At 33.1% G+C, this 144,179-nt stretch overlaps 5 protein-coding genes, 3 long non-coding RNA genes and 2 other non-coding genes across 25 annotated transcripts in view; 5 read left to right on the top strand and 5 right to left on the bottom strand.

Moving 5' to 3' along the window:
- Positions 1-33,368: 33,368 nt before the first annotated feature.
- LOC131660485 (uncharacterized) lies at positions 33,369-37,075 on the bottom strand. Of its 5 annotated transcripts, XR_009300919.1 has the most exons (10): positions 36,704-37,075; positions 36,349-36,575; positions 36,190-36,247; positions 35,565-35,631; positions 35,394-35,460; positions 35,158-35,300; positions 34,565-35,066; positions 34,110-34,173; positions 33,758-34,034; positions 33,371-33,670 (listed from the first exon to the last, which is right to left on the bottom strand). It is a non-coding gene; the product is annotated as an uncharacterized LOC131660485 (long non-coding RNA). The 5 variants fall into 5 exon arrangements; XR_009300917.1 differs by having other exon boundaries at positions 33,369-33,670; positions 34,110-35,066; positions 35,151-35,300; XR_009300915.1 differs by having other exon boundaries at positions 33,370-33,670; positions 34,110-35,066.
- Positions 37,076-57,125: 20,050 nt separating this feature from the next.
- Positions 57,126-71,811, bottom strand: LOC131660484 (uncharacterized). 10 transcript variants are annotated; one of them, XR_009300911.1, is made up of 11 exons: positions 71,379-71,811; positions 71,186-71,249; positions 60,463-62,051; positions 60,108-60,334; positions 59,949-60,006; positions 59,324-59,390; positions 59,153-59,219; positions 58,917-59,059; positions 57,869-58,825; positions 57,517-57,793; positions 57,126-57,429 (listed from the first exon to the last, which is right to left on the bottom strand). It is a non-coding gene; the product is annotated as an uncharacterized LOC131660484 (long non-coding RNA). The 10 variants fall into 10 exon arrangements; XR_009300914.1 differs by lacking the exons at positions 71,186-71,249; positions 71,379-71,811 and adding an exon at positions 62,288-63,018 and having other exon boundaries at positions 57,127-57,429; positions 57,869-57,932; positions 58,280-58,825; XR_009300909.1 differs by lacking the exons at positions 71,186-71,249; positions 71,379-71,811 and adding an exon at positions 62,288-63,017 and having other exon boundaries at positions 57,128-57,429; positions 57,869-57,932; positions 58,324-58,825.
- A 1,179-nt stretch (positions 71,812-72,990) lies between these two features.
- On the top strand, positions 72,991-76,418 carry LOC131657652 (synaptotagmin-2-like). Its single transcript, XM_058927023.1, has 12 exons — positions 72,991-73,101; positions 73,202-73,300; positions 73,519-73,569; positions 73,668-73,791; positions 73,869-73,987; positions 74,139-74,240; positions 74,582-74,656; positions 74,782-74,858; positions 74,957-75,203; positions 75,355-75,705; positions 75,803-75,931; positions 76,281-76,418. Exons 1-12 carry the CDS (start codon positions 72,991-72,993, stop codon positions 76,416-76,418), a joined length of 1,623 nt encoding a protein of 540 aa, XP_058783006.1.
- A 12,134-nt stretch (positions 76,419-88,552) lies between these two features.
- Positions 88,553-90,486, top strand: LOC131660483 (uncharacterized). The gene is made up of 3 exons (XR_009300904.1): positions 88,553-89,445; positions 89,537-89,753; positions 89,834-90,486. It is a non-coding gene; the product is annotated as an uncharacterized LOC131660483 (long non-coding RNA).
- A 3,197-nt stretch (positions 90,487-93,683) lies between these two features.
- On the top strand, positions 93,684-96,418 carry LOC131655033 (endo-1,4-beta-xylanase 5-like). The gene is made up of 6 exons (XM_058924944.1): positions 93,684-93,819; positions 93,906-93,940; positions 94,027-94,165; positions 94,352-94,524; positions 94,623-94,724; positions 95,300-96,418. The coding sequence occupies exons 1-6, from the start codon at positions 93,759-93,761 to the stop codon at positions 96,416-96,418; spliced, it is 1,629 nt and encodes a 542-aa protein (XP_058780927.1). The 5' UTR covers positions 93,684-93,758.
- A 2,212-nt stretch (positions 96,419-98,630) lies between these two features.
- Positions 98,631-101,187, top strand: LOC131655032 (endo-1,4-beta-xylanase 5-like). The gene is made up of 6 exons (XM_058924943.1): positions 98,631-98,785; positions 98,876-98,910; positions 98,998-99,133; positions 99,358-99,530; positions 99,623-99,724; positions 99,978-101,187. Exons 1-6 carry the CDS (start codon positions 98,725-98,727, stop codon positions 101,097-101,099), a joined length of 1,629 nt encoding a protein of 542 aa, XP_058780926.1. The 5' UTR covers positions 98,631-98,724; the 3' UTR covers positions 101,100-101,187.
- Positions 99,218-99,290, bottom strand: TRNAE-CUC (transfer RNA glutamic acid (anticodon CUC)). The gene has a single exon. It is a non-coding gene; the product is annotated as a tRNA-Glu (tRNA).
- An 825-nt stretch (positions 101,188-102,012) lies between the features above and the next one.
- TRNAE-CUC (transfer RNA glutamic acid (anticodon CUC)) lies at positions 102,013-102,085 on the bottom strand. The gene has a single exon. It is a non-coding gene; the product is annotated as a tRNA-Glu (tRNA).
- Positions 102,086-109,362: 7,277 nt separating this feature from the next.
- Positions 109,363-110,665, bottom strand: LOC131660482 (uncharacterized). Its single transcript, XM_058929726.1, has one exon. It carries the CDS (start codon positions 110,528-110,530, stop codon positions 109,577-109,579), a length of 954 nt encoding a protein of 317 aa, XP_058785709.1. The 5' UTR covers positions 110,531-110,665; the 3' UTR covers positions 109,363-109,576.
- A 30,594-nt stretch (positions 110,666-141,259) lies between these two features.
- The window catches only part of LOC131660480 (translocase of chloroplast 120, chloroplastic-like), a 7,552-nt gene continuing 4,632 nt past the window's right edge, over positions 141,260-144,179 (top strand). For all 3 annotated transcript variants that reach the window (XR_009300903.1, XR_009300902.1, XM_058929725.1), the window contains exons 1-2: positions 141,260-141,480; positions 141,646-144,179. The exon at positions 141,646-144,179 is cut by the window's right edge and continues 1,085 nt beyond it. Coding sequence is in view for 1 of the 3 variants with exons in the window: in XM_058929725.1 (XP_058785708.1) it covers positions 141,674-144,179 (2,506 nt within the window). In the remaining 2 variants the exon portion in view is untranslated. The remainder of the gene's footprint in view (positions 141,481-141,645) is intronic.

The following is a 144,179-nucleotide window of genomic DNA, read 5'->3' as shown; positions in this document are numbered from 1 at the left end:
ATAAGGGAAAGGAATATCAGAAAACCTAACAAAGGAAGGAACAGGGTCTTGCGACCAGAGAATCAAGGTACGGGAGTCGGTTACGCAAGGGGAAGGTGCTAGCACCCCTCACGCCCATCGTACTCGATGGTATCCACCTATGTTTGTTTCTATCTAAAGGGTGTATACTATGTCTATGTCTAAATGCGAAATGAATGCAAAATGTAGGGAAAATAAAGAATTGTACTCGCACGGGCCCTACCCCGCTGCCTACGTATCCTTTTCAGGAATCAGAGTTACCGTAGCTCGGCTCACGATTTTCTGTTTGTTTTTGTGTTTTTTAATTGGGCGGCGTTAACGCTCACGCTCTTGCATAAGGGGACAGCCTAGGATGCAATGGAGCGGAGATAACAATGCCCTTAGAAAGGAGAAAAAGAGATTGGTTTGTATCTTTTAAGGGTAATTCCATGATGACGAGAACCCACTACAAGGTCTCGCATCACTTCCTCACTTTTGTTTTAAGTCTGAACATTTATTAGGTTTTTTGAAGTGTTTTTGGTTGGTGTTTTTTATGGGGAATTTATTTGTGATTTAGATCATACCAAAAGAGTCTTTTGTTTGTTTTTGAATATTTAGAGAACGCACATCGAGGCCTACGCCACAATCGTTTCTCTAAATAACGGTTAAGAAATACCTCGAGGCTTCACACCTCAATCATTTCTTCTCCGCTAAATAGGAAATACAAAAAGGAGTTCTTTTGTGAATATTTAGAGAATGCACATCGAGGCCTACACCACGATCGTTTCTCTAAATAACGGTTAAGAAATACATCGAGGCTTCACACCTCAATCATTTCTTCTCCGCTAAGTAGGAAAGAACATACACCGAGGCCTACGCCTCAATCATTTCTTTCCTACCATGAACTAAAGCAACGGTATGATCTTCATCGATTTTTATTAAGTATTTTAAAGGTTGAAAAGGAAAAGAATGCAAAAAGGGGAACTAGTCCTATTTCTCTACATCTATGTTATCATGGTTTCTACCTAAGGTTAGGAATGAAAGACACATGAAAAATAAAGCAAAGAGTAGAATATATGAAAATAGCATAAGAGCATGAAAAGGAACAAGTAGAAATATAGCACAAAAGTGAATTAAAAGTACTATTATTTTTATGGGTTTTTGAGTGTCAACAATTACCTAAAAATCTAACAAATTTTAATGGTGACTATTTATTCTTTTATCAAAAACTAACGAAGAGAATTGATTTTTATATGTCATTTTTACTCCCTAAAATCTAACAAAAGTAAGTGATTTTTATCATGTTTTTATTATCTAAAGAATAGAACAAAACTATGTCAAAAATACTAAATTCTAAGAAGAAAAATATATGATCAGGGGGGGGTGAGAATGGAATATTGTGGCGCGGTTAACAATTGGGGCGCAGGGCCCAGGTGAACAGGCCCAAAGGGAATTTTTGTTGCTTACAGCATCATGGGCCAATAGGGGGTGTGAATAGCAACTTCGTGGAAGAGGCCCAAGAAGCTTGTGATCCATGGGTTCAGAATTGGGATCAGAACTCAATTAATCATAGTTTAAGCCCTATGTTAATATCCATTTACACTAATTAACTCAAATTAATTTGATTAACTACATTATTACATTCCTAATTAACTAAATTGAATCAAATAACGTAAAAGGGGTTAGGGTTAGTACTTGTGGCCTTTGGACTTTTTTCGTGAAGCTTCTTCTTCCCCTTCTTGCGAGCAGCGGCGGCAACCGGAAGTGGCTTCTTCTCCGTTCAGAAATTCATCGCGCCGCCATAGTGTCACTCTCACTACTTCGTCCCGCTCTAATTCTCTCTCTGATGCCACCGCGACTCCTACCAACCTCTCGTTCAATCTCTCTCGCGACCACACATCTTTCTCGATCTCATCGTCGCGTTTCAGCCGGAGAAACGCACAACGCTCTTCGGATCGAGACTCAGGTATGTATACGATTCACTTTTCTTCTCTTGCTTCTGTTTGCTGGGAATTTCTTCTCTTTTCCTTCGAATCTGATTACGTTTCATGTATGGCGATGAGACTGTGAGGCGGTTATTATCCGTGATTGATGAGTATCACCGTGTTATTGATTCCACAGGTATACCTTGAAGATGATGAAGATTGATTGAAGGGAGAGATTGCAGCGGTGATGACGATGTTGAATTCGGAAGATTGGAGAGTCGAAGGTGATGGAGGAGACGAATGGAGGAGAAGGTTGTAGAGATGGTGAGTGAGAGAGAGTGAGAAGAAGATGAAGATGGTCTTATATAGAGGTGATGGAGATCGATTTTGTTCAGGTTCAGGTTCTCAGGTGAGTTTCTCTTTGATTTCCCTCTGAATTTCTCTTAGCAATAATTCTGTTATGAGGTGGTTATCAGTTAGTTTTCTGTTGGTGAGTTGGGTGTGAAAAAAAAAATTAGTTTGGTTGTTGGAATTTGTTATGAAAGTTAGTTATGTTAGTTGGAGATTATACTAGGTTGTTAGAGGTTAGAAGTTCTGTTACAAAGTTGGTTAGAGGGTGGTTATGACAGTTAGCTGATTGGTAAATGCTGTTAGGAATCGGTTGTAGAGTGAAATGAAGAATGTGAATTTGGTTTATGTGACTGGTTTTTATTCTGATGTTTGAATGGACTGTGCTTTTGAACTCTTGTATGTTTGCAGGTTGTGATTTTGGTTTTCTTTTAGGAATTGCTGCTGACTGTGTGCATTTGGGAGCTGCTGTTTGCTGTTAGGTTAGAGTTGAATGGTGGTAGATTTTTGTTTATATGCAGGGTTGGAATTATGGTGCAGCAAGGTCCTTTATAGTTTATTGAAACTGGTTTACGTGGATGTGTTTAGGACTGGTTCAAAAACGGTGTGTTTGTTCAAGTGGCTTTTCATGGTTGAATCAACTTGGTTTTGAGGCTTGCTTATTTATCCTGTTTTTTTGTTTTGAACAGGTGTAGGGGTCAAGGGTGGACTTTTGTGTATGATGTTGGTTATCACGACTTGCCGTAAGCGAAGTTTTGAAGAGACAATGGAGCATTTGAAGAAGACTTGAAACATTTTCTTTTTTTGTAGCTCTTTTCGTAACAGTCTGATATATTCGCATCTTGTTGTAATAAAGCAGTATAGGATCTTGTAACTTTGTAATAAGCCGAATTTCTTTTGTACCCTTTGACTCATTGTAATGGATTGTGACTTTGGCTCGAAATGTAATGGATTTGAGTTGGAATTCTTTTACTTATACTTGAACTTTGAATGAAGCTTCACCTTTTGCTGTAATCTCTTGTAATATGCGGATCAAACGAAATTTGAAGCTTGGTATTGACTTGTAATTATGATACCAACTAACAAACATTTCCCTCCATTTTAAATTTGAATTTTTGAATTTTGTATTTTTGAGACTGGATGAATTGAATGCTTTGAATTTGGAAGCCTTGCGTTCATGTCTTATAATTTTGAATCATGATAAACTTTTGTCTCCTCTTTTAACCCGAGTTCCAAGAAATTATCATCTTAATCCAATCAGACTTGTACATTAAGAACTCGATGAATATTTCACAGTAGTGAATCCAATTTCAATTCGATTTTCAATTTTCACTTGTGTCAAAAACAACAATCAAACACCTCAATAACAATGAACCCACAACTCCATACTTTTGCACCATGACAACGTCTTTCCTCAGTTGATGTCCTTCATATAACCATAATGCCTTAGGATCCCTTTTTTATGAAGACAAGGATTGGAGCACAGGAGGACACCTTGACATAAGATCCAATTACCCTTTGCTGGTGAACCTTGTAATTTGATAAATAAAAACTCCATGAATCGAACCCTAATTCCATGATCCAAGCTCAAAGAACAACCAGGTGAATAACGTTTATCTCAAGCAGGAGCCTTAACCAATAGAACCCTAATCCACTAGGAGACCTCTGATCCATTGTCTCAAATTATTGGTTAGTTATGCATGAAGTGTTAGATGGCCTAATGGAGGTATGTACATGAGATTATGAAATGCATAAGCCTAAGCCAGATAAAAGTTAAAGGGGTAGGACAAATTTGGGGTATGACAGCTGCCCCTATTTAATCGTCTTAAACCTGAAGGTGAGATTGGCGTTAGCCTTTCGAACATTCGAGGTAGAAGAAGATTAAATATCAAGACCTGAAATTTGTCCTGAAAAGATGGTGTAAGTGTTATCCTTATTTTTCCTTTTGTTTTGATATCTGCTGGGGAAAGAGCATTTTGTTTTTGTTTTTTCTGGTGGAAATATTTACAGTGAACAATGGATTTGGATGGAGATAGCTTATAACGTGGTAGCGGTGCCGACACGGGGTTTTCAAAGAGAATGGTTGTATGAAACAATGACCGACAGGAAAAAGATCTCGTACGATCTATGACTCAACATCGACTCGACATCAGGAGAGGACCTAAGCACGATCTTCAGGACTGAAAGAATAAGATCTTTTACGATCTATGACTCAACATCGACTCGACATCGGGAGAAGACCTAAGCATGATCTTCAGGACTGAAAGAATAAGATCTTTTACGATTTATGACTCAACATCGACTCGACATCAGGAAAGGATCTCGTACAATCTTCAAGACTGAAAGAATAAGATCTTTTACGATCTATGACTCAACATCGACTCAACATCGGGAGAAGACCTAAGCATGATCTTCAGGACTGAAAGAATAAGATCTCTTACGATTTATGACTCAACATCGACTCAACATCAGGAGAAGACCTAAGCATGATCTTCAGGACTGAAAGAATAAGATCTCTTACGATCTATGACTCAACATCGACTCGACACCAGGAGAAGACCTAAGCATGATCTTCAGGACTGAAAGAATAAGATCTCTTACGATCTATGACTCAACATCGACTCAACATCGGGAGAAAAGAAAGACATTGTGTCAGACACTCATCAGAGATTGAAGATACCTCGCCTCGGCACCGTGGTTGGAAGAGATTTGAAATGTAGTAGCAGATATCAATCAGAATTTGTAAGGACAACTTTTCATGTGGGGGATGTATCATCGTCTTGATTGAGGGACGATTTGTATTATCTGGCTTATGCTTTGTATGCATGTTTGAATTTTTATGGCGTAATGATCCACTGTAATGGATATGCTACGCTTTCGAGAATGCAATGTTATATGCAGTGAATGCTATATGCAAAGTGCCAAATAAAGGCATTAATGAGGTAAACACCAGGGAGAATCCCCTTAGTGTTAAGGACCATGTGGAGGTGCCAATAGATATGGGACTTTGATTTGTAAGATGCACCTTCTTTGGCTTGAAGAATAATTTCTGACTTCTCACCATGAGCCACTGCTTGGAGTATTTTCAGCCTGAGGAGATTCCCTCGATTCACCATGTTGGGAATGAGAAATCCAGATAAGGAGCCTTGATTAGGGAAGTAGGACAACTCCTAGGAGAAATAAACTCCTATGCTTGAGGAATGGAACAAACTCTCGGGAGAAATAAACTCCATGCTTGGGGGGAGACCAAGATTCTAGGAGAAATAAACTCCTATGGTCATGGAGCGACAAAAACTCAGAATTGTGCCCCAAGCTTCGTGACTTATGGAGGAATTCGCCCCAAGGATCCTTGGAGAGATTTGTCGAATCTCGACGTAACTACCCCAGATTGGTTGAATTTGAGAGAGATTCCTCGACTTGATTGCCCCAGATTGATCAAAGCTTGAAGAGATTTATCGACATGATTGCCCCAGATATACTAAATTTGAGAGGTCCAATCTCGACTCAATTGCCCCTGATTAGGTACATCTTGTTAGAGTCCTCAAGCTTTCTTTGTTTTGAAGTCAAACAAACGTGGAAACAACTTTACCACGCTCAACGGAGTCTTCAAACTCTTCCCCTCAGAGTAATCAAAGAACACATCAACTGTTCATGCCCAACGAAGTTCTTTGGATAACTTGCCCCTTGATGGTCAATCATTTGAAAAGATTGGATTTTACTCCTCGGAGTTCTCAAGTCTCTTGTACCTTGACATGATCAAGTTACTCACTGATTCTCATCCTTGAAATTTCTTTGATGTTTAAGCAGATGTTTGTATGCAAAAGAATGTTAATTCTAGGAATGATGATTCTAATGCAAAGCCTATGTTAGTCTTGAAGTTGTAAAAGAAACTTTTTATTGAAATGAGGTAGCGACCTCTCGTGAATGGATCACTAGTTGACACAACCTCGATTTTTGCACGTGGAAGATAAAGCAAACATACGATACCAACATGGATATGAGTCTCGCTTCATTGGGAGTCAGTTAAACGCTATCTCATTGGAGTGCATCTTCAAAATAAACCCTACTTCAATTAGGACTTTTAAGGGTTGTAATTTGGCCGGGTTCACGGTTTTTAGAAAACAAAGGATTTTTAGGCTCAAAATTATTTGTACCCACCCCCTTCGTGATGTTCTCCATTCCTATGTTCAGTTAACTCAACACGAGTGTTCATCCCTCACAAGGAGTTTGAAATGGTTGAGGAATCAATGAGGTTCTTTGGACATGGCAGTCTCTCACCTTTTATTCTTTTGATTCATTGTCACACGACTTTGTTCTTGCTTGGCAATTTCATCATCTTTTTTTTTCTTGCTTCTTTTGTCATTTTTCTTTTCATCCTTTTCCCTTTTTTTTGCCATTTCTTTTTTTGCTATATATTTTTAACAAGTCGTGTGACCTCGCATTATCTTTGATTCGTTGGAGGTGATTGCGACCGCCTCACTCCTTTGATTTGATGAAGGATTACCACTGTAGTATCGTCATCTCTTGATCTCTTGATGAAACAAGGATAATCATTGCTGTTTTGACATTCCTCAACCTTTGGAAGGATAACCATTGTTGTATCCTTAGATGCACACCCTTTTGGTGAGTTTTGAACACTCAATCAAGTTAAATGAACATTACCTTGCCCCAAGGTTAAAATAAGGGTTTTTTATGATTAGAAAAGAAACTCCTTCTTCAAGGCTCAAAGGGGTTAACGAGGGTCTATCTCCCTTATATCTCCGGTGTTTGGGGATTTGAAATAATGCCTGTACATCCTCAGTAGGGTTTTTATTCAAAAACACATGATTAGAGATTTTGCATTTTTATTTTTCATCACTCTCCCTCAGCTTTTTGCATAAGCAAGCAATTAGTAAGGTTGGTATCGTAGTGCCAAAACATTTTATGAGTGATAACGAATGGATTACTTCAAGACAAACATAGACAATGTATTATGATTTTCATTCAGAAATTAACAAGTTTTTACCTGCTATTGATGCTTAAACACACAAATGAAAAATTACAATGAGAATGCAGTAAGAAACTAAATGGGTGTCGTTGTTGAGGAGACTTGACTCCGTCTGGACTTGTTGAGCTTGAATACTTTCTGCAGTTCCTTCCAAATACTTCAGATTACTTCAAAAGAGAACTCCAACGAAGTAAACTTCTGCCTTGCTTTAGGGATTCGAGCAATGCGAGTGATGCAATGCTCAAGATAAGAGTACGTCTTGCTTATCCCTCGTGCGGGAGCCCCAAGCATAGTTGCTAGAGTAGTAATCTCCATCATAAACAGGAAGAATCTTGTATGATCATCAACTCAAGGGAGCTACTTGTGGTGAAGAAGACCCAATACTAGAATCTTAACCAATTGTGATTCCAAGGAAACGAATGAGCACAAGGCAATAGAATCACATCAATTTGTTTCTCATGTTCTTCTTGTCTCTGTTAACTAGCAAGGCCACTGAGAAGGAGATCCTGAGAAAAGGCAACTGATATCTGAAGTAGAACCTTGAGAATGAGGATCATTGTGAAGAACAGTCTTGATTATCACACAGAAGAAGATTCTGACGGATTCACATGGGAATTTGTAATGCTTTTAGGGATTCGAGCAATGCAAATGGCGCAATGCTCAAGATAAGAGTACGTCTTGCTTATCCCTCGTGCGGGAGCCCCAAGCATATTCATTGAAGAAGTATTTGCCATCAACATGGAGGAACCTTGTGTGGTCACCAATCTTAGAGAAGCTACTTGTCGCAAGGAGAGCTCAAACACCAACTGAAGAACCAACCTCCATGGATACAACTGAGCACAAGAACCTTGAAAATGAGAGATGCTTCTAGAGAACATTCTTGATTTCTTTTTTTGGAAAAGATTATGACGAAGTTGCTCGAGAATTTGTGGTGCTTTTATTATTATCATACCAACCAACTCTGACAAGGAAGTAGTCTTCAACAAAAATAGGGAATATTGAAGTGAGAATACGGAAATGAAATGATGATTGCCAATGTTGAGGAGCCTTGACTCCATTTGGGCTTATTATTCTCTTTTTTTTTTTTGTGATACTTTCTGGAATACGGGAGTTCACTTATGCATGAACTCTTCGTTTTATGCACAGGCCATTTGGAGTGAATGATATTACTTCGGAGTCAATGAGATCTTGGACTTTGTGTTTCAAAATATTACAATCCTCAGTTGAATGTCCAGATGTCCCAGAATGGTACTCACACCTTACATTTAAGTCATATCCTTGAGGAATTGGTATTGGAGGGGGCTTAAACTCCCTTAGTTGGACCAAAGAATCCTTGAGAAAATGAGAAAGCAGCTGACTATAGGTCATAGGAATTGGGTCAATCCTTCTTAGTGGTCTCCTTGGCATTTGTGGACCCTGCTGATGGCAATGATTCCAGTACCCATTCTGTTCAGGTGTCTTCCTCTTTTGATCTGGCTGTGAAACAAATGGAGACTGATGAGGTGGGAAACCTGGAACCCAAGATGGTGCATTATGCTTCTGATTTGAAGTAGATCTGACATAGAAGTATGAGTCAACCTTTTCTTCTACCGCAGTTGGAACCCCATTTCCTTGGACAAACATACCCTCGGGGGTGAACAAAATCACTTTTGAATCAATGAGATCTTGAATTTGCTGCTTCAGCGCCCTACAATTCTCAATATCATGACCAGGTGCCCCAGAATGGAACTCACATCGAGCATTGGCATCAAAGGTGGGGGGAAGCTTTTCAGGCGTAGCCAATTCTCGTAGCTCAATCAACTGAAGTTCTAGCAGGCGAGGAAGTAACTGAGCATAAGGCATCGGGACCGGATTGATAAGCCTCTGAGGTATCTTGGGCTTTTTCCCACACATTTGGTCTCCTTGATTCATTCTAGGGGCATGAACATTTTGACGTGAAGGCAATGGCACTTGAAATTGAGGGAGAGCTCCCTGAGGCATCCCATGAGTGAAAAGAGATCCTATTGGGGAGAAGGAATCAACAACTTCTGTTGCAGCAACAGGAACAACATCACCTTCCTTCCTTAATACCGTCTTCAGAACTTCCATGACCAAGCTCAATTGAGTCTTCAACTGGCTATTTTCCTCCTTTAGTGCATCCTGATTATGGGCCAAGTCTTGCATCTCCAACATAAGATGACCCATTTGTTCCCTCATCTCATCCATTTCCTCAAGGAGTTGTTCCATAGTTGATCTTGGAGTTGTGGCGGTGAGAAGTCAAATATGTTGTTGATCTTGGAATCTGAATAGAAATGGTCCCATAAGTCTTTGAAAGAACCATGAAATGCATGATAGTATGAATGCATGTTTCATTTATGAGAGATCCTAAAGTCTTTTCCCACACTTTCATCTTTCTTTTTTGGAATCAAAGCTTCTCTTTTGTATAGAATATCTTTTCTTTTCTTTTTGCTTTTCTATTTCCTTTTCTTTTACATATCTTTTCTTTTCTTTTCTTTTCTCTTTTTTTTTGGAAATAGATTTTAGGATCTTTCATAAATGGAGTGGACAAAGCAATGATGTTATGTAATGCAAAAGCATGGGATCAACGGTCCATATAATCTTAGTAACCACTGTACAATCCTCTGAATAACTGATACAGGTCAAATGTCACAGGATCAAAGGTCCGACACCTTTTTGAATACCAGGAAGACCAATAGTCACCAACAGTACCTGTCATGTATATCCCTCCCCACTCACAGGTGAATCTAGGTCAGGGTAGGTCAAAAAAAGCCAACAGAGGATTGAAAGTAGGCGTAATCATACGATATTGCCTCTTTCAACCAAGCTCTGTCCGTGGATACATGATCGGATCAATCAGACATACGTCTTCTGTCCGTCATGGCCACTCTATTCCTAGTTCCTAAGGTATCACTCATGGCCTGGGTATTGGGCCTTTTACCTCATAGAACATCCCACCCAACCTGCAAAACAGAACAGAAGACCCCAAGGAACACAGAATATAATCCATATGCATGATGTGCAAACAGAAATAAACATGATATGCAGGCAGGAAAGTAAACATGCAAACATATATACAAGGTATAGACATAAAAACAAATAAACACCCAGTAAATAAACAAACAAACGCAGGCTAGGATCGACTCGCTATGGATGGACCAGCAACAGGTCTAGCAACATCCCCAGCAGAGTCGCCAGCTGTCGCACGCTCGCGAAAAATGAACAGAGTCGCCACCAATATATTTATCCCATAAGGGAAAGGAATATCAGAAAACCTAACAAAGGAAGGAACAGGGTCTTGCGACCAGAGAATCAAGGTACGGGAGTCGGTTACGCAAGGGGAAGGTGCTAGCACCCCTCACGCCCATCGTACTCGATGGTATCCACCTATGTTTGTTTCTATCTAAAGGGTGTATACTATGTCTATGTCTAAATGCGAAATGAATGCAAAATGTAGGGAAAATAAAGAATTGTACTCGCACGGGCCCTACCCCGCTGCCTACGTATCCTTTTCAGGAATCAGAGTTACCGTAGCTCGGCTCACGATTTTCTGTTTGTTTTTGTGTTTTTTAATTGGGCGGCGTTAACGCTCACGCTCTTGCATAAGGGGACAGCCTAGGATGCAATGGAGCGGAGATAACAATGCCCTTAGAAAGGAGAAAAAGAGATTGGTTTGTATCTTTTAAGGGTAATTCCATGATGACGAGAACCCACTACAAGGTCTCGCATCACTTCCTCACTTTTGTTTTAAGTCTGAACATTTATTAGGTTTTTTGAAGTGTTTTTGGTTGGTGTTTTTTATGGGGAATTTATTTGTGATTTAGATCATACCAAAAGAGTCTTTTGTTTGTTTTTGAATATTTAGAGAACGCACATCGAGGCCTACGCCACAATCGTTTCTCTAAATAACGGTTAAGAAATACCTCGAGGCTTCACACCTCAATCATTTCTTCTCCGCTAAATAGGAAATACAAAAAGGAGTTCTTTTGTGAATATTTAGAGAATGCACATCGAGGCCTACACCACGATCGTTTCTCTAAATAACGGTTAAGAAATACATCGAGGCTTCACACCTCAATCATTTCTTCTCCGCTAAGTAGGAAAGAACATACACCGAGGCCTACGCCTCAATCATTTCTTTCCTACCATGAACTAAAGCAACGGTATGATCTTCATCGATTTTTATTAAGTATTTTAAAGGTTGAAAAGGAAAAGAATGCAAAAAGGGGAACTAGTCCTATTTCTCTACATCTATGTTATCATGGTTTCTACCTAAGGTTAGGAATGAAAGACACATGAAAAATAAAGCAAAGAGTAGAATATATGAAAATAGCATAAGAGCATGAAAAGGAACAAGTAGAAATATAGCACAAAAGTGAATTAAAAGTACTATTATTTTTATGGGTTTTTGAGTGTCAACAATTACCTAAAAATCTAACAAATTTTAATGGTGACTATTTATTCTTTTATCAAAAACTAACGAAGAGAATTGATTTTTATATGTCATTTTTACTCCCTAAAATCTAACAAAAGTAAGTGATTTTTATCATGTTTTTATTATCTAAAGAATAGAACAAAACTATGTCAAAAATACTAAATTCTAAGAAGAAAAATATATGATCAGGGGGGGGTGAGAATGGAATATTGTGGCGCGGTTAACAATTGGGGCGCAGGGCCCAGGTGAACAGGCCCAAAGGGAATTTTTGTTGCTTACAGCATCATGGGCCAATAGGGGGTGTGAATAGCAACTTCGTGGAAGAGGCCCAAGAAGCTTGTGATCCATGGGTTCAGAATTGGGATCAGAACTCAATTAATCATAGTTTAAGCCCTATGTTAATATCCATTTACACTAATTAACTCAAATTAATTTGATTAACTACATTATTACATTCCTAATTAACTAAATTGAATCAAATAACGTAAAAGGGGTTAGGGTTAGTACTTGTGGCCTTTGGACTTTTTTCGTGAAGCTTCTTCTTCCCCTTCTTGCGAGCAGCGGCGGCAACCGGAAGTGGCTTCTTCTCCGTTCAGAAATTCATCGCGCCGCCATAGTGTCACTCTCACTACTTCGTCCCGCTCTAATTCTCTCTCTGATGCCACCGCGACTCCTACCAACCTCTCGTTCAATCTCTCTCGCGACCACACATCTTTCTCGATCTCATCGTCGCGTTTCAGCCGGAGAAACGCACAACGCTCTTCGGATCGAGACTCAGGTATGTATACGATTCACTTTTCTTCTCTTGCTTCTGTTTGCTGGGAATTTCTTCTCTTTTCCTTCGAATCTGATTACGTTTCATGTATGGCGATGAGACTGTGAGGCGGTTATTATCCGTGATTGATGAGTATCACCGTGTTATTGATTCCACAGGTATACCTTGAAGATGATGAAGATTGATTGAAGGGAGAGATTGCAGCGGTGATGACGATGTTGAATTCGGAAGATTGGAGAGTCGAAGGTGATGGAGGAGACGAATGGAGGAGAAGGTTGTAGAGATGGTGAGTGAGAGAGAGTGAGAAGAAGATGAAGATGGTCTTATATAGAGGTGATGGAGATCGATTTTGTTCAGGTTCAGGTTCTCAGGTGAGTTTCTCTTTGATTTCCCTCTGAATTTCTCTTAGCAATAATTCTGTTATGAGGTGGTTATCAGTTAGTTTTCTGTTGGTGAGTTGGGTGTGAAAAAAAAAATTAGTTTGGTTGTTGGAATTTGTTATGAAAGTTAGTTATGTTAGTTGGAGATTATACTAGGTTGTTAGAGGTTAGAAGTTCTGTTACAAAGTTGGTTAGAGGGTGGTTATGACAGTTAGCTGATTGGTAAATGCTGTTAGGAATCGGTTGTAGAGTGAAATGAAGAATGTGAATTTGGTTTATGTGACTGGTTTTTATTCTGATGTTTGAATGGACTGTGCTTTTGAACTCTTGTATGTTTGCAGGTTGTGATTTTGGTTTTCTTTTAGGAATTGCTGCTGACTGTGTGCATTTGGGAGCTGCTGTTTGCTGTTAGGTTAGAGTTGAATGGTGGTAGATTTTTGTTTATATGCAGGGTTGGAATTATGGTTCAGCAAGGTCCTTTATAGTTTATTGAAACTGGTTTACGTGGATGTGTTTAGGACTGGTTCAAAAACGGTGTGTTTGTTCAAGTGGCTTTTCATGGTTGAATCAACTTGGTTTTGAGGCTTGCTTATTTATCCTGTTTTTTTGTTTTGAACAGGTGTAGGGGTCAAGGGTGGACTTTTGTGTATGATGTTGGTTATCACGACTTGCCGTAAGCGAAGTTTTGAAGAGACAATGGAGCATTTGAAGAAGACTTGAAACATTTTCTTTTTTTGTAGCTCTTTTCGTAACAGTCTGATATATTCGCATCTTGTTGTAATAAAGCAGTATAGGATCTTGTAACTTTGTAATAAGCCGAATTTCTTTTGTACCCTTTGACTCATTGTAATGGATTGTGACTTTGGCTCGAAATGTAATGGATTTGAGTTGGAATTCTTTTACTTATACTTGAACTTTGAATGAAGCTTCACCTTTTGCTGTAATCTCTTGTAATATGCGGATCAAACGAAATTTGAAGCTTGGTATTGACTTGTAATTATGATACCAACTAACAAACATTTCCCTCCATTTTAAATTTGAATTTTTGAATTTTGTATTTTTGAGACTGGATGAATTGAATGCTTTGAATTTGGAAGCCTTGCGTTCATGTCTTATAATTTTGAATCATGATAAACTTTTGTCTCCTCTTTTAACCCGAGTTCCAAGAAATTATCATCTTAATCCAATCAGACTTGTACATTAAGAACTCGATGAATATTTCACAGTAGTGAATCCAATTTCAATTCGATTTTCAATTTTCACTTGTGTCAAAAACAACAATCAAACACCTCAATAACAATGAACCCACAACTCCATACTTTTGCACCATGACAACGTCTTTCCTCAGTTGATGTCCTTCATATAACCATAATGCCTTAGGATCCCTTTTTTATGAAGACAAGGATTGGAGCACAGGAGGACACCTTGACATAAGATCCAATTACCCTTTGCTGGTGAACCTTGTAATTTGATAAATAAAAACTCCATGAATCGAACCCTAATTCCATGATCCAAGCTCAAAGAACAACCAGGTGAATAACGTTTATCTCAAGCAGGAGCCTTAACCAATAGAACCCTAATCCACTAGGAGACCTCTGATCCATTGTCTCAAATTATTGGTTAGTTATGCATGAAGTGTTAGATGGCCTAATGGAGGTATGTACATGAGATTATGAAATGCATAAGCCTAAGCCAGATAAAAGTTAAAGGGGTAGGACAAATTTGGGGTATGACAGTGTGTGTGCTAAAAAGGGTTTGTTTTATTTTTGAAATAAGCTCGGCAAAGCGTTAAGCTTCGGGCCTACATACCTCCTCGGTGCAATGGAGAAGTCAGAGCTAATGTAGTTCCGCTTTTGGGAAAAACGTTTTTTAAAACGGATAAACACTTTGTTGTCGTTAGAGAGAAATAGTCAGCCATTGATCTTGAGCATGAGAACAAACAAGTTCTTTGCATCGCAAATGAAAGAAGGGCGCCAACTCGGATAAAATCAACGAGTATGCCACTAGCTCTCTCACGCGGAGAAGATCTCGTTATTATCAATCAATTTCAAAATCGTGGGGTATAACCACTCGTTTCGACAATTAACGGTGTCTAAACTTTTGAAGAAAAGCCACTAAGGGCGAAAGATATTTTTAAAAAAAAGTTTTCAAAAGATTTGCAAACATAAGAATATTTTGGAAAAAAAGGGAGAAGATTTTGAAAATTTAAGAATGGGAGGAGATGAAGAGGCTAACCTAATGCATAAAATAAAAGCTAAGGAAAGAAACGGTCTAACCGAATAAGAAGCCAACACTCGACATTAAGAGCCAAGGTAGTTTTCCATCCTTTGGATTTATCAATACCAACACATTAACACTTGGGGATCCAGATGAACTTATTGTCTTAGCACCATTTTTCATTAAGCACATTAAGATTCTGACGAAAATTGGGCAGAGTAACGGCTGTTTTCGGGTAAAATCCTTATATCAATGCCTTGGAATTAACCATCAAGGGCTTTCAAGGAAATACCTGCACACATAAACATACAACAGAACAATGCCAGACAGACAGAACAATCACAGGATAGCAATAGAATGAGTCCAGAGGTACTAGGTCCATAAGTCCGAATCTCCAAAGCGCTAGGGATAGTAACCGATAGTCCAAAGAGAGCCTTATGTATTTTTTAGATTTTGGTTATTTATTAGTGTTTTAGCGAAAAAATAAAGTATGGTCCAAGTGGACAAAAGAAAAATAACAGAAGCATAAACATATGTCCAAGTGGACAAAGAGAAAATGACGGAAAGTAAATATGATGAAATGATAAAGTAAAGCGATAAAGCGAGAAATATAAAGAGCGGTAATATAAAGAGCGGTATAGTAAAGGTGCGGAAATTAAAGTTAGTTGTTAAGTGTTAAAGATAACCATCTTGAAACTTGTCAAGTATGTTATCAAAGTTAGTAGGAAGATCTATGGTGAGTGAATGATGTACTCGGATTTAAATTCAATGGGGTTTATCAAAAGCTTGATAAAATCATAGCGACTACACGATAAAAACCTCCACAAGTCTTAAATCAACCGCATACAATTCTCTTCCATATTTGATCTTTTTTATTCGGGACACGAAATATTGCGCTATGTTAAGCAGATCGCCAAGTGATTTATGTAGAAATCACCCTACAACGAGGCCGGTCAAAACTTTATGTGCTAATGCATGCGAGAAGAACGATATGTAGATCGCCTTCCGAAAGCAATACCGCACGAAAAGAAAATAGGTGACGATCTAGTCTTTACTAAGAATCCATAAGAATTCTCAAAGTATTAAGACTTTCATCGATCAAAAGAAAAAAAGGAGAAGGAGAAGATAAAATGCATAAAGATAATCAACTCACACTATCATTAATATCATTCATCTAATATTATGGATTTGGTTCTTTCAAACCTATCAACATCCTAGATCCAATGATATTAATGAAATGGAGGAAGAAGAATAAAATTCACAAAAGATAATCAACTCACACTATCATTAATATCATTCATCTAATATTATGGATTAGGTAATTTTAAACCTATCAACATCCTAGATCCAATGATATTAATGAAGTGGAGGAAGTAAGAAACCAAAACAAGCATAAAAAAGGCAAAAAACCACATTCTGCCAGCAGGAAATCGATTTCATGCAGAGGGAAATCGATTTCCATAAGGCAGTTTTCAAAAAAAAAACAAGTTACGTACAGCATGAAATCGATTTGAGCCTTAAGGAAATCGATTTGACCAGTGCAAATTTCAGCAAAAACAACATTTAAAGGCATAAAACTTGACTTAAGCAAACATACAAACACCTTATGATCACATATCAATTGGAGCACGAATTTTCCATCAAATCACCATCAAATAGCACCAATATAGCATCAAAGATGCATCACACACAAGCAACAAAGATCTACATCATGATATACAAAAAGGATGAAGAAAATTTACCAAATCTTGAACAAAACTTGGATCTACTTCAAGAATCACCAACACAAATCTTGATCTCTCAACAATTGAAGAAAAAAAAATGAAATGGATGGTGGTTTAGCTCAAAGTTTGTGAGGTTCAAGATGTAACTCACAAACTTTATGAAAGAATGAAGAGCTTTGGTGAATTTGGTAGGAATGAGGAGAGAAATTGCAAGAGGTTTTTTGGCTCTCAAAAGCTTGAGAAATGAGAGAGTAGAGGGCTCTATTTATAGAATTGGAGGAAGAGTAGTGGCAATTTGGTCTTTTTGCATTTGGTAATTAGCTTGTGTTTAATTGGTGATTAAAGTGGCAATTAAATGGTAAAAATGGTAAAATGAGGTTAAAGTGGGTTTAATGAATGAGTTAATTTTGATGAGGTGGAAAATTGGTAAAATGATCAAAGAAAAAGGTGCCAAAATGATGTCAAGCTTCCCTCCTTATATTTTTTGAATTTTGCCTTAAGGAAATCGATTTCCCCAGGAGTGAAATCGATTTCACTCTGTTCCAGAAGAGAATTTGGCGCAAAATACACTAGGGAAATCGATTTACCCAGGAGGGAAATCGATTTCATGCTGTCCAGAATGTGATTTTGGTGAAGATTGCTGCAGGGAAATCGATTTACCCAGTAGGGAAATCGATTTCATCAGTCAGAAAAGTGAAAAATGCCTTGTTTATTGCATGTCTTGGCTTGATACCTACAAAACAAAAGCCTACAAAGAAACAAAGCAATATTTTTGGTTTTTTGATTAGTATAAAACAAATTAAAGAAAATTAGGTGCTTGATAGTTCCCCTCAAAGACGAAGCGAACATAACACCGAAAAATGAAATCTCAAGATTGTGATCTTGATTAATGATTGAGATGCAAATGATGTATGATCTTAGGGTCAAAAATTGGGGTATGACAGCTTATATCTATGCCATTACACGAAATAAATCTTTTCAATGCATTCTTCGATCATTTTTTTTTGTAGTGGGGATTTAAAGAACATGCATGCTTCATGAGACATCATTACATGATCATCATGCTTATTTTTATTTTTAATTAATAAAACATTTATGATTGGTTGTTTGTAAGACCATGTGTTTTGTTTGTGTCTCCGAAAGTATTTTCCCTTGTGAGTTATGTTTACATCTTTGAAACGATTATGTGATTATACTTTTGAATGAATTTAATTTAAAAATATTTGAAGTGTGATTTAAAGTTTTAGCTATCTATTTGTGAGTTATGCTTACAAATTTAAATTTACGTAAAAATTTGAAGTGATTATTTTTTTTAATAAGCAAGATGTATAAATAAGATCAAAATAATCGAATCCGAATTATAGAGACAAAGCTAAAACCAAACTAAAAAAGAAAATTACACGCCAAATATAACCTAACTCAATGGCTTCCGACACTCTCATTGCTCTAGCCGTAGATCTTCCATTCAATTGTATGTTTGATATTTTTCTCTTGAAAAATATATTAATAGCAAACTTAAGGCCTAACAACCTTTAGTTTTGAGGGGAGTGTAAGAAGATATGTCTTAGACTCTCTCGTATAAGTAGTTTTCTACATTAGAGTTCCTTCACATATTAGTTTTATATATTCTAAAGTTTTTTGGTCTAACAAAAACCTCACAAAGCCTGCATAACATGTAAGGTGACGATTGAGTGAATAAGAAGGGGACTAAGGTTTTCCAATACATAGATCTTTTCATGCCTAAGGCTATTAGTTTGGTGCATTAATAATATGGGTAGCACACTAATAAACCTAGGATAGGCTCCATCAGATTTAACCTGACAAAAGAAATAGACGAGTCAGAAAAGTATAGATGATGTTAAAATAAATCTAATATAACAAAAACATTGACAGTAGGCTAAGATGTTAGCTGATGAAGAAGAAACTTACATCTTCATGGTCATCGATTCCTCCTCATCATCTCAAATATCATCAACAGTAGATATATCCAATCCTTCATCCAAAAGCATCAGTTTAATACATGCATGTAAAAAAGTTATATCAACAATTAAACGCATCAACTAAACTTGACCACAAATTTTTCAACATAAACTGAATTAAGTAAATTATCAAAATGCAATACCGAAATTCCTAAGAAGCCCCTGAAGAGCGCTACTAGCAGAGTTAAAGTTCTCATGCATGATTCCATCCTCACCATCACCGACATCTTCTTTTCGGTAGCCCGTTTTATAAGAACTCCACAGTTCCCATTTTATAAGAACTCCATAGTTAAGCGTGCTTGACTTGGAACAATATAGGGATGGGTGACCTTCTGGGAAGTTTCCTGGAAAGCGTGTGAGTGAGGTCAAAACATGCTGAAAAGACTCGTGTTAGTTTATGGGGTTAGTCGATCATCCTGAAAGCAATCTGGGGCGCGACAAATGGTATCAAAGCCATACCACTCATAGTACGATGTGGTTCCATATCTGCACGGCCTTAGGACCCTCTCATTCTGATGTGGCGACCACTCCTCGCCATATTCGGCCTCGAGTGTTACATGTGGTGTAACCACCCCTCGCCTTCTTCAGCCTCGGGTGTTACAGCTACACTATAATCAATTGAGAGTAAAAGAGAGTCTTAAAGTGATTCACAAACAAGTGCTAACAACCGCAAAGAGAAATGTTAAAAACACTCTCTTTTTAACACTCTCTCAAACACTCACTCTCTTATTGTTTGAAACATGTGTGGGTCCTACCACTTTATGTGAGACTTATTTTCAAAGTGAGGGAACCACACATGTTTCAACCAATAAAAAAGTGGGTGTTTGAGAGAGTGTTACTAGCACTCCTCCAACCGCAAATCACAAAGCACAATTAACTTACAAATAAGAATAAAAAAGCTGAAAAATAACCCAAATCTGCAGCTCTAATTCGATGCCCATATCTCTCAGCTCAGACCCTGTTTTCAAATTATGAACGGTCAAAAGTTAGATATATGAGTTGCAAACATGTCCATAAATTTTCAGCTAGATCCAACGGTTAACGAATCAAGGATCGTCGATTTAGTGAGACTAGTGCAGAAAAAACTAGAATGTGTTTCTCTCATCTTTTCTCTCTTTTGAATCCTTATTTTTTCTCAATCTCTCTTAACCCTAAATTAACACTCTCCACTTAAATAAGTGAGATAAATGGGCTATTAATATTTGGACTTTTCTCCATATAGAAAGGAAACCCAAACCTAAAATATCTACATAGCAGCATAGCAGTTAAGAAAAAGAAAAGAATCTTTGTAAAATTAAATATTCATATTCAATTCTTGAAATTAACAATAAACTGACTCATGATAGATTCATAGCTATGGCTAAAGGTTAATTTTCTTTATAATATCATAAATTTAATCCATAGACAATCATATTTTTTGACAAATGTACAAACTCTTTATTCTTCAAACTTTATCATTCAAGCGTGAGTTTAGATTTCAACAGTGACACTGACAATGAAGTCCATTTCAGCGGCAACAGTGAAGTCCGATCTCAACACATAAGGTGAAGGTGAAGCCCAATTGTACTTATAACCAATCTTTTGATGAGAAGTTCTAAGACTCATCTTTGAGGTTGGAATGTAAGTTGTCTAATCTCTTTCTAATGTCCTTTTTCTGAATGCACTAAATGCCCCAATATTTGACTACATTAAACCCAAATATATGTAGGTAGTATGATGTTTTGACTTGACGCGCTTCCCATCCCTTTTGGAAGTCTGTGTTGTGTAAATTTCTGCACATTCCTTGACACTGATTGTTACTTTGAATATGTCCATTAGTATGTGTTTGCTTGGTTTATTAAATGAGTGTTTATCGTATAACTGCTTATCTTAAAAATGTTTTACAGAGAAAGAATGAAGGGATACTTCACATATGCTTTGTATAAACTGTTTCATTTTGAAGTGCGCATGAAAATAAACTGAGAGCTGCTTGAGAATTTATCTTAATCTAGTTTCACGAGCCCAAATAAACTCATTAAAAACCTCTTAAGTGTTATTTTTTGTGCTTAGGTCAGTTAGGTGTAGCGTGTTTTGCACATATAATACTAAGGAGGCTTATGAATTTAATATCTTTGTTCTTTCTATAAAAAAAGTGTTTCTTATTTTTTTTTTCTTTTAATGATGAGTGTTTGCAGGCTCATCCTTGTCAAATTGATTCAAACTCACATGTTGATGTTGTTGAAGAAAGATGATGAATGAGACTTTATACCTATAATGATAAATATTATTTGTCCAATTCCATGCATTTCATAGAGTATCTACTGTGTTTTGTGAGTTGCATTCCACAATGTAGTTTATGCTCAATACGACTAAGATTTTGTGGTATGTGTTGGCTATTCTGAAAGTGATTGTTGTGTATTGTTTCGATAGTGGTTGTTCTCCCTCTCATTGCTTGATATGTTTTACTTGGAATAACCATTATGTTGCATAAGTGGTGTAAGATTTGCTCCTTAAAATTGTGAGAAACATGACCTAGAATTTGCTTCTTAAAACGGAGAGAAACCATGTGTAAATTATGTTTCTTTAACAAGTGACTATTGTGCTCCTTAGAATCAATTTAGTTATGAATTGAATGCTGCTCCTTAGGATTCCATAATATTTATTGTAACTACTCCTTTGAATTGTTGAGGTTGTTGGTTAGATCCTTAGATACTTGTAGTATGTTGTTGGATTTGCTTCGTAAAGCTGACGTGTGGAGGAGGCTTATTGCCTGTAGAAAAATGTGTACGGAAAAAAATCCATCTTGTTAGGTCAGTTAAATATATTTGATATATGAAATAAACTTCTTGAGTCGGGTACAAATGGGAGAAATGCTTACTGAAAGCCTAGACTTATTAAGTCGGTTGCTATTTAACAGACCTAATAACATTTTCTTAAGTTAGGTCCAAAACCGACTTAAGAAAACTTCTTATGTCGGCAACTCTTAAGTTAGGCTCGGAACCGTATCTCTGTTCGATTAAACAACCGTAATGGCAATGACCTAGTGCCGCATACCACAAATATTGGCCTTAAACAACTTCTGATGCCATTTTTGCTGGTTCATTCATAAGCAAACAACTCAATATCTTTGCCAACATCTACAATGGAACGCCCTTGCAAAAGGTTAAATGATTTTATCTTGTTTTTACTTTGTGATTTTATCATGTACAAAATTAACAAAACTCTAGTATGAAACAAACATTACTTTAAAATTTTCATTTTTAGTTGGCTTAATCATATATTTGATTTTGAGTTTCTGGAAGGAGTAGAGTCACTAACAACGTAGTCAGAGCTTTATGAAAAGCACATAAAAAAACTTTTGGTTAAATTCCTTGTAAAAAAACAGTGTTTTAATTTTCCCATTTAATCACTCACAAAAACTTTTGGATATATAAATCAGATTCCACAAAAATATAATTTTAGTGTTGTGGCTATATTTTAGAACCAAATTATAAGTTTAAATCTAAAGTCCATGGATCCTAGTGTTGATGAGCTTAAATTTGCACTTCTAATTATAATCATGTTTAACCAAAACTTAATTATAAAACAAAAACTTAACTTGAATTTAAAATATATACCAAGCATATTATTAATCAAGTCCAACGAGTAATTTTTAAACTTTCGACAATCACCATTTCTATTGTAAGTTTCATAATCTAAATAGGTAAACAAGATATTCTCTAACTTATACTCTCTAATATAGCAACTAACCTAATTGTGATAAATCAGTTGTGACGAAAGTAACTAAAGTATTCGACGACATAAATGGTTCAAGACAAATGAAAAACATATTTTCAATGGTTCATGTTCGAGGCGTGGTATGTTTCTTAATTCTTAGTGTACACATGTATAAGCTTTTTGAATCTAAATTGAGAGTATTTTACATCTAATATGGCGTTTTTTTTCATAGCAAACTCCATTATAATGTTTTAGCAATCGTAAACACAAAAATAAAAAAGCCATTATTATGTTTCTACACTGCTCCTGGGATTTTCAATTTTTTAAAAACTATTTCCAAAACATCCTTTACTAAATGTAATTTCAAAATTCAGTACATTTTTTAGAATCATTATTATTGTTTAAATAATAACATTTTCATGAATATCCAATCGATCATAGTGGTTCACTAGCTTCCATGTATATTCAATGCCCATAATTAAATAAATTTTTTTTGTTCAAAGACTAAAACACCCCTTTTAACATTATACTACAAATTCCAATATATTTTTTAGAGGAATAAAATTAAGCATGTCAACTTGCATTCAATCAATGTCGTTCAACTAAATTATAATTTATCCAACGATTACTATTTATTCTTATTCATTTTGAACAATATGATAATTGAAATATTCCAAATGTGAGAATATGCTAGTGGGGCTCGAACCCGAGACCCTTATCTTAAGATCCAAGACTTGTCTTTTTATCAAGAGAGTGAGAACTACTTATGCTTCAGAAGGGCGTCCTTGGAGAATCTAACAAAATTCATTATATGTTACCTACTTCATATCTTTCTATAAGCATCTTACTCTTTGATTACATGGTTTCAATGTAGTGAAACAAACATTAGAATACTACCATCATGTGACTTTAATTTAATGACACTTAATGCATATTAGGATTTGTGGAATAAATAAATCAAACTACATAATAAAAAATAATGTGATTATGAAATTTTCAAATCAACCAAACTACATAATACGAAACATGACGAATTCACTCATAATCTCAAACTCATCTCCTAACAAGATAATGAGCAACTTTTATTCTATTTCGAGCAACTTATCTCCATTAAGACATTTCGAGTTGTTATTATATGCTTCTCCTTCATGTCTCTCCAAACAGCTTGTATTATATTTGCAGCGACTGGTCTCCAATAAGGTGATTTAAGCTTAAGATAACATCACCATCAAATATTATTTGAGCGACATGATTTTTATAATAGAAATTATTTTGTGTCTGCATATGAAGGCCATCCTTTTTAGTTTTTTCCACCACTTTTCGACAAGAAAATTATGGCTTGGGATCCTAGGTGTCGTAACTGACGTGTCTTAATATTCTGTTGATTCTAACAAATCTCGAACTATTTATATCATATAATGTAAGCAATTGATCATGCTTATGAATTATTTTATTTTAAAATGAGGCATGAAGTCATACACATAATGAAACAACATTCTCCAAGATTCATGAAAGATCATAAAAGGGTGAAGATATGGTGAAGTAGAATTTTTGTAAATATTAAACAATAAATGGTACTTTGTAATATATCATTAAACAAAGTCTATTATGTTTATTTTTCTTTCTACGCAATTAAAATTATTTTCAACATTTTAATTATGATTTTCAATATATTAAATAACTAATTATCAACAGAAATAAAATGGAATGAATGAAAAAATGAATGAAAGTTATAAAATTGAATTAATGAATAAATAAACGACCTTATGGTTCCTTAAAAATGTGGGATCCCCAATAATTCTATGAAAAGAGTTGCGACTTCTTCAATGTCTTTAACATCAAGTGTAAATGCTTCTACCTAAGCTAAGCATTATACTATTCTTGTACTGATCAATGTGTGACATTGAAACCTTATTTGTTCACCTTATATAATAGAAACTATAGTGTAATAATTTTCATTTTATCGTTGATTTATCAATGTGAATTTAAGGATATTTTTTTCTCTCTATAGCAGACATATGTATTTACTTTTGAGATGCATCTTCATCTCTTTTATCTTGCGATTTTTACATAGTTTCTATTACATAAGGTGAACAAGTATGGTTTCAAGGACATACATTGATTAGTACAAGAATAGTATAATGCTTAACTCAAGTTGTTAAAGACATTAAAGAAGTCACCACTCTTTTTGCAAAATTATTGGGGACCCCACATTTTCAAGGAACCACAAGGGTAATCATTTATTCATTAATTCAATTTCATTATTTTCATTCATTTCCTTTCATTTATGCCGGTATTTAGTTATTTGATATATTAAAAATCGCAAATATAATGTTGAAAATAATTTGGTAGAAATAATTAGGTAGAAATAAAAAAATAAACCTAATAGATTTTTTTTTAATGAGATATAAAGTACCATTTATTGTTTAATATTTACGAAAATTTTGCTACATGGTATCTTCACCCTTTTATGATCTTTTATGAATCACTAAGAATGTTGTTTCATTATGTCTATGACTCCATTCCTCATTTTCAAATAAAACCATTCATAAGCATAATCAAGTACTTTAAACAATATTCAATTAGTTTTAACAAAACTCAAATTATCTTTAATATAATATAACACCTATGATCCAAAGCCATAATTTTCTTACCAAAAAGTGGTAGAAAAAAATTAAAAGGGATGACCTTCACATGCGGACACACATACTTACATTACATATATTACAAAATGTGATTTTTATACATAATAATATCCATTATAAAAATCATACCGCTCAAATGATGATTTAATGGTGATGTTATCTTAGGCTTAAATCATTTTATTGGAGACCCGTTGCTGCAAATATAATACAGGCTTCTTGAAGAGACATGAAGAAGAAGTGTATAATAGCAATTCGAAATGCCTTTAATGGAGATCAATTGCTAGACATAGAATAGAGGTTGCTGATTATCTTGTTGGGAGATGTGTTTGAGATTAGGAGTGGATTCATCATGTTTTGTATTATGTAATTTGGTTGATTTGAAAATTTCAGAATCACATTATTTTTTATTATTTAGTTTGATTTATTTATCCATAAATCCCAATATGCATTTAGTGTCCTTGAAGTAAATTCAAGGACTTGTAGTATTCTAATGTTTGTTATTGTATACTTCTACAACGATGCGTATTCTATAGAAAATTTTCTAATAAATTTTCTGTAATAACCCGTTGTTTAAAATTCTTAACCTCAATCTACTACTTTTTGAAAATTTCAGGACAAGCCAATACCAACCTTTACACTCAATGGATTCCGGCGCCCTCATTGCTTTAGCCGTAGATCTTTCCGGTCCTGCCATTCAATTGTATGTTTGATATTTTTCTCTTGAAAAATATATTTATAGCAAACTTAAGGCCTAGTAACCTTAATTTTTGAGGAGAGTGTAAGAAGATATGTTAGTATCTTAGAATGTCTTAGATTTTCTCATATAAGTAGTTTTCTACGTTAGAGTTCCTTCAAATATTAGTTTTACATATTCTAAAGTTTTTGGATCCATCAAATATTAGAAAAGTCGGAAAAGCATAGATGATGTTAACATAAATATGTAATATAACAAAAACATTGACAGTAGGCTAATTAAGATCTTAGCAGATAAAGAAGAAGAAACTTACATCATGTTCTTTCTCTTTATATCTTTGTCAGAACTATCACTGTATCTATTGGAATTATTCCTACTGCGGCGATCACGGCGAATCGGAGGAGGAATCGTTAACAAGATGAGGTTCCATGGAAGAATCAGAAATATTGATGGATGAAGGAGAACGAGTGTTAACGGCAACAGAAGTGACGGCGTTAGAGATCAAAGAGACAAAAGTGCGTGCAGAGACCGTTGAGGATAGGTTAAGAGTCACGTGTGTTTGAACAAGTCTTTTTAATTGATAACAAAGTTAGGAGTAGAAGTTTGTTTAGTTTGAATTAGTCTTCTCTTGTAATTCAGTATTTCCTAATTATATGACTAAGTTAGCTTTTCTTTTGTATTTTCTGTTATTAAAAATAGAATAAAAATAATATATCACGCATGTTTGACTTTAAGCAAATGATATAGATTTAATACTGATAATAAAAGTTTGATGAAATTAAAACAATTGTAATAGTTCAGCCCTTATTTTAAAATTTGAAAAACTTCTCTGTAAACAATTTCAGGACAAGCCAATTCCTTAGTACCTGAAAAAATAAAACTTCTCTGTAAACTTCTCTGTAAAATTTGAAAAAATAAAACAGATTATAGATTTTAGATTGTGTAAGATAAAAAAACTCCAACATATTTCAAAGTTTGTCCTTGACTTTTACTAATACTCATTGTAAATAAAATGACCAAAATATTTTTTTTTTGGATAAAAAAGTATCAATGGCAACCTAAGTATATACTACACCTTATTAGCACTATTTATATATTAAAATATTAAATATATTATTAATTCTATAAATAAATACATATAAATGTTTTAAAGTCTTTTGTGAAAACATTATGTCAAAATTAATTCACCTTAAGTGCCGGTGAATCATTTTTATTAATTAACTAGACGTTTGTCTATGCGATGCACGAAATAGAGAATTGTGTATCCTTTGACGAGAATTATAATTAATGTTATAATTTGAATAAATAAATTAAAAGATATTATAGTAAATTCAATTTTATAATATCTGACAATTTCATCTTATAATAAAAATTAGACTTAAATTCAGATTTAATCCCTTAAATTTCTCAAATGTTTGATTTTGGTCCCTCATATTTCAATTGTTTGGTTTTGGTCTCTCAAATTTTCTAATTGCTTGATTTTGGCCCCTCAAATTTATCTTTTTTGCATTTGATAGTCCCCATAATGACATGTATCGACTAAATTTCCTTTTTTTTTTTGCTTTTTCTCTTTTCATTTTTTTTTAATTTTAATTTTTTTCTTAACAATTCTATTTTTCTTCTCTTTTTAATAGTTCAGGTTTGAATTTAATATTTTAAAAATCTTAATATCACCTCTAGAAAACAACAAAAGTCAACTGCAAAAATGAGGCTTGTGATCTTTATCTTTTCACACTTAGTGTGGTAATTAAAGTCATGTATTCCATCCAGCTGCAACAACATTCTAGTGAGGTACTTCATCATAAGCATTATTTAAACAACTTTTATATATAAAATAAGATTAATAAATATATTAAAAAATTATGTTATTTAATTAATTAATTAATTAATAGAAAGTGGGGTGAGTTATTTTGTTTAATTTAACAAATAAGAGAAAAGTATAAATAAACGACTATAAAATATAATAAAATTAAAAAAGGGATAAAACTTAGGTATAATTCTTTAGGTGTGGTTCTTACTATTTTCTAATGAAAATTTGACAAGTGTATAATTTTCTATTACACATATGCAAATTTTTCTTATTTTCACTCACAAAATGATATTTAAGTATATTTGTCATATTTTCATTGAAAAATAGTAAGAACTACATCTAAAGAATTGTACCTAAATTTTGTCCTTAAAAAATTGGTTTCAACAAATATTTAAAACGTAGAGAAAGCATTATTTAAACATGGAGTGATATTTAAGAGACGTGTATTTAAATTAATTAACTAATTGAAAAAAATGATTTTTTTTAAAGCTTAGTGGTTATTACAATTTAATTAATTAATTAAATAATAAATTAAGAGAAAATGATAGTATAAATTATATTTACACCGTTAAACAATAACGGGCTTCCAGTACACCCATCAAAAATAAATTTATAAAATAATTTTTGTTAATTTTTGAGGAAAAAGATTGAGCTAAAATATGATTGTATTAGTGTTTCAGGTGAAAAAGAAAAGTTAAAAATAATGAATATATATTTTTAAAATGTTGTGATTACATAAATTGTTGTTAGATGAAGAACAAGTTTGATAAATATAATATTCAATTCCTTTCTACTTTTACGTAGATATCTTCATGATATTAATATATATGAATGTTAATTTGATGAATATTTTAAATATCATTTAACTAAATTTATATTTACTTTCTACTTATGTAGTTCATATCCATTACGTTCTTTTTAAAAATTTAAAATTATAATATTGAAATAAGGATGTGACTGACCCATCAGACCAAACGACCTATTAGAAATTGAGTCGGACTCATTTTTGATAGTTGATTGATCCACTTTAATCCATTTATATGTTTTGGCTCTTCAGACCGAAATAGACTGGATCGGATCGGTCTATTTGACATTATAGTACCTTCTAAATATTTAATACAATAACTGAAACAAAATAAATTTGTACACTCTAATTCAATCCCCTGCCTTTTTGGAGAATTTATTTTGTGACTCCCATTTTATACATGCCACCCCTTAAGTAGGACATTTTTACCAAATTATCTCTATAAAATACCAGATTTTTTGAAATTTTCGGTACTGCACCGGAAATTTTATATAAATACAAGAATTTTTGTTGGATTTACCAATTTAACGTGTTTGATGCTACATACAGGAAATTTAAAATTTTTGGTACCGAATATTTCAAAATTTTCGATATGTAGCAGTTAAAATTAAGGGTTAAGTATGATTTTGGTCCCTATAAATATCTCAAATTTCATTTTTAATCCCTATAAAAATGAGATATTTTAGTCCATATAAAATTTTTATTCATGCACTTTTAGTCCCAGCTATTTTTTTAAATTTTAAAAACTGTTTAATTATCTTTAAAATTTAAATTTTTAAATAATATTTTTTATACGTGTTTAAAATATTATAATTTTTTTTACTAAATTATATAATTTTTTAAATTGAGAAGAATTAAATATGAATTTTTAATTTTAAAAATAATGATAAAAGTAATGCAAATCTCGACTTAGAAATCAAACTTTGAGTTCATTTATTTCTATAAACTTGTTATAACGTTCTAAACATATATGTAAAATAATCTTTTTAAAATACACATCGGTTTAACAGTAGGAATTAAAACTACGCGCGTAATAATTTTGTGGGCATAAAAATATGTCATTTTTTTTAATACGGACTAAAAATGAAATTTAAGATATTTATAGGACCAAAAACATACTTAACCCTAAAATTAATACCGGAACTTTGAAATATCCGGTATATGAAAAATACTAGATATTTCAAATTTCCGGTGTGACTTCAATTCATAAAATTACCGGAAATTTAAAATTTTAACTTCATCTGTCATAACGGAAATTTCAGGTTTTAAAGAAATTTCCGGTACATACTCGAAATTTGGAATTTTCGATAATGGTTTTCTACCGGAAGTTCGTGAAATTTTTAGGACGGGGTAATGAATTTTGTAAAATTACCGGAAATTTTAAAATCTCCGATAAATCGCACCAGAAATTTTGAAATTTCAAGTAAATGAATACCAGAATTTTGTAAAAAACAGATTATTTGATATCGGCCAGAAATATATACCGGAAATTTACTCTGCAATACAAAAAAATTATTTTATAATTTTATCAACAGTAATTTTTTTTAGAAAAGATAAAATTTTGAGTAAATAATATCAAAAGCATTTTGAGAATAATCTAAAATGGAGAGTGACAGGTATATCTTAGGGCAAGATAAATTCTCGTCTTTTTTGTCATTTCAATTAGCTACAGTACACTGTTTACAACTACTATCCAGCCGATATGGTACTGTCTCAACAACCTTATGCAGAAAAGGACTAAACTAAAAGATAAGTGTGGGTTAAAATAGTTCAAAATAGTTCTGACAAATTAGTTTGCTTTTTGACCATTTTTATTTCTACTATTTATTTATTTATTTTCTTTGTTGGAGGAAAGGGTACAAAAAATGTGAAATATAACCAATTCAACATTCCTAACATTTTCTATTCATTCTCCATTAAAAAAACTAAACTTCAATTTCAACTACACCTTATTACCATTTTAGAAATGTCATATTTATGCCTCCTTCTACCTCTCTGCCGTCTTCTGAGCTCTTATTACAATCTTCATCTGAATAATCTTCTATGCCATATTCTAACTTTGCTGGATATCTGTCGCTGCCGAAACTCTTTCTATGCCATATTCTACATTTTGTCGATCACTACAGTTTTCTGCAATGAGTTCTTTTGTGTTGATAAACAACTATGATTTCATTGATTAATTAGGTAATAATTTTCTATCTTAAACTTTCATGGTTTGATTTTATGTTAAATAATAATTTAAGTATTTGTTGATGAACATTTATCGCATCATGCTAATTTTTTTTATAAGAAAGCTTTATTAATTTATAATGAATTGTTAAGTTTTTACAAATTATTTATTTATTTTACTTAAAATTCAATGTGTATTTTTTATGGAATGAAGTCTGTGAAAATTAGTATAGATTTAAATAATTCTTAGTAAATTTTCCCTAACAAAATCATTTTCATTAGTCTATATATGTCAGAAATTTAAGAGGAGTTCTCTTTTTTCGAAAACCTCCTTATATTAATATATATTCACACATACTTTTAAGGTAAACTACCTATTTAGTATTATTTCAAAAAGAAACACCATCTCTAAAGTAGTTGTCTATTTATATTAATAACCATTTAATATCTTGCAATTTTTTATAAGATGTATTTATAAAAAAAGATACAGATCTAGGATAACTTATTATTTTTAAAATTGTAGTTAAAACTCTTCAAAACTAGGTTGAACAAGTATTTGATAAAAATTGACGTTCACCAATTGAATTTGATGAATGAGCAGGTTCTTTTTCTCCCTCGAGCAGCTCTTCATCGAGCAGCTCTTTCTCAACAGCAAGTGATCGTTATGGGGTGGAGAATTATTTTCACCACGAACATGTATGCCTTCAAGAAATATTATGCTTATAAAAAAGATGATATTTAAGCTTGCTAAGTTAAAAATTCGAAAAAATGACTTAGACAAAAAGCATTTCGATGGACTAAAAATTTGAAAGAGCAGTCCATTCAAAAATTAGAGATACTAAAAGAAACAGTCCACTTTGTTGAAAACTGAAAAAAAGCTTAGGCAAAAAAAGCTATTTCTCGGGTGGACTAAAAACTCGAACTTAGCAGACAAAAGTTAAGGACTTTCTACAAGTCAAATTACTGCAACACGAAAGTTTATCCACAATAGAAAACGAAGATGAGAAAAATCAATTTAGTCGTCCTTTTCAGAAGTAAAGTATTGAAAATTTGAGGTCATAGGGAATATATCATATGTCGTATTTCGATGGAAATCCATATAGTTCTCATTGTCATTTTACATTTTCATATTCTTTGTACTTTCCTCTTATAAAAATTTACATTAAATGGTTACAGTCATCTCCCGATCGCAATTGCGAGATCCAAGCATGGTCATTCCTACCAAGTTCAGTGCAAATCACCACTGAACTTTTTTTTCTCCATATTTATTCATAAAATGTTGATTATTTCGGACAAATAATGCATTAAAACATTGGAATAATAAAAAGCAACGAAAAAGGCATAAATAGTTTAATTTTGAAATGACCAAGGGAAATCAAAATTTTTCAAATAATGCATCGAACCCATAAGGTCTAACATAATCAAAGTCCATCATGACTTGGTCTTCATAATGCAAAAAATCATCATTCTTCAAGAAGGATCATCACAGAGCTTTCCTTAACAACAATGCGTTTTTCACTAACAATCGTGACAACTTCTGCTACTCACCAAATACAGTCGGATCCATACCATCTCCATCTTAATTTCACTTTAGGATCTCAAAATTGTTGTTTATTTACATTCTGTTGTGTTACGGTTTCGAGAGTTTTTAACTCTGTTGCACTCTCGAACAAGTTTTAAACGCATAGATTGTTAATCATGTGGCTTGATTTGTAAGATTGTATGGATTGCGTGTTAATAATATATGGGCCAGTTTGTTTCAGCTTTAAAAAAATGAATTTTTTCTTTGTATTTTTTAAAATAGATTTTATAAAACCGTTTTTCAAAATATTATAAGTTTTTTTATATTCATTTTTTCTAAAATAAAACACTAATTTTGACATCCTAAAACATAAACAAACATTATGAAGAACAAAACATAGTCAAAATCGCAATTTTTTCAAAAAGTGGTATTTTAAAAATGATTTTTATGAAAATCTATTTGAAATAGCTTCAAAATTAAGTGATTTTTTGAAAATTTGATATCCAAATTTTTTTCCCATAAATAGATGAAATATCTAAAATCACATTTTAAGAATAGCTATTCAAACAAAATTTTCATTTGAAGCTTTTATAAAAAGTTTCTTTGTAAAAAAAAATTTCACAAATTTTGATAACACTATAAAAATCGGGTGTATATCCACAGGGTGAGAAATGTCTAACGCATTTACACCCGTTTAAAAAACGGGTGTAAATACGTTCGTATTTACTCCCTATTTTAAGAATATCGGGTGTAAATATGTTCTACGTTACACCATATTTTAACAAAAATCGGGTGTAATTGGGCGTAATTACGTTTTTAATTACACCCTATTTTAATAAAAATCGGGTGTAATTACGTTTTTAATTACGCCCTGTTTTAATAAAAATCGGGTGTAATTGAGCATAATTACGTTTTTAATTACACCCTGTTTTAGTAAAAATCGGGTGTAATTGGGCGTAATTACGTTTTAATTACATCCTATTTTAATAAAAATCGGGTGTAATTGGGCGTAATTACGTTATAATTACACCCTGTTTTAATTAAAACCGGGTGTAGATATGTTCTTAATTACACCCTATTTTAATAAAAATCGGGAGTAAATACGTCATTTATGAATGAACAATTATATTATATTTAAATCTATTTACACCCTATTTCATATACATCATTTAGTTATATTTCATTTTCAGTCATAATATTACAAATACTATAAAATCATACACATAAAAATCATATTTTAACTAAGTCAAAATATTTTTAATATTAACCAAAAAGTATACAAAATCATGTGCATTCATAATATTTCAAGTACTAAAAAATCATACACATAAAAATTATATTTTAACCAAGTCATAACATTTTCTTCATATATAATTTTACACCATGCTTGACAGTTAGCTTCAGTGTTCTCTACTCCAATTGAATCCATCTGCTTTCCACATGTAGCATTGGATTCATCCATGGCCAAAATACCACGCCCTGGAGAAGCAATTGCTTTCCACAATTCGATCCGGAGGAAGAACTTCTACATTCGTGTACACCGACTTCATCTTCTCAAGCAAAGTCTACAAAATTATTCATTATATAGAAATTCAGAGCCACACAACAAACCTCTAATTTCTTAAAAACTACGAGGTTAAAAAATGTTTTACCGTTTTGCCAGCCTTGTCATTCCCTAAAATAAGTACATGAAGCTCTAACTTGTTGAACATGTACTGCCAAAGTCCATAAAATTTACATCTCGGCCAAGCTGTGCAAACTGAAGACCTAGGCCACCTTGTGGGTTGGCCAAGAAATGACCAGTTTGATAGCGGCTATTTGACATCAATAATCTAGCTATGTAGATGTCATAGCCTTGGCTTAGTCCATAATCTATTTACAATATTCTCAATGATACTATCTCCTAACATCCCAGAGTGAAATCATACCCTGATATATCACATGGATAATATAAGTATCACAAATGGAATTTATATGATCCATAAACTAGTAATGAAGACATACCAGGCATGCTACAGCACTAGTCCTCCCGTGTTCCTCGTGTTTGAAAAGCCAATCTTCAAAATAGCTGCTTAAGCAATGTTTTTGGCAGTTAAAAATAGTAGCTTCTGATTTCTGAAAATAACTTCACACATACTTGCATTGCAGATTATTTTTTGGCTTTTAAAATATGAGCACCAAGTTCAACACTTGTATAAAAAATCATAACCAATTGTTCAACAATCACTTACAACTATTAATAAAAAAAATCGTAGATTTAAAAGAAAACATATGCAAGCAGCAAAACTAATAGTTGTTTGTACCTCAAATTAAAAGAGCATGATTTATTTACATGCCCTTTCATCAAATTGGACCATAATTTAATTATTTACAATTCTAATCTTAGGGCATTAGATGTAAAAACTACACATGTACCGGGATTCATTGAGGCGGGACTAAATTTATTCTCAGTGTCAAACCTTGTATATATCCATAGGGGACTTGGCCTCCATGACTTCAAGATCACGAGCAAGAGCTAGATATCCTTCACTTAACTTAGAATTGTATAAGATATCCTGCAACTTTTCTCTGTCATCTTCATTTCCAGCCATTTCTATGTCGAGCACAAAAGCAATTCCCCACACACATCACAAAAATCATCAAAAGAGAGTCTCAATAAAGCTGATAGTGAAATCTTCTTCTTCTCAGTCCCTTTGATTCCCTGTAGCTTTGTCACTTGCCAACATAAAGCTAAAGAGAGACTAGCACATAACTCCACTCCACAGTTAAACAACTGATGTGTAACAATACACCTATTATCACTCAGAGAAACATTTAGAGCACTAGCACAGAATCCAGGACTTACATGACGTGCAATAATGTAACAGAATTGCTTCTTTTGATGCACATCATTGCAAGAAGTAAACACCTTCGTAAATTTGTTTTGTCTATATATTCATTCAACATGTCAAGGCCCTCAACCTAATATTGAACATCAGTTACATGAAAACAACATTCAGTTCATCATTTGAAGTAGTTGAGTAACAAACTAAAAAAGGATCTTACATGTTACCTCCATTAAAAGGTCAACGGCTTCAGGCTCAGAGTTGTACTGCAACAATTACAAATTAGTCAACTCAAAAGTTATCAAAACTTAACAGCCATCATCTAACACATCATTTTCTGTATAGTTGAGAACAATGTGTTTTGTATTTCCTACATTCATATGAAAAGACACATAAGAATGTGAGGAATTACGTGATTGATTAAGATCAGACGAATATAATAGATGATTATGAACTCAATTACCACGAACATTTCCATGAGATGCCATTGACAACCTCTCTGGTGAGGCTGCAGATAATTCTCCAGATGTCTGAAAATAAATATTAGATAGAAAAGACACTATATAAGAATGTGAGGAATTACGTGATTGATTAAGATCAGACGAATATAATAGATGATTATGAACTTAATTACCACGAACATTTCCATGAGATGCCATTGACAACCTCTCTGGTGAGGCTGCAGATAATTCTCCAGATGTCTGAAAATGAAGATTTAACAAAGAATATTTAATTCAAAATCTGTTGGGAAATATTTGTTCGAGTTCATATTATGGAAAAATTAAAAATAATATTTCCTACACATAAGATTTAATTCATCAGGAAAGTACAAGGTTTTGCATTTATAACTAAACAATTCATGAATGATTATAAATAACAAAGATAGTAAGCTATTGAAAGAGAATACATACACCAGCATCAACAAATTTGGAACCAAGCAATGGCTTCATAACATGAAGAACAAATAGCTGGCTTACAATTTCATTATCATTATGAGCATCTCAAGGTATATAGTTACATATATTTGAATTGATGAAACTATTATATATATCATTATCAGCTCAGGTGTAAGTTATGTTAGTGGAACATTGATTTAAAAAAATTATGATTTGCTGCAGTATTGAGGCTAAAAAGGTGAAAGCAGAATCGACTATAATCAGGGAATATTACAACTCTACAATTTCGATATAAATTCCAAAGAAAGTGGATAATATCAACTACAAAGCCATGTCAACCATGACAAGTACAACATCAATTACCTCAGGGATGGGTTTGGATTTGTTGAGGTTCCAACAATGCTATATTTCTGTCTTTTTCCTACAGGACATATTCAACACTTATCATTAAAAGAACCAAAACAAAAAGCATAGAAAATTCAGTTCCTATTGGATTTTCGTTCTCTAGCTGGCATCAATTACCTCATTTCAGCATCAGAATCTGAAGAACAAAGTGAATTCTCATCTAAAGAAAACTGAGTTTCGGGGGCTGAGATTTAATAAACTAGTGTTGTCCGATATTTTGAAGACTGTCGGGGATTGAGGACTCTGGGAGAGACTCTTTGAGGATATAATGGTTCTTGGGAGGATCTAATGCTGGAATTGATGCTCATAAATTCAATAGACATATCCCTTTCTGACTACACTGGCTGCAGGAATCAGTGGAAAAGAATAAGGAAATGATGAAATGCTCGTCAAATGCATATGCTATGCATATGCATTAACACAATAATGAACAAACATAAACACTGGTAAGTTGAATTGAAGAAAACATTACACTATACTGTCTTTTCTCTAACACAAGCATCTGCATTTCTTCCATTATGTGCTCTCTGCCACCACCATTGTCATCTTCCGCAACTTCATCTTTATTTATCAAAACCTCTTTAGAATACGATTATCAACACGTTTTTCTCACTAAAACTCATCCAAAACAGTTACTTGGTATTATAACATGTATACAACATATAGAACCATTTAGCATCACAAAAACAAGAATCTATGACATTGATTTCATCACCTATTTTCAAATCCTAAGAATAAAAAATTATGGAAAAACATGACGTAAGTTAACAAAGCAATTAGTTAGTTTAATAGTAGAAAGTATGACCTAAAACGTTTCACCAAAAATTACTATGTGCTGCAAGATGTTCACATAACCTAGAAATGTACAAATGAAGAGAATATAAACACAAATCTGCACAGGTCCGCTCAGCGGACCCCCTCCGCTCAGCGGCCTCCACTTATTCCCCAAAATATCTACAACAGTATACGTAGCTCCGCTGAGCGGGCTACCTCCGCTGAGCGGACCCAAAAATGCTTCAAATCTCTGCCAAGCTCCGCTTGAACTCCGCTGAGCGGACCTTCTGCTACAAAACTTCCTTATTCAGGTCCAAAATTGCGCAATCGGAGTCGTGCCTTCGACACTTTATTCCTCGAGGCTCCAATAAGCATGAATACCTATAAAAACAAAGGAAAAACTATTAAACGGTATATAAAACATATGAAAACTAAATAATGTGAATATATACACAAAAGTGGGGATTTTATTACAAAAACGGAATGAATCGAATCAATAAGTGCCACAATTATATACTCAAAATAACAACATTTTGGCACTTATCATTCCCAGAGTTTTCAATCTTCTATCGGATACTACCGGCACGCACAATTGCTCATGGGCGCCAATAATATGCCTAAAAAGACCTCGTATGAGCGTAGTATCGCATGACAACAAGCTCAAATTGGTACTTGATCTTGTTTCTGCACTACATCCTAAAAAGGCTTAGATGGGTTAAAAGGGTTCTAGGCCATTCAGCTTCTACGGACACTCACTATTGAAAGTAATAGCGTTCTTACGATAGTTCGTAACAACATCTACTACCTTCCATGAGGCCTCCACTGATTGGGGTTCCACCATATGATGCTCATGTTAAGGATTGCTCCTGACATGCAACTATTGGTCTTGCCACCTCCTATCTCAAGTTACTCACCAAAGTTCGGGTTAGAACTTTATCTCATCACAGAGGAACCATCGAGCACCAAAAAGAAAATAAAAGAAAATAAAAAACAAAGCACACAATAATATATACAGATAAAAACACACAGATAAACAAAAATAGGCTTAACACACTTAAAACTGGTTCCCCAATGAAGTCGCCATATTTCTGTAGCGGGGAAAATCTGATATCAAAGCCATAGGATGACTCGAATCAATATTTCAGTGAAAGTCGCCACCGCGCTTTTATTATTTCCAAAGGAAAAGGGAAAAGAACGAAAAAAACCAAAGTTTGTTTTTTTTAAAACAAAAGGAAGAGATCTTAGGTACGGGTGTTGCTTATACAAGGGGAAGGTTTTAAGCACCCCTCATATCTGTGGTACTCCACAGGAACCTTTTTGAAAATCTGTGTTGTGTGTGTGTGCTAAAAAGGGTTTGTTTTATTTTTGAAATAAGCTCGGCAAAGCGTTAAGCTTCGGGCCTACATACCTCCTCGGTGCAATGGAGAAGTCAGAGCTAATGTAGTTCCGCTTTTGGGAAAAACGTTTTTTAAAACGGATAAACACTTTGTTGTCGTTAGAGAGAAATAGTCAGCCATTGATCTTGAGCATGAGAACAAACAAGTTCTTTGCATCGCAAATGAAAGAAGGGCGCCAACTCGGATAAAATCAACGAGTATGCCACTAGCTCTCTCACGCGGAGAAGATCTCGTTATTATCAATCAATTTCAAAATCGTGGGGTATAACCACTCGTTTCGACAATTAACGGTGTCTAAACTTTTGAAGAAAAGCCACTAAGGGCGAAAGATATTTTTAAAAAAAAGTTTTCAAAAGATTTGCAAACATAAGAATATTTTGGAAAAAAAGGGAGAAGATTTTGAAAATTTAAGAATGGGAGGAGATGAAGAGGCTAACCTAATGCATAAAATAAAAGCTAAGGAAAGAAACGGTCTAACCGAATAAGAAGCCAACACTCGACATTAAGAGCCAAGGTAGTTTTCCATCCTTTGGATTTATCAATACCAACACATTAACACTTGGGGATCCAGATGAACTTATTGTCTTAGCACCATTTTTCATTAAGCACATTAAGATTCTGACGAAAATTGGGCAGAGTAACGGCTGTTTTCGGGTAAAATCCTTATATCAATGCCTTGGAATTAACCATCAAGGGCTTTCAAGGAAATACCTGCACACATAAACATACAACAGAACAATGCCAGACAGACAGAACAATCACAGGATAGCAATAGAATGAGTCCAGAGGTACTAGGTCCATAAGTCCGAATCTCCAAAGCGCTAGGGATAGTAACCGATAGTCCAAAGAGAGCCTTATGTATTTTTTAGATTTTGGTTATTTATTAGTGTTTTAGCGAAAAAATAAAGTATGGTCCAAGTGGACAAAAGAAAAATAACAGAAGCATAAACATATGTCCAAGTGGACAAAGAGAAAATGACGGAAAGTAAATATGATGAAATGATAAAGTAAAGCGATAAAGCGAGAAATATAAAGAGCGGTAATATAAAGAGCGGTATAGTAAAGGTGCGGAAATTAAAGTTAGTTGTTAAGTGTTAAAGATAACCATCTTGAAACTTGTCAAGTATGTTATCAAAGTTAGTAGGAAGATCTATGGTGAGTGAATGATGTACTCGGATTTAAATTCAATGGGGTTTATCAAAAGCTTGATAAAATCATAGCGACTACACGATAAAAACCTCCACAAGTCTTAAATCAACCGCATACAATTCTCTTCCATATTTGATCTTTTTTATTCGGGACACGAAATATTGCGCTATGTTAAGCAGATCGCCAAGTGATTTATGTAGAAATCACCCTACAACGAGGCCGGTCAAAACTTTATGTGCTAATGCATGCGAGAAGAACGATATGTAGATCGCCTTCCGAAAGCAATACCGCACGAAAAGAAAATAGGTGACGATCTAGTCTTTACTAAGAATCCATAAGAATTCTCAAAGTATTAAGACTTTCATCGATCAAAAGAAAAAAAGGAGAAGGAGAAGATAAAATGCATAAAGATAATCAACTCACACTATCATTAATATCATTCATCTAATATTATGGATTTGGTTCTTTCAAACCTATCAACATCCTAGATCCAATGATATTAATGAAATGGAGGAAGAAGAATAAAATTCACAAAAGATAATCAACTCACACTATCATTAATATCATTCATCTAATATTATGGATTAGGTAATTTTAAACCTATCAACATCCTAGATCCAATGATATTAATGAAGTGGAGGAAGTAAGAAACCAAAACAAGCATAAAAAAGGCAAAAAACCACATTCTGCCAGCAGGAAATCGATTTCATGCAGAGGGAAATCGATTTCCATAAGGCAGTTTTCAAAAAAAAAACAAGTTACGTACAGCATGAAATCGATTTGAGCCTTAAGGAAATCGATTTGACCAGTGCAAATTTCAGCAAAAACAACATTTAAAGGCATAAAACTTGACTTAAGCAAACATACAAACACCTTATGATCACATATCAATTGGAGCACGAATTTTCCATCAAATCACCATCAAATAGCACCAATATAGCATCAAAGATGCATCACACACAAGCAACAAAGATCTACATCATGATATACAAAAAGGATGAAGAAAATTTACCAAATCTTGAACAAAACTTGGATCTACTTCAAGAATCACCAACACAAATCTTGATCTCTCAACAATTGAAGAAAAAAAAATGAAATGGATGGTGGTTTAGCTCAAAGTTTGTGAGGTTCAAGATGTAACTCACAAACTTTATGAAAGAATGAAGAGCTTTGGTGAATTTGGTAGGAATGAGGAGAGAAATTGTAAGAGGTTTTTTGGCTCTCAAAAGCTTGAGAAATGAGAGAGTAGAGGGCTCTATTTATAGAATTGGAGGAAGAGTAGTGGCAATTTGGTCTTTTTGCATTTGGTAATTAGCTTGTGTTTAATTGGTGATTAAAGTGGCAATTAAATGGTAAAAATGGTAAAATGAGGTTAAAGTGGGTTTAATGAATGAGTTAATTTTGATGAGGTGGAAAATTGGTAAAATGATCAAAGAAAAAGGTGCCAAAATGATGTCAAGCTTCCCTCCTTATATTTTTTGAATTTTGCCTTAAGGAAATCGATTTCCCCAGGAGTGAAATCGATTTCACTCTGTTCCAGAAGAGAATTTGGCGCAAAATACACTAGGGAAATCGATTTACCCAGGAGGGAAATCGATTTCATGCTGTCCAGAATGTGATTTTGGTGAAGATTGCTGCAGGGAAATCGATTTACCCAGTAGGGAAATCGATTTCATCAGTCAGAAAAGTGAAAAATGCCTTGTTTATTGCATGTCTTGGCTTGATACCTACAAAACAAAAGCCTACAAAGAAACAAAGCAATATTTTTGGTTTTTTGATTAGTATAAAACAAATTAAAGAAAATTAGGTGCTTGATAGTTCCCCTCAAAGACGAAGCGAACATAACACCGAAAAATGAAATCTCAAGATTGTGATCTTGATTAATGATTGAGATGCAAATGATGTATGATCTTAGGGTCAAAAATTGGGGTATGACAGCTTATATCTATGCCATTACACGAAATAAATCTTTTCAATGCATTCTTCGATCATTTTTTTTTGTAGTGGGGATTTAAAGAACATGCATGCTTCATGAGACATCATTACATGATCATCATGCTTATTTTTATTTTTAATTAATAAAACATTTATGATTGGTTGTTTGTAAGACCATGTGTTTTGTTTGTGTCTCCGAAAGTATTTTCCCTTGTGAGTTATGTTTACATCTTTGAAACGATTATGTGATTATACTTTTGAATGAATTTAATTTAAAAATATTTGAAGTGTGATTTAAAGTTTTAGCTATCTATTTGTGAGTTATGCTTACAAATTTAAATTTACGTAAAAATTTGAAGTGATTATTTTTTTTAATAAGCAAGATGTATAAATAAGATCAAAATAATCGAATCCGAATTATAGAGACAAAGCTAAAACCAAACTAAAAAAGAAAATTACACGCCAAATATAACCTAACTCAATGGCTTCCGACACTCTCATTGCTCTAGCCGTAGATCTTCCATTCAATTGTATGTTTGATATTTTTCTCTTGAAAAATATATTAATAGCAAACTTAAGGCCTAACAACCTTTAGTTTTGAGGGGAGTGTAAGAAGATATGTCTTAGACTCTCTCGTATAAGTAGTTTTCTACATTAGAGTTCCTTCACATATTAGTTTTATATATTCTAAAGTTTTTTGGTCTAACAAAAACCTCACAAAGCCTGCATAACATGTAAGGTGACGATTGAGTGAATAAGAAGGGGACTAAGGTTTTCCAATACATAGATCTTTTCATGCCTAAGGCTATTAGTTTGGTGCATTAATAATATGGGTAGCACACTAATAAACCTTGGATAGGCTCCATCAGATTTAACCTGACAAAAGAAATAGACGAGTCAGAAAAGTATAGATGATGTTAAAATAAATCTAATATAACAAAAACATTGACAGTAGGCTAAGATGTTAGCTGATGAAGAAGAAACTTACATCTTCATGGTCATCGATTCCTCCTCATCATCTCAAATATCATCAACAGTAGATATATCCAATCCTTCATCCAAAAGCATCAGTTTAATACATGCATGTAAAAAAGTTATATCAACAATTAAACGCATCAACTAAACTTGACCACAAATTTTTCAACATAAACTGAATTAAGTAAATTATCAAAATGCAATACCGAAATTCCTAAGAAGCCCCTGAAGAGCGCTACTAGCAGAGTTAAAGTTCTCATGCATGATTCCATCCTCACCATCACCGACATCTTCTTTTCGGTAGCCCGTTTTATAAGAACTCCACAGTTCCCATTTTATAAGAACTCCATAGTTAAGCGTGCTTGACTTGGAACAATATAGGGATGGGTGACCTTCTGGGTAGTTTCCTGGAAAGCGTGTGAGTGAGGTCAAAACATGCTGAAAAGACTCGTGTTAGTTTATGGGGTTAGTCGATCATCCTGAAAGCAATCTGGGGCGCGACAAATGGTATCAAAGCCATACCACTCATAGTACGATGTGGTTCCATATCTGCACGGCCTTAGGACCCTCTCATTCTGATGTGGCGACCACTCCTCGCCATATTCGGCCTCGAGTGTTACATGTGGTGTAACCACCCCTCGCCTTCTTCAGCCTCGGGTGTTACAGCTACACTATAATCAATTGAGAGTAAAAGAGAGTCTTAAAGTGATTCACAAACAAGTGCTAACAACCGCAAAGAGAAATGTTAAAAACACTCTCTTTTTAACACTCTCTCAAACACTCACTCTCTTATTGTTTGAAACATGTGTGGGTCCTACCACTTTATGTGAGACTTATTTTCAAAGTGAGGGAACCACACATGTTTCAACCAATAAAAAAGTGGGTGTTTGAGAGAGTGTTACTAGCACTCCTCCAACCGCAAATCACAAAGCACAATTAACTTACAAATAAGAATAAAAAAGCTGAAAAATAACCCAAATCTGCAGCTCTAATTCGATGCCCATATCTCTCAGCTCAGACCCTGTTTTCAAATTATGAACGGTCAAAAGTTAGATATATGAGTTGCAAACATGTCCATAAATTTTCAGCTAGATCCAACGGTTAACGAATCAAGGATCGTCGATTTAGTGAGACTAGTGCAGAAAAAACTAGAATGTGTTTCTCTCATCTTTTCTCTCTTTTGAATCCTTATTTTTTCTCAATCTCTCTTAACCCTAAATTAACACTCTCCACTTAAATAAGTGAGATAAATGGGCTATTAATATTTGGACTTTTCTCCATATAGAAAGGAAACCCAAACCTAAAATATCTACATAGCAGCATAGCAGTTAAGAAAAAGAAAAGAATCTTTGTAAAATTAAATATTCATATTCAATTCTTGAAATTAACAATAAACTGACTCATGATAGATTCATAGCTATGGCTAAAGGTTAATTTTCTTTATAATATCATAAATTTAATCCATAGACAATCATATTTTTTGACAAATGTACAAACTCTTTATTCTTCAAACTTTATCATTCAAGCGTGAGTTTAGATTTCAACAGTGACACTGACAATGAAGTCCATTTCAGCGGCAACAGTGAAGTCCGATCTCAACACATAAGGTGAAGGTGAAGCCCAATTGTACTTATAACCAATCTTTTGATGAGAAGTTCTAAGACTCATCTTTGAGGTTGGAATGTAAGTTGTCTAATCTCTTTCTAATGTCCTTTTTCTGAATGCACTAAATGCCCCAATATTTGACTACATTAAACCCAAATATATGTAGGTAGTATGATGTTTTGACTTGACGCGCTTCCCATCCCTTTTGGAAGTCTGTGTTGTGTAAATTTCTGCACATTCCTTGACACTGATTGTTACTTTGAATATGTCCATTAGTATGTGTTTGCTTGGTTTATTAAATGAGTGTTTATCGTATAACTGCTTATCTTAAAAATGTTTTACAGAGAAAGAATGAAGGGATACTTCACATATGCTTTGTATAAACTGTTTCATTTTGAAGTGCGCATGAAAATAAACTGAGAGCTGCTTGAGAATTTATCTTAATCTAGTTTCACGAGCCCAAATAAACTCATTAAAAACCTCTTAAGTGTTATTTTTTGTGCTTAGGTCAGTTAGGTGTAGCGTGTTTTGCACATATAATACTAAGGAGGCTTATGAATTTAATATCTTTGTTCTTTCTATAAAAAAAGTGTTTCTTATTTTTTTTTCTTTTAATGATGAGTGTTTGCAGGCTCATCCTTGTCAAATTGATTCAAACTCACATGTTGATGTTGTTGAAGAAAGATGATGAATGAGACTTTATACCTATAATGATAAATATTATTTGTCCAATTCCATGCATTTCATAGAGTATCTACTGTGTTTTGTGAGTTGCATTCCACAATGTAGTTTATGCTCAATACGACTAAGATTTTGTGGTATGTGTTGGCTATTCTGAAAGTGATTGTTGTGTATTGTTTCGATAGTGGTTGTTCTCCCTCTCATTGCTTGATATGTTTTACTTGGAATAACCATTATGTTGCATAAGTGGTGTAAGATTTGCTCCTTAAAATTGTGAGAAACATGACCTAGAATTTGCTTCTTAAAACGGAGAGAAACCATGTGTAAATTATGTTTCTTTAACAAGTGACTATTGTGCTCCTTAGAATCAATTTAGTTATGAATTGAATGCTGCTCCTTAGGATTCCATAATATTTATTGTAACTACTCCTTTGAATTGTTGAGGTTGTTGGTTAGATCCTTAGATACTTGTAGTATGTTGTTGGATTTGCTTCGTAAAGCTGACGTGTGGAGGAGGCTTATTGCCTGTAGAAAAATGTGTACGGAAAAAAATCCATCTTGTTAGGTCAGTTAAATATATTTGATATATGAAATAAACTTCTTGAGTCGGGTACAAATGGGAGAAATGCTTACTGAAAGCCTAGACTTATTAAGTCGGTTGCTATTTAACAGACCTAATAACATTTTCTTAAGTTAGGTCCAAAACCGACTTAAGAAAACTTCTTATGTCGGCAACTCTTAAGTTAGGCTCGGAACCGTATCTCTGTTCGATTAAACAACCGTAATGGCAATGACCTAGTGCCGCATACCACAAATATTGGCCTTAAACAACTTCTGATGCCATTTTTGCTGGTTCATTCATAAGCAAACAACTCAATATCTTTGCCAACATCTACAATGGAACGCCCTTGCAAAAGGTTAAATGATTTTATCTTGTTTTTACTTTGTGATTTTATCATGTACAAAATTAACAAAACTCTAGTATGAAACAAACATTACTTTAAAATTTTCATTTTTAGTTGGCTTAATCATATATTTGATTTTGAGTTTCTGGAAGGAGTAGAGTCACTAACAACGTAGTCAGAGCTTTATGAAAAGCACATAAAAAAACTTTTGGTTAAATTCCTTGTAAAAAAACAGTGTTTTAATTTTCCCATTTAATCACTCACAAAAACTTTTGGATATATAAATCAGATTCCACAAAAATATAATTTTAGTGTTGTGGCTATATTTTAGAACCAAATTATAAGTTTAAATCTAAAGTCCATGGATCCTAGTGTTGATGAGCTTAAATTTGCACTTCTAATTATAATCATGTTTAACCAAAACTTAATTATAAAACAAAAACTTAACTTGAATTTAAAATATATACCAAGCATATTATTAATCAAGTCCAACGAGTAATTTTTAAACTTTCGACAATCACCATTTCTATTGTAAGTTTCATAATCTAAATAGGTAAACAAGATATTCTCTAACTTATACTCTCTAATATAGCAACTAACCTAATTGTGATAAATCAGTTGTGACGAAAGTAACTAAAGTATTCGACGACATAAATGGTTCAAGACAAATGAAAAACATATTTTCAATGGTTCATGTTCGAGGCGTGGTATGTTTCTTAATTCTTAGTGTACACATGTATAAGCTTTTTGAATCTAAATTGAGAGTATTTTACATCTAATATGGCGTTTTTTTTCATAGCAAACTCCATTATAATGTTTTAGCAATCGTAAACACAAAAATAAAAAAGCCATTATTATGTTTCTACACTGCTCCTGGGATTTTCAATTTTTTAAAAACTATTTCCAAAACATCCTTTACTAAATGTAATTTCAAAATTCAGTACATTTTTTAGAATCATTATTATTGTTTAAATAATAACATTTTCATGAATATCCAATCGATCATAGTGGTTCACTAGCTTCCATGTATATTCAATGCCCATAATTAAATAAATTTTTTTTGTTCAAAGACTAAAACACCCCTTTTAACATTATACTACAAATTCCAATATATTTTTTAGAGGAATAAAATTAAGCATGTCAACTTGCATTCAATCAATGTCGTTCAACTAAATTATAATTTATCCAACGATTACTATTTATTCTTATTCATTTTGAACAATATGATAATTGAAATATTCCAAATGTGAGAATATGCTAGTGGGGCTCGAACCCGAGACCCTTATCTTAAGATCCAAGACTTGTCTTTTTATCAAGAGAGTGAGAACTACTTATGCTTCAGAAGGGCGTCCTTGGAGAATCTAACAAAATTCATTATATGTTACCTACTTCATATCTTTCTATAAGCATCTTACTCTTTGATTACATGGTTTCAATGTAGTGAAACAAACATTAGAATACTACCATCATGTGACTTTAATTTAATGACACTTAATGCATATTAGGATTTGTGGAATAAATAAATCAAACTGCATAATAAAAAATAATGTGATTATGAAATTTTCAAATCAACCAAACTACATAATACGAAACATGACGAATTCACTCATAATCTCAAACTCATCTCCTAACAAGATAATGAGCAACTTTTATTCTATTTCGAGCAACTTATCTCCATTAAGACATTTCGAGTTGTTATTATATGCTTCTCCTTCATGTCTCTCCAAACAGCTTGTATTATATTTGCAGCGACTGGTCTCCAATAAGGTGATTTAAGCTTAAGATAACATCACCATCAAATATTATTTGAGCGACATGATTTTTATAATAGAAATTATTTTGTGTCTGCATATGAAGGCCATCCTTTTTAGTTTTTTCCACCACTTTTCGACAAGAAAATTATGGCTTGGGATCCTAGGTGTCGTAACTGACGTGTCTTAATATTCTGTTGATTCTAACAAATCTCGAACTATTTATATCATATAATGTAAGCAATTGATCATGCTTATGAATTATTTTATTTTAAAATGAGGCATGAAGTCATACACATAATGAAACAACATTCTCCAAGATTCATGAAAGATCATAAAAGGGTGAAGATATGGTGAAGTAGAATTTTTGTAAATATTAAACAATAAATGGTACTTTGTAATATATCATTAAACAAAGTCTATTATGTTTATTTTTCTTTCTACGCAATTAAAATTATTTTCAACATTTTAATTATGATTTTCAATATATTAAATAACTAATTATCAACAGAAATAAAATGGAATGAATGAAAAAATGAATGAAAGTTATAAAATTGAATTAATGAATAAATAAACGACCTTATGGTTCCTTAAAAATGTGGGATCCCCAATAATTCTATGAAAAGAGTTGCGACTTCTTCAATGTCTTTAACATCAAGTGTAAATGCTTCTACCTAAGCTAAGCATTATACTATTCTTGTACTGATCAATGTGTGACATTGAAACCTTATTTGTTCACCTTATATAATAGAAACTATAGTGTAATAATTTTCATTTTATCGTTGATTTATCAATGTGAATTTAAGGATATTTTTTTCTCTCTATAGCAGACATATGTATTTACTTTTGAGATGCATCTTCATCTCTTTTATCTTGCGATTTTTACATAGTTTCTATTACATAAGGTGAACAAGTATGGTTTCAAGGACATACATTGATTAGTACAAGAATAGTATAATGCTTAACTCAAGTTGTTAAAGACATTAAAGAAGTCACCACTCTTTTTGCAAAATTATTGGGGACCCCACATTTTCAAGGAACCACAAGGGTAATCATTTATTCATTAATTCAATTTCATTATTTTCATTCATTTCCTTTCATTTATGCCGGTATTTAGTTATTTGATATATTAAAAATCGCAAATATAATGTTGAAAATAATTTGGTAGAAATAATTAGGTAGAAATAAAAAAATAAACCTAATAGATTTTTTTTTAATGAGATATAAAGTACCATTTATTGTTTAATATTTACGAAAATTTTGCTACATGGTATCTTCACCCTTTTATGATCTTTTATGAATCACTAAGAATGTTGTTTCATTATGTCTATGACTCCATTCCTCATTTTCAAATAAAACCATTCATAAGCATAATCAAGTACTTTAAACAATATTCAATTAGTTTTAACAAAACTCAAATTATCTTTAATATAATATAACACCTATGATCCAAAGCCATAATTTTCTTACCAAAAAGTGGTAGAAAAAAATTAAAAGGGATGACCTTCACATGCGGACACACATACTTACATTACATATATTACAAAATGTGATTTTTATACATAATAATATCCATTATAAAAATCATACCGCTCAAATGATGATTTAATGGTGATGTTATCTTAGGCTTAAATCATTTTATTGGAGACCCGTTGCTGCAAATATAATACAGGCTTCTTGAAGAGACATGAAGAAGAAGTGTATAATAGCAATTCGAAATGCCTTTAATGGAGATCAATTGCTAGACATAGAATAGAGGTTGCTGATTATCTTGTTGGGAGATGTGTTTGAGATTAGGAGTGGATTCATCATGTTTTGTATTATGTAATTTGGTTGATTTGAAAATTTCAGAATCACATTATTTTTTATTATTTAGTTTGATTTATTTATCCATAAATCCCAATATGCATTTAGTGTCCTTGAAGTAAATTCAAGGACTTGTAGTATTCTAATGTTTGTTATTGTATACTTCTACAACGATGCGTATTCTATAGAAAATTTTCTAATAAATTTTCTGTAATAACCCGTTGTTTAAAATTCTTAACCTCAATCTACTACTTTTTGAAAATTTCAGGACAAGCCAATACCAACCTTTACACTCAATGGATTCCGGCGCCCTCATTGCTTTAGCCGTAGATCTTTCCGGTCCTGCCATTCAATTGTATGTTTGATATTTTTCTCTTGAAAAATATATTTATAGCAAACTTAAGGCCTAGTAACCTTAATTTTTGAGGAGAGTGTAAGAAGATATGTTAGTATCTTAGAATGTCTTAGATTTTCTCATATAAGTAGTTTTCTACGTTAGAGTTCCTTCAAATATTAGTTTTACATATTCTAAAGTTTTTGGATCCATCAAATATTAGAAAAGTCGGAAAAGCATAGATGATGTTAACATAAATATGTAATATAACAAAAACATTGACAGTAGGCTAATTAAGATCTTAGCAGATAAAGAAGAAGAAACTTACATCATGTTCTTTCTCTTTATATCTTTGTCAGAACTATCACTGTATCTATTGGAATTATTCCTACTGCGGCGATCACGGCGAATCGGAGGAGGAATCGTTAACAAGATGAGGTTCCATGGAAGAATCAGAAATATTGATGGATGAAGGAGAACGAGTGTTAACGGCAACAGAAGTGACGGCGTTAGAGATCAAAGAGACAAAAGTGCGTGCAGAGACCGTTGAGGATAGGTTAAGAGTCACGTGTGTTTGAACAAGTCTTTTTAATTGATAACAAAGTTAGGAGTAGAAGTTTGTTTAGTTTGAATTAGTCTTCTCTTGTAATTCAGTATTTCCTAATTATATGACTAAGTTAGCTTTTCTTTTGTATTTTCTGTTATTAAAAATAGAATAAAAATAATATATCACGCATGTTTGACTTTAAGCAAATGATATAGATTTAATACTGATAATAAAAGTTTGATGAAATTAAAACAATTGTAATAGTTCAGCCCTTATTTTAAAATTTGAAAAACTTCTCTGTAAACAATTTCAGGACAAGCCAATTCCTTAGTACCTGAAAAAATAAAACTTCTCTGTAAACTTCTCTGTAAAATTTGAAAAAATAAAACAGATTATAGATTTTAGATTGTGTAAGATAAAAAAACTCCAACATATTTCAAAGTTTGTCCTTGACTTTTACTAATACTCATTGTAAATAAAATGACCAAAATATTTTTTTTTTGGATAAAAAAGTATCAATGGCAACCTAAGTATATACTACACCTTATTAGCACTATTTATATATTAAAATATTAAATATATTATTAATTCTATAAATAAATACATATAAATGTTTTAAAGTCTTTTGTGAAAACATTATGTCAAAATTAATTCACCTTAAGTGCCGGTGAATCATTTTTATTAATTAACTAGACGTTTGTCTATGCGATGCACGAAATAGAGAATTGTGTATCCTTTGACGAGAATTATAATTAATGTTATAATTTGAATAAATAAATTAAAAGATATTATAGTAAATTCAATTTTATAATATCTGACAATTTCATCTTATAATAAAAATTAGACTTAAATTCAGATTTAATCCCTTAAATTTCTCAAATGTTTGATTTTGGTCCCTCATATTTCAATTGTTTGGTTTTGGTCTCTCAAATTTTCTAATTGCTTGATTTTGGCCCCTCAAATTTATCTTTTTTGCATTTGATAGTCCCCATAATGACATGTATCGACTAAATTTCCTTTTTTTTTTTGCTTTTTCTCTTTTCATTTTTTTTTAATTTTAATTTTTTTCTTAACAATTCTATTTTTCTTCTCTTTTTAATAGTTCAGGTTTGAATTTAATATTTTAAAAATCTTAATATCACCTCTAGAAAACAACAAAAGTCAACTGCAAAAATGAGGCTTGTGATCTTTATCTTTTCACACTTAGTGTGGTAATTAAAGTCATGTATTCCATCCAGCTGCAACAACATTCTAGTGAGGTACTTCATCATAAGCATTATTTAAACAACTTTTATATATAAAATAAGATTAATAAATATATTAAAAAATTATGTTATTTAATTAATTAATTAATTAATAGAAAGTGGGGTGAGTTATTTTGTTTAATTTAACAAATAAGAGAAAAGTATAAATAAACGACTATAAAATATAATAAAATTAAAAAAGGGATAAAACTTAGGTATAATTCTTTAGGTGTGGTTCTTACTATTTTCTAATGAAAATTTGACAAGTGTATAATTTTCTATTACACATATGCAAATTTTTCTTATTTTCACTCACAAAATGATATTTAAGTATATTTGTCATATTTTCATTGAAAAATAGTAAGAACTACATCTAAAGAATTGTACCTAAATTTTGTCCTTAAAAAATTGGTTTCAACAAATATTTAAAACGTAGAGAAAGCATTATTTAAACATGGAGTGATATTTAAGAGACGTGTATTTAAATTAATTAACTAATTGAAAAAAATGATTTTTTTTAAAGCTTAGTGGTTATTACAATTTAATTAATTAATTAAATAATAAATTAAGAGAAAATGATAGTATAAATTATATTTACACCGTTAAACAATAACGGGCTTCCAGTACACCCATCAAAAATAAATTTATAAAATAATTTTTGTTAATTTTTGAGGAAAAAGATTGAGCTAAAATATGATTGTATTAGTGTTTCAGGTGAAAAAGAAAAGTTAAAAATAATGAATATATATTTTTAAAATGTTGTGATTACATAAATTGTTGTTAGATGAAGAACAAGTTTGATAAATATAATATTCAATTCCTTTCTACTTTTACGTAGATATCTTCATGATATTAATATATATGAATGTTAATTTGATGAATATTTTAAATATCATTTAACTAAATTTATATTTACTTTCTACTTATGTAGTTCATATCCATTACGTTCTTTTTAAAAATTTAAAATTATAATATTGAAATAAGGATGTGACTGACCCATCAGACCAAACGACCTATTAGAAATTGAGTCGGACTCATTTTTGATAGTTGATTGATCCACTTTAATCCATTTATATGTTTTGGCTCTTCAGACCGAAATAGACTGGATCGGATCGGTCTATTTGACATTATAGTACCTTCTAAATATTTAATACAATAACTGAAACAAAATAAATTTGTACACTCTAATTCAATCCCCTGCCTTTTTGGAGAATTTATTTTGTGACTCCCATTTTATACATGCCACCCCTTAAGTAGGACATTTTTACCAAATTATCTCTATAAAATACCAGATTTTTTGAAATTTTCGGTACTGCACCGGAAATTTTATATAAATACAAGAATTTTTGTTGGATTTACCAATTTAACGTGTTTGATGCTACATACAGGAAATTTAAAATTTTTGGTACCGAATATTTCAAAATTTTCGATATGTAGCAGTTAAAATTAAGGGTTAAGTATGATTTTGGTCCCTATAAATATCTCAAATTTCATTTTTAATCCCTATAAAAATGAGATATTTTAGTCCATATAAAATTTTTATTCATGCACTTTTAGTCCCAGCTATTTTTTTAAATTTTAAAAACTGTTTAATTATCTTTAAAATTTAAATTTTTAAATAATATTTTTTATACGTGTTTAAAATATTATAATTTTTTTTACTAAATTATATAATTTTTTAAATTGAGAAGAATTAAATATGAATTTTTAATTTTAAAAATAATGATAAAAGTAATGCAAATCTCGACTTAGAAATCAAACTTTGAGTTCATTTATTTCTATAAACTTGTTATAACGTTCTAAACATATATGTAAAATAATCTTTTTAAAATACACATCGGTTTAACAGTAGGAATTAAAACTACGCGCGTAATAATTTTGTGGGCATAAAAATATGTCATTTTTTTTAATACGGACTAAAAATGAAATTTAAGATATTTATAGGACCAAAAACATACTTAACCCTAAAATTAATACCGGAACTTTGAAATATCCGGTATATGAAAAATACTAGATATTTCAAATTTCCGGTGTGACTTCAATTCATAAAATTACCGGAAATTTAAAATTTTAACTTCATCTGTCATAACGGAAATTTCAGGTTTTAAAGAAATTTCCGGTACATACTCGAAATTTGGAATTTTCGATAATGGTTTTCTACCGGAAGTTCGTGAAATTTTTAGGACGGGGTAATGAATTTTGTAAAATTACCGGAAATTTTAAAATCTCCGATAAATTGCACCAGAAATTTTGAAATTTCAAGTAAATGAATACCAGAATTTTGTAAAAAACAGATTATTTGATATCGGCCAGAAATATATACCGGAAATTTACTCTGCAATACAAAAAAATTATTTTATAATTTTATCAACAGTAATTTTTTTTAGAAAAGATAAAATTTTGAGTAAATAATATCAAAAGCATTTTGAGAATAATCTAAAATGGAGAGTGACAGGTATATCTTAGGGCAAGATAAATTCTCGTCTTTTTTGTCATTTCAATTAGCTACAGTACACTGTTTACAACTACTATCCAGCCGATATGGTACTGTCTCAACAACCTTATGCAGAAAAGGACTAAACTAAAAGATAAGTGTGGGTTAAAATAGTTCAAAATAGTTCTGACAAATTAGTTTGCTTTTTGACCATTTTTATTTCTACTATTTATTTATTTATTTTCTTTGTTGGAGGAAAGGGTACAAAAAATGTGAAATATAACCAATTCAACATTCCTAACATTTTCTATTCATTCTCCATTAAAAAAACTAAACTTCAATTTCAACTACACCTTATTACCATTTTAGAAATGTCATATTTATGCCTCCTTCTACCTCTCTGCCGTCTTCTGAGCTCTTATTACAATCTTCATCTGAATAATCTTCTATGCCATATTCTAACTTTGCTGGATATCTGTCGCTGCCGAAACTCTTTCTATGCCATATTCTACATTTTGTCGATCACTACAGTTTTCTGCAATGAGTTCTTTTGTGTTGATAAACAACTATGATTTCATTGATTAATTAGGTAATAATTTTCTATCTTAAACTTTCATGGTTTGATTTTATGTTAAATAATAATTTAAGTATTTGTTGATGAACATTTATCGCATCATGCTAATTTTTTTTATAAGAAAGCTTTATTAATTTATAATGAATTGTTAAGTTTTTACAAATTATTTATTTATTTTACTTAAAATTCAATGTGTATTTTTTATGGAATGAAGTCTGTGAAAATTAGTATAGATTTAAATAATTCTTAGTAAATTTTCCCTAACAAAATCATTTTCATTAGTCTATATATGTCAGAAATTTAAGAGGAGTTCTCTTTTTTCGAAAACCTCCTTATATTAATATATATTCACACATACTTTTAAGGTAAACTACCTATTTAGTATTATTTCAAAAAGAAACACCATCTCTAAAGTAGTTGTCTATTTATATTAATAACCATTTAATATCTTGCAATTTTTTATAAGATGTATTTATAAAAAAAGATACAGATCTAGGATAACTTATTATTTTTAAAATTGTAGTTAAAACTCTTCAAAACTAGGTTGAACAAGTATTTGATAAAAATTGACGTTCACCAATTGAATTTGATGAATGAGCAGGTTCTTTTTCTCCCTCGAGCAGCTCTTCATCGAGCAGCTCTTTCTCAACAGCAAGTGATCGTTATGGGGTGGAGAATTATTTTCACCACGAACATGTATGCCTTCAAGAAATATTATGCTTATAAAAAAGATGATATTTAAGCTTGCTAAGTTAAAAATTCGAAAAAATGACTTAGACAAAAAGCATTTCGATGGACTAAAAATTTGAAAGAGCAGTCCATTCAAAAATTAGAGATACTAAAAGAAACAGTCCACTTTGTTGAAAACTGAAAAAAAGCTTAGGCAAAAAAAGCTATTTCTCGGGTGGACTAAAAACTCGAACTTAGCAGACAAAAGTTAAGGACTTTCTACAAGTCAAATTACTGCAACACGAAAGTTTATCCACAATAGAAAACGAAGATGAGAAAAATCAATTTAGTCGTCCTTTTCAGAAGTAAAGTATTGAAAATTTGAGGTCATAGGGAATATATCATATGTCGTATTTCGATGGAAATCCATATAGTTCTCATTGTCATTTTACATTTTCATATTCTTTGTACTTTCCTCTTATAAAAATTTACATTAAATGGTTACAGTCATCTCCCGATCGCAATTGCGAGATCCAAGCATGGTCATTCCTACCAAGTTCAGTGCAAATCACCACTGAACTTTTTTTTCTCCATATTTATTCATAAAATGTTGATTATTTCGGACAAATAATGCATTAAAACATTGGAATAATAAAAAGCAACGAAAAAGGCATAAATAGTTTAATTTTGAAATGACCAAGGGAAATCAAAATTTTTCAAATAATGCATCGAACCCATAAGGTCTAACATAATCAAAGTCCATCATGACTTGGTCTTCATAATGCAAAAAATCATCATTCTTCAAGAAGGATCATCACAGAGCTTTCCTTAACAACAATGCGTTTTTCACTAACAATCGTGACAACTTCTGCTACTCACCAAATACAGTCGGATCCATACCATCTCCATCTTAATTTCACTTTAGGATCTCAAAATTGTTGTTTATTTACATTCTGTTGTGTTACGGTTTCGAGAGTTTTTAACTCTGTTGCACTCTCGAACAAGTTTTAAACGCATAGATTGTTAATCATGTGGCTTGATTTGTAAGATTGTATGGATTGCGTGTTAATAATATATGGGCCAGTTTGTTTCAGCTTTAAAAAAATGAATTTTTTCTTTGTATTTTTTAAAATAGATTTTATAAAACCGTTTTTCAAAATATTATAAGTTTTTTTATATTCATTTTTTCTAAAATAAAACACTAATTTTGACATCCTAAAACATAAACAAACATTATGAAGAACAAAACATAGTCAAAATCGCAATTTTTTCAAAAAGTGGTATTTTAAAAATGATTTTTATGAAAATCTATTTGAAATAGCTTCAAAATTAAGTGATTTTTTGAAAATTTGATATCCAAATTTTTTTCCCATAAATAGATGAAATATCTAAAATCACATTTTAAGAATAGCTATTCAAACAAAATTTTCATTTGAAGCTTTTATAAAAAGTTTCTTTGTAAAAAAAAATTTCACAAATTTTGATAACACTATAAAAATCGGGTGTATATCCACAGGGTGAGAAATGTCTAACGCATTTACACCCGTTTAAAAAACGGGTGTAAATACGTTCGTATTTACTCCCTATTTTAAGAATATCGGGTGTAAATATGTTCTACGTTACACCATATTTTAACAAAAATCGGGTGTAATTGGGCGTAATTACGTTTTTAATTACACCCTGTTTTAATAAAAATCGGGTGTAATTACGTTTTTAATTACGCCCTGTTTTAATAAAAATCGGGTGTAATTGAGCATAATTACGTTTTTAATTACACCCTGTTTTAGTAAAAATCGGGTGTAATTGGGCGTAATTACGTTTTAATTACATCCTATTTTAATAAAAATCGGGTGTAATTGGGCGTAATTACGTTATAATTACACCCTGTTTTAATTAAAACCGGGTGTAGATATGTTCTTAATTACACCCTATTTTAATAAAAATCGGGAGTAAATACGTCATTTATGAATGAACAATTATATTATATTTAAATCTATTTACACCCTATTTCATATACATCATTTAGTTATATTTCATTTTCAGTCATAATATTACAAATACTATAAAATCATACACATAAAAATCATATTTTAACTAAGTCAAAATATTTTTAATATTAACCAAAAAGTATACAAAATCATGTGCATTCATAATATTTCAAGTACTAAAAAATCATACACATAAAAATTATATTTTAACCAAGTCATAACATTTTCTTCATATATAATTTTACACCATGCTTGACAGTTAGCTTCAGTGTTCTCTACTCCAATTGAATCCATCTGCTTTCCACATGTAGCATTGGATTCATCCATGGCCAAAATACCACGCCCTGGAGAAGCAATTGCTTTCCACAATTCGATCCGGAGGAAGAACTTCTACATTCGTGTACACCGACTTCATCTTCTCAAGCAAAGTCTACAAAATTATTCATTATATAGAAATTCAGAGCCACACAACAAACCTCTAATTTCTTAAAAACTACGAGGTTAAAAAATGTTTTACCGTTTTGCCAGCCTTGTCATTCCCTAAAATAAGTACATGAAGCTCTAACTTGTTGAACATGTACTGCCAAAGTCCATAAAATTTACATCTCGGCCAAGCTGTGCAAACTGAAGACCTAGGCCACCTTGTGGGTTGGCCAAGAAATGACCAGTTTGATAGCGGCTATTTGACATCAATAATCTAGCTATGTAGATGTCATAGCCTTGGCTTAGTCCATAATCTATTTACAATATTCTCAATGATACTATCTCCTAACATCCCAGAGTGAAATCATACCCTGATATATCACATGGATAATATAAGTATCACAAATGGAATTTATATGATCCATAAACTAGTAATGAAGACATACCAGGCATGCTACAGCACTAGTCCTCCCGTGTTCCTCGTGTTTGAAAAGCCAATCTTCAAAATAGCTGCTTAAGCAATGTTTTTGGCAGTTAAAAATAGTAGCTTCTGATTTCTGAAAATAACTTCACACATACTTGCATTGCAGATTATTTTTTGGCTTTTAAAATATGAGCACCAAGTTCAACACTTGTATAAAAAATCATAACCAATTGTTCAACAATCACTTACAACTATTAATAAAAAAAATCGTAGATTTAAAAGAAAACATATGCAAGCAGCAAAACTAATAGTTGTTTGTACCTCAAATTAAAAGAGCATGATTTATTTACATGCCCTTTCATCAAATTGGACCATAATTTAATTATTTACAATTCTAATCTTAGGGCATTAGATGTAAAAACTACACATGTACCGGGATTCATTGAGGCGGGACTAAATTTATTCTCAGTGTCAAACCTTGTATATATCCATAGGGGACTTGGCCTCCATGACTTCAAGATCACGAGCAAGAGCTAGATATCCTTCACTTAACTTAGAATTGTATAAGATATCCTGCAACTTTTCTCTGTCATCTTCATTTCCAGCCATTTCTATGTCGAGCACAAAAGCAATTCCCCACACACATCACAAAAATCATCAAAAGAGAGTCTCAATAAAGCTGATAGTGAAATCTTCTTCTTCTCAGTCCCTTTGATTCCCTGTAGCTTTGTCACTTGCCAACATAAAGCTAAAGAGAGACTAGCACATAACTCCACTCCACAGTTAAACAACTGATGTGTAACAATACACCTATTATCACTCAGAGAAACATTTAGAGCACTAGCACAGAATCCAGGACTTACATGACGTGCAATAATGTAACAGAATTGCTTCTTTTGATGCACATCATTGCAAGAAGTAAACACCTTCGTAAATTTGTTTTGTCTATATATTCATTCAACATGTCAAGGCCCTCAACCTAATATTGAACATCAGTTACATGAAAACAACATTCAGTTCATCATTTGAAGTAGTTGAGTAACAAACTAAAAAAGGATCTTACATGTTACCTCCATTAAAAGGTCAACGGCTTCAGGCTCAGAGTTGTACTGCAACAATTACAAATTAGTCAACTCAAAAGTTATCAAAACTTAACAGCCATCATCTAACACATCATTTTCTGTATAGTTGAGAACAATGTGTTTTGTATTTCCTACATTCATATGAAAAGACACATAAGAATGTGAGGAATTACGTGATTGATTAAGATCAGACGAATATAATAGATGATTATGAACTCAATTACCACGAACATTTCCATGAGATGCCATTGACAACCTCTCTGGTGAGGCTGCAGATAATTCTCCAGATGTCTGAAAATAAATATTAGATAGAAAAGACACTATATAAGAATGTGAGGAATTACGTGATTGATTAAGATCAGACGAATATAATAGATGATTATGAACTTAATTACCACGAACATTTCCATGAGATGCCATTGACAACCTCTCTGGTGAGGCTGCAGATAATTCTCCAGATGTCTGAAAATGAAGATTTAACAAAGAATATTTAATTCAAAATCTGTTGGGAAATATTTGTTCGAGTTCATATTATGGAAAAATTAAAAATAATATTTCCTACACATAAGATTTAATTCATCAGGAAAGTACAAGGTTTTGCATTTATAACTAAACAATTCATGAATGATTATAAATAACAAAGATAGTAAGCTATTGAAAGAGAATACATACACCAGCATCAACAAATTTGGAACCAAGCAATGGCTTCATAACATGAAGAACAAATAGCTGGCTTACAATTTCATTATCATTATGAGCATCTCAAGGTATATAGTTACATATATTTGAATTGATGAAACTATTATATATATCATTATCAGCTCAGGTGTAAGTTATGTTAGTGGAACATTGATTTAAAAAAATTATGATTTGCTGCAGTATTGAGGCTAAAAAGGTGAAAGCAGAATCGACTATAATCAGGGAATATTACAACTCTACAATTTCGATATAAATTCCAAAGAAAGTGGATAATATCAACTACAAAGCCATGTCAACCATGACAAGTACAACATCAATTACCTCAGGGATGGGTTTGGATTTGTTGAGGTTCCAACAATGCTATATTTCTGTCTTTTTCCTACAGGACATATTCAACACTTATCATTAAAAGAACCAAAACAAAAAGCATAGAAAATTCAGTTCCTATTGGATTTTCGTTCTCTAGCTGGCATCAATTACCTCATTTCAGCATCAGAATCTGAAGAACAAAGTGAATTCTCATCTAAAGAAAACTGAGTTTCGGGGGCTGAGATTTAATAAACTAGTGTTGTCCGATATTTTGAAGACTGTCGGGGATTGAGGACTCTGGGAGAGACTCTTTGAGGATATAATGGTTCTTGGGAGGATCTAATGCTGGAATTGATGCTCATAAATTCAATAGACATATCCCTTTCTGACTACACTGGCTGCAGGAATCAGTGGAAAAGAATAAGGAAATGATGAAATGCTCGTCAAATGCATATGCTATGCATATGCATTAACACAATAATGAACAAACATAAACACTGGTAAGTTGAATTGAAGAAAACATTACACTATACTGTCTTTTCTCTAACACAAGCATCTGCATTTCTTCCATTATGTGCTCTCTGCCACCACCATTGTCATCTTCCGCAACTTCATCTTTATTTATCAAAACCTCTTTAGAATACGATTATCAACACGTTTTTCTCACTAAAACTCATCCAAAACAGTTACTTGGTATTATAACATGTATACAACATATAGAACCATTTAGCATCACAAAAACAAGAATCTATGACATTGATTTCATCACCTATTTTCAAATCCTAAGAATAAAAAATTATGGAAAAACATGACGTAAGTTAACAAAGCAATTAGTTAGTTTAATAGTAGAAAGTATGACCTAAAACGTTTCACCAAAAATTACTATGTGCTGCAAGATGTTCACAATTAGGATGTAATCAACTGAATTGAAAAAATAGAAAGGAAGTATGAGGCATTTTAAAATATTAGTAGCACTGTCAAGTTAATATTTTTCATACTGCAAGTTGCATGAACTTCTTGTATCTTTTTACTCTAGAGATTTTAAATCTTAAATTTAGTTCAAGTATGAGTCATATCACAGATTCTTCATAGTATGCTAATGTGTGAAAAGATTCAAAACTTGAAAATATTAAACGAAAACTGACTTTTTAGGCTACCAATGTATTAAATGATGGATTTTTAATTAAAGAAATGTCATTTATTATTCATTAACTAATATCAATTGGACACTCAACAAGAACAACAATCAAAGTTTCTTCTACTAGGTATAGTTAACTGCATGGATCAAATAGTGTCATAGTATAATGTCATGGATCTTATTTAAAGATTTTCTATTTAACTCCAAATCTTAAATAATGGTATGAATTAAAATTTGCATTGATCTTTCTCTATTTCTAACAAATGATCATCCATCCAGTCTAACTCCCATTAAAAATGTATGCATATTAGTATGATAGCAAATTACAAATCTCAAACATATATCCATATCTATCTAATAAAATTGACTAGAGTCTAATATATATCATTAAGGATTACTTAACTAATAAATCTACTAAAATAGACTTGAATAGAAGTCACTTACGATCATATAAGCCAGCTAATATCCATTCATACTCTAAACCACTTATGATTTCTGGAGTTGTACATTGAATACAGATGTAATAAAACGAATCATTGTTTTATTCAAAGCCCTACAATCAACAGAACTAGGCCCAATGACAGGACTATAATATGGACTGGAACTAGGCCCAATGACAGGACTATATTATGGACTAGAACTAGGCCTAATAGGCAATGAGAGAAAATAAAGGGATAAAATTTGGAAGGGGAAATCAGCAAAGCAAGAAAAGTAGCAGTTAAGCTAATCAGTGGATGTAGTGGTTGGCTAACCTGTGGGAGGGCATCCCGCCTCTGTCTGGCAGCATTCATAACCCGAGCAATCTCAACCCGGTCAAAGCATTTTCTGCTACAGGGTCCGGGACATAGTATACTCGTCAACTACTCTAACCTGTGCAGATAGATATGAAGCCTGAACCAGCAGGAGGTGCGTATAAATTACGTTCAGCCTTTGTTAGCCCACTAACTCCTTCTGCTTGGACAGTCCTTAATTAATATCTGTTGATGAGAAAATTGTCAATTTATAAACATCATCTTAGTGGAACTTGACATAGAGATACAAGAATTGAGCTTGATCCTACTTAGTGGAATTGATTACAAAGATCTACTAAGAACAAACAACTCTATCAAAAACCAATAATTTAGTAAAACATCAAATGCGAGATCTATTTATCTTTCATACACTAGCTTTTTCTTAACGATCTACATCAGTATGAATGAAAATTTGAACACACCTCCAGTGGAGTACCACAAGTAACAAGACGAATTCCATTTTTATCAATATACTGATTGAGTGGTTCCTGAAGATCAGAGGGAAAAGCTTCAATAGCCAAAGATAAACGCTTATCATCTCAACACAACGCTTATGCAAATTCTTGACAATCTTAAGCTCCAAATCCTTATCATCTCGAACCGGATCCTGTTCAGCTTCCCCCAAATAAACAACCCTAGCATTCATCAACTTCTCCCACATTTTCCCTTTCTCTTTCCCAAACGCCAACGGTTCACCAATCGCGTCGCATCGTAAATCCTCGAAGTTATCACTTCCTCCTCAATCTTCTTCACCTCCTCCGGTTTCACAACCGTTACCTCCACTGGCGTCGCCTTCTACTCCTCCGCCACCCTCGTCGATGCCAAAGATAGCAAGAACGAAGCGCCAATGGCTGGAAAAGGCGCCACTAGGCCACCAGCTTCGTTTTCGTCACTGCGCGGTGGTAAAAAGGGTTTCGGTGAAATGTGGTGAAACTGGGTTTGGATTCTCTTTGAGAAGACTTCAAAAAGGGATTCTCTTTGTTCTTTGATTCCGTTATCGGTGAAATGCGATGAACCATACTTTGTTGAAAACTGGGTTTAGAACTACAGTTTTGTTAAATGCTAGTATGAAATTAGATTATTTTATTCAGTCTATTAAATTTGTTACTAGATTATTTTATTTACTTAATAAATTTAGACCCATTAATATTCATGTGTTAATAATATTTAAATTATTTATTAATATGTCACATAAATTATATATTTTGAGTTATAAAATTAAATAAAATTTTTTAATTTGTATAAATTTACACCCGTTTTTTAATTTAAAGGGAGTAATTGAGAGTTAATAATAATAATATTTTTAATTTAAACCCGTTTTTAAAAAATAGGGTGTATATTGTCACTTGATAATGTTTAAAATAATACTTTATTTACAAAATTGCCACTGCAGTTTATATTTACACCCGTTTTTAACATATTGGGTGTAAATTTTAAAGTTATATTGTTCTTTTTGCACTAGTGGATGCAACACATTACTTTACTTTATGTGTGTTCATATTTCAAGTTGATATTAATTATTAAAAAATTATATTTTAAGTTGATTGCGATGATCGTGCTTAGCGCTAGCAACTCGTTTATTTTATTATTGTCGTAGGATTTTAAGTCAATTGCCTTTCGATTTCTTCTCTTTATCCCCCATGTCGCAAATTTATTTCGCTTTAATTCTCGCTTTAGCTTAGTTTAGTTTAGTTTGAATAATCGAATAATGCGACAACTAAAATAAACCACTTTTCCAAAAATAAAAACGATTGATTCAATATCAAGTGGTATTTTTCCCAATTAATTCAAATATTTTCATAATCAATTGAACACTTGATCCAACGTCAAGTTTATTTTAAGTAAGAAAACATTTTCCCAATAAAAATTGAAAGATAAAGGACCGAGAGAGGCACATCTCTTTAAAAGCCTTGGGTAAACGAACGCTTTCTGCACACCTTGCTCCAACGGTTACCCTACTCCATATAAAATAAATCACGCATAATAATAAAAAAAAACTTAAAAAACCCTTTCTTTCTTTTCTCGCATAATAAGTAGAAGATTGCAAACTATCATTCACACTAATACACATTCGCGAAACTAACTAAATGGATTCCGTAGTACAACGGATGTGAGACATGCTAATACATTCCCTTATATAGCTGACTCTCGAATCCGCTCTTGGTTGCACGACCATTTTTTTTCTTTCATGAGTTTTATTGATATTTTTTTTTTTGGAATAAATAAATTTCAATGATAAATTGTTGTATTTCGAGGTTCCTTACCCTCAGGTACTTTTCGTGCCGCAACGTATAGCTAATAATGTTACTACTAAAAATAACCATATTCTTTTATATGTGTAAACAATTTATATAATTGGTCTTGTTATTAAACACTTTCTTCAACCATTTAAATTTTATATGTGTAAACAATTAAACTTGTCAAACTAAGGTACACATTTATTTGGTACATGTTCATCTATTATTATAATAAAATATTAGAATACAGTTGTCTATAAACACAGTTCGGCAGCCTTCTTAAAATACAAGTACATTCACTTTTTGCTTTATATAAAAGCAGGAACAAAATCAAGCATATGATAGATTAGTTTAGTTAATATGATTCTGCTATCTAAAATACAAAATTAAAAATATTAACACTATGATTGATTAGAATTGAAACAGAACATGTTTATATAAAAGTTCATAAACATTCAACATGTGAGTTATGCTTATGAGAATGGATTTAATTTAAAATTATTTGAAGCGTAATTTAAAGTTTTAATTATCCACTTGTGGGTTATGCTTACGTCTTTGAAACGTTTATGTGATTATACTTATGAATGAATTTCATTTAAAAGTATTTGAAGTGTGATTTAAAATTTTAGTTATTTATTTATGAGTTATGCTTACGAATTTAAATTTATATGTAAGAATTTCAAGAGATAATATTATATTTCCTACGAATTATCCAACTCAAAAAGTAATTTTATATTCCTTGCACTCAATGGCTTGACACCCTATTGCTCTAGCCATAGCTCTTTCCGGTTAGACTATCTACAATGGTGGTGTTGAAAAAATTATTCAATAGTTGGATAGTTGCAATGAAGTGTTGAATGAAGTGTTGAAAATGATGTGGATTAATTTGTGTTGAAAACATTCAACATGTTCAATGAGGAGGAAGTGATGGCCACTATAATACTTTGCAAAATCTTATTAGTTGTTGTAATTGTTTAGATTTTTATCTCACTTTAATTATTTGAAATTAATTATTTTATTTTGAGTCAATTTTTTATTTATTTTTATTTTCATCAAAACTTATTATTTTTTTCCTCTATAAATAGAAACTCGGTTTATTAGATTTGGACACGGAAAAAAATTGAGATTTTTCTCTCTAATTTTTTTATTTAGCCTCAAGTAAAATCTTATTTGTAGCACTAACAATCTTTTTAGTAAAATAGATCTCAATAATAACCTTTTAACACCCAAAATTCTACTAAAATATAAAATTAGAAAAATAAAATTCAAATAAGTTATTAAATTAGAAAAAAATTATTTAACTCTTAATTATTTTAATTTAATTTCAATTGATAATTGTTACTAATATATAATCACAAAAAATATAAATATGAAATAAAAGTGGTGGAATAGGGTGTTGAATTTTATCAAACAAAAATCATTGTAGTGGGTAAAAGTTGAATGATTGTTGAATTATTAGGTGGAAGAGAAAGAAGATGATGTTGATATTTTTCTCTTGAAAAATATATTTATAGAAAACTTAAGGCCTAGTAACCTTTAGTTTTGAGGGAAGTGTAAGAAGATATGTTGTAGATTCTCTCGTATAAGTAGTTTTCTACATTAGAATTCCTTCAAATATTAGTTTACATATTCTAAAGTTTTTGGGTCTAACAAAAACCTCACAAAGCTAGCATAGCATGTAAGGTGAGGATTGAGTGAACTGTATCCGCAGTATTTAAGCCACAAATATTTAACCAAGAGGAGGGGACTAAGGTTTTCCAATACACCCCTTCATGCCTAAGGCTATTAGTTTGGTGCATTAATAATATGGGTAGCCCAATAATAAACCTAGGATAGGGCTCCATCAGATTTAATCTAACAAAAGAAATAGACGAGTCGGAAAAGTATAGATGAAGTTAACATAAATCATATAGTTTAAATGAGATACTAATATTAATATAACAAAAACATTGACATTAGGCTAAGATCATAGCAGATGAAGAAGAAGAAACTTACATCTTCATGGTCATCCTCATCATCATCTCAAATATCATCAACATGAGATATAATATTCAATTGATTCTAACATATCTCCATGATTATGTTTAAGAATAATTTTATTTGAAAATGAGGCATGGGATCATAGGCATAATGAAACAACATTCTTCATGATTCATGAAAGATCATAAAAGGGTGAAGATAAGTTTTTTTTTTTAGATATTAAACAATAAATGGTACTTTATAATATATCATTAAACAAAGTCTATTATGTTTATTTTTTCTTTCTACGTAATTAAAATTATTTTCAACATTTTATTTACAATTTTTTATATATCAAATAACTAATTATCAGCAGGAATGAAATGAAATAAATGAATAAATGAATGAAAATATGAAATTGAATTAATGAATAAATGAACGACTTTATGGTTCCTTGAACATGTGAAATCCCCAATAATTCTGCAGAAAGAGTCGTGACTTCTTTAATATCTTTAATGTCAAGTGTAAATACCTCAACTTGAGTTAAACATTTTACTGTTCTTTTACTAATCAATGTATGTCCTTGAAATCTACTTGTCCACCTTATATAATAGAAACTAAGTTAAAATGAAATTAAAGATAAAAGAGATGAAGATTCATCTCAAAAGTAAAATAAATATGACAACTATAGAGAAAAAATCCTTAAAATCCACATTGATAGATTAAAGTTAAAAGTAAAATCCACATGTATTTTATAGTGTAATAATTTTTATTTTATCGTTGATCTTTTAATGTGGATTGTAAGAATTTTTTTCTCTCTATAACGGTCATATGTATTTTACTTTTAAAATGAATCTTCATCTCTTTTATCTTTTGATTTTTACTTAGTTTCTATTAGATAAGGCGGACAAGTAGATTTTAAGGAGATACATTGATTAGTAAGAGAACAGTAAAATGCTTAACTCAAGTTGAGGCATTTACATTTGACATTAAAGATATAAAAGAAGTCACAACTCTTTTTGGAGAATTATTGGGGACCCCACATTTTCAAGGAACCACGAGGTCGTTCATTAATTCATTAATTCAATTTCATTAACATTCATTTATGCATTCATTCAATTTCATTTATGCTTATAGTTAGTTCTTTGATATATTGAAATTCGTAAATATAATGTTGAAAATAATTTGGTAAAAATAATTAGGTAGAAATAAAAAATAAACCCAATAGACTTTGTTTAATGAGATATTAAAAGTACTATTTACTGTTTAATATTTACAAAAATTTCACTTCACTGTATCTTCACCCTTTGTTTAATATTTATGCAATAACCCGTTGTTTAAAATTCCAAACCTCAATCTACTATTTATTGAAAATTTCAGGACAAAGCCAATATCAACCTTTACACTAAATGGATTCCGGCGCCCTCGTTGCTCTAGCCGTATATCTTTTCGGTCATGCCATTCAATTGAATGTATGGTATTTTTCTCTTGAAAAATGTATTTATAGAAAACTTAAGGCCTAGTAACCTTTAGTTTTGAGGGGAGTGTAAGAAGATATGTCTTAGATTCTCTCATATAAGTAGTTTTATACATTAGAGTTGTTCCCGTAAAAACTGACTACTGCAATTATAATATTTTGGACACTTTTTCATTATACTTCCACTGGAGATCTTACTTTAAAACTTCACTTTTTTACTTTCTTCTTGAAAATGAGAATACAATCAAGTCTTTATATAGATCCAAGAGACTTCTGCTATACTAGGAATTTAAAGCAAACTGATACTATTAACAGACCACTATCTCTTGGTCTTTCAACTATAATAGACTCTTTGTTTTTCCACTAACTTATTAATAAAAATCCACTTAACATAACATTAAAGTTTATTCAACAAAAGTCTCCTGTAAACATAAATGTTTCTTCTATCCATCATGCTTATAAATTTCTTGTCTCTGTCGAAAATTTCTTTTGCATATTTCTCCTGTGAAATGAAAATTCCTGTTTCTTCTTATCGAACCTCCAGACCAAGAAAGAATCTCATCAGACCTAAATCTGTCATCTCGAATTCACGTGTCATTGTACCCTTGAATTTTTCTATCATCTGACCATTGCTACTCAAGAAAATTAGATCATCGACTTAGAGAGCAACGAGTAACAAATTACCTCCATTCTTATTTACATACAGAGCATGTTCATAGGGACATTGCTTGAAACTATTCTCTTTGAAGTATGTGTTGATGCGTGTATTCCATGCTCGCGGTGCTTGCTTCAACCCATAAAGCACCTTCTTCAACTTTAGCATTTTTTCTTCTTTTCCGACTTTCATGTATCCGGGTGGTTGTTCGACGTAAACTTCTTCTTCAAGCACACCATTTTGTCTTGACATCCATTTGAAATATCAGGCATTTGAATTGAGCAGCTTGTGAGATGAGTAATCGAATTGTCTCTATTCTTGCAATAGGAGCAAATACTTCGTCATAATTGATTCCTACTTTCTGCTTGTATCCCTTCGCAATAAGCCACGCTTTATATATACCGTTCTATTTCTCCTTGAGCATTCATCTTTTTCTTGAATACCCATTTCACACCAATGGGTTGACTTCCTTTTGGTAATTCTGCTAGTTCCCATGCGTTGTTACGTTCAATGGCCTTAATTTCTTCATTCATGGAAATTTTCCATTTTTTGTCTCGCAGGGTCTCTTCAAGGCTAATGTTTTCAGTATCTACCAAAAGACATACAAGATGCATTTCTTCTGTTGTATCATACAAATCTTGCAGACTTCGGATTCTAGGTTGTAGAGGTTCATCTTCATTGTTAGAATCTTCAAGTTCAGCTGAAATACTTGTCGATACAGCGACTGATGTTTCTCCAACTTCGACAATAGCTTTTGTCAAATTGTTCCACTCCCACTTGTTTGTTTCGTTTATTCAAACGTTTCTACTCACTATCACCTTCTTTCTTATGGGATCAAACAACTTGTACCCTTTTGTCTTCTCATTGTATCCAATGAATATGTACTTCTGACTTTTGTCTTCAAGCTTTGTTCTTCGTTGATCCGGTACGTGTGCATAAGCCACATTACCAAATACTTTGAGATGAGAAACTGTTGGCTTTTGTCCGCTCCATGCTTCTTGTGGTGTTTGATCTTCTAACTTCGAATGTGGACATCGATTATGAACATAAATGGCACATGTCTTGTAGCCCGTGCACCATGTTCCTCTTTGCTAACCTTCTCAAACCAGCATGATGTAGATGACCAAAACGTAGATGCCACAACGACGCTTTGTCTTCGACATTAACTTGAAAACATTTTCCTCAGACGCTTTTCAAGTTCAGTTTGTACAATTGATTTCTCCCCTTTTCGACTTGAGCAATCAGATGCCCTAGGTTGTCCTTCAAGTGTATTATCCGATTTTTCATGAATATCGAATAACCTTTTCTGTGAGTTACCCCAAAATCAAAATATTGGTCTTGAGATCTGGTACATAATAAACATCTTGGATTGACCCAGTCAAGTCATCCTTTTGCAAGTAACAAATCGTACTTTTGCCTTTGACCTTCACTTTCGATGCATCTCCGAAAGACACGTTACCATCTTCAATTTTTTTCATTTCTTTAAACAGATGTTTGTGACCACACATATGATTGCTCGCCCCTGAGTCAAGGTACCACATATTATCACTATTCGCGTCTACTTCTTTTTGAGTCATCAGCAGAAAGCCCTCATTCGCTTCGGCTTTCAAAGCTAGATTGGTTGTTTCTTCTACCTTCTTTTTGACTCGATAATCTTTTGCAAGATGTCCCATTTTATCACAATTATACCATTTATAGGAGTTGCAATCCTTCGCGTAATGACCATACTTCCCACACTTGTAGTATTCGAAGTTGGTGTAGTTTGACTGACCACCTCTTTGATCTCGTCCTCTGCCACGCCAATTTTGCTGGCTCAACTGTCCTCTCTCGAAGTTGCTGCCTCGACCACTTCGACCACTATCACGACCTCCACTGCCACGTCATCTTCCTCGAAATTTTTGAGAAAAGAGTACATTTTGTCTTTAGTGGACTCCTTGGTCTGAACTGTCTCGTCGTTTGTCTCCTTCTTCTTTTTGATCTTACGTTGCTCGTGTGCCTCGAGAGAACCAACTAGCTCTTCGACTGTGAGCGTTGCAAGGTCCTTCGAATTTTCTATCGCGCACACAATATTCTCAAAGTTATCAGTTAAAGATCTCAGAATCTTTTCGACAATACGAGCATCAGTCATCGTTTCTCCATTTCGATTGAGTTTATTCACCACTGTTTGCAAACGCGTGATGTATTCTGAAACAGTTTCTGACTCCTTCATCTTCATTCTCTCTAATTCTCCTAGAAGAGTTTGAAGACGAACTTGCTTGACTTGGTCAGCTCCTTTGTATACTTTTTCTAACGTGTCTCATGCTTGTTTCGAAGTTATTGCACCTGCAATCTTTTCAAAGCCTGATTCATCAACAACTCAGAACAAGATGTACAGCGCCGTCTTATCCTTCGAAAGCGTCTCTTTCAACACCTTGATTTGAGCCGCCATATATCCTGTGGTATTATCTGGTTCTGTGAAACCAGTTTCGACTGTCTCCCACGAATCTAGAGATCCAAGAAAAGCTTTCATTTGGATACTCCAATTTTCGTAATTCGCCTTCGTTAATCGTGGAAGCGGCATTATAATATTTTGGATATTTTTTCACTATACTTGCACTGATGGAGATCTTACTTTAAAACTGTTATTTTTTACTTTTTCTTGAAAATGAAATACAATCAAGCCTTTATATAGACCCAAAAGACTTCTGTTATACTAGGAATTTAAAGCTAACTGATACTATTAATAGGCCACTGTCTCTTGGTATTTCAACTACAAAAAAAACTCTTTGTTTTTTCACTAATTTATTAATAAAAACCCACTTAACATGACATTAAAGTTTATTCAACCGTTCCTTCAAAGATTAGCACATATTCTAAAGTTTTTGGGCCTAACAAATGCTATTAGACAATTCGGAAAAGCATAGATGAAGTTAACATAAATATCTAATATAACAAAAACATTGACAGTAGTAGGCTAAGATCATAGCAGATGAAAGCAGAAGAAGAAACTTACATTACATCTTCATTGTCATCCTCATCATCATCTCAAATATCAACAACATGAGATATATCCAATTCTTCATCCAAAAGCATTAGTTTAATACATGCATGTAAAAAAGCTATATCAACAATTAAACGCTTCAACTAAACTTGACCACAAAATTTTCAACATAAACAGAATTAAGTAAATTATCAAAATCCAATACCGAGTTTCCTAAGAAGCCCCTTGAAGAGTTCAAATTCTCATGCATGATTCCATCCTCACCATCACTCTCATTAATTCATCGTCATCACCGGCACCGGCCCCACCTCCACCTCCGCTAAAGATGATTAAACGGACCAATCTCCAGTCTCGATCCCTATCCCTAACATCATGTTCTTTTTCTTTACCTTTATCAGAACTATCCCCATCCCTATCGGAATTATTCCTACTGAGGCAATCACGGCGCGAACAGGAGGAGGATTCGTTGACAGGATGAGGTTTCAGGGAAGAATCAGAATAATTGATAGATGAACGAGAAGGAGAACGGGTGTTAACGGCAACAGAAGTGGCGGCGTTAGAGATCAAAGAGAGACGAGTGCGTTTGGTTGTCGATGATGATGAAGGGAGAGTTGAGGACATGCTAAGAGCTACGTGTCTTTGAATTAGTCTTTTTTTTTTTTGACAAATTTGAATTAGTCTTTTTAATTAGCTGCTAATAAAGTTCCTAAATATTAGGAGTAAAGTTTTGTTTAGTTTGAATTAGTCTTTGAATTATACTAAAAATGCGTTTGAAAATTTTTAATATGAGCTTGCACTTGTTAGCCACTTTATAAAGCACAGAAAAAATGGCTCACAATATAAAACATATCCAATTATTTTAAAGTTCGCCATACATTTATGGTTGGAATAAATTTAAACTCAAAGGGTGCTAGGTATAGTTTTCAACTTTTTGAATTATAGAAATACCATGCGCACATATTTTTAATAATTTTTCAAGCTAAAAATATACTTTAAATTTCTAGTTAATATATATTGCATCATTGAACAAAAGTAGGTGATAGATACATGAAAGTTAGTTTTATGGATGCTCATAATCACGAGGTCGATCGTTTGAGAAACATACACATGCATCAACAATTTAATAAGCTTTTAAAATTTGTTACATGTTTTTTCCAACTTCGAGGTGAAGTTCATTAAACGTCAAGCGAATTCGGTTGTCCATTCCATAGCGAAGGCGGTCAATTCTTAGATTAGACGTAGTGTCATAAACTCGATTCCTCTTTATATTCAACCTATTATTTTGAATGAAATGCATTGAGTTTGCTTTTGTAAAAAAAAAAGAAAAGCAATTTGTTAAGTAATGAGAAGAAGCATATTTGCAATAAATATTCAACAACTCTCTTAAGTTCAAATAAATATTATATAGAATTTATTTATATGTATTAGCAAAAGTGATATAATTATGGATTTGCTTAGTCACCAATACTAAAAAAGAATTAATTATATATATATATATATATATATATATATATATATATATATATATATATATATATATATATATATATATATATATATATATATATATATATATATATATATTAATGGATGTTTTTGGTTTAATAGCGATCGAATTGTTTTGTTTTATTTGAGCAAAAAAAAAAAGTAAAAAATTGATTGCATTACACGTTTTGTTTTAATAGGAGAATGGTGATCCGAGGAGAGCTCAAACACATTGGAAGTTACACTTTGGTAAAATTATTTTGCTTTTCTTCTTCCTACATTGAAGGATAGTGAAAGGAGATCAGAATCATATTTGATCATTGTTAATTGAGATGGGTTTCTTTAGTACTATATTCGGATTTTTTGGATTTGGAATTGGGATTTTCATTGGTCTTGTTATCGGTTATTTTCTCTTCATCTATGTTCAACCCATTGATGTTAAGGTATGTCTTATATATAATTTTCAACACATTGAATTGTTGTGTTTCCTTCTATTGATCATTATATATTCACAATGTTTTTTAATTGAATTACATATAATAGAACCCTGAAATCAAGCCATTGGCTGAGGAAGAGACCGAAGCTTTGCAACGAATAATTCATGAGATTCCACTTTGGATAAAAAATCCAGATTCTGATCGAGTAAGTATTAGTTGCGCTATACTAGAAAATATTTCTTTAATGAATGAAATTTTGATCACTAAAGCATAAAAACGTCGGTCACTATTTGGTTTAGCGATCAAATTAGAGATTAGTATTTTTCGATTGATAAAATGCTAGTCGCTATTTGTTGAAGGCGAGAAGAATGTTAGTGTACCAAGATTTTCATTTATTTATGATTTGTTTGTTCTTTTCTAAAGGTTGATTGGTTAAACAAACTCATTGAGTATATGTGGCCTTACCTTGACAAGGTATTTTTATTTTATATTTAATCTTTTTAAATATATTTATAAATTGTTAATTCTTCTCTTTGTTTCTTTGAGTAAATATTTTTTCCATTGATATTTAGGCAATATGCAATACTGCAAAAAACATTGCAAAACCCATAATTGCCGAGCAGATTCCAAAATATAAAATTGATTCTGTTGATTTTGAAGTGCTCACATTGGGGTCTCTTCCACCAACTTTTCAAGGTTAATTTCTCTAAACAATTACATGATGCATTCTTGGATAACAAACTTTAACAATAATATTTTTTATTTATTGATAGGAATGAAAGTTTACATAACTGATGAAAAAGAACTAATTATGGAGCCTTCCATAAAATGGGCTGGAAATCCTAACATTCTTATTGCAGCTAAAGCATTTGGGTTAAAGGCAACTATTCAGGTATTTTATTTAATAACTTTAAGCATCTGTACGCGCGTACGTGTATACGAGTGAGCATACAAATAATACATACGAGTGAGTGAGCAAACAAACAATATATACGAGATTATAATGTTTTTTTTCAATGTTGAGAGTTTAAAACATTCTACAGGTGGTGGATTTGCAAGTATTTATTGCTCCTCGAATTACTTTGAAGCCTTTGGTTCCATGTTTTCCTTGCTTTGGCAATATTTATGTGTCGATCATGGAAAAGGTTTGTGATTGTTACTAGGGTTGTTCATAGTGCAGTTCGTGAGAAATTTGAATTGAACCGAATCAAACTATAGTAAAAATTCACTCGAATTAACCCGAACCATTTCAATTTACTAAGAACCGAACCAAAATTATTGGTTTGGTACCGTTTCAGTTCTTCTAAAACTGGATATTATGGTTTGGTTCACTAAGCAAACATAACGGTTCAGTTAATTTAACTTAAGCTCAGTTCGATTCAACGATTTGGTTCAATTCTTGAATTTTTTGAACAGCCCTAATTGTTACAATGTCGATTATTTATTCATCATTCAATTTTTTGTCTTGACATTTGTTATAGTGCAGCCACATGTTGACTTTGGACTAAAGCTTATAGGAGCTGATCTCATGTCTATTCCTGGATTGTACAGGTTTGTTCAGGTATATGAAAATGTTTGATTTCATTTTTCTTTATTATATTTTGGTGATTGTATATTCATTCATCTTGCAGTGTAAAAAAAATATGTATTGTTTTTCAAATACTTAAACATGTGCTATTTTTTCAGGAGTTTATCAAAGACCAGGTTGCAAATATGTACTTATGGCCCAAAACATTGGAAGTTCCAATTTTAGATCCAACAAAGTATGCATGTTCCTTTTTTTTTCGTAAATGGATTTTGTTACATACTTTTAATTCTTTATTTAACTTTTTTTCTTTGTACACACTCTATGGGAATTTAGAGCCTTCAAAAGACCTGTTGGAATTTTGAATATAAAGGTTATCAAAGCAATGAAGTTAAAGAAAAAAGATCTTCTTGGGGCATCCGATCCCTACGTGAAGCTAAAGCTAACCGGAGATAACCTACCATCGAAAAAGACCACCGTGAAGCACAAAAACTTAAACCCGGAATGGAATGAAGAATTTAGTTTGACGGTTAAAGATCCTGAATCTCAAGTTTTAGATATTCATGTTTACGACTGGGAACAAGTACGTCTCTCTTTTTTTTAACACCAAATTGTTATTATTATATTAACGCTATTCGGAGAACTTAAATCCTGAACCTCCAACTCCTTTAATTATAAACTCGACTAGTTCAAGTCAGTCGAACTACTCTCTCACTCTATAAGTTTTGCATTAGGTTGGAAAGCATGACAAGATGGGTATGAATGTAATCCAATTGAAAGAACTCGTTGTGGAAGAGCCTAGAGTTTTCACTCTTGAGCTTTTGAAAAATATGGATCTTAGTGATGCTCAAAATGAAAAGTCGCGTGGACAGATTGTTGTTGAAGTAACATATAAACCTTTCAAGGAGGAAGACTTGGATAAAAGTTTTAATAGAATAGAATCACTTCAAAAAGCACCTGAAGGAACTCCTATAGGTGGAGGTCTCCTTGTAGTTATAGTCCATGAAGGTGAAGATATTGAAGGAAAATACCATACAAATCCACATGTACGACTTATTTTTAAAGGAGAGGAGAGAAAGACTAAGGTACTTAATCCCAAAAAAGTTATCCCTTTTCATATTTCTATATCATTTTTATTTATAAAATATCTTTTTTATAATTTTTTTTTTTTTACTATTATAGAGCATGAAAAAAAGTAGAGATCCAAGATGGGAAGATGAGTTTCAATTTACGGTAGAGGAACCTCCCACTAATGACAAATTACATGTGGAAGTTGTTAGCACTTCATCACGGAATTTGTTGCGTCCAAAGGTACATAACTTACATAGTAACTTCTTAATCTCTAAAACAATAGTGAGTTTTTTTATAAGTCAGAAAATATCACATTTGCACATTTATAGTACTATTAACCGTTGGATCAAAATTGGAGGTTATGTCCTATAGTTTTAAAATTTTGAATTTACTTTAGTCATTAAATTCACGCATTCAGATCATTATTGACGGTTTGATAAAAATCAACTCTTTAAATATTGACTTTACTAAACCACCAAATCTTGATTGATGCAGAATGCGTGAATTTAAAGACTAGGTTATGTCAAATTTTACCTTTCATGATATTTTAACATGACTAAATTTTATCTTGTTATTCTCTTGACATTAGGAATCATTGGGTTACATTGACATCTCTCTTGCCGACGTTGTTTCTAACAAGAGAATAAATGAAAAGTTTCATCTGATAGACTCTAAGAATGGTCGCATTCAAATAGAGATACTATGGAGAGCCTCACAAGCTAGTTGATAAAATTTTCCATAGTTTTTTTTTTTTTATCTATTTCATATTTTGAAATTGAATCTTTATGAATATGTGAATAATTCTGCTTTAAACAGGATAAAATATTTGGGTGAACTATTGAATAGGAAAGTTGTTAGTAAGTGAGAAATGGTAGCTCTATAAATGTTTGGGTGAACTATTGAATCAAAGCTAATTTAAAGTTCTAGCTGAAAACCCATTGAATTTGAATATGTCTTGGATTATGAACCTGAGTACTAATAAATGAAAATCTAAACTGATAGAGATCACCTTTAACCTCTTTGACGGTAAAGCATTCAACATATCCTATTGATAATATAGATGAGATGAACTCTCTCATGTGGATGGAATAAAGTATGATAATACATTGTAAAAATTTGTTATCACTATACTATATCCACATTTTGTTAGAATTAAACCATAGAAAGTCAATCGAATATACATGTTCAATAAAATGCAGAAGTCAGATAGTTATATAAGTATGTAATATTAAAAAACCTACAAATTAATTTTAGGAATATCTGGATCCATTGAGAAAGTTTCTGTTAGCGACTGTAATTCTAAAGTTAAGAGATGAACAAAGAATATTTGATGACTTGTATGGTTCTTTCTCAACCGGTACTCCTAATATCTTAAGTATTTTTCAGATAGGAAGAAGAGATTTTTTTTACAAGCAAAGGGACGTATATTAAAAGAGTACAAGGGGTATTAACCCAAAAGCATACAAAGAAAAGAGAGATAGAAATAAAAAACTACCACCCCACCAACCAACAAAACCTAGACAACCACAATACAAGAGGCGGGATTAACACACCAATCCGACAAAACAAGACTGTCACCCGCCTTAAAGAAAGTGATAAACCATTCCATACTTAACAATTTAATCATCCCCGAAGTATCGATATTGACCAAAACCCCTTCCATTAAAGGGGATTCAAATCCTACAACATCATATACTCCAACAAAAAGCCAAATCGAAAAATCATCTAGTGTTCACAACAAAAAGTAGCCTCAAGATGCTAACAAACACAAATGACAAACAAAATTATTCGGGCCGAATAAAATACCCTGAGATGCCAAAGTCATCCTAGTGGGAATCTTATTCAAAAGTAGACTACATCCGAAAATAAACACCTTACTCAGAATCTTAGTCTTCCATAAACAAGATAGCTCCTTAGAAACGTTTTCATCCAAGCCATGACCCCGAGACTCAGCTTCCATAATCATCTCATAAGTTGCCTTAACCGAAAAACCCGTAGGATTCTTCCACCAAACAAACAAATCTGAAACTCCTATCACGGGCTGCACCGAGTTGATAAGTCTCAACAAATCCACAAGAGGCTCCCTATCATCATCATTAGAAAAGCCTTCGTGAAATTTAATAAACCAAACCTAAGAACCATTGTTCCAATAACCGTTGTCACAAACCTTTGTAGAAGAAAATTCAGCGTACAAAAACAGAGATGGAAAACGGTTGCAAAGCGGGTACCCTCCCACCCATTGATCTGTCCAAAAATCAATAATCTCACAATTTCCAAGTTTACAAGAAACAGATGAAGGAAACTAATTTTCCAACGGATCCTTTCCCATCGATTCCACTGAACAAACATATTTCCACAAAAAAAAAACATATTTCTTTTATGTATCACCAAATCTGAAAGCAATGCCATCCTAATATCACCGTACCTACAAGAAAGAAGGTTAGTCCATAAAGAATTCTCCTCATTAAGCATCCTCCATCTCCACTTACTAAGCAACACCAAATTAAACTTTCTGCAATGTTTAACTCCTAATTCCCCCTCCTTTTTCGGCAAACACACTTTATCTTAAAAACTGTTGAAGCTTAATGATCTCCTTAATGATGACTTTTGGCATTGGAGACCATATCCTAATTATAGAGTGATGACCAATTAGGGTTCTTGTTATTCTGAAATGGGACATCCTGACTTCCACTTGTATTTGAGTTCATATCTAATTATTTACTTAATTAATTAAATAATTTTTAAATAAAATCTAATCAATCTTTTAACTTTATTTAATCACTTAATTATTTAAGGCACTTAATTGATAAAATAGCTAATAATATATATATATATATATATATATATATATATATATATATATATATATAAATATTAGAATATTAAAATATTATGTATAAAAATATTCCAAGTGTCTCTCACTTGGGTGGAATATCTTAATAATTATATCATAGTTCTTTAGGCGCACATCTGAATGCTATTTATCATTATTTTTCAATTTTATAATTTGGTCCACCTTATACATTAATAATGGGACCATCGTGGTTGTCGTCATTGACGTGTAACGTGATCGAATCCCGACAACCACCACGTCAATGTACTTGATGACATATATCGATATGGATGAGTGACATAGAAATTTCATGCAATGTGATCTCTAAATCATGCATATTTTCAGATGGTCCTATTAAAGTCTTTAGTGAGATCAAACTGAAGTACCTTAGGTGCAATTCAAAATTACAATATTTGCACATAACATTTTTTTTTTAATATTGTTATAACAATAGTACTTCATAAGTTTTTATTTCTGCAGAAGATTAAACATAACATAGTTTAATTTGCTTTTACAATAAGCATATTACACAAAATGAAGATAAAAAATTACACTTAATTGATTTTAAATATAAAGCTATAAGTGTTTCTCTTTTTTTATTGTTCTTGAAATTCTTCTTTCTCTAAATTTATTTCAGACTATTCTTCTCGATTCTTTTCTTTCTATCAAATTCATCAATTTCTCCAATCATTCAAGATCTCTTTATATAGATGTCAAGGAATAGATCTGTTGAAAAGTGAAGTTGAAATTTCTTCTCTTTAATGACTACCATAATAGTGGAGCAAAAGATGTGGAGAGGATTATGAATAATACAATACTTTTTTATTTTATTTTTAGTGAAGTTGAGGAAAAGGTTGGTTTTGTACTATATGTACTCTTTCCTTTATTCATAAGATATCTTCTTGAATCTGAGGCTTCATATAAGGAATGATGAAGCTTGATCATATATTAGAGCTTGTCTTCAGAACTTGGTGAAAATGAGACTTCAAAGTCTAAAGATCATAGTTCTAAGAGTTTAGATGCTTTCTTGGGCATACCTCAGAATCTTGAGGTATCAGAGTCTTGAAGTAATAGAGTCTATCTCAGAGTCCTTTTGAATATATTCTTGTAGATGCTTTGACTTGATAACCTAGATGCTCGAATTACATTTAAGCACGCCTTTTCATCTTTCTTGATCTAGAGTGCGTCTTCAATTCAGAGTTTGTCTGCTTCAGATTTTACAAATCATCATATTCTGTCAATCTCAGATTTCAGATGCACTTTGTTCAAAGCATGGTTCGTCCATGCTTGACTTCTTTAGAGCCAGAATTCGATTTCTATTGATCTGCGCATTTAACAACCTAGCTAGAGTACAAAACTATTCTCTATACATATCAAACTTTGTTATAATCAAAAGTCTAGGATAGTTGCAGAATCGAACTTGTTCCAATAATTCTTGGGGGAAAAGAGTAGGTCAAGTGGTTTGGCCAAACCTCTATAAATCTATGGTGAAATTCTCTTAACCCTGATCACTTTACCTTTTTTGCTATTTATTTATTTATGTTGTGTTTCCTTCTGCTTTTTACTTTAATTTCTTTCTCCTTCAGTAATTTGCTACTTATTCTTTGTTTACTTTAAAAATCTGTTTTAAACCTTTTTATTTATCAAAGAATTTTTAATTGGACTTCATTTTTCAAACTTCCACAATTCACCTCTCCCTCCCCTTTGTGTTTGGAGTCATTTGTTCAACAAGGGGTATCAGAGCCTAACTCATATTTAAATACTAATCGTCTTAAGAGGAAGATCATAACTTCAACAAATTCTTTTAATATGAAGACTTTCCTAGATACACCTCCACCTTTAAATGGTGAAAGGTTTGATATAAGGAAAACTAAAATGGAAATATTCATGGAAGCAATTAATTCATATTGGGGGATATTATAATTAATGATTTGTTTACTCCTATTTATCGTATTGATAATAAAGTAGTAGGTAAACCTGTTTTTTTTTTTAACCAAAGAAGACAAGAGAAAAGTTATGCTCAGTTTTAACGCTAGTTTTTTTTATAAGTTGCTTAAGCACTAAAAATTTCTTTTATGTGTTTAATTGTAATTCCGTCATGGAAGTGTAAGACACTCTTGAGATGATTCATGGAATTTTTCTCAAGATCAAACAAGAGAGAATGTGTTGTTAAATGTGCTACGAAGACCTGCAAAACAAAAATCAATGAAATAGTTTGAGACGTGCTGACTGCACTGTTCTCAAGAATTTTTCGCGTATTATGCTAATCCTCTAGGATTTAATAAACTCTTCCCAAAAAATTGAGGATACAGAACTCGCAAAAAAAATATCTTTAATTTAATATTTGTCATCCAAAATTATTTTTGTCGTATTCTTCAACTCAATATCTTATCATAATAATCTTATATATATATATATATATATATATATATATATATATATATATATATATATATATATATATATATATATATATATATATGAGGGCATATCATATGAGAATGATATATTTATATGAGAATGTGAGAATGCATCTGAACCATTGAATTTAAAAATAAACGGTGGAGATTATGGGTGAATCTTTTTTTTCTCTCTCCTACATCATTTATTTCAAAATGTAGGAGAGAGAAAAAAAAAGATTCACCCATAATCTCCACCATTTATTTTAAAATCCAATGGTTCAGATTCATTCTCAGATTCTCATATAAATATGGCATTCTCATATGATATGCCCTATATATATATATATATATATATATATATATATATATATATATATATATATATATATATATATATATATATATATATATATATATATATATATATATATATATATATATATATATATATATATATATATATATATATATATATATATATATATATATATATATATATATATAGGAGGGATCAAATTACACCCGAAGAGTTACACCACGAGTTACACTCGTTCAATAACTACATCTCGAAATAATATTTTTTAAATTCAACTGTTGGATTGAAACATAATATCATATAGATCATACCTATAAAGTTTGAGCTTAATCTATAATGATTTACTATATCATCAAGATATCCAAAGATTAACGTCAAAATGAGCTTTCATATAACGTTAATTTTGATGTTATTCAATGACATAGTAAATCATTATAGATTAAGCTCAAACTTTATAGGAATGATCTATATGATATTATGTTTCAATCCAACGGTTGAATTTAAAAAATATTATTTCGAGATGTAGTTATTGAACGAGTGTAACTCGTGGTGTAACTCTTCGGGTGTAATTTGATCCCTCCTCATATATATATATATATATATATATATATATATATATATATATATATATATATATATATATATATATATAAAACAAAACCATTTTGACTATCAATATGTTATAATCAATAGTACGTTAGATATAATTTAATTGAAATAAAATCAATACGTTAAAAATATATCCATCTGTGTCAATAATTTAATTGGTATACAATGAAAACGTTAGAATATATTTTCTACTTCAATGACTTTAATACGGTATCACAGAATTGGAATGAATCAAATTACATTAAAAGCTAATAAAAACTAATTTAGTTCACTTGATTGCCCTTAAAATTATTCAATAAAAATTATCCTGTTATGAAATTAACGAAAACAATATAGAGATGAAGTAGAGAAAATAAGAGAGAATGTGGTATTCTATTATCTTCTTCAAGAATTTCTATTTACATTACAAGGTGGACCTTATTTATAGGACATTAGGATGGTGAAAAATCATAACTTTACTATATCACTTAATAGGAAATATGAAGATAAAAGATAAGAATATATATGGACATCCACAGTAATATTTATTCATAACACAAAATTATTCAATATCAAGACAAATTTGAAACTTTTGTATGGTTAAAAGATTTTAATTAACCTCTCATTTAACATTATCATCATTAATTTAAAATATCATCTAAATGACAATAAAAGGTAACAATTAAATAATTTTTATTTAGAGTGAAGACCCATTTTGGTCCCTCACAAATATTACAGAGTTAAATTAGTCCCTAAAAAAAAATTGACTCAACTTAATCCCTTATAAAATTTAACCGGATCATATTAGTCCTTCTGCTAATATTTTTCTCGAATCGGTTTTTTCTACTTCTAAACTGGTTCTTTTCATACTTCTAAACCGTGACTGGACTGACACGTTAGATTTTTTTTAAAATACTAAATTAATTTTTATTTTTAATTTCATTTTTAAACAGTTATCAATGAATAATAACAAAAAAGCCAAAATTATTTCTTATAAAGTAATTTTTAAACAAGTAATTTCCATGATTTCTACTAATATTAACAAATTCTATACATAAATTTTTACCTATGAGGTCTCAAATCCAAGTCCCTTCAAGTTAAATGATTTTCACTTTACAACTAGACAAATCAATTTCTATCGTTAATAAAGTGACTATCATTTACAACTAGAAAATTCAATTTCTATTGTTAGTAAAACAACTATTATTTACAACAAGACAAATCAATTTCTATTGTTAGTAAAGTGATTATCATTTACAACTAGATAAATCAATTTCTATTGTTAATAAAGTGATTATCATTTACAACTAGACAAATCAATTTCTACGGTTAGTAAAGTGACTATCATTTACAACTAGACAAATCAATTTCTACGGTTAGTAAACTGACTATCAATAACAACTAGACATATCAATTTCTATTGTTAGTAAAGTGACTGTCATTTAATCTGAAGAGACTTAGGTTCGATACCATATTGATACAAATTTTGTATTTTTATTTTAAATTTAGAATTGTTTAAGATTAACCATGTGGGTCTGAGTTCAACTCCTTATAAAAAACAATTTTGACTTTTTTATATTATTAATTTATAATTGTTTAAAAATGAAATTAAAAATAAAAATCAATTTAGTATTTAAAAAATGAAAAATAAATAAAATCCATCGTGTCAGTCCAGTCACGGTTTAAAACTAGAAAAAAAATCGATTTGAGAAAAATATTAGCAGAAGGACTAATATGATCCGGTTAAATTTTGTAAGGGATTAAGTTGGATCAATTTTTTTGTGAGGGACTAATTTGACTCGTGTAGTATTTGTGAGGGACCAAAATGGGTCTTCACTCTTTTATTTAATTATTAACTTGGTATGAAATTTGAAATATTCATTAATAAAAATATTTTAACTATTATTTGTAAAAGAAGTTTAATTAAAAAATAAAATTCTAATTGATTTAATATAATATTTTAAAATTTAATTACTTCTTTTTATTTTATTTTAATAATTACAACAATAACTTCTAAGACCAAGAAATCTATATGGAACACTATGTTTGCTATAACCAATAAACAAACAATCAGAAGTCTTAGAACCTATTTTCCTTTTTTTGTTGAGAAATGAAACATCAAATGATTATGAAGGTCATCTTCATAGATGGTGTTTAAACATTGAAATTATTGGAAGTTGTGTTAGAGGTTTGATATGTAATAAATATCTAAGATTTAGGAATTGGCTTCAAAAGTATGTTCTAATCCTTAATTCAAAGGATAAAAGTATCTATGTTGAGTTTCGGGAAAAATTTAGAAATGATGAATTCATTATGAAGCTCGACAAATTAACCCAGCATTTAAAAGATGAAGGAATGAACTCAAAAACGTTAGAAAAGTCTTCATCTTCATCAAGAGATTCACTTGAATATGAAATAAAAGAATCAACCCAGTAGTTTCACTTGAAAGAACAACCACTATAGATAAAGGATCATCCGAGTTTTTGTTTTTTAATAAACAAATTAAAATAAGAAAATATTTTCTTTTAAATATATTTTTTTGTTTACAATTTTTCCCACTTGGTTATTAAAAAGTTTATAAAAAAATATATCCATATTTTAATAAATAAATAATATACAAGAATATTTTATTTTAAAAGTATATAATTTATTTAAAAGAAAGAATAAATTCTTGTTTAAGAAAAGTAAAATGTTGATTCATTTTTACATCTATTATGTCTATATTTGGAGATTTAAATGTGTTGTTAGTATATTTAGAAAAAGAAAAAAATTCACGGCTGAAAATGTGTTATAACGTAAACTAGACGTTTGTCCGTGCAATACACGGAAATATGTTGATTTATTGATAGTTTAGAAAATAGATTCAAACATATATATATATATATATATATATATATATATATATATATATATATATATATATATATATATATATATATATATATATATATATAAATGTATTTTATAAACAAATTACGAATAAATATTTCAATACAATACAAATAATTTAATTTTTTATGAAAACTTAAAATTGTATACATATTATAGTTTAAGTTTTTCTAAGTCTGCTAAAACTTCCTAAGTTAATAGTTTTAAGAATAAAAAACTATATACAATTTTTAATTTTTTTTTTTTTATCAATTCTAATATGAATTATAAGTTTTCAAATATCTTTTTTATTATTGTACGATATTGAAAATTTAATCAAATACTTTTGTCATGTTTTGACACATAATTGATCGTTGAAGTGTTATAACATGTATTAAAAAAATCTTAAAAATAGATTGATTTAATATAAAAATATAAAAACATATTGATTAAAAAATTTATTTTAAATATTATACTTTTATACTTAATTAATTAATTAATTACAATGTATAGAAAAGATTTAAATAAAAAGGCTAACTAAATAAAATATATTTACATAATGAATGAATAATTGGAAGAAAAACTATAAAATAATTAAAACAATTTTTTTTTGTTTATTAGTTATTAAGTAATTAATAAATAATTGAAAGAAAAAATGTAAAATAATTAAATAAAAGAAATAGTAAATAAATTTGAGATTACAAAATATCCTTAGTTTTGACTCTAAATTTTTTAAGAAATTTAACAACTTTAATATATAAGATGTCATAAAACTTGATAAATTGAGTATTGCAGCAGCTTTGCTTATGCTTGAAGTTGAAACTTTCCCAGAAGGGTATTGATATATACTGATGGAGTAGATGCCATCACCAATACGACCACCTTGAATTGAATATGATCATTAGCTAAACCATGCCACTGCCATGCGCTCTACTTTTTTTGACCAATGCTCAATGCTCGATCAAATCGATCATTCCACTATGAGATTAGAGATTCCAATAACCACTCTAGACTAGTCTATAGATAACTCCAAAAAGGGAGTCACAGAAACCTACACAAACAGTTTTTTAAAAAGATTGGTTATATATATATATATATATATATATATATATATATATATATATATATATATATATATATATATATATATATATATATATATATATATATATATATATATATATATATATATAGGACGTATCCTGAATATGAGCTGAGTTAAAATCTGACAGGATAGGATAAAAAAATCATTGTTAGAGGACACAATATATTATGGGGAGATCATAAATACACACCTGCATAAGTTCTTAACCTTACAAGTACAGAACTAGAATCAATTGTGAATTCTAGAATAAAAAGTCTCACGAACCAATACAAAAACCATGTTCTTACACTGGGATGTTAGAAACAAAATGCTTCATTTTGATATTTATGAACAAAGGCTCGGACTAAATGCTACATTTCAGTTTTTCGAGGCAGCACATGAATCAGATCCTTTAGCAACTTTGTTTGCGAATGACTTCAATGTTGTATAAACTTGCAATGATGTAAATTCTAGTGTTGATGCATATATCTTAAAGATAAGAGAACTTAGTCAACATGGTGTGTATTTGGATGATATTAGATTGGAGGGTCATTTCACGATACCAAATCCTCCGCTTATCAAAGATATCTTAGAGAAATTTGCAACATTGGTGTCGCTACCGCGAAAATCAACAGAGTCGCCACTAACATATTTATCCTGAAAAGGAAGGGAATGCCAGCAAACCACAAAACAAAACAACGGTCTCACGACCAGAGAAGAGGGTAAGGGAGTCAGTTACGCGAGGGGAAGGTGTTAGCACCCCTCGCGCCCATCGTACTCGATGGTATCCACGCCTGGGTCTAAAACTATGGGTGTGTAACAAATCTACGCTAATTTGGACTAAAATGAATGTAGAATGTAGGGAAAAGAAAGAGTTATACTCGCACGGGCCCTACCCCGCTGCCTACGTATCCTTTTTGAGGAATCAGAGGTACCGTAGCTCGGCTAACTAATTTCTGTTTGTTTTGTGTTTTTTAGATGAACAAGTTACATTCACACTCCGCTACTCGACCTTTGGAGGCTTAGGCTTGGGAATGGAGCGGAAATAACAAGCTCTTAAGAAAAGAAAATCAAAGAGTGTGGTTTGTGTTTTAAATAATGCATGAGGAAAACCTAAGCTAAGGGGGGAAGCTTGCTACCTATGTTATCATACAAAGGGTACAAGTCTAAACTAAACTAGCAACCTACGAGGAAAAGGGAAGGCAAACAAGAATATCACACAAACGAGCTCCGCTCGTAAAGCAAACAAACCAACGGCACTGGCCGAATAGTAAAAAAGCGGTCCCGCCATAGCCAAGGGGAGCGAATCACCCGAGTCAACCAAGCATTAGACCTCGCGAAAATGATCGGGCCATAGACAAGAGGAGCGAGTCCCTCTCAGCAACCAAGCCGTCACGGATCTGAAAGGAAAACGGTGTGTGCGTACACCGAGCATCAACGTCGAGTGACGCGAGCTATAGGAAGTGCGGGGGTCCGGCTGCATGAAACCTTTTCCTGACATACTCGATAACAAGATCTTGTGCAGGTTCAGAAGCGAGCCACGCGTAGCGTGCGCATACTGAACAGACTCGATGAGACTAGGCGGGGGTTGATTACTAACCCTTTCCGCGTGCCTTCCATGAGGACTTAACGGAGTGCCATATAGGACTTATTACACCGTGACTCCCTGCCGCAAAGCACAAATGTAAACACACCAACAAAAACAGAGCCTCTTTCGAGGACTTGGCCAGATGATTGACTAGGTCCTACTTCTCATGTTATAGGATGATGCGGAAAGCGGTAAAAGGGACCAGGAGACAATAACGAACGAATAGCAAATCCGCAATGAGCTAGCAAGCGTAAGCAGAGAAGTCCGAAATACTTCGCGTAAGCCATTATCAAGCAAAGCGAGTCAGAAAGCGTCGTCGTGAAAATAAATCACGAGCGACATGTGGTACACGTCGAGCATAACCACACGAGCAACCTGCAAGAGGAACTATCCAGACAATACAAGAGTATATATCTCAATGAATGAGAGATCAGGTGACTGGCATCGGAAATAGGTTTGTGTCTCACAAATAAAGTGGAACACGACACAAATCAAGTCTTAAGACAAATCGCACTGGAAGCGAATTCGTGTCCCACAAATAAAGTGGAACACGAAGCAAGTCGAATCACAATTGAAGGCTCCCTCGAAGTATCTCGCACATCTCAGCAAACAAATCAGTAATAACAAGGAAGCACGCTATAGAAAATACTAGCAACTAAATTCTAATTAAATCCGAAACAAAAACCTAACAAAATTAAATTGTTTTTTTATGGCATTTTCATCTAAAAGAATTAGAACTAAACTATGTAACAAAACAAATAAATTCTAACAAGAGAACATATTACATGTTTTTTATTATTCTTTTTTATCAAGCAAAAATCTAATCAAACATAATATTTTTTATACATTTTTGTTATACTAAAATAATAGGCAACAAACTAGTTAAAAAAACTAAATCTAATATGAATTACCAATGGATCCAGTGGGTTTATTGGTGAAACAGTGGTGCAAAGAGGTAACGGCGCAGGCCCAAGGAATTTGGCCCAGTGAGAGTTTTTGTACAAGTTTCTTGTGTCCAAAAATAGGGATGAATGGGCCATTAGGGGGTGTAGCAATGAATTTCGTGAAAGTCCAGGTCTTATGGCTTGATCCAGATCCATGGTTTCTTAATCAGATTTTATGATCCAATTAAATTTCTATTAATCCTATTAACAACAATTAATCATAGTAAATCAGATTAGAATTCATGTTAACCAAAATAAACCAAATATAAAGGGGATTAGGTTTTACGTGTGACTGAAGAGCAAAAAGCAAAGCCTACTCTCCTCTTCTCGCAAACGACGACGGTCGCGACTCTCAGCATCTCCGACCACCGCGTTGTTCCCATCGTCCGACCACCATAAAACGAGACCTCCATCGTTCGCTCTCTCTTCTCTCTAAGCGCTCCCATGGTCTCATTCCCCGTTCTCTCTCGATCTCTCCGATCTCCATCCTTCTCTCGTCTCCGTCGAAGACGAAAAACATGAATCGACCTCATCTCTCATATTTCTCGTCTCTCCGCTCTTAGCTCTCTTCGATTCAAAGTCCCCACATATCGTCTCCGTTCAGACTCTCACAAGAACCGCGGCGCACACCTCCCTCAGTTCTCATCCGATGTGATTTCTTGCATATTTCAATTCTACGTTCCTGATGATTGGAGCGTGATGTTGTTGTTGAATGTTGATGAAGGTGATGATGGAAACGTTGCGGAATTGGAGAAGATTTTGGATTGCCGTGAATGCTAATGAACCAGAATCTTCGCTGAGTTGTTGTTGATGTTGTTTCAGATACGGTTTCGTGGCGTTGATGTATAGATGAAGGAGGTTGAGGCTCTTTGCTGCAGAATTGAGATCGAAAATTCGAAGAAGATGAGATTGACACGTGAAGATGAAGGAGATTGAAGGCGTGAGCGTGATGAAAGCCAAAAAAAAATGTTGAAGAATTGGTTCTCTTTCCGTGAGTATTGCAATCGGTGATTGAAGGGAGATGAAGATTCAAGCCATGGTGAAGGATTCTGAAGGTGCCTGATGAAGAGTTGATTGAAGGCGTTAAGAAGATGAAGATTAGAGAGGATTTTTTTGTGAAGAGTGATGAAGGTAAGAATCGATTATGCGAATAGTTTGTTACTCTCTTTTTCTTTGTTCTGAATTCCTCTTTTTTCTGATATGCCATGAATGATTGGTGAAGGGATGATATGCGGATTTTTCGATTGTGAATTTCTAGTTCTATATGTTGGTGAGTCGAAGATGGAGAAGATTGAGGAAGGTTGAGATGTGGTTATCGGATTGAAGAAGTGTGGAGGATCGGTGATGAAGTTTTGTTGATGAAGAGAGAAAGATCAAAATTCCATGGGAATTGAGAGAGTCAAGGTCCTGAGAGAAAGTTGGTTACGGTTCTGTTACAGGTTGTTTCTCTTCTCAATTTTTCTTTTCTGTTAGCCTTTTCTTCCCTTTTTGAAATAAGTGCGGTGCCGTTTTGATGCAGGTTGGAAGTCGAACATTTGGGAGCACGGTTGGAAAAAGTTACGAATAAGATTCCAAGAATGATCAAGAAGTATGAAGATGTTGGATGAGTTTCTGATTTTTTGTTGTTGTATTTTTTTTTAAATGGGCTTGGACCTTATCTGAACTTGAAGTAATGGACTTTGAACAAAGTGTAGTGATAAGAAATGGCTTGGAATAGTGTAATACATTTGGATTTTTTTTGTAATGAATATGGGTAGAAACTTGAATAAAACCAATGCGTAAGCTCTTTATCTCAATTTAATTACTTTTTGAACATTCCACTTCAAAGTTTAATGAATGAATCCCGACCAACTTACACCTCCAATGAACCTCTAAACCAATCCAATTTTCGATCCTAACCAAACTTGTGTGATAAGCCGCCGATAAATTGAATGTATAATGGTGCCTTGATTTATCAACTCATTACCAATGCCTTGAACAATCTTTGAAGACGAATTTGATTTGAAGCATAAAAGCAACCTCATCACACAATCTAATTAACCTCGGTTGGATCTTAACAAACTCAAATACTCAAATGAGAAACTCTTTAATTTTTCTTGATTTTTGAGCGACGAAATAAACGTCCCTCCATAACTTATAGCATAGGAAAGAGGGCAAATTTTGGGGTGCAACAGTTGCCACTATTCAAACTTCTTGAACCTGACGAGTGAGAAACGAACGTTTCGAACCGTTGAGGTGGAAGGAGATTGAATACCAGAATGAACTCGAAAATTTGCGCTCTTGATCAATAGAAGATTCCATCTTGCAATAAGAAGGAATGTACCGCCCTGCAAGCAGAGAGAAAAAACTTCGATTGACCTGGATAATTAAGTAGCTCCAACTTGCGATAAGAAGGAACATGCAACCCCACAGGCAGGGGGAAAAAGCTTCAATTGATTTGGGCATCAAGAGAAGGAACATCTTCGACTAATCAGGGTATTAGATGTAGTAGATGTCTTCCGAACAGGAATCGGGGATAGATGTCTTAGTCGATCTGGGAATCGAAAGGAGAAATTCCGATTGATCTGGGCATCAACGGGTAGTAAGTATCTCTGATCTGGGTATCAAGGCGACATCTCCATCTGATGCAATTAAATCATCAGGCAGATATTCCAACTGATCTGGGTATCAGCGGCTTGCTCCTTCGTAAGATCGACGAGATCCGGAGGCGGTTCCCTCAACTGAAAGTCTGGTTTATCAGGGGAGGAACAATATCTCTTCCGAACTGTGTACGCCGGAAAAGGAAGTCTTTAAACTAATCTGGACGCGATGCCAGAAAATAAGTAGAACAATCCTCTTCTAAATGACAAAGTCAATCAGGCAGATATCTCCATCTGATCTGGGCATCAGTGGCTTGCTCCTTCGTAAGATCGACGAGATCCGGAGGCGGTTCCCTCAACTGAAAGTCTGATTTATCAGGAATAGGAACGGATATCACTTTCGAACTGTGTAAGCCGGGAAAAGAAAACATCTTGAACTGATAGTAGGCACCAGGACTGGGCAGATGAGTTCTTCTTCTGAACGAAAATAAATCGTCAGGATGTAGATATTTCCAACTAATAGTATTTGTTATTCATAAATACTAAAATAAACCATTTTCAAAAGATATGTATAAAAATATTTTTAATTAAATTATAAGGGACACACATTTCTTATAAACACATTACTTAAATCTTTATTTTAATTTTAAACATTTCGATGAGATAACAAATACTAAACACTGTTAAAATTACATTATTAAAATGTATAAGATATAGGGTGGTAAGATGGGTTCAGCTCATATAACGAACCGATATTTTAGATACATGCACACCCTCTAGTATGCACGCTCTATCCCATCGGTTTTTTTTGGAGTTGAAATTAACATAAATTTTTATAATTTTTATAATTTTTAAATTTTAAAAGTGTTATGGGGCCTCCTCCGCTCTAATCTCATTTTTTTGCAAAGTAGACCAATGTTTTAAGCCTGCACCGTACACATACCTGTTATATCCTATTTTTTACAGGCTTTTGTGAGCGAACTTAAACGGGACGTGCATTCCCGTTTAACACCGGAAGTTATATTGAAATTTTTTTATAAGAAAAATGGTCAATAGATCTAATAGATGTATTTTATTTACTAGTGTTTTAAAAATATCAATAATATATTTATATATGTAACTTTGATATTATAATTTAGTCAAATAAAATGGAAAAGTTTATTAATTTAGTCCATAAACTATGACATTTTAATTTAGTCCATAAACTATATAAAAAAAATTATTAAATTAAAAAAAATTATTAATTTGGTCCATACTATTAAAATGTTAGAGAATAAATTAACAAATTTTGATATACTTTAAAGATTAATTAATTTTTAAAATGTATTAATAACTAATTATATTTATATAATTGAATGACTAAATTAAAATAAAATAAAAAATTTATTTTTTAAATAAAATATCCCCATCCCTCGATCTATTCCTCGGTTTTACTTGTCACAAGTCACAAACAAACAAAATGTGGTCATATGCAAACTATGGTATTATTAACTTATTATCAACTAGAAGTAGACATATGCGTGCGCACAGGTTCTGGTGTGGTGTGCGCATTTGTGATTAAATATTTATCAACTATATGTTAGATAAAATATTTAAATAAAATTAAAGTTTAATATATATAATAAAGAATAACAAAAACTATTAAAATTCCGTGGTCCTTTTATTCATAAATACTAAAATAAACCATTTTCAAAAAATATGTATAAAATTATTTTTAATTAATTTATAAGGGACACACATTTCTTATAAACACATTTCTTAAATCTTTATTTTAATTTTAAACATTTCAATGGCGATGAGATAACAGAGACTAGACTAGACACCGTTAAAATTACATTATAAAAATGTATAAGATATAGGGTGGCAAGATGAACCCAACTCATCTAACGAACCAATATTTTAGATACATACACATCCTCTATTATGCACACTCTATCCCTATCGGTTTTTTTTGTGGGGCTGAAATTAACATAAATTTCTATTTTAAAATTTTAAAAATGTTGTGGGACCTCCTCCGCTCCAACCTCATTTTTTTTCCCGAAGTAGACCAATGTTTTAAGCCTATCCCATACACATATCTGTTATATTCTATTTTTTGCAGGCTTTTGTGAGCAGACTTAAACGGGGCTTGCAATCCTGTTTAACACTGATAGTTATTTTAAAATTTTTTTATAAGAGAAATGGTCAATAGATCTAATAGATATATTTTATTTACTGGTCTTTTAAAAATATCAATAATATATTTATATATGTAACTTTGATATTATAATTTAGTCAAATAAAATGGAAAAGTTTATTAATTTAGTCCATAAACTATGACATTTTAATTTAGTCCATAAACTATATAAAAAAAATTATTAAATTAAAAAAAATTATTAATTTGGTCCATACTATTAAAATGTTAGAGGATAAATTAACAAATTTTGGTATACTTTAAAGATTAGTTAATTTTTAAAATGTATTAATAACTAATTATATTTATATAATTGAATGACTAAATTAAAATAAACTAAGAATTTATTTTTTAAATAAAATATCCCCATCACTTCCTCGTGTTTACTTTTCTTAAGTCACAAGCAAATAAATATCTAGAAGTTTTTATTTTATATATATATATATATATATATATATATATATATATATATATATATATATATATATATATATATATATATATATATATATATATATATATATATATATATATATATATATATATATCACCTCCTCAATCCCATTAAACTCCATATCCAACCTACAAATTTTTTTTGTCTTAAACCACAAATATATGCTAATGTTATGATAAGCATTAAACAGTAGTACTATCTTTCACACTTCAACACAGTTTTTCCACCAACTCTAAAAATGTTGCAACTTATTTCACTTTTCTTCCTTCTGCTACCGTTAAGTGTTTCTTCAATCTATGGTTCTTAACTAATCAAATACACTCTTGTTCTATTTTAAGGTGCACATTATAAATTCATTTATTAATTACTAGGTGTTATTTTGCAGATGGACCCCTATATGACTCAACTGCTTATACTCAGGTAACTAAAATCTCACTCACACTATATTTTTTTTACCTACTACATGTTTTTGTTCCTATCACAATGTCAATGTGTTTGGTTGGCAGTGCAAAGGGTATCCTGAGAAGCCACTTTATGGAGGGGGTATTTTCAAACATAATATTGCACAAATTAACACCAACAATAACATGTCTTCTTCACTTGTCGTATACAATCTTAAACAAGACACTATCTACTCTTTTTCCGGTAAGCTTTTATCTTCTCTTCTTTACTATTTCATCAAATAAAAAATAAAAAAAAATATTTCCGTTGCTCGGATCTCTCGTGTGGGAGCCAAGTATCCTAACCAACTAGACTACAACGGATTGTCGAAAAATTTGAAATTCAATTATATTCAACATACAAATTTAATTGTTTGTGATGACGTGGCAGCATGGGTGAGGGTTAAAGGTTCAGATTCAGTTATGATAAGGGCAAGGTTGCAAGCAGAACATGATACATTCAACTGTATTGGGACAGTTTCTGCCAAGAGTGGATGTTGGTCTTTTCTTAAGGGTGGATTTGTTCTTAATTCACATTCGAATTCATCTACCATTATCTTTAAGGTCCCTTTCTTGAATTCTTCTATATTTTATTTTATTCACTAGTAAATTTTTTCACACATTTCTAATTTGTCTCAAGATATTTGGTTTTTATAATGCAGAATGCAAATGGCAAAGATGTTGGTATGGATATAACAAGTCTGTCACTACAGCCATTTACTAAGCAGGAATGGAGATTCAACCAAGAATATATAATCAACACTGTGAGTGAGTCCAAGCTAAAACAAAGAAACTAATTGCATTTGCATTTTTAGTTAGAGCACCAAAACTTCATATTACAAGAATGTCTCGTCTGATATGTCTCTATCAGTATAGTCTGTGATGTTAGTGTAGTGTCCAATGTCTGATATGTGTTTAGGTCGGGCCCGTGCAGGAGGCTCTATAACATAGGTCTCAAATTTTAGAGGGCCTCCAAATCTTGAAAAGTCCAATTTTTTTATTTTAATAATAATAATAAATATAAAAAAGTATTATAAAAAAATCAAATAAATATAAATAATGTTATGGTAAAAACCCAATACATTAAACAATTGAGATTGATGATAGTCAATAATTATAATTAAATTCTTTTTTTATTATTATATAATTATATTTTTGTTGTGTTATTTTTAATTATTATAATTGTATTTTTTTTTTTTGTAATTTGAGTCCATTTTTAAATTAGAACTGTATATGGCCATCAACACTGACATATGTAGGTACATTATTACTAGTTTTGTGTTGGTGTATTGTGTTTAGCATTTAGTTATAGTTTGGTTTTCTTTACTGCATTTAACAGAAAAGAAAGCGTGCGGTAACAATTCATGTATCAGATACAAATGGAAAGAAATTACCAGGAGCTTTTGTGCGTATAGAGCAAATATCAAAAGACTTTCCTATAGGTTCTGCAATAGCAAAGACAATTCTTGGAAACACACCATATCAAAACTGGTTTGGAAAACGTTTCAACGCCGCAGTCTTTGAAAACGAGCTTAAATGGTACGCCACAGAACCTCATCAAGGTAGAGTCAACTATACAATTTCAGATCAAATGATGGAATTTGTTAGATCCAAAAAAATCATCGCTAGAGGACACAATATATTCTGGGAAGATCCAAAATACACACCTGCATGGGTTCTTAACCTTACAAGTACAGAACTAGAATCAGCTGTGAATTCTAGACTAAAAAGTCTCATGAACCAATACAAAACTGAGTTCATACACTGGGATGTTAGCAACGAAAATCTTCATTTTGATTTCTACGAAAAAAGGCTTGGACGAAATGCTACATTTCAGTTCTTCCAGGCAGCACATGAATCAGATCCTTTAGCAACTTTGTTTATGAATGACTTTAATGTTGTAGAAACATGCAGTGCAAAATCTAGTGTCGATGCATATATTTCAAAGATAAGAGAACTAAGACAACATGGTATTTTTATGGATGGTATTGGATTAGAGGGTCATTTCACAATACCGAATCCTCCGCTTATCAGAGCTATCTTAGACAAATTGGCAACACTGGATCTTCCCATTTGGTTTACTGAGATTGATATAAGCAAGACACTTGATCACGAAACTCAGGCAATTTATTTGGAACAAGTGCTGAGAGAAGGATTCTCGCACCCTTCAGTGAATGGGATAATGCTATGGACAGCACTTCATCCATATGGATGCTACCAAATGTGTCTTACAGATAATGATTTGAAGAACTTACCATCAGGTGATATAGTGGACAAGCTTCTTCAAGAGTGGCAAACTGGTCGTGTGGAAGGAGTCACAAAAAAACATGGTTCACATAGCTTTTATGGATTCTTGGGTGAATATAAAGTCAGTGTTGAGTATGAAAACAGGACCATAAATTCAACATTTTCTCTAGGTAGTGGTGATGAAACTAGACATGTCACTGTCACATTGTGACTTGAGTGTTATTTATGAAGCTCCTTAGCTTCACTTGAAATTTTATAAGTTTCAAATTTAAATAATGTATCTATCATAATTCATAAATGGTTAGATACCCGTCATAATGTCAAGTATGAAAGTATCCTTTAAAAATAGTAATGTTTAACTTAAGATATTGTCTTCACAATTTTTATGTCTCATCTATTTGTTTAATATCTATTTATGTGGTTGGAGTTTGTCAAAAACACGACAAATAATTTAATGAAGATCAAAACAAATTCTTTTTTTAATAAGCAATTGATTGATTATAAAGCTCGCACTAGCGGTGCAACCCTTACAAGAAAACACTAAAAAGTGTTTGAATAACTTAAAGGAAGTTTAAACCATTCATAACAAATAGATCTAAACTTAATGTATCTCCAAAAGAGGAAGATGATATTAGTACAAACCACATCAAAGCAAAAAACACCCCCCTTAAAGATTATGGCATTCCTCATGAGCCAAATACACCTAATAATGGCTATCCAAACAATGCTGATCTTCACCCTATGATTAACATTCTTCACATTTTCTTGAATTAAACCAAAGTCCGTGAATTACTCTCCATTGATCTCCACCATAATACCCAACCAATCCCATACATGTTTTTCCAAATCTCCTTCACCACATGACAATTAAAAAAGAGATGAGAAAAATTCTCCGGATGGTTGCCACAGAAAACACACTCCAAATTGTCGAAGCTAGTAACTCCCCTTTTCATCAAGAAATCTTTAGAAGGAATTCTTTCGATGTAAAATATCCAAGTAAAAACTTTCAACTTAGGTGGAATTCTAAGATCCCACAGCCTTCAACAAGTTAATTAAATATGACGCCCAACCAAAAGATTTTGAAACATTAACAATATTTGATATGCTAGCTACCGTAAACTCATTTTTCGTATTTGTGCGCCACAAGAAGCTATCGTTCTCCAATTCACTCGAGCTCACGGTTTCCACCTCGGCACAAAACCGGTCGCAGCAAGGCCGCTCTGAAACAGCAACAGCCGTTGAAACAGTGGCTACACCGCAACTAAACAAGCTCTCCAACTTCCAATTGTGGTTACCATTGATCCATACCAACATGTAACTCGGTGGGAGAACTGACTTGGCGTTTTGATAATTCACAAAACAATATTGCGGTAAGCAAGAGTCACCACTGACCATTATTTTCGAAAGGCAACCAAAGAGGGGAATACGTACCCTGGAGGTGTAAGTGTGTGAGTGTGTTAAATTCGAGTATTTAATCTTGTATTAGGTTAGCTATCGTTTGATTTTAGGTTAGCTATCGTTTGATTTTGTTATCTTACCATACACACCCTAATTAAACATACATCTAACACAATTCATAATTTACAGAAAGTAAAAGCAGAAAATAAATCCTAACTATTACAAGGCTTCGGGGTGGGGGTTACGATAAAAAACGGGGAGTGCGAGAAAATAAAACCTAATTAAAGCTATTACAAAGTACGGGCGCCTATACAATGGAGAGAGGGGATGCCTTTTAGTGGTGACATCGATGATTGAAGAACAAAATTACTTGAGATGAAATCTCATCTGCTGCGCGATGCTTGCTATTTGGTTTTTCCGGATCCTTGCAAGCAACTCTGAACAATTTCCTTTTTAACTTTCTTATATCTTGCCTTTGCGTAAGCAAATGAAACAAAAGGCGTCACGTTTCTATTAAAATGATTGCCAAATATTGTGGGAATATCATTTTACGCTGTTGGACTACACACTCATGTTTGAAATTAGTTTTTATTTTAGTGTAAGATTTATATTCCTTTTACTTTTTTAACATCAATTTTTTTGCATTAAAATTTTGCAGGCAAACTAATTTAAATAATTAACCTATTATATCACTCTATAATGCCCACACTCTCAGTCTGTTCCTCGGGTTTACTTCTCACAAGCAAACAAAGTATGGCCATATGCAAACAATTGAATTATTAACTTATTATTAATACAGTCACACTCACACAGTCACGTGATTTTGCACATTATATGAGAGTCTTTATAGTTTAGGGATTTTATACTCTCATGTTAGATTCTGTTTTTTTTTCATCTAGAAAATATTTATAATTTTATGATAAAAACCAAAGCAAAGCGTGTAGTGATTTATAAAGTGGGACCCTAGAAATTTTGATGATATATATAGTAGCATAGCATGTGAAGGAAGAGCACGGGCAGTGGAATGGCATCCAGCTCTATCACCTCCCCCAACGTACAACTATATAGATATGCTAGTAGTTACTACCTTTCACACTTGATTCAACACAGTCTCTAAACATGCTGCAACATATTTCAATTTTCTTCCTTCTCCTAGCATCAGGAGTTTCTTCTCTCTATGGTTCTTAACTATTCCTTTTCACTATTGTTCCTATTTTAAGGTCAACATTAAAATTTCATTCATTAATTCATTAGTATTTGTGTTTTGCAGATGGACCCTTATATGACTCAACTGCTTACACTCAGGTAACAAAACAAATATCTCACTCACTCTCTCTTTGTTTTCTACCTACTTTCTATCACAATGTCAATGTGTTGTGTTGACACTGACAGTGCAAAGGGTATCCTGAGAAGCCACTTTATGGAGGAGGAATTTTCAAACATAATAATATCGCACAAATTAAAACCAACAAGTCTTCTTCACTTGTCATATACAATCTTAATCACGACACCATCTATTCTTTTTCTGGTACGTTTTTATGTTCTGTGCTTTACTATTTCATCCATCACAGCACTGTTTTGGTTATAAAAACAAATATATATAAGAAAAATATTCCGTTGCCGGGACTTGAACCCGGGTCTCTCGGGTGAGAGCCGAGTATCCTAACCAACTAGACTACAACGGATTGTTGTTGTACATTAAAATAAAATAAAACAAATCTGTAAAATTAATTGTTTATGATGACGTGGCAGCATGGGTGAAGATTGAAGGTTCAGATTCAGTTATGATAAGGGCAAGGTTGGAAGCAGAAAAGGATACATACAACTGTATTGGAACAGTTTCTGCCAAGAGTGGATGTTGGTCTTTTCTGAAGGGCGGATTTGTTCTTAATTCACCTTCGAATTCATCTACCATAATTTTTCAGGTCCCTTGCTTCAATTCTTCTATATTTAATCACTAGTGAAACTTTTCACACCTTTGTAATTTGTTTTAAGATATTTGGTTTTGGTAATGCAGAATGCAGATGGCAAAGATGTTGATATGGATATTGCAAGTCTATCACTACAGCCATTTACTAAACAGGAATGGAGATTCAATCAAGAACATATAATCAACACTGTGAGTCCAAGCTAAAACAATGAAATTAATTGCATCTTTAGTTGGAGCACCTAACTTTCATATTACATATATGTGTTAGTATAGTGTCTGATGTCTAGTGTCCGATATGTGTCCGTATAATGTCTGATGTCAGATATGTGCTAGTGTATCTCTGGACATCAACACTGGTATATGTATTTATACTATTACTAGTGTTTGTGTCTTTTGTTTGCGCATTCATTTATAGTTTTGTTTTCTCTGCTGCATTTAACAGAAAAGAAAGCGTGCTGTCACAATTCATGTATCAGATTTTAATGGAATGAAATTGCAAGGAGCTTCTGTGCATGCAGAACAAATAACAAAAGACTTCCCTATAGGTTCTGCAATAGCAAAGACCATTCTTGGCAACAGCCCATATCAGAACTGGTTTGTGAAACGGTTCAATGCTGCAGTCTTCGAAAACGAGCTCAAATGGTACGCCACAGAACCTCATCAAGGCAGAATCAATTATACAATTTCAGATCAAATGATGCAATTTGTTAGATCCAACAAAATCATAACAAGAGGACACAATATATTCTGGGAAGATCCAAAGTACACACCTGCATGGGTTCTTAACCTTACAGGTACAGAACTAGAATCAGCAGTGAATTCTAGAATAAAAAGTCTCATGAACCAATACAAAACCGAGTTCATACACTGGGATGTTAGCAACGAAATGCTTCATTTCGATTTCTACGAACAAAGACTCGGGCCAAATGCTACATTTCAATTCTTTGAGGCAGCACATGAATCAGATCCTCTAGCAACTTTGTTTATGAATGACTTCAATGTTGTAGAAACATGCAATGATGTAAAGTCTAGTGTTGATGCATATATCTTTAAGATAAGAGAGCTAAGACAGCATGGTGTTTTTATGGATGGTATTGGATTGGAGGGTCATTTCACAACACCGAATCCTCCGCTTATCAGAGCTATCTTAGATAAATTCGCAACGCTAGATCTTCCCATTTGGCTTACTGAGATTGATATAAGCAAGACACTTGATCACGAAACTCAGGCAATATATTTGGAACAAGTGTTGAGGGAAGGATTCTCACATCCTTCGGTGAATGGGATAATGCTATGGACTGCACTTCATCCATATGGATGCTACCAAATGTGTCTCACAGATAATGATTTGAAGAACTTGCCATCAGGTGATATGGTTGACAAGCTTCTTCAAGAGTGGCAAACTGGTCGTGTAGATGGAGTCACAGAAGAGCATGGTTCATATAGCTTTTATGGATTCTTGGGAGAATATAAAGTTAATGTTGAGTATGGAAATAGGACAACAAGTTCAACTTTCTCCTTAACTAGTGGTGATGAAACTAGACATGTTACTGTCACACTGTGATTTAAGTAGTTTTATTTATGAAGCTCCTTAACTTCACTAGAAATTTTAAAAGTTTCAAATTTAAATAATATAAGTTATAACTTTCATAGATGGTTGGTTAGATACGCGTCGTAATCTCAAATATGAAAAATATCCTTTCAAAATTGTAGAGTTCTTAACTCAAGGTATTGTCTTCACAGCTTTTATGCCTTATTTAGTCATTTCCTTCCATTAGAATGTAGAAAGCAAATAGTAGAAAACAAATACAACTTTGGTCATTTGATAAAATACATAGTTGTTTGAAAGCAAAATGGATACAAAATCAAAACTTGTGTCAGTTCATTAACTCTGCAAGTAGAAAGAAAAATGGCTCTGTAGTAGAAATACAACTTCAATGAATTGATAAAATACAAAGTTTCATTGAGGGTATAATACCATTAACATAGAGGGTTGTCAAGTTTCATTGCGGGTTGTAAAGTTGGATTAAAAACTGATAAATGCAGGAATTACACAACAATTACATAGTTGGTTTGTTATAATATTGAAAACTCTTTTAACAGTTAGAAAAATTAGAAAAATATATGAGTAATACAAAGTACAATATGTCATGTATCATTTTACAGAACTTGGCATAGAAGTCTACATGCTTTAATGGAACATACATGATTGCACATAAAATTGAAGTCAGTTTTATCAATATATGCTGGTAAAGTTGATTTTGAATAGAAAGAAGAAACCGAATACTGAATTTTTAATGACTCATTATTAAAATGTTTAGAAAAATCATTTACATTTACATAGCCATATAAGAAAAAACATATCTCCCAAACAATCCAAAGGCTGTCAAACCTATAGGCTATAGGATAATTTTTAAATCATAAATAACGGCTGATTTCAGCGTTTGCGATTCTTGAAACCCCATAGAAAATAAAAATTCCGTTGCCGGGACTTGAACCCGGGTCTCTCGGGTGAGAGCCGAGTATCCTGACCAACTAGACTACAACGGATTGATGGCTTCTTTTGAAATCGATTGTATTACTACATTTTACGTGTTAAAACATTTGCTTTTATTACTTTATGATGATCTGGCAGCATGGTGAGGATTGAAGGTTCAGATTCAATTCTTATTCAACTATGATACATGTTGCTATTATTACTTAATTATTGTATTCACTGATACAACTTTTCACACATATGTAATGTGTTGGTTTCTGTAATTTACCCATCAAGAATGCCGATGGCAAAGATTTTGATATGGATACAAATTGTTGTTGTATCTCAAAATGACTTTTCTTATCTTAGATATAACTCATGCGTTACATAAAAGTGGAGGAATGCAAAAGCATTGTCAAACTAAGTTGGAGGAAAGCAAGACTATTGTCCTTGTGCTATTGGCAAATGTCCCAAAATTGCCATTCTCCACCCGGAAAAAAATGTATGTCCCAGTGCTTCAGGAACTTACAACATCTCTTCACATGCTCCATGAATCTTCGTTCATTGTTGGCCAATAATATTCACCCCATAAGGCTTTCCTGGCCAATAAACATCCCAACAGATGTTGAACAGAAGGACCTTTATGGATCTCCTATATATAGAACATACTTATATCATTTCTATGTTAGACAATTGAGCAATGATTTTACATGCTTTGGTTAGGGAGACCAAGATTTTGTGTATCATTGCCTTGTTATATAGTAGTCCTCTACCTTCGCTCTGGCGAGTTTGTCGAGTAAAATTTTTCTTGAATTACTCTCTGCGTATGTGTTGAATTTCCACCTCAATAAAAAAATTTCATCCCGACCCCATTTCCAAGATCATCTAAAGTCCACCAAAATAGGTTGTACTATGATTATTTGTTAGATGTGGGGGAAACATAATCTTATGTCAATGATATTTTATTCCATGTTATTAATGCATTTTTGTGTATGGATTTTTTTTTATATTATGCATAATGAAGTCGAAATGTTTATGATAGGGAGTTTTGGTACTTTATTGGATTACAAGTTCTTCAATAAAAAAACATATTCATCAATCAAGCTAAATATTGTAAAGAGTTATTAAAAAATTCAATATCACTATTACAAAAAAGGGATATCACCTCGGTTGAGAAAAGAGTTTGGACAGCGTCGGAAGTGTTAGTGGGCTAAACGTTCATGGTTCCGAGAGACTTTGACATCACATATCCACCCAAAATCTTAACGCAATAGAGGTATGGGTCACCTCTCTTATAAACCCAACATTTCCTTCATTCCTAGTGGATGTGGGACTTTAGCACTTTCACACTTGAAACCAAACAATCTCCCCCGCAAGTGAGTCATCCACATCACTAGTCTTGATCCACACTAGGATCCACTTTCACTCCACCACCGAGTCAACCTGGCTCTAATACCACTGATGGGTCATCATGAGATAGAAGCATTCACATTCAGTCAAACATTCACCTAAAGATCAAAGACTCGCCCAAACAAGTGAGAGAGACACCACACATTCACCAAAAATCTTAAGGTGCTAGGTGTATGGGTTCTCTCACTTATAAAATATGCTAGGTGTCGAACTTACATTTGTTTCTCAACATAACTCACTTGAAGAAAATCAGTTAAACTTGTGGATATTGTTTTGATGAGATGTCAAATGGATAGTTCAACAAATTTGTCCTAGGAGACATGTTGAAATTCCCATACGAAAAGTAGTCTTGGGGACTTAGTGATTTTGTGATTGACTTGGAGGATATTTCGATTAAGGAAAATGAAATACGCAAAAAGGCTAAGTAACCAACTTTTGGCCTTATCAGAACTTTAAGGATGGAAGTAAGTTAAGGGCAAAACACATGCAAGCGAAGACATGTCAGCGTTTGGAAAAAGAGACATTCGCGACAATTATGTAGATTTCATTATAAATAAGAAATTCTAGCGTTAGGTGAGAAAAGAGTTCAACTGAGTGAAACGTGTGTGTTCAAACACCACATTTTATTTATACAAAGTCTTTTACACTAAGTTATTTTCCTGCACTTTTATTTTCTGTTAAAGTCTTTACTTTCTCTACATTTACATTCTTTTTCGTCTTTTCATTTTTATTCTAAAGGTTTTTCCTACATCAAAATCTACGTCCTTTACACAGAAAACCATATAAAAACAATAGAATATGTCCTAGGATCATCTAGTTGATCCTGCAAGTAACCATTTTGGGAGGACCAGCGCTTGTTTTCCAAATTTCACGGCGAACAAATTGACACGCCCAGTGGGACCTTTCTGTCAAAGTTTCAGTTTCAGTTTCTTTAAAAAAAAATCATATAAAATTCCCTGTTCGTAAAACTTCCGAGTCTTATTGTGCATGAAATTAAGGAGTGGTAGGATTTCTAAAGATTACCCTTATAGAACTAAAAGAAAATATATTAGAATGGTGAATCCAAGAAACAACAATGAAAAACACTCAATTTATACCATAGGGGAAGGCATAGTCGCTGCGAGTTCGACCGAAGCATTCCCTTCCACAATTAGTACGACAGTCATACCATCGACGGTACAAAATGGATTAATATTATCCTCGACAACAAAATAGAGTCATCCTATGACTCCCATGCCAACACCGACTAGTGATTATAGACCCTATATGCCTAGTTTCACGAAGCCCTTAAATGGTCGCGAACAACCTTACATTATGCCAACGTCATTTATGGCAGCTTTGCATATGAACATGTTGACATTCGCTGATAATGTGATGACTATCCATTCGCCATTACAAGGGTCGAGATCAGTTGTCAAAAAATTTACGTTGAGGTTCTATTTGAAAATGAGATTATGAGATAATTTTGCGTTGAGATCCTATTTGAAAATTAGATTCGGATACATTAGAATTTAGATTGCTTCTTCTTTTTAATCTATTTAACTGGGCGAGAACCAAGTTAAATATGAGTTTAATGATCTAGCACTTAGCACACTTAAGCAAATGTTAGCTTACCCTATTTTTCTTTAAGTACTTTGTTATCATTGAAATCCAAAGAGTATGAACATATTTTGTTTCAACAAATAATATTAGACGGTATTATAAGACAAGTTTTTGTATTGTACTGTTTTTGATTATCGAAGCACTGGACAAATTTTTTTCTTTATTTTGTTTGATATATTTATGTACGTGACAAAATAATTTAAATTTTACTATAATATTATTTATTTATATTTAAAATATTAATATTTATGAATCAAAATATAAAAAAAAAAAAAGAAGGAAAAAATATGAAAATATATATTTTTTACTCTGATATGTTTATGCCTCATATAAAATAATAAAACTTTTATTATAATATTTGTATTATTATATAAAATATTAATATTTATGAATCCAAATATTAAATAATGATAAGGAGGGAAAAAAAGATGAAGAGATACTTTTTTTTTACTTTACATTGTTGGATATGTCAATGCACTCGACATAAATAATATAACTTTTATTATAATATTATTTATTAATATATAAAAATATTGATATAATATTTATAAATTATAATATTAAATAATGAAAATTATATTAATGAATCAAGATATTAAATAGAGAGAGATCAAAAATTATATTCTAACATTTTCTGACAATTTGTGTTTGGGACAAAAAGTTGTCTCATTGTTTGGTGAGGGACAAGAATTTGCATTTTTGTCCAATTCCTTACCATATATTTTGTCCAGTCCCATTATTAGTTTTTGCATCAAAGAGGGTACAACAAGAGTTGTTTTGTCCAGTCCCTCATTTTTTAGCAAATCAAATGCACCCCAGGTTAATTAAGTCGTGACCGCGTGTATGAATCGCGGAACTACAATGTATATTGAAGAGATGGAAGAAAAGAGAAAAAGAAGTTTTTCTCTTTTTATATTCACTCTGGTACTGGAAAAATTTAATATATGCCCAACTCACAAGGTGCAATTATGAAAGGGAAACCATCAGGTGATTCAAAACTTCTATTTCAAGATCGTTGAAGTGAAACCAAATACCCAAAATCTAGAAGACACGTTCATAAAAAGGAATGGCGCGTTTTTCATACTCGCTGCAAATTCCCTTGTCCTCGTTAGATTTCAGGACACCTCATCCTGTTGAAGGACCTACGTCCAAGAAGGCTTTGTCCAGTAATATAAAAAAGTATGCTGTGAAAATATAGATGATAAAGAAATAAGGTACATGTTTCATTTATTTTTTTATTAGTTTTGGTTATTACTTTGTCACATTTTCAAACACATTATTCCAATAATGTGTATGCCATTCTTTTATTCATCGAACAAAATTTTAATGTGCATAAATAGTTAAATAAGAAAACATTTATGTAGGTTATGCACTACAAAAAAACGTTTTTAGCCAGGGAACCCATCACCAAACAAAATTTTGCGAGGGGAAAGTTCCCCTAACTAAGCAGGTCATCACAATTAGTTTGTGAGGGACTTGTCACTTCGCTATTTTCTTGGAGCTTCTTCCTCGCAAAATGCAGTCACCTTGCTGCCACACAGGCATAGGCCCAGAGTAGTGGTACCGTGTGGTTCAGTGGTGCAGTATTGTGTCAGTATTTAGCTAAGAGTTAATCCCCTGAAAAATTGCAAGCGTTTTCCAATGGCAAATATACATATAAACATAATAAATATACTAGATAAACATACTACATAAATAAAAAAATTGAAAATTTCATACTGTGTACCTGAATTAGATGGACAATTTTGCTGTAAATTTTGAAGCTTTACTTCAAAATCTTCCTCCTCTACATAAATCAATTGGTACATGAAACACAAAATGAAAATAAAAATTAGATTATAAATTAATTCTTGAAGTAAAGTAAATACATAAATGAATCATTTAATAAAATTATCTGAAAATTTATTATGTTGGAGTTGAGAAAATGTGATGATTTTGGTTGTTGTTGAGAGGAAAAAGAGAAAAAAATGGTAAGAGATGGAGTGAAAACGGTGGGTTTTGAAAATGGAAGAGGAATGGAATTATATTAACATGTTTACTGGGTAGAAGCGGTGGGGTTAGTGGCGTGTCATTAATCATGGGGACAAGAGGCGACAGGCCTCCCCTCGAAAACGTAACAGTAATAACAGACGTGGGGCAGCCCCTAGCAAACTGCATGCTTTGGAAAATGGAGACTGCACGCACACTCTGCCAACTCCCACCGATGGGACTAATGTTGTTTCCTAGGCATGGGGGTACCCCTCGCAATTTAAACTTTGTAATTTTGTTGAGGGTTACCCTTGACAAATTTCTGCTTTATTTGACCATTAAAATGACATTTTAGCACCATTTTCATTTGTTAGGGGGTACCCCTCGGCCCTCGTAATGCATTTTTTTTAAAAATAAAAAATTTCTCTCTTTTCTATTTACGAGGGGTAACCACACTCTATATAAAAAATATTTAAAAAAAATCGGTGCCTTGCGAGGGGCTTTACCCCCAAGCAACGTTATTTTTTTGTTTGGGGTTTTATCCCTAGTTATTGAAAGGTTTTCTTGTAGTGATGATTCTATGGCCACAAAGATAGGTTTTTCTACAAATACCACTTATAAACTATTTTACGCGTGTTATCGTCTTTATTTTACTTTATTTGTATGTATTTATTGGCTTAGTAGTTCAATATTTTCCCACAGTGTATTTAGGTTTTATTGGATTATTTAATGAACTCACAAATGAAAAGCATAAATTTCATTCTTAATTGGAATCACTTAAAGATAATAAAATTACTATCGAGAGCTTGGAGCATATTTTTTATTAATTAACGTTTGTGTTCTTTATTCCTTTTTTTATTCATCATCTTGTATTAGTTAAATTGTCATAACTTGGTTGTACAAGTTGTCACGGACATTTGGTTCAACATCTGTCCCGTGAGGAACAAAATTTCAAAGATCATATTTCTTGGTCGGCTTGAACTCAAACAAACTTAAACGGTCGAAACTCGGAAGTCCTAGGTCTAGATCTGTAGATATTTGGGAGCATCCTTCCACGATGGCTCCACATCAATATCAGCGATTGAATAGAGTCAAATTGGAATTCGATGAATTGAAACTCCATGGATCTGAGGTATTGACTTTGTGGAACCTCGATTTCTTTACTAGAGATGCTATCAAATTCTGGATCTAAAAATTGGATATGACCTTGTGAAAATTGTAGGAATCAGAAGTCGATTTCTACATATGGCGCCATTGTTCCGTTGCGGAACCATAAATGTAGAGGATTGCAAAAACGAAGGTGGAGTGAAGTTTCCTGTGCAATTTAGTGATGCAGCACCACGGATCAGAGGTTGCAATCATGATGTTTTTAAACTAGAGGAGTTGATATTGAATCAATGTCGTTGATCGATGTCGATCTTAAATCGATGTTGTTAATCTTCAATGGGACTTATCAAAAGGGGGTACTTGCATGGTTAGCACTTAAACACCCAAGTCTGTTTATGGTTCAAGATAATCGTAGTGAAAGTGGAGACTAGAGATTGTGTACATGAAAACCCTTTATGAAGGTAATTATATTTCGGGCTTAATGAGCCGAAATAGATAAGTGGGTCTCGTGTTATTGGACTTTTGGCCTGCACTAAAGAGAGGTGAAGAAAAAATTTGATAAGTATTTGAGTTAATATTCGGTTACTCTCTACTTTTAAATAGATTTTTTGTGATACATATATAATTTTGAATGTTGACTTGATGAATATTTTAAACATCACTTAATTAATTTTATGATTTCTTTTTACTTAAGTTATGATATGGAGCTTTTATCCATTTCATTATTTTTTTATAAAAGTAAAATTATAATATTAAAAAATATAAGTGGAACTGACCCATCTGATTGAACAACCCCATTAGAAATTAGGTTCGCCTTATTTTTGATAACCCATTAAATAATCGGACCGACGCACTTCAACCCATTTATATATTTGGCTCACCAAGCCGAAACAGGCTAGATCAACTCATTTATCAGCTCTAGTTATATACTAGTAATTAGTATTTGAAAATTATCCAAATGAGATGGATTAATGAAAAACACGTGTCTAATACTTAATAGGCAACTCACTCAATATTGGGTATGGACTATGGGTGAAGAAACTGTAACATTTACTTTTTTTTAGGAAATTTTTGTTGGAACATGTCAACTTTCGATGTGAACCCTACCAATCCGAATCCACAATGAGAATTAAAACCACAAGTTTCTCTATGAACTTGGATTGAATTTACTTTTTATCTATATCAAATAAAAAGTGTAACTAGTGGATGAAATTGTAACCACAACTCACTCTATCAGTGTTGGAAAATTAAAAATATACAAATATAATCTAAAACCAGTTCAATTGATAACAAACATAAAAATTTGATTACATTAAGGCATATTCCAATATGCAACATGTCACTTCTTCATGTATATCCAACCGAATATAGCATCATGTCTTAGTTTGAATTTACAATCAAAAACACAACTTACAATCCAGCAAATCCAAAATATACAACAATACAACCAAAAAAAACATAACAGATTCATAAATAATTCATGTTTTTCCTTCAACCCTAGCATAAGTCAAACCAACACAAGCATCAACAAAATCCTCATCAATAAAATCAGTAGAAAAAACCTGAATCCTATCTGCATAACCTTTCTCAAAACACTGTGCAATAAACAACCTAGCATATCCATGAATCCTTCTCGTAACAGGCTTCACACACAAAACCGGATTATCCGCCACCGGAGTCACTGTATTCTCCACCCTATAAAAATATTTCCTCGCCGTAACCGGTGCCTGCTCACTCAAATTCTTCAAATTCCCATCAAATTTCGTTGACGGAAGATCAGTATTTATCCAATTATCCTTCAAAAACCCCGCACTCCATAAACTACTCCCCGCTTTCGGTTGCGCCGATTTTCGCGGCTTCCATACACATATAACCCTCCTCGGCAACAACTCTGAAACAGTTTTTCCAAAAACATTATCATCCTGATGAATCAAAAACTCACCTAAATTCTCCTCGAGATACTTCTCAAACTCAGGTGGATCTTCATGGCCAAACTCAGTTCTGATCTCGAGGATTACAATCTCAGACTCAGTCTCCGACAGAAACCTTTTAACATCCTTCACTACAACATCGACGTTATAAGTAACAAGAATTCCATGACAAACACGACGATCTTGCTGAACACGAATATCTAACACACGCGTTCCTCGTACAAGCTGATGATATATTGATAAAGATTGACATTGAGCGAAAGGACGAGTGATCAATGGGAAACCGATTTTGTTCGTTGCGGAATCGTGTGTTCCTGGCCATACAATTTGATTGATGTGAGTTTTGTCGGGGTTGAGATCTTTCATCCAGTTTTTTCTGTCGGGAGGGTGATATTCGGAACCGGGGTATTGTTCTCCGGAGGTTTTTAGATCGGTTAGAGTTTTCTTTTCGGTGTGGATTGTTTTTCTTCTTTCCACTTGTTTTGAGAGATGAGAACCCATCTTGTTTGTTCACTGTTGTTGTTGAAAAAGTTTTTTCTTTCTTGTGGCTTTTATTGTTGGTGTTGTGCTTTTTCTTGTTGTAGCTGGAGTTGGCTGTTTAACATAAAAAGGATCAATTAAAGTTATTAAATTTGTTGTCCAATAATAATAGTGCTAAATATTAAACTGTTTCAACTTAATAATTGGTTACTTTATAACAAGATTTTAAATAGGTGTGGAAGCTTCTATTTTTTTTTAAAGATATTTTTTAATTTCGTATGATGTTGTGTTATGAATTAAACACAATGTTCTATAAAATTTATTGAAAATATTTGTAATATAATAATGTATGATGATTTAAATTTTTTATAATTATAAATAATTAAAATAAATAAAATAAAATAAAAGATTTAATGGAAAGACACCGTTAGTGTAAAGAAATTTTACAGTGTTAATAAAAACATAACTGTTAGTTAGGGTGAGAATAGGTTAGGCCGGTCTATAAGAGCCTATGACCTAGCCTATATAAGATCAGGTCAAGCCAGGCGTATTTAACAAAAAAGTCAGACTTAGACCTTTTTAAAAGCCTATTTAATAAAATAGGCCAGGCTTAGGCTATTAAAAAAGTTTATCAGATCTTATAGGTCGGTCTATATTTTCATGTATATTAAAAATAGGTTAAATAGATCGGCCTATATTTGCATGTTTATTAGAAAAAAGACTAAATAGGCAAGCCTATATATGCACATATATTAGAACAAAGGCTAAATAGGTCGACTTATATATGCATATATAGGACGACTTATAAGGTTTCTTAAATAATATGGATTAATTAAAAACCATAATAAAAAATAGGCTTACAGGCCAGGCCAGGCCAGACTCTTAAAAAGGTCAGGTCAAGTCAGAAAAGAGAGCCTATTATAGGCTATAGACCAGACTCAGACCTTTCAAGTTTATCGTAGGCTAGGCTCAGGCCTTATAATGCATAGCCTAGCCTAGTCTATTTTCACCCCTACTGTTAGTTTTTGTAGAAGTTTGACTTTTTTTTAAATCACATATAAAATATTACTTTTTAAGTGTTGTGATGCACTAACCGTGTAAAGTATTTTATACTAACAATACACTACCTTAAGACATTAGGTATATGGTCCATTTCACTTATAAAGTGATCAACCTTCATTTTTTCAAACAAAATGAAACTTTTATCTCACACTTAAGTCAACAATCTCCCCATCAAGTGTGAGTTCATCCAATGCTCATCTCCAGCGGAAAATCTTACGTCAACATACACTTGTATCATCATTTACACCCATTCACATCAAAGACACTTCAACAAAATACGTCGTCTGACCACCACCTTATTAGAAAGACTTTTGATACAAGGAGTTAGTCTCTTACTTGAACCATTGACTTTAATACTATTGATGGATCACAAGGAAGAGCATTCATGTTTGATTAAGAGCAACCACACAAGTGTGAGAGAGAGAGATACCACATATTATCCAAAACCTTAAGACATTAGGTATATGGATCGTGTCACTTATACAAAACTCAACATCCATTTTTCAAGTAATGTGAGACTTTTAACTCACACTTGAGTTACAACACCCTCTACCTATTAAGTCACATGGTACAAAGATGTTCATATCCAAATATTTCAGCTATTATAACACTTGAAAAATATGTGTAGAGAGTTTCTATATCACAATCATGCAGAGCACAATTTATGGGACAATTAACACATTTGTCATGTAACATGTTTCTTGTAGAAAAGCAATTTCTACATATCCTCAAAATCAAGTTATTGACTTTCGATGGTGCTTTAATCTTCCAAATGAGGTGTCAATGACTAGAATGTCTGAAAAAACTAGTATTAATAAGGTCTTGGATAATCAGCCAATAAAAACTCTTTACCGAGTAGTTTTCATTAGTCTATATGTTCCAAACCCGTCTATCTGCTATCACCAAATAAAAAAGCTTAATATTGAAAATAATTCAACACTAATTAGATCGAACATAATATTGACTAATTGATAATTCAACATCTTAGTATCAGGAAAAAAAAGGCAAGACACACAAAGATGATTATGACTTATGAGTTTGCAACAAAAGAGATGATGGAATAAGAGAAGAACCGTCGCTGTCATTTTTCATTTAAAACTAAAATATTCAAATCATCTCTCATATAACATCTGTTTCCTTCTCTCAAAATAAATTTAACACTACATATGCTACGTCATACAAAACTTGAACAATGATCCACCGATGAGACGAAAAAATATGTGTTAGAAAAGTATTGAGCTTTGCAGAATTACGATATAAAACATTACGGATCCGTGAGATTATCCCATCCTAATTTACCAATTAAAACAAGATTAAAAGCAGTGAGTTTTTAAAACTCATACACCTCTCTTTTTTCTTTTTTTTTATTTCCAATTTATCCTGGACAACCATTTTTTTCACTTCGGAAAAAATAATGTCCTCAATATCCACAATTTTTGGAATAATAATATTTTAGTTACAGGTGTGCTATTTGTACACTATTTTTCATACACCACATGTACACCGTAAACAACAACAAGGCAAAAATGTGGTTGCACAAAATCCAAGAAAATATAAATTAATAAAAAAATAAAAATAGTATATTAAATGTAGAATTATACGGTGTAGTGTACACTGTAAGTGTACATATATCTTTTCTGTTTTAGTTAATACGTTTTCTTTCTAAAAATTGTTGATTTGTGTTGTTTACGTCACAACATAAATTTTTTTTTAAAAAATGTTGTTACCACATATTATTCTCTAGACTAATAGTCTACACATATTTAATAATTAAATTTATCGAAGAAATAAAACGTGTTAAATTTTTTAAAAAAATTATTCCTTTTATTATGATCATATTTGACTTGATAGATTAAATAACTCAAATACTATGTTCACTCTGAATTATAAAATTGAACAAATGACTAGTATTTGTTTTTATTCAATTAAACTTATGTTCGATTATATTGAAGATTTAGAGCCTCAATTAGTCAGATATGTAATGTGTGGATGTGAGTTGGATCATTAGGCATTATTATTGTTGAGTCATAATTGATTAACATTTTTTAGTGGTCCACTTGTATATGCCGTCCAAACTTGTCTCTCTTGATCATTGTTTATTTCGTTTTCTTGTACTAATTGTCATGATCAACTGTTTTTGTTTTGATAAACTGTCATCTTCAATTGTTGTTATATTATCTTTTTTGTCAAATAATTTTCTTCAAATGAATGGATAACATCGTTGAAATTACGTAAAAACCTCCAATTCGTCCAAATGGACCTATGCCAAAAAAAAAAATTATAATTATCTTATATAGCAGGTAATATGTTGTACCCTTTAAGGACTTTCATCAAAATCAAATGAGTGGAAACTTTATTTATATCTTTTAAAAATAGGGATACACTTATTTAAATGAAAAAAGTTACAACCACCACAACAATGGATTGGTTACAATAACAACCTGATTAAACCAAAAATTAGGACGCACCTTGCCCCCGTTAGGTATGTATATTTTGCCTGTATTTTTTTGTGGAACATACCAAAATTTTAGATTCGCAATTTCAAATACGTCTGTTCTGTGCCGTTCTATTTTTTTTTTTGTATTTTGTGGACACGGTTATATACATAAAATTTTATTTTTTTAAACCTAAAAGATGTAAAATCTATGGGCATTTCCCGCCTCGCCTTCACTTTTTGCAGGACATGTCAAAGTTTAAGGTCTGCACCCTTAATTAAACATACTTCGTCCTATTTTTTTACGGACTTTTAAAAGACGGAATCAAACGGGACGGGTATGCCGTTTGCCACCCCTACCAAAAACTATCCTAAAGGCATGAATATAGTGTTAGAAAATTAATTTAAACTAAATTTCCTTATAGTATTTCAAGCACTCTCGAATGACTTAGAGTTTTGATGCAGGAATACTCAGGATAATTCAACCTTATCGAGTATTCTACAAGACAGATAAAAACTCGAATATATAGAAGAGTGTCTGAAATTTATTCTAGAGAATTTGCGTTTTTGTGTTGTGATTTTCTGAATTCAGAATGAATTATTTATAGGTCATATTGGTATTGTTTCACAAGATAGCGACCCTTGGTGAAACAATCTCTTTTACCAAAAGTCACAATGATCGGCCTACAACAACACACTTCAAGAGTTGCATGGTTTCATTCTGCAGCACTTTATAAAGTGCCGGCATTTTTTGAATCCACTTCTCTTTTGAATCCACTTCTCTTCTCTTGTCAAAACAAATATTATAATAATTACAACATATAATAAACTCAGCATCACGAAAAGAAGGAAGAAAAAAACAGATTAATATCTTACATAATAATAACACAACCACACATACCACCTAAAAAACACGACCAATTAATATGTGAGCCCTCAAAATCCAAACATTAAGAAATTGGGTGCATTTAGTATTTGATTCACATCACATTCATGTTCTTGAAGTATCGGACATTTTTTCATAGATACAACTATGAGGAAAATTGGAAAATAATAGATCATAAAAATTACATAATTGGTGTGAATGTGTAAGTCCTAAATCACAACACATTTTTACTATACTTCTACAACAAATTATCTATCTCTACTAGTTTTGTGGTTGTGGTCTAAGAGTTGCTACTGTATGTGACTATTAAACCATCCAAAGAAAGACATATCATAGGATTCATTCTTCCTTATGTCATTCTTTGTATAACATTATGAAGTGTTTATTTAAGAAAATTTCTTTACCAACTTCCTTACTTATGAGGGTCACCCCCAGCGAAAAATCCAATTTACCTCTGCTTCGGAAATGAACTTCTGAAATATTTTTTTTTATAAAAAATTTTCATATTTCGGAAGTGCATCTCCGAAAACACCTCATGGGGGGTGTTTTCGGAGATGAACTTCCGAAAACACCTTTGTTCAGATTTTGGGGGGTTTCGGAAATGAACTTCTGAATTATGCAGAAACTGTGTTTTTTTTTTATGTTTTTGGAAACAGTCTCGTATTTTTAATTAAAGGAAGCCGAGAAATAAAATAAGCGACAAATAAACAGAAAATACTAATATGATAAAAAAATAATATATACAACCCGATCTGAATCCAAATAATAATAGTGTGCTAAAGATACAATCCGAAAACAAAAAATAAATAAACCCGACCACTACTGGGTGTGCCCAACCCTCTCTCCCTGGGACCTCCTCTGCCGCCTGTATGCTGCCGCACGACCCGCATCAGTGACGATCATCTCCATCACGGCCACTGCCTCTGGACCGCCCTGATGAACGAGCCCTCGATCCAACACGTCCCGCCCAAGCATCTCTATCTGCTAGCAGATCGGCATGAGATCAATGACGTGGTCATCCTCGGCCTGCTGGTTCTCCAGGATCTCCTCGTGTGCTGGCCTAGGAGCGCCGGGAACGTCGGGTGTCAGCAGAGGATGGGACACCCGGTAGAACCATGTAAACAATTGGGATCGATTAATATGCGAGACAAAAGAAAAAACTAAAAAAATTGCACTTCTGATACAATTCGGAAGTTCATTTCCGAAACTGGGATGGAGGTGTTTTCGAAAATGAACTTCCGAAACACCTCTGCGCAGAACTTCTCTGCAACCTTCAATGGCAGACCCCAAAATCAAACTTCAAACCTATGTCTACACATTCTAAACATCCTAAATATCAGTACAAACCTAACCTAATACATTTTTTGCTATTTGTAAACACCCTAATATAAATTTTAATCATAGATCTTAAAATCAAAATGTTTACCGATTGAATAGATTGGAGGAGTTTTGAATGTAGTAGAGCAAGTAGATGGAGCCTTTGGTGTAGCTTTGAAGTGGTTTGTAGAAAAATCTCTTTGGGGTTGAGTTTGGAAGAAGATTAGGGTAAATGAATTGGGGGAGGGGGTTGTTTTGCTTAATCTGCAAAACGCGCAGTATTTCGGAAATGAACTTCCGAAATGCTGTTTTCGGAAATGAACTTCCGAAATAAGACAATTTTTTCAAAAAAAAAGGCGTTTTCGGAGATGCATCTCCGAAAACACCTTTTTCTTGCATTTCGAAAATGCATTTCCGAAATCAGGGGTAATTTGGGTTTTTCACCAGAGGTGGACTAGAAGGTTGGGAGGTGGCCAAAGAAATTTCCTTATTTAATTAGAAATATATCAAAACTGTGAGTGGTTCATAATGTTTATTTAATTAGAAATATATCAAAACTTTGAGTGGTCTCCTCCTATGGTTTCTCTAACTATGGTTATGTCTTTACTCTGCTAATTTACTAATTACTCTCCTAAGTTCATTTGATAAAAAGAATTGAACTATTGAACTGAACTGAGCTGAAGTTAAAATAATCGAACTGTTATGTTTGATTAGTGAACCAAACCATTCCACAAACAGTTTTAGAACCGAACCGTAACTGAAACCGAGCCGAACTGAAGCTGAACCCAAACTAAACCAAAACTGAAAATGAAAATTGCTTAAAACAAGTAAAAAATATTTTAAAAAATTTAAAAAATAGCTTAACATTTCGGTTCTTTGATAAACGGTTCGGTTTGGGAAAAATTATCTTCTAACGATTCGGTACAGTTTGAAATTTTGAAACGGTATACCAAATCAATAATTTTAGTTCAGTTCGATTCTTAGTAAAATGAAATGATTCGGTTGTAAATTGGAGTCAAACCATAGAGGCTTGAAGTTACATAGAAGCGATACGAATAAGGAATGATCTGGCAATCCAAAGAATCGGGGTGGGGAATTTCATTCCACTGTTGAAAATTGTTCTATTTTGTTTAGCGCAATGTTGAATTTCGGCCATTATATAATAGTTTAATCATATATAATGTTTTGGATATTCAAATATAAGAAACTTTAGATGTAGCTTAAAGCTAACATCAAGAGATACAACTTTCTTGAAGTTACGAGAGTCTAATTTGAACTCTAAAAGATGAAAAGGGAAAATAAATCAAGAACGCAAAAGAATCTAGGTAGCACATTGTGGTGCTATGCGCTGAAGGCCAACACATCAAAAATTTTAAGTGAATTGTGATGCCTCCCGTAGCGAAAGCCAAACACTGTCATATGTTCGTGCCTTTGTATCGGCGTATAGAGATTTTCCACGACATTGCACTATAGTGTAAAATTAAGTTATTAATCATTATTTTATCAACCCTAAGAGTCCACTACCATCACATATTTAGTGGGAAGTAAGGAAAATATTTGAATCATCACATTTTAGAAGTAAAAATGTATCAATGCTTAATTTGTTTAACATAATATTGAAATATAGTAAAGTTTGAATTCAACTTAAATATAACATCAAGAGACATAACTTCTATGAAGATGTGATGGTCTAATTTGAACTCTAAAAGGGTGAAAAGGGAAAATAAAGTTAAGTGTGCAAGACAGTTTGGATATAGCATTGTGATGGTCTCATGCAGTGAAGGCCATCACATTATAATTTGAAAGCGCATTGTAACGGGTCATGCAGTAAAGGCCAAAAATTGTCAAAAGTCCATTCCTTTGCATCAGCGCATAGAGATTTTTCATCACATTGTGCTACGGTCTCAAATTGAATTATTTATCACTATTTTATCAACTGTAAAAGCCTAGTACCATGACTTATTTAGTGGGGGGCAAGGAAAAGATATTAATCATAAGATTTTATAGGTAATAAGGTATTAAGACTATACTGACAGAATTGTGTTAGGCCATATATGGAGATAAGTTTACCAAGCTTGGAAGAATAGGGCTCAGAAGAAGCAATACAAAGCTCACTGAGTGTGGGCAAATACCACATTTCACCCAAAGTTGGGTTTCTTGTCGCCTATTGGTCGCGATACTCGTCTAGCCTATTGATCACATCACTCGTTCCTATTGGGATTGGATTATACCATCTCCCCATCCACTTATGAAGTGTGGGGACTGATGTAACACCCTAAACCTCAAAACTTTATTAAAATAATTAAATGAAAATTTAGGATGTTACTCGACAAAACATTCATACTTTCATCATTTGAAATTCAACATCTTGCAGCAGAATTTAATCATAACATTATACTTCAAATATTCATTTCAAAATAAATCTAAGTCAATAACTTAATTCATAAAGTAATCCAAAAACAACTCAAACGTCTCGTTCCCAATGTTATATATTAGAGCATTTTTAAACCAACTAAAATAACAATAGCGAAAAAATAAATGAATATAATCTCTAAGGCTCTCTTGCAAACTCACAACAGCTAGATCATTCCTCCTGAGTATTTGTATAATAAGTACCAACAAACACAACCTTCGATATATTAACAGTGTAAAGAAAGCAAAAGTAGATTAAAATACACAACAACCACTTTCATTCAATTACACATCAACACTGCAACAATTATTCTCATTCAACATGATACACAATTCACACCAATTCACAAAGTTTTCATGCATGCAATCTGACTCGCGACTCAACACTACGAATGTGGTACCAACTCAACAATGGTTCTTTATACGAACCGGGTTCCCTCTTCTGAGCTATGGACAATCGACTGTTTCACGCTCCTTGTTTCTTATTTTATTGGAATTTTTAATGGACCAATCAATTGTTCTAGGGTGTCAATCGATTGCCAGCTACAACTTTTCCAAAAATTCCAATTTTAATAATGTTTCAGTAATTTTAATCACTTTTAAACCCCACCTAAACATGCCATAACAACTTATTTCGAAAATCTAACATTTTATGTCAATCATCTACTGTTATTACATCTTAAACCTACCGATTACATATAATTTCATCAATTTAACATTACCAACAATGCCTCATGAAAATCACTGTCATGCTTATCATCACCAACACAACACATCAACAAGAACTGTTGAAACAAGTTTGGTTATGCAACTATCCTTGAATTTTAATGATAACAAAGTATATATTGTGTAGAGAACAATTTTGTACTCTAATAGTTTTTTAAGTGCAAAAATTGTGATTAATAGACTTTGGATCTAGACTAGCAAGTTTTGGACTTTGGACTAGTGAATCTTTTGACTCTGAACAAGTAAACTCTGATCTCCAGACATCAAACATACGCTGATCCTTTAAATAATACGAAGATTTGTTTATATAAAAAATCCGGCATTTGAATTATTAAGAAAACTCTTACGGAAAGAATCTTATCTAGAACAACTCTGAAGTCTCACTCTCTCCAACATTCTGAAGAATGACTCTGAACTATGATCAAGTTTCATCATGTCTTATTCGAAAGCTCTGATTTAAGAGGATACCTTTGAAAGAATATATTGAGAAAATAGTAGTACGACATCAAATATCCTCTCCATTACCCTGCTAATCAGGATAAAAGACTGCACTTCTGTACCAACATTGTTTCCACTTGTCCCATCCTTTCTCTCCCACTATATTGCAAGTGTCACTCTACTATAGTATAATCAAGCGTCTTCATGCAAGTTGTGATATTAAGAAATTTCAACTTCACCCTCCAACGTGTTTATTCATCATTTATATAAAGAGGTCTTTGAAGTATGGAAAAATAATAAGTAATGAAGTGAGAAGCACTAAGAACAAAAAATGAGAAACTACACAAAAAAGGAAACCATTATTTTTAAAGCTTTATTATACTTTTTCATTCTTTTTTAGAAAATCTTGTTTGCACTAAATTGTGTGTATCTGCTTTCTTAAAAGCATTTTGTAAATACAAATCTTGTATTCTAAACCTTTGGTTAAATTCCTTAAGGGACTAGGGTACAGTCAGAATAGGTGAAGTGGTAATTGGGGAAGTGTGACCCAAATTGGCACGGTGCGTAGTATATCCCTTGCCATCGAGAAATATGGTCTCCATTCCATTATCGTCATCGGCATGTTGCGTATTGTATAGGGTCCTTTCATCATCACCTCATCACATTCCTTGGCGTTCTTGAATTCCAGAATGAAATACCTTTCCTCATTGTAGAACATATCCGGTAGTTGCACAAATGACCACATCTTAATCATATAGTTCTTCACTGCGTTCATGCTAAGATTCCCCCAATGGCATACATGATTATAGCTGTGTCCCGGAACCAAATTTCGGATTCAACATCTCTAACCACGATTTCCACCTCCTTATCCCCATCCACAATCACCGGTGCCACAAACTAGATCGCCTTCCCATTCGCAGTTTGACGATTTCCGTGAATGACATTTACCCATAGCTTTGTGTCACCATTATTCTTCACTTCTTTTCCGTCATCAACCTTCACCTTTGATTTAGGTTTTGGTGTAAATCCTAAATCCCCATCTTCATTCACTGGTCTTCTTTCACCACACCATCCTCCTTGAGGACTTCATTAGGAATTTCTTCTTCTTCCTTTGTACCCTTCGTTTCCGTCACAACCTCGCCTTGTGTGCTCGTCGTCGGCGAACACGATACCTTGTTCGGTGATCGCCCTTTCTTCCGTGACATCACTATTTGTTTAATAATTCAAATTGCTTAGTGTTGCTTATTAATAATAAGGAAGATGAAGTGTATTTGTCAACTTAGTTGCCACATATCCAAACATAAACGAACGTTTGAGAAAAATAGACAAAACTTGACTCATACACCTATATTTTTAAAATTGAAGAACTAATAGGACCACTTTTAAAATTAAGGAAGCAAATTGAACCCCAAGATAAAGTTATCGATACAAATGTATTTTTCCTATGTAAAATCAACTATCTAGCTATTAATAGAAGATACCACCATATTCCCTAAAATGTCATTTTCTATTTTTAAATTTACAAAGCACAAAGGTTAAAATGTTTTATTCATAATCAACCTATTTTTTCAACCTTCCCATCATTTCTCATGTTGCCACATGTAATAAACCAATGGACAATCCAATAATTCTCATAACATATATTTTCTTTTCACTAAAACCATGGTACACCACCCTCCAATTTCAACACATTTCCACTTCACTTTTAAATATCTTTTATCTCTCTCTCTCTCTCTCTCTCTCTCTCTCTCTCTCTCTCTCTCTCTCTCTCTCTTTCACATGGTATAATATTTATATTGGATTTTTCATTATAAAATTAAAAATAGTATTGAGAAGATTTTAACAAAAAAAAATGCATGTTTCTTCCCCTAGCAATGGCTGGCACCTAAAATGAATAAATGATAAAGATAAAGATTACCAAGTACGCACAGGGAGGTTTAGGAGATGTGGATGCCTTGTGTAGAGAATATGAAACAGTTGGATGTGAAGGTTGATTAGGACCTTGTAAATTTAGGAATGTTTGGGATTTGCGATAATAGTTCTAGTAGTACTGATTCCAACGACCATGGTGATAGAGATAGTGGCCATCATTTTCTCTATTCTTTCCTAGGACAAGCAAGATATTCAATGGAATATAGTTATTCAAGTTGTAAGGGCGTCAAAAACTTTGAGACTTTCTATACTAATGAGGATACAATGGCACCGTTTTGAGTCTCAGGTCTTTAGGACGACCAACATCGCCTCTTCCCAAATACAAACGAATGGTTGGGTTTTCATCAAGGGTTGAGATCATAAGAAGGTATTTAGAAATCACACCTACAATAGGTATCTATTTTTTCATTCTACGACACTCAAAACATGAACAAAGGTATATGGGTATCTATAGGCGATCTCATGTAGAGGGTTCTGCTTACCTTGCATTCAAATAAATATAAAAATTGGAAAGAAATATTTGTGAAGCTGCTAGGAATAGGAGAATGATCTATGGTTATATTTAAAGATACCAACAAGCACTATTTCCCTTTGCATTCGATGAGAAATCTTGTGTCAATAAGCGTCTTCTATAATGAATTCCTAAGCGAGACGGAAAGAGAGACTATTGAGCTCTAGGATGTGTTCTATGTCATGAACACCAGAAAGATAATGGAGTATGACCAGAATGATGATTGTGATACCGAGATGGCTAATTATTTGAGTAAGAATTATTCTCTTAGTTGAATGCTATATTTGTGATTATTTTGTCTAACCTTTCTCTTCCTTTTGGTAGGAATAATGACCCTGATTACCGTTTTTTAGAAGAAAACTCTTCATACAGAGAGAAAAGTTGAACAAGGTGAGGCGTGGTCCAATAATGGTCCTAAGAGAAATTATGTGAATTTGATAATCCGCGACAAAGAGAAGATGATGGAAGAGGAGATTATAATCTCCACCTTGCATATTAACATTGTTAAGTCAAGGAAGACTGATGCGACTTATTCTCTCGTCTAGGATATGAAGCACAAGGTAGCCAAAGGCAATGCCTAATAGATCTAGATACTAAAACCTCCATTGTTCTAGAGATGGCATCTTCCCAAGGGATCACTTTGTCAGCTCTTACTGGGAGTAAGACGACACCCCCTCTCTAGAATGAGGATTTTGACACCAGGAGTTTTATGTGGAACATTTCAATTTCCCAGTTCATTTTCCCAACTATCACAAGATGGAACTCATGGCCAAATGATGTGTGGTCAATCACAAGTATTCGAATCACGTCAAAGTAATACAAAAGATTATTGTTCCCACAGAGACCAATCATCAATCTATCGACTTCTATTGTTAGGGTGCTTATCTAAGGCGGATCAATTTAGTTGTTCGAGAGTATATAGTGCAAGAAAATAAAAAGGATAAAGTAAATTGCAGATAAAAGACAGGCTCGAATGTAATTTACATCAGTCAGATAAAATATTTCGATTGTCTTTTAATAGAACTATTTACGGGGCAATATTTTCTACTCTTGAAAAGAATCAATTTAACGGGAACTTGTCGCTTTCGCGGACTAAGAACCGAGTTTACTCTCTAATCAATTCCTTCTATTGTCATTTATAGAAGGTGCTTTTAGCGTTAAAGAAGCAAACATATTTATAAGAAATTGGTTACTTGACTTAGTAAAAAAGTAGTTTTAACTTGGAACATTTTGGCTTTTCCAAAAAAAAAACTTGGAACATTTGACTTAAAAGAGATTCATGGCTTTCGCTCAAGAATCAGATTTCAAACCCATAAACGCGTCCGAAAACAGTTTCAAAATTGTTTTCTAAAAGTGTCAAAGATTCCTAATTAACTAAACAAAACACTTTCGCTCTTTTTGAATGGTTAAAAACTAACCAAGTTTAACTTTGAAACTAGGACGACTTTCGATCTTATCCAAACAATTAAGTACGGAAAACTTGTGTTAAAAGTTAAAACAGTCCCTAAAGTATTTCTACAGATACAATATATGAAATGTTATCGTGACAACTATCTTTGCATTCTAACCTTTAAAAGTTTAGAAAGACATGGAAATGAAAGTAAGCATATTAAAGTTGAGCATGTTAAAATAGCAATAAAGACAAGCAAGATAATAAATCAATTAAAGCAAGTGCAAGACAAAAACGATTAAATAAAAGTAAGACTGTAAATAAGGAACCTGCTCCAAATCGGAGACTTGGATCTTGTACAACTGAAAGTAAATGCTAATGGAATAAAAATGGTGGAAAAATTAAAAATGTGCTCCAACCTAATCAACAACGAATAGTGCAACAACCCCTCCATGTGACGAACTGTTGCTTTTACAAATGGTAAGTATAAACTTAGTATTGTAAACTAATTGGATGATGATCAAATGAACGAAAACTCCTATTTATAGAAGTTCTTCAGGCCATGCTTTTACAGGAATGTTCCCCAACTTCTTTTGGGTGGGATTTGCTTTTGTGAAGACGGCGGGCGCCGGACAAGGGTGGCGGCCGTTGATTGTGCAAATTGGAAGATCGTGAAGGACGTGGCAGTTACCTCCTGGGTGAAAGCAGACACGTTATGGAGTCTCCTAAAGCGGCCGCCAAACACTAATTTAGGTCATGCAAGTTTCCTTATTTTTGAAAAAATCTTGTATGAACCTACGATAGAAACTTGCATGACCTAAAAAACTTCTTATGCCTTGTTTATTTATGGGAGTGGAAATTTTTCTCTCACTTATTTTCACTTGATTAACCTCAATCCTTTTATGGGAGATTCTCTGACTAATTATTATGCCTTCTCTCACCATGAAGTAATACATTTCCCAATTAAGAATTAAATTAGATTTTTAACATCTTTCTAATACAAGAGATAATTTAAACAAGAAAATATCAAAAATAGAACAAAAAAATCATCTATAAAAACTTCAATTGCTTTTCAAACATATAAGAGAATATGGACATAATGCACCTTTGAAATGTTTCAAGAGTGTTACTAAAAACTTCTGATGCCATTGCAATTTGGTTGTAATTATTATGTTCGGCTAAACCCTCTAACAACTGATCAATGAATGGAAGGGGAAAATAATCCTTTCTCGTTCATGATCACAAATGTTCCTCCTTTCTTTGGAACTACATGAACAAGACTTACCCATAATCTGTAAGATATTATATATATAAGACATACATCCAACAACTTCACCACTTCTTTTCAAACTACTTCTTTTATTCAAGTATTGGGTTTTCTTTATGGTTGTACTATCAACTTGTATCCATCTTCCATCAGAATCTTGTGCATGCACACCGTTGGGTTGATCACCGACAAGTCTTTAATCGCCCTTTCTAGTGCTCTTTTGTGTTACATGATTACTTGTAGTAACATATCTTCTTCACCCGGGATTATATGAGAGTTGACGATCATTTGTAATATGTTTTCTTCAGTTAAGAACACATGTCTTAGACGGGACGGAAGGTGTTTCCACTATATTCCTTTTGTTAGGCCTTTTAACTCTTCCTTTACATGGAATATTCACAAGTCTTACAACTAAACTATTTTGAATCGGCTTTGGGGTGTCTATGCTTTCATCATAGTTATAGATTTTCTTTCTATTTGATCTCCATTACATTATATTACGCTTATTGATAGACTCATAACATATTCTAGTGACAGCTTTGGCACTTGATTTATATAAATTCATCAATGATGATATCAAGGATCTCCACATTATGATTCCTTCTCACATCTTCTTTATGCTTCATTGTACCACATACATCTAGCTTAAATTATTCATCATACACTTTTAAGGTTATTGTACCTGTAATACGGTGAACTGACTTTTTATAATCGAAAAATGTTGCGGTTAAGCATGAGTCGCCACCGACTTTTATTTTATCCAATTTTAGGAAAGGCTAAAAGAACAGGAAAAGACCTTTAAAAAAGATTTTGAGTTCGGGGGGTAAGTTATGCGAAGGGAAGGTGTAAGGCACCCTTTGCATCCATGGTTATCCATGGGCTCTTAATTGCTTAGCTCACTTTTGTTTGTTTGAAATGTTTGAAAAGGAGGTGTGAAAAGTAAAAACTTTGAAAAAAGAACTTTAGCTTGTAAATAAGCGTAGTCTTTTTAAATTTGATTTGAAAAGAGTGGGAAAAGAGTTTTGAATTTTAGAGCAAGCAATTAATAGCAACTACCCTAAGTTTAAAAGTTTTGTTCTTTTAGTCTTTCAGGTGAAAGGATCTGTCCATACCATAAGAGGGCAGGAAGTCTTTCAATTGGATGTGATCGGGTCATCGAGTAATCATTCGCCATAAGACTGTCCCTTGCCATAAAGAGGGCAGATAGTCTAAGGGAAGGATATAATAGTCATTTTATTTTTCAGACATCATGCGAGGATACCTTAGCAATTGGGACAATCTTTTATCGAGGCAACTTCGAGGGAGTTTCAATAACTTTGAAGGCAACATTGCTTTAGGTATCCTCGGAATCGAGGGACTTGACTATTTAGTACACTTAGAGGCAACATAATCGTTAAGGCAACGGGCAACAAAGGCAACAAGAGGAATTACCCTAAAGGTGTGTGTGGGTGCAACAGATTAAGTTCAAATATTTAATCTTATATTGTTAGTGTTCTAACGTTTGATTGATGATCTTGCACTCCCTAGGATTACTAACCACGCAGTTTAAAACGAGCAGAAATTAAAGGCAGAAGTTAAAGTTCCTACGCTATTACAATAAACACCTGCGGGGATGAGGGAAATTAAAAGGCGGAAATAAGAAAAATCAACAATTAATTTTAAACATCTCTGAACACTTTAATCTTCATGAACCTTCGATTGACTCTGAAAATGACAAAAATAATAGGGGTGAGTGTAGGCGGAATTCTTTAACAGATCAAGTAAACCCTAGTTGAACCTATAAGGAAAATGTAACAATTAATAAAAATTAAATTTAAGAAAAAGTGTCGGAACTTAGCTTTTTGATTGGCATGGCGCGTAGGCGGAGAATTTCTGATTAACCCTGAAAATTTGAACAAAGACAGAAAAGGTTAGTGCATTGACTGATCTAAACCCTAATTGATCACAAATCCTAAAGGTTTACAAACCCTAAAGGGTTTTTTAAGAAAACTTATTGTGACCCAAAACATTTATATGGCTAAGAATGCGTTATCGGATAACACCTACCTGAGGATTCTAGAGTTTATAAAAGAATCGAGGTTAACAGGCCTAAAAATTAATTATCAATCTTTAATTAATTAAATTGACAAAAATATGTTTTTCGATTAAATTATCTAATCCTAATAATTAATTTAATCCATTAAAAGAAATTTTTTAAACAAATAATTAAACAACTAAATTAATCTTATTAACAATTAGACCCAAATCAATTGTTTAATTATAAAATAAGTATTATCAAAATTATAAAAAAAGAAAATTTATTGAATAAACAAATAGATAGCATTAAAATAATTATTGAATAAATAGAAATAAAACAAAACAAAATAAAATAAAAGAAGATTGGAGAACTTAGCTGGGCGCTGCGATCACGTGTGGACATCTCTTGAGGGTGTATGATGAGGATGCGGGCTTACATGCGTTTGATCAGCCAAGAGAATAATCCTACGGCCAGTACCTGAAGTCCTATGGTGTGATTGCGCGTGTGATGGGAGTACTGGATCTGCGTTCACATGATTTATAAAAATAAAACGCCACTCCTGGGGATCGAGCCCAGGTTCCAATGGATGAAAAACACTCCTCAATACCAATCAAGCTGCATATTAATCTTGTTAATACATTAATCAACAAACAATAAATAAAAAATAAATAGCTTAAGTGGAAAGTTCAACAGCAAAGTCAAGTGTGGGTCCCCTGGGTGTATATTGCAACCAATCAGCAACGGAGGGAGGACTTGGAATCTTTGACTAGCCATCAGCGTGGCCACACGCGTCTGGAGAGAGAGAAAGATTGATTTGACCGACCAATCACATGCTTCAGAAAAGCCACGCCAACCCTGGACCGTTCAGCGCCGCCGGAACAGTGCGTTCCGTCATCTTCTCCGGCGAGAGGATTTTGAAGAACCTGCAAAATCAAGCAAAAGAAGAAAAAAAGAACCCAGATATACTAATTTGGACCTCACTAATCCAATGGTGAGGTCCTTTTTACCTGAAAACACCTGTACACTAGGATACGAACGCAAGAGATCTCGGTGCCCTAACAATGGTCGTCCCCGATTCCAGGTTCAAACCTCTCATGTAACACGTTAGACTTGTCCCATTTAACGTCTTGAACACAGTTATGCACGTTAATTCGATCAATAAGGCAAAAATACATGAATTCGAAATCTCACCATCTTACCTCCGGCGAAGCTGAGAGGGGAGGTTCTGGACAGTTGGGACCTTGGCCAATGATCGTGTTCAACTCTTGGGAACCTCAGGAAGGGACTGGAACGATTAAATGTGTCGGAAAGCTATTGAGAATGATCTTTGGACGTGCCCTAATATCTTGAATTTTTTGAAAGTTTGGAGGCGTGTTTTTGAAGGCTAGGATTCGTCCTCTTTTCGGTCCCCTTATTTTCTGAATGTATGGTCTATATATAGGGGAAGGTTTAGGGTTAATATATGATGAGGGAATCAAATAAAAATCAAAACTTTTGATTGTGTAAAATTTGATTGAAAAATAGATTGGAAAATTGCCAATATTGTATCAATCTTTTGCCAATTCACTTTTCCACGAAATTTTCATCTATCATGGGGTACTTGGGTGATTGGATTTGATTATAAAATCAAATTTTGATTTAAAACTAATTATTTCATCTTTATGTGATTTACTACTATTTAAATGAATTTAAAGTCCAAATAAATAAAATAAATACTATAAAAATAAAATAATTAATTTAGGAACACTTATAGAGCCCATGGATACGTTTGGAAATCATTTTTTAGGCCCAATAGTTCAAAACACAAAACTTCTTCATTTTGCACTGAGTGCATTTTCTCAAAATCGCTCAACTTGTGCAACGCGTATCTCCCTCATGTTTAATCATATGAATGTGTTCTTGGACTCTTTAGAAAGCTTGAAGAGTCCTCTACACACCCCCTTTGGTTTCACCTCAATTGAATTTTCCATATTCAAGTTATGAGCTTTTGAAAAAGATGACTTTGAGTATAAAATATGGTGGGCAAATTTTGGGGTATGACAGCTGCCCCTGTTCAATTATCTTAAACCTGAAGATGTAGAGTGGTCTGTATGCCAGTCGGTATCTGAAGGTGGAAGATGATTGAACATAAGAATACCGAGAAATTTGCCCTATTTGAAGTAGGGACTTTTGTCGGAGATGGGCTTGTGGATGCCATCTGGTAATTGAAGTCTGAGAAGATGTTGTTTGCGCGTTGATCGTGTCATTTACCGTTCGTAGTAAATGAATTAGATCCTTGGGAATTGATCGTGTCAGTACCGTTCGTGATACTTGAATTAGATCTCAGGAGATAATCGTGTCCTCATCGTTCGTGATGATAGAATTAGATTCTCTTGTCGTGTCAGCACAATTCGTAGTGGCTGAACTAAACTGGGGATGTCAGTGATCGTGTCTACACCGTTCGTGATGATAGAATTAGATCTTTTTGTCGTGTCAGTACCGTTCGTAGTAGCTGAATTAGACTGGAAAGGTCAGTGATCGTGTCTACACCGTTCGTGATGATAGAATTAGATCTCTGAGAGTTGACCGTGTCAGTACCGTTCGTAGTAACCGAATTAGATCTTTTGTCGTGTCAGTACCGTTCGTAGTAGCTGAATTAGACTTTGAAAGTGATCGTGTCATTACCGTTCGTGGTAAATGACTTAGATCTTCGAGCGTTGATCGTGTCAGTACCGTTCGTAGTAGCTGAATTAGATCTTGAAAATGATCGTGTCATTACCGTTCGTGGTAAATGAATTAGATCTTCGAAAGTTGGAGTTTTCGTTCGTTTGTCTGTACCTGTATTCTGCAAAAGGTAAGATTAAATTTATGCAATGTCATGATGCATGGATTACATAATGAGTCTCTCAAAATAAATGAGGAGCTTTGCATGTTATGTATGAATTTTTATGAGGTAATGCATGCAATGTATGAATATGTTTATGACATATGATATGTGAATATGATTTATGTTGTCTTGATTGAGAAAATAAATCTCTATGTCTTCGTGATTTTGATGTTTGATCTTATTTGGAGATGCTCAGCTGGGAATTTATGATTTCTGCTTGGAGATGATCAGTGACTTGATGTTCCCTGATTGGTGATAAAGATATTGATAAATCATGTTGGAGGAGAGCGACAGTGTTGAAGATGTAAACTCTGTTGGGCAGCCATGTCTTTATCGGGAGCGTTTGAAGATATCTTCTTAATGATTACTCTGTGGGGATATGATCTTGTAAACCCGGCTTTGTGGGGAGACATGGGTGAAAGTTGCCCCCAGTATTATAGTAACTACTACTTGATTTAGGACACGTCACTTAGAATGTCAAACGGGACTTGTATAGATTTGCCCCAGTTAGCAGGAACTTTTGGAAAGATTCACCTTGCGAGGACTTTATAAGATGTGCACTTCAGGAGACATGCCCCTAGTAATCATATGCCCAATATGATGTCCTATGTTGGTTGAGAAGTAGCTTCAGATCTTCTTGGATGCATGCCCCTGATTATTTTGGCATCTTTGAGAGATTCTCGGAATCTTGACTTGATTGCCCCAGATTGTTTGGACAAATAGTTTGAAACCCACTTGAGGTGTATGCCTTTGATTGTTTGGCTTTTGAGAGATTCTTATAATCTTGATTGGATTGCCCCAGACTGATTGGGCAAAGCATGCCATGCCCCTTGTATACGTACGAGACATTGCTTCTCGGAGTAATCTTGTCTGTTGGGATAACTTTTAGTCATTAGTTGTACCGTGTGCAAGTTCTTTCTGATGCTAGCATTTGAAATTATATAGCAGAATATGTTTAATAATGAATTCATGAGATGCAATGCATACATTTGTCTTGAGTTTTGAAAAAACATTAAAACAAGAGATGTAAAAGCGTGATATTCGTAAAAACATGCTATTTGTAATAATGTGATGTTTGTGAAAAACAGGATATCAACTTAACATTTGCAGTAAACTTTAAGGAGTCGGGATACCCTTTTGGTGACAGTATGCTTTTGAACTAACCATGCTTCAGTTAGGACTTTCAAGGGTTGTAACGTGGCTTGGTTCACGGTTTTAAGAAACAAAGGATAATGGCTCAAAGTTTATTGTACCCACCCCTCTTCGTGATGATCTTCAGTCCTAAGCTCAGCTAAATCAAACTTATGCATTCAGGTTCCAAGAGACTTTTGGATTTACATGATGATGGTTCACAAACAAAGATAACTTTTGAGATGGCAGTCACTTCTTCCTTTTGGTAGTTACAACATTGTGTTGTTCAGGAACTTATTGACTTCTCTGTTTTCATCCTTTTGATATCCCTAACTTTTGCCTGAACTGTTTTTTTTCTTTTTAGATTACAGTCAGCGGGATGCCTTGATTTTGCCTAAGTCGTTTTTTGATTTTATTTTTGACTTAGCAGGCTTTTCTTTGTATATATGTTTTTTCATTCTTTCATTCATTTTTTTTTCTTTTTGAAAGATGTTGACTGCCTTGCTTAATGATTGATGAACCATCATTGGCTTTTGATTGACATCTCCAACACTTCTTTGATGTGTGCGGATGAACGCTTGTGTTTGAAATCTTTATTGAAAGGTGTACTGAATGATTCTCTTAAACTAGAATGCACAGTCAAATTAACTGAGAACTACCCTGCCCCAGGTTATGATTAAGGGTTTTAATTAATACAAGAAAGAAACTTCTACTTCTTAGGCTCAAAGGGGTTGACGAGGGATTAACATCCTTATATCTCCACTGTTTAGGAGTTGAACAAATGCCTGTACATCGTCAGCATAGTCCGCTCGAACGCATACTGTATGAGGTTGCGGTATCGTTTTCGTCATCCTCCCTAAAAAGGTATACAACTTAGCACGAGTTGAATATCACAAAACATATGCAAAGTAAAGATGCAATTTTAAATGAGTGATAGCGAAATAATTTATTCAAGACAAACATATGCAATGCACTGATGATGATTATTAAGACAGATAATGTCTATCATGAGTCGAATGTTTAAACAAACAGGAAAGAATTTGCAAATGAAAGTAGATCTAATGATCCAAAAGTTCGTCCGTCGAGACGTCAATCAATCTTGTCATGACTAGGCATAGGAGCGGTGATCACCACAGGGGTTTCGGGAGGGTTGGATTTGATTTCTCCGTCATTGATCAGATCTTGAATCTTATTCTTTAATGTCCAGCAATTGTTTGTGTAATGTCCAAGACTGTTGGAATGGTACGCGCACCTCGCATTGGGTTTATAGTAGGTGTTAGAATTTGTTGGCTCGATTGCCCTGAGCATCTGGATCATATGAGTGAATTGATTGTTGTGACTCAGTTGTCGTGATTCCATTATCGTGACTCAGTTGTCGTGACTTTGTTGTCGTGATTCCATTATCGTGACTCAGTTGTCATGATTCCATTATCGTGACTCAGTTGTCGTGACTTCGTTGTCATGATTCCATTATCGTGACTCAGTTGTCGTGATTCCATTATCGTGACTCAGTTGTCGTGATTTTGTTGTCGTGACTCAGTTGTCGTGACTTCATTATCGTGACTCAGTTGTCGTGACTTTGTTGTCGTGATTCCATTATCGTGACTCAGTTGTCGTGATTCCATTATCGTGACTCAGTTGTCGTGATTTTGTTGTCGTGACTCAGTTGTCGTGACTTCATTGTCGTGGTCTTTTCTGATTTGAGTGTCATGATTAAATCTTTAATGGCACGCTTCAACGGTCTACCATCCTTTACACCATAACCCGGATTGTTTGAATAATAAACGCATCTCGTATTGTAATTGTATCCCAAGAATAGGAGTGCCTTCGATTCTTCTTGCCCCTTGGGTGAGTTCAGAATCAAAGTCTGGGATCGGGTATTCCGAGCCTGGAGGTGTTTGACTGATTGCTCGAAATCCATTTATGCTGAAGTAAACAACAAGGGAGGATGAGATACCTGTTGTGAGAGACCTGTTATGCGATGTTATGAATGCAAATGCAATATTTTCAAGGATCTTTAGGCATTTAGTTAGCAACATTAGAAATTAAACCGGTCGCAACTTCGTCTGAAGAATCTTGGCTTTCGTCCTTGAACGTCATTCTTTGAGAATCAAGCTCACCATATCGAGTGGGTCATCGCCTCTAATTCGGGATACCTGTGAATTTGAAGGTACATGGCTAGAGGAAAATAAATCCTCTTGCCCCTTGATAGGTACTGAGTCTCTGAATTGGAAGGTATGTGGCCGGAGGAAAGTAAATCCTCTTGCCCCTTGATTAGGAATTTAGTCCTTGATAAGAGTACCTGAAATTGTGCGCCCTAAATCCTTCAGATCCTTGAAAGGGTTAGTTACCATGCAATGTTATGATGTTATGATGTCATGATGTTATGATGTCATGATGTTATGCGAATGTAATACGATAGGTAAAACGTAAGATAGTAAGGACGAGTGAGTCCCACAAGAAAAACCTGCAAGAAAACCAAAGGGTTAGTGGCAAGCACAGACAAGTCACGCAAGTGCCCTTAGGTTTAAAGGCTTGCATGAAGTTTGTAGGTAAGTACCCTCCCCACTGAAGTTAAGTTGGTTCAACCTGTCCTATATAAAGATCGGGTTCTAGGGTGCTCATATCATTGACCTTTCTCGAAGGCGCTTATCTCAGTTCGGCAATCGAATCACCAACCGAGAAGGTCCTGAAAGTCCAGTCCATATGAGTGTAGCTTCGAGTATCAACCAACTTCAGTCGGAACCAAAGCCAGCCATCTCGCTACTTTCTAATAGGCCAAAGTCAAGTTCAACTAGGGTTATAGGGCAAATTAGTGCTTAATGACACCACGCAGCAGCCAAGTGTTTCCTCGAGTCGGATCCCAAGGAACACCAGGACAAACAAATGTGTCACACTAACGATGGCCACCATATCAACCACATCAGTATACGCTGTGCAGTCTCCTTGGTCTCATGCCATTTACCTAAGGCTCTCAGATCCGGGTTAGGATCTTTCACACAAGTAAATACCCAAAACAACCTTTGAAATATAAAGCAAACAAATCAAACAATTAAAGTGATCCTAAACTTTAAGGTAACCCCTCTTTTATTCGAAAGCATCCCCAGCAGAGTCGCCAGTTCTGTAATACGGTGAACTGACTTTTTATAATCGAAAAATGTTGCGGTTAAGCATGAGTCGCCACCGACTTTTATTTTATCCAATTTTAGGAAAGGCTAAAAGAACAGGAAAAGACCTTTAAAAAAGATTTTGAGTTCGGGGGGTAAGTTATGCGAAGGGAAGGTGTAAGGCACCCTTTGCATCCATGGTTATCCATGGGCTCTTAATTGCTTAGCTCACTTTTGTTTGTTTGAAATGTTTGAAAAGGAGGTGTGAAAAGTAAAAACTTTGAAAAAAGAACTTTAGCTTGTAAATAAGCGTAGTCTTTTTAAATTTGATTTGAAAAGAGTGGGAAAAGAGTTTTGAATTTTAGAGCAAGCAATTAATAGCAACTACCCTAAGTTTAAAAGTTTTGTTCTTTTAGTCTTTCAGGTGAAAGGATCTGTCCATACCATAAGAGGGCAGGAAGTCTTTCAATTGGATGTGATCGGGTCATCGAGTAATCATTCGCCATAAGACTGTCCCTTGCCATAAAGAGGGCAGATAGTCTAAGGGAAGGATATAATAGTCATTTTATTTTTCAGACATCATGCGAGGATACCTTAGCAATTGGGACAATCTTTTATCGAGGCAACTTCGAGGGAGTTTCAATAACTTTGAAGGCAACATTGCTTTAGGTATCCTCGGAATCGAGGGACTTGACTATTTAGTACACTTAGAGGCAACATAATCGTTAAGGCAACGGGCAACAAAGGCAACAAGAGGAATTACCCTAAAGGTGTGTGTGGGTGCAACAGATTAAGTTCAAATATTTAATCTTATATTGTTAGTGTTCTAACGTTTGATTGATGATCTTGCACTCCCTAGGATTACTAACCACGCAGTTTAAAACGAGCAGAAATTAAAGGCAGAAGTTAAAGTTCCTACGCTATTACAATAAACACCTGCGGGGATGAGGGAAATTAAAAGGCGGAAATAAGAAAAATCAACAATTAATTTTAAACATCTCTGAACACTTTAATCTTCATGAACCTTCGATTGACTCTGAAAATGACAAAAATAATAGGGGTGAGTGTAGGCGGAATTCTTTAACAGATCAAGTAAACCCTAGTTGAACCTATAAGGAAAATGTAACAATTAATAAAAATTAAATTTAAGAAAAAGTGTCGGAACTTAGCTTTTTGATTGGCATGGCGCGTAGGCGGAGAATTTCTGATTAACCCTGAAAATTTGAACAAAGACAGAAAAGGTTAGTGCATTGACTGATCTAAACCCTAATTGATCACAAATCCTAAAGGTTTACAAACCCTAAAGGGTTTTTTAAGAAAACTTATTGTGACCCAAAACATTTATATGGCTAAGAATGCGTTATCGGATAACACCTACCTGAGGATTCTAGAGTTTATAAAAGAATCGAGGTTAACAGGCCTAAAAATTAATTATCAATCTTTAATTAATTAAATTGACAAAAATATGTTTTTCGATTAAATTATCTAATCCTAATAATTAATTTAATCCATTAAAAGAAATTTTTTAAACAAATAATTAAACAACTAAATTAATCTTATTAACAATTAGACCCAAATCAATTGTTTAATTATAAAATAAGTATTATCAAAATTATAAAAAAAGAAAATTTATTGAATAAACAAATAGATAGCATTAAAATAATTATTGAATAAATAGAAATAAAACAAAACAAAATAAAATAAAAGAAGATTGGAGAACTTAGCTGGGCGCTGCGATCACGTGTGGACATCTCTTGAGGGTGTATGATGAGGATGCGGGCTTACATGCGTTTGATCAGCCAAGAGAATAATCCTACGGCCAGTACCTGAAGTCCTATGGTGTGATTGCGCGTGTGATGGGAGTACTGGATCTGCGTTCACATGATTTATAAAAATAAAACGCCACTCCTGGGGATCGAGCCCAGGTTCCAATGGATGAAAAACACTCCTCAATACCAATCAAGCTGCATATTAATCTTGTTAATACATTAATCAACAAACAATAAATAAAAAATAAATAGCTTAAGTGGAAAGTTCAACAGCAAAGTCAAGTGTGGGTCCCCTGGGTGTATATTGCAACCAATCAGCAACGGAGGGAGGACTTGGAATCTTTGACTAGCCATCAGCGTGGCCACACGCGTCTGGAGAGAGAGAAAGATTGATTTGACCGACCAATCACATGCTTCAGAAAAGCCACGCCAACCCTGGACCGTTCAGCGCCGCCGGAACAGTGCGTTCCGTCATCTTCTCCGGCGAGAGGATTTTGAAGAACCTGCAAAATCAAGCAAAAGAAGAAAAAAAGAACCCAGATATACTAATTTGGACCTCACTAATCCAATGGTGAGGTCCTTTTTACCTGAAAACACCTGTACACTAGGATACGAACGCAAGAGATCTCGGTGCCCTAACAATGGTCGTCCCCGATTCCAGGTTCAAACCTCTCATGTAACACGTTAGACTTGTCCCATTTAACGTCTTGAACACAGTTATGCACGTTAATTCGATCAATAAGGCAAAAATACATGAATTCGAAATCTCACCATCTTACCTCCGGCGAAGCTGAGAGGGGAGGTTCTGGACAGTTGGGACCTTGGCCAATGATCGTGTTCAACTCTTGGGAACCTCAGGAAGGGACTGGAACGATTAAATGTGTCGGAAAGCTATTGAGAATGATCTTTGGACGTGCCCTAATATCTTGAATTTTTTGAAAGTTTGGAGGCGTGTTTTTGAAGGCTAGGATTCGTCCTCTTTTCGGTCCCCTTATTTTCTGAATGTATGGTCTATATATAGGGGAAGGTTTAGGGTTAATATATGATGAGGGAATCAAATAAAAATCAAAACTTTTGATTGTGTAAAATTTGATTGAAAAATAGATTGGAAAATTGCCAATATTGTATCAATCTTTTGCCAATTCACTTTTCCACGAAATTTTCATCTATCATGGGGTACTTGGGTGATTGGATTTGATTATAAAATCAAATTTTGATTTAAAACTAATTATTTCATCTTTATGTGATTTACTACTATTTAAATGAATTTAAAGTCCAAATAAATAAAATAAATACTATAAAAATAAAATAATTAATTTAGGAACACTTATAGAGCCCATGGATACGTTTGGAAATCATTTTTTAGGCCCAATAGTTCAAAACACAAAACTTCTTCATTTTGCACTGAGTGCATTTTCTCAAAATCGCTCAACTTGTGCAACGCGTATCTCCCTCATGTTTAATCATATGAATGTGTTCTTGGACTCTTTAGAAAGCTTGAAGAGTCCTCTACACACCCCCTTTGGTTTCACCTCAATTGAATTTTCCATATTCAAGTTATGAGCTTTTGAAAAAGATGACTTTGAGTATAAAATATGGTGGGCAAATTTTGGGGTATGACAGTACCACCTTCTAGATCAATCATGCATCTTAATAACTCAAAAAATGGTCTCCCAAGGATGTGAGGTATTTCCTCATCTTCAGGCATCTCTAAAATCATAAAATCTACTAGAAAGACAAACTTATCTATTTTCACGAGGACATTTTCTACTATGCCATATGGACGCTTGATCGGACAATCTGCAAGTTGTATGGTCATTCTAGTGTCTTGACCTTTTCCAATGCCAAAGTTTTTATAAATAGATACTGACATTAGACTCACACCAGCTCTCAAATCAATAAAGGCCTTCTGGAAAGTTGTATCCCATATAGCACATGGAATGGTAACTGATCCATGATCTTTGCATTTGATAGGAATTTTCATACCTTGTAACATAACACTACATGTCTCAGTCAAAATTATTGGCTCATTATCCAGTGTTCTCCTTTTGGAGATTATATCTTTCATGAACTTTGCGTAGATTGACATTTTCTCTAGTGTTCCAGAGAAAGGAATGTTAATCTCTACCTTTTTTAACATTTCAAGACATTTCTCAATTTTTTTCTTCACATTTTGATATTTTTTCTAAACCTTTGAGGATAAGGTATTATTATCAATGGTTTAGTCTGATTTTTGTTGTTGTTCAGTTGGCTCTTTCGAAGAAATAACCTCTTCTCTTTCCACTTTATTCCCATTCACTTCCAAATCTACCTCAATCAATGGTTTTTCATATCTTGCCTTTTCGTCTTCATTTTTAACAACCTTTTAGCTCTTTTCCATTACAACACTGACATTTTTCGTGTTCTTTGGTTATTGTTACACTAGGAAGACTACCTTGAGCTTTTTGTGAGATTTAGTAAGCTATCTGTCCCACCTGAATCTCTAAATTTTTGATAGATGTTAAAGTTTTTCTATCATTTCTTGATTATTCTTGGAATTTGGCATTTTAGTGGTAATTTTTTTCAATAGCTATTTTCCAAAATGCTTTCTTTAGTTTAGGTGGTTGTTGATTTTATTGAGTTGGTTGTTGATACTAATTGTAATTTTGTTGGGGTGTCTGATATGGCCTCAGGAATTGTCTTTCAGTTAGGGGTGGAAAACGGGCATGCCCGCCCCGTTTAGAACCGTTCCACAAAAAAATAGGGCGGAGCGGGCATAGTTGAGGGTGCGAGCATAAAACCTTGCTCGCCCCGCACTAAAAGTGAGGGTGGGGAAGGACGGACCTGTGGATATTTCATATTTTAAGCCTAAAAATATAAAATTTATGTTAGTGTACATGCCCTCAAAATCCCTTAAAAAATGAGGCGGGGTAGACACATTAGAAGGCGCAAGCCTAAACCCTTAGCTCACCCTGCACTAAAGTGCGGGTAAAACGGATATGCCCAATAGGCTGAACCTTACACTCCTACCTTCAGTTCCCACTTATGGATCTTTATTGGAAAACTTTAGATGATTTCCCATCTTGGATTGTATGTATTCGAGTCGGGGTTGTTTTGCTTAAAAAATGAACTACTTCCACCTGTGTCTCAGTGGTGAGATGGGCCTCCCAGTGAATAGAGAAATGAGGAACTCCACAAAATGCACATCCTACATTATTTGTCTATTGGACTTAAGTTAGTTGGGCAGTTCCCAAGTTCGGTGCTTTCAATCTTTTGTCAACTTCAGGTGCAACCTGGTCATCTAGCTTGATGTTTTTGGTTGCTAATATCATATCAATTTGCACTCTAAATATTCATTTGCAATGATTGCTTCTATGATCTTTTTAATACTAGTGAATATTATAAAATTAGTTGAGCCATCAACATATGTATTTATCAATTGTTTGGTCTTTAGTTGGAGGCCATTACAAAACATTTGCATTTGTTCTATTTGATCAAAATTCTGATGGGGGGGCAATGCTCATCATTACTTATTCATAAAGAAAGACCATATTATTCACTTTATTGTAGGTATATATTGAAGATATAACAATTACAGGAAACTTCCTAGTAGAATTTGACAAAATCAAAGCAGTCCTGCATCACAATTTCAAAATAAAAAACTCGGGACAACTGAAATATTTCCTTGGCTTAGAAGTAAATCACGCTAAACAAGGCATCTTTATATTCCAATAAAAGTACCACTTGGATATCTTGTGTAACATGGGATTTCTTGGTTCCAAACCAATTAACACACATACATATCCTTCCATAAGTTTGTTTCACAATGATAGTCCTGCACATAATGACATTTCTGCTTATAGATGTTTGATTGGTCATCTACTTTAATTAAGTACAACTAGACCAAACAACACACTAATCACTCAACAATTAAGTCAATTTCTCACCAAACCAACCAAAATTAATTTCATTGCATCTACAAGAATCCTTTGATACCTGTAACAATGCCATGTTTGAGGTTTTTTCTTCCCACGTGATTCATCCTTCAACCTTATTGGTTTTTCAGATGATGGATGGGCAGGATATATAAATAGTATAAGACCAATCTCATGCAATGCTTTTTCTTAGGCAATTCATTGATATCATGGCTCATGAAGCAATATTTAAGTGTCTCCCGATTTTCATCTGAAGCTGAATATCGTACCTTGGATACAACAACATGTGAATTATAATGGCTCGTGTATCTCTCTGAAGACATCAATAGTCCACTATCAAAACTACATCTCCTCCATTATGATAACCTCAATGCTATTCATATTGCAGTCAATCTTGTGTTCTATGAACGTACAAAACACTTGGAAATTAATTGTCATCTTCTGCGAGAGAAGCTTCAAGATGGTTTACTCAAATTGATGCTCGTATCTTTCAAAGAACAAATTGATGAGTTATTCACTAAACCACGTCTTCCTCATCCATTTCATCTTCTTTTATTCAATTTTGGGATAATCAACATGTATCCTCCAACTTGTGGAAGGACATCATAGTGAGATAACAAAGTAGTTATAAGTTAGTTACTTCATTAACTAACTTGTTATGCAAGCTTTTCATATATAAATAAATAATTAGTTGCTAATTAGAGTCAGTTGGAGACTTTAATCCTATACTCGTACGCCTAGGTTATAATGTGTACACTCTCTTTCAACTACAAGTATAAGTTGTAATTCATCTTCTATAATCAATAAATTGATATGTTTTGTTCATGCTATATATCACATCATTATTGTCTTTATTTAAAGGTATTTAGGTAATTTTTAAAAAATATAATAATTTGTCTTTCTTTATTTATTGAAATAAGAGACAAAAAAAATGTGTATTGGTGTTACTTCCTTTCACTTTCTATCTTGTATTGTGTGAAACAAATAAGAAATATCCCGATCTTTTTCTTTTCTTTTTTATTTCCATTTACTTTTATTTCATCGTTAACAAAATAAATGATTAGGTAAACATACGTAAACAAATAAGAAAGAGTTTAATAAATATGCACTGACAGTGTAAAAAACTTTATACTGTCATCTAATAAGAATATATTGTTCTGCCATATCATCTCAGTAATTTAAAAATAACAGTGACTTGATAAGATACATGAGGACATGACAGTGATTGATTGACAGTGTAAAATTCCATCACTCATTTTCTCAATAAAAAATATTGAGATCTCTTTATTTTCATTTTATATCTTATAATATCACATTTATATTTATATTGAAGGTATTTAGGTCATTTTAGAAAGTATAATAATCTGTCTTTCTTTATTCATTGAAATAAAATAAGAGATGAAAAAAATGTGTACTATAGTTATTTCCTTCCACTTTCTATCTTGTATCAAACAAATAAAAGCACCCCAATCTCTTTCTTTCAATTTTACTTCCATTCACTTTCATCGTTAACCAAACAAAATGATTAGGTAAACGTCCGTGATCAAGATGAAATGAGAAAAATCAAACTTCAAAATCACATCACATAACACACGTGAAACATAACCAACCTCTTTCACGCCCCCAAATTACTGCAATTAATTATTAATCTTCTTTTTTGCGCCAATTTTTCTCGATCATGTTTATGCTCCATTTTCTACCTTCGATCTAAACTCCAAAATCATCCCTATCCGTTGATCTTCAACTGAATCATAATTCATCCCTTCTTCTCTGTTATTCTGCGCATTAACAGGTTCGCATTTTTCCTATTGTTGTTAATTTACTGTATTAATTTAATTTAATTTAATTTGATTCTAACTTCATTTTAATTTCAGTTTATTTGATTTGATTGATTTGATTTCTATGTTGCATAAGGTATTAGTATTTCTGAATTTTTGTGTGTGTGTGGCTAATTTAGGGTTTTTATAAGGAGTTAGAGATTTGTGATGGATATTGAGGGAGAAAAGAAGATGTTGGACGTTGGGGTGTATGAAGAGAGTGTTGGGAGGTATAATGAGTTGAAGAATTCGGAAGGAGACGAGGTTTTCGAGGAGGCTATAGATCCGGTTAAACATTTCAATGATCAGGTTGATGCTAATATTCGTGAAGGCGATGTTGCTGATACTGTTAGTGCATTGGTTGATGAAATTCGTGATAACGCGGATGAACTTGATAACTTTCATGAGGCAGTTGAGGTTGCTGATGCGAGCGTTGGAGTTTTGAAGGATGAAAAGGAAGTTGAAGTGGTTGCTGATCGGGATGTGCTTGAGGATCGGTGTTTGGAAAGTGGTAGTGATTTTAGTGGTGGAAAGGAGATAGCTGATTTAGACACTGATGGGAGCGTGGTTTTTCAGGAGGCTAGAGGCTTGGTGAAAGGAAACTCTGGTTTGTTGAGTGGGAAGGATGAAAATGAGGATCTTGAATTCATGACTCCTAAACAAAATGGTGGTATGCTTTTTGGAAATGGGAGCCCAGACAAGGTGGATTATGATGTTGCTGAGTTTCGTACAGAATCTGGATCTGATGAGGATATGAGAAACCAGGGTGCTGATGGTGGGTATTTGAAAGAGAGTGGCTTGGATCCCAATCTCAGGGATGAAAAAATAGAGGAACAGTGTAATGCTTCCGGCGACCCTTATGGTGAAATTCAAAATGATTCATATGATAATGCACACAAACATTCAGCTAACATGGATTTAGAACCTAATGGTGAAGTGTTTATAGAAATGGATGATGAGATCATTGGCACTGATATTAGCCACGGGGATACGAATGGAAAAGAAATGGGAATATCTGATATTCAGAAGACTGAATGCAAAGATTATGGTAATGATGAAACTAAGGATGATGATGTTGGATCAAGTTCAGAGCATCTGGAAACAATTGGTGAAACAAGAGTTTTTTCTCCGGTCGTAGATGAAAGGAAAGTGATTGAAACTGCTGGAAGCTCATCCCTATCAGAAAATTCTTTGGCTACTGAGATGCCGACTGTGCAGACTACTGCAACTAATTCAGAAGAAGAGAACATGAATGTTTACCGGTCTAAGGTTTCTAATGGAGAAAGTCAAGGAAATAATGAAAACTTATCTGTTGTTGGGGAACCTAAAAAGATACTTGAGAATAATACAAAAGAGAAACAAATAACTCAGATCACCCAAGAACAGAATGGTGAGTTTGTTTCCTCATCTGGAAAATCTGTTGCTACTAGCACCCCTCTTGTTCATCCTGCTGGCCTTGGATCTGCAGCTCCATTATTGAAACCTGCTCCCCGAGTAGTGCAGCAGTCGCGTGCGAATCATAATGTATCTAATACACAGTCCCAAAAAATGGAAGACTCCTCAACTGTGGAGGCTGAGGAGTATGACGAGACTCGAGAAAAACTTCAAATGATTAGGGTGAAGTTTTTGCGGCTAGCTAGTAGGTTTGGGCAGACTCCCCATAATGTTGTTGTAGCACAAGTTTTGTATAGATTAGGACTGGCTGAACAGCTCAGAGGGAGGAATGGGGGCCGTGTTGGCGCTTTTAGCTTTGATCGTGCAAGTGCAATGGCCGAGCAACTCGAATCAGCGGGTCAAGAACCACTTGATTTCTCTTGTACAATAATGATTATTGGAAAGACAGGAGTTGGAAAAAGTGCAACTATCAATTCTATCTTTGATGAAGTTAAATTTAATACTGATGCTTTTAATATGGGAACAAAAAAGGTTCAGGATGTTGTGGGAACAGTACAGGGCACTAAAGTCCGAGTCATTGATACACCAGGACTTCTACCTTCTTGGTCAGACCAGCGACATAATGAGAAGATCTTGCACTCTGTCAAGCGCTTTATTAAGAAATCACCACCTGATATTGTGCTGTATCTTGATAGAATAGATACACCGAGCCGGGATTTTAGTGATATGCCGCTCTTACGCACGATTACTGACATTTTTGGACCATCCATATGGTTCAATGCTATCGTGGGTTTGACTCACGCAGCATCTGCACCACCTGATGGCCCTAATGGCACTCCTTCCAGTTATGACATGTTTGTCACACAGCGCTCTCATGTTGTGCAGCAAGCTATTCGTCAAGCAGCTGGTGATATGCGCCTCATGAATCCTGTATCTTTGGTGGAGAACCACTCTGCATGCAGAATCGATACATCCGGCCAAAGAGTGTTGCCTAATGGTCTGGTTTGGAAACCACATCTGTTACTCTTATCATTTGCGTCAAAAGTTCTGGCTGAAGCAAATGCTCTTCTTAAGTTACAAGAGAGTCCGCCGGAAAAGCATTACACAGCTCGCACGAGAGGGCTCCCATTACCATATCTTCTATCATCCCTTTTGCAGTCAAGACCGCAATTAAAGTTGCCTGAGGAGCAATTCAGTGATGAGGACAGTCTCGATGACGTTCTTGATGAGCCATCAGATTCTGGTGATGAAACAGACCCTGATGACTTACCGCCATTTA

This window comes from Vicia villosa, linkage group LG3 (genome assembly GCF_029867415.1).
Source record: "Vicia villosa cultivar HV-30 ecotype Madison, WI linkage group LG3, Vvil1.0, whole genome shotgun sequence".
In the NCBI taxonomy this organism is placed as follows: Eukaryota; Viridiplantae; Streptophyta; class Magnoliopsida; order Fabales; family Fabaceae; genus Vicia; species Vicia villosa.
Note: the sequence above shows the minus strand (reverse complement) of the source record. Positions and strands in the feature narration are given on the sequence as shown.

Coding starts and splice junctions, on each gene's coding strand:
- LOC131660482 (XM_058929726.1), bottom strand. CDS start 110,530: ATGGGTTCTCATCTCTCAAAACAAGTGGAAAGAAGAAAAACAATCCAC.
- LOC131657652 (XM_058927023.1), top strand. CDS start 72,991: ATGGGTTTCTTTAGTACTATATTCGGATTTTTTGGATTTGGAATTGGG. Junction 73,570..73,667: donor TGTGGCCTTACCTTGACAAG/GTATTTTTATTT, acceptor ATTGATATTTAG/GCAATATGCAATACTGCAAA. Junction 74,657..74,781: donor GATTGTACAGGTTTGTTCAG/GTATATGAAAAT, acceptor CTATTTTTTCAG/GAGTTTATCAAAGACCAGGT.
- LOC131655032 (XM_058924943.1), top strand. CDS start 98,725: ATGCTGCAACATATTTCAATTTTCTTCCTTCTCCTAGCATCAGGAGTT. Junction 99,134..99,357: donor CACCATCTATTCTTTTTCTG/GTACGTTTTTAT, acceptor ATGACGTGGCAG/CATGGGTGAAGATTGAAGGT. Junction 99,725..99,977: donor AAGAACATATAATCAACACT/GTGAGTCCAAGC, acceptor TGCATTTAACAG/AAAAGAAAGCGTGCTGTCAC.
- LOC131655033 (XM_058924944.1), top strand. CDS start 93,759: ATGTTGCAACTTATTTCACTTTTCTTCCTTCTGCTACCGTTAAGTGTT. Junction 94,525..94,622: donor CATCTACCATTATCTTTAAG/GTCCCTTTCTTG, acceptor TTTATAATGCAG/AATGCAAATGGCAAAGATGT. Junction 94,725..95,299: donor AAGAATATATAATCAACACT/GTGAGTGAGTCC, acceptor TGCATTTAACAG/AAAAGAAAGCGTGCGGTAAC.